The 144,179-nt window shown below is 45.6% G+C and overlaps 1 protein-coding gene, 1 long non-coding RNA gene and 1 other non-coding gene across 3 annotated transcripts; 2 read left to right on the top strand and 1 right to left on the bottom strand.

The window, feature by feature from the left end:
* The first annotated feature begins 27,978 nt into the window (after window positions 1–27,978).
* On the top strand, window positions 27,979–28,085 carry LOC123798484 (U6 spliceosomal RNA). The gene has a single exon (XR_006781316.2). It is a non-coding gene; the product is annotated as a U6 spliceosomal RNA (small nuclear RNA).
* A 30,736-nt stretch (window positions 28,086–58,821) lies between these two features.
* On the bottom strand, window positions 58,822–72,601 carry LOC123798386 (uncharacterized). Its single transcript, XR_006781275.2, has 3 exons — window positions 71,807–72,601; window positions 60,373–60,511; window positions 58,822–59,293 (listed from the first exon to the last, which is right to left on the bottom strand). It is a non-coding gene; the product is annotated as an uncharacterized LOC123798386 (long non-coding RNA).
* Window positions 72,602–74,320: 1,719 nt separating this feature from the next.
* On the top strand, window positions 74,321–121,325 carry N4BP1 (NEDD4 binding protein 1). The gene is made up of 7 exons (XM_045806733.2): window positions 74,321–74,740; window positions 100,027–101,717; window positions 108,818–108,948; window positions 110,488–110,584; window positions 113,032–113,139; window positions 114,889–114,996; window positions 116,649–121,325. Exons 1-7 carry the CDS (start codon window positions 74,543–74,545, stop codon window positions 117,004–117,006), a joined length of 2,691 nt encoding a protein of 896 aa, XP_045662689.1. The 5' UTR covers window positions 74,321–74,542; the 3' UTR covers window positions 117,007–121,325.
* The last annotated feature ends 22,854 nt before the right edge of the window (window positions 121,326–144,179 follow it).

Genomic DNA, 144,179 nt, shown 5'->3' with positions numbered 1-144,179 from the left:
CTTTGGGAGGATTTTGAACAAGTGGCCACATCCCTGGAACAGCAATGCACCATCTTCTCAGCCAGACTTTGTCTAGCGGCAGCCATCCATGTTAAGGACCTGAACTGGACCTCAGGGTGTCCAAGAGAGGGTGGGTTCGTAGATGCTTTATCCAGAGACATCCTCACTTCCCTTGTCTTTCCTGGCCTCTAGCTACTTTTATTGTAACTGCCAGAGTATGGGAAGTTTTATAAAAATCCCTGCAGCATAATACAGGAGCAGTGGTGTTTGAGGGCTGGCTGAAAGGGCTTTGGAGGCTTACAAAAGGATCCGGTTTCCCAGAAGCTTATGTCTGTATGGCTCTGCTTCAAAGGCCACTAAATTCCCACCAGAATTAAGAAGAAAAATTCCTCAAAATCCTTTTCACTCAGGGTGTGTAAGGCAAGGATTAGATCCATCGTGCACAACCTATCTCACTACCTGTGACTCTCTTTGTGGGGCTTGAGCTGGCTCAAGAATGTTCTGCCTGCCTGCAGAGGGGCAGACTCCGTGGGCTGAAAACCTGCAATCGGCAGCATCAAAAGCTCAAAGCTTCCGACCTCCAAATGACCGGAATCACCCTTCAGAAACAGACCAACTTGCCAAAAATAAGGTAGTCAAAAGCTAACTTGCAAAATAACCGAGTTTCCAAAAGTCTAATAAACAGTAAAAACTCACCAAATTAGGATTCTTTTCTCTAGGTGCCCCTGCCTCTCACCCTGCCCTGGCCCTTGGAATATTGACCTCAAAAATTGTTTGCAATCAACCAATTGGACATTCAGTGAACTGGTTAGTCTGTGAATTAATTTGTTACTGATTTTCACAAATTGACCGATAACAGCCCCTCACCCAGATGCATACAAGGGCTTCGGATCAGCTCCTCCCTCCCCCAGTCAGCCTTTGAGAGCACCTGTCAGAGAAGTTTCCCCCACCTTAATGACCTCAATTGTTCCGGCCAGAAGGCCTTTGCATCTGAATATGGGAGAATTGTCACCTTCCCCCACAGAGATGCACCATCCCTCCGCAGTGTGGGAAGGAGGCCTCCTTGTTGAAAACTTGCCCACTCTTTCTTTACTTACATTTGGGCACTTCCTCTGACCTCGCTGGAAAGTCATTATGAAACAGCGAGCTCTTGGCGGGTGCGTACGTTACAAGTGACACGCTTTAAAAACACCTCGTGTAAATCAGATACTGCCATAAAATGGAAATTGCAGCCACAAATTGCATACTTATTACAACAGTGTCTGATAGATGAGGTGACGTTGACAGTCTATAACAGGTAGCCTGAGAAGTAGAAAGTTACATGTGGAGCATAAAAGATAATTATTTTTCAATCCACAATAATACAATCTCTCTTATTTTTGACATCACAGAATCCGGCATCAAAGCTGGAAAGAGACTTAAGGCTGTTATCCAAGCCCTTTGTTTTACAGATAAGAAGGCTGAGGCTGGCGAGAGCATACATCTGCCCAAGGTTACTTGGAGAGAGCCTGGCAGAGCGGCTGCCTTGACCCCAGGCAAGGAGGTCCCGTGGCTCTGTCCACTTTCTTTCCCGAGTTTATGAAGATAGGAAGTCTACTGGAGTCTACTCCACAGCAGAGTGAAGGGAGCACCCTGGAGGAGACAAGGCAGGAGACACATGGCCCCTGCCATCAAAACATTCACAGTTGGGCACCACGGAAAGACCAAGCTTAAGCCTTGCCTCTGTGACCTTGGACAAGTCCTTCAGTCTCACGGAGTTTCAGTTTCTTAGCCCAAAAGATGAAGCTGACTTCCCGTACCTACCTCACAAGGTGTCATGAAGAATTAAATGAGACGTTCGAGGTAAGATAAACAAATGAGGCATTCGAACTATCAAGAGCCAAATTCATGTCATCTTGTACCAGTCTCTACAAAAGGGCCCTCATTGCCAAAAGTGAAAGCCATCACAGTTTTAGGGTGAAACTGATAGAGCTGTTGTACTCAGTGTCTGTAACCTCCAGCCATTGCCCCCAGATATGTCTCCCCAGAACCTGTACAGATATGCCCCTCCCAGACACCCATAATGGCACGATCATGCTGCCCCCCAAATTAGAGTTACTTCCAATTTCAAAAGTCTTCTGATTCCAGAAATGAAAATTCTAACGGAAATCAGTGGTCCATGCACACACTTCTGAAACTCTGCCACCACTAATCCCATCTCCCAGAATATAAACTGCCCAAGGGCTGGGATGTTTTGGTCCTTCATTCCACAGACATTTATGGGGTGCCTACTTTACGCCAGACTCTGAACTAAGCACTGCCAATGCTGTAATGCACAAGCAACAAAGCAAACTCCTGCTTTAATGGATTGAGACATGCAATTAGGAAGGAGAAAAGTAGAAAAAGAGCTCTTTAAGTAGAAGAAAAAACCAAGGTAATGTCAGAGTGACAGATACAAGGAAGGAAACACAAATGGCTGATATATTGACTGGGAATATGTCACACAATCAGGACGGCATTCAGCCAGTGTGCACAGATGTGGCCGTCCCAGTTGTGCATGGCTAGTGTCTGTTTGGATTGACCAGTGATTGCGTCATCCTGATGTTAGAAATGTTGAATGCTGTGGTCCATATATACAATGGAATATTACTCGGCTATCAGAAAGAACGAGTTCTCAACATTTGCTGCAACATGGACGGCACTGGAGGAGATAATGCTAAATGAAATAAGTCAAGCAGAGAAAGACAACTATCATATGATTTCTCTCATCTATGGAACATAAGAACTAGGAAGATCGGTAGGGGAAGAAAGGGATAAAGAAAGGGGGGGTAATCAGAAGGGGGAATGAAGCATGAGAGACTATGGACTCTGAGAAACAAACTGAGGGCTTCAGAGGGGAGGGGGGTGGGGGAATGGGATAGGCCGGTGATGGGTAGTAAGGAGGGCACGTATTGCATGGTGCACTGGGTGTTATACGCAACTAATGAATCATCGAACTTTGCATCAGAAACCAGGGATGTACAGTATGGTGACTAACATAATATAATAAAAAAAAATTTTTTAAAAAAAGAACTGTTGAATGCCACCACGGGTGTGGGCTGCTTCTTTAGCTTGTCGAGGAGGGCATCTTCAAGGGCGCCATATTCAGCAAGATCTGAATCATGAGAAGTTGGCCATGAGTAGATCTGACAGAGGAGTGTTCCAGAAGACAGCATGTACAAAAGACCTGGGGCAGGAAGAGGAGCTGGGAGTAAGAGAGAACCAGAAATAAGGCTGCCAGGGTGACTGACGTACAGTAATCGCCAGGTCGGCAAGGTGGGCAGGAGCCATGAACCAGATTTGGGGGTTACTCTAAGTGTGGTGAAGAGGAAGAGTTTCAAGCTCGGAGTGATAGAATTCGGATTTTCAATTGCAAAAGAGCACCCTGGTTGCTTCTGTGGAGAGGTAAATGTGTGTCCTCAGTGCCTAGAATTGTGCCTACTAGGGAGCAGGGGTTGAATAAGCTACTACTAAATCAAAGAATGAACATGCCTGTACCTTCTCAGGTGCTAAATGAGGCCATTCCTGGTCTGAGCTTAGCATTTTTTAAGTCCTCTCTCTATGGCCACTACCGAGCAAAGGTGAAATGTTCTCATGCATTTTAGCTGCCGATGGTGCTTGAACTGTTCCCATGAGCTCCAGCTTCGATGGTGGTCCCTGAGGCAGGCTCCGGACTTCACAGAGTGGGGAGCCCTGGGAAACATCTTGGGCAGCTTCCAGGCAGAAATGGACATCTTATACCTTTCTCACTCACAAGCCTTAGCACATAGAAGTCCGTGCTGAGGAGCTCCTATTTTTCGGTAGGTCTCTCCACTATAATGGGAAAATTAGACTGTCATTCAGGAAAAGTCCTATTTGGGATTGCCGTTAGCACCTCTGATTTTGCAATCTGGGGTTTGTATGTGATTTTCTCACTTTGCTTGTCAATGAAAGGAAGGAAGAAGCTTGAGAAATAATTTTGTTTATTTATTCAACAAATATTTACTGTACACCTAGTATTTGCAGATATAGGTGCTGGGAGTACAGAACTCATGAAATTTGAAAAACAATCACCACCTTTGTGAGGAGAAACAGACAATACACAAAACAAAACAAATCATTATGTATATAATTTTATAAGTGTAATACTTCATATATATATATATATAGTACTTGATAGTGGTCTGCGAAACAAGGGATGTAAAGCAGGAAACAAGAGAGGGGGAGTCCAGGGGATGCATTTTTAAATAAGGTCCTCAGGGAAGGTCACTTGAAGGAGATGAGGGATTAGTCCTAATGAAGTCTGCAGGGAGAGTGCTGCAGAAAAATGGTCCAGAGGAATAGGGCGTAGGGTATTTAAGGAGCCACAAGGACACCAGTATGGCTGGAATAGAGTAGAAAAGGGGACGAGAGTGTGAAAGAAAGGCAAAGAGGTGACGCTGGAGCAGATACTGTTGGGCTCTGTGGGTCTGGTTAAGACGGGCTCTTACACAGAATGAAATGGGAAACAACAGAGGCTTTTGAACAGACAAATATTCACAGGATCACTTTGGTTGATGTTTGGGGAACAGACTGAAAGAAAGCCAGGACAAGAGCTAAAAGAGTCCTTCCTCCGTCTGCTGGAAGAACTTCCTGAAGGTCCCTCTCTTATTCTCTGGTGTCATTAGGAGTAGATGTTAAGGGTAACTGCTGCAGCGTCTTCATACCCACCTGAATACGAAGCTACTCCATGGAGGAGACAGAACCAAGGGAACTGCAGGAAAATGCAGACAGAATTCTAGAATTTGGTCAACTGTGAAGCCCACCTTGCACCTGAACTTCCAGTTTTATTAGTCAATAAACATCATGATTGTTCTAAACCAAAAAGAATTGGGTTTTCTGTTTCTTGCACCCAAAATCTTTTTGATTCATCATCCAACCTCACTATCCATCAATCACTATTTGCTCCCAACATTCATGCTGTGTCTTCCCAGACAATCTCTACTTAGTTGTGTTTAAGGTCTCAATTCAGGAAATGTTGTCACTTTTTTCCTCTGTGAGATGTCCTTCCATGGAATCCTCCAACACTGGAGTCCATGGACTGTCAGATTCATCATCTGTTCCTCATCATTTGTGTACTACTTCACTCAACATTTATTGAGTCCTGAACTGATCCTTGCTCTGTCCTATATAAGCAAAACCAACCCCAGCTCTTAAGGAGTCAAGAGTGTGTGCAAGAAAGAGAGATCTGCTGGTTACCCGACATTGTATTAAGTGTTAAAAATGGTTTTCTTTAGTGTAGCCCATGCATTAGCAAATACTTTACCCTCTCTGGGCCTCATAATAAGGTTCCATAAATAACCCTTTCCAACTTTGGAAGTTTATGGATCTATGATTGATGGTAACTTTCCGTTGGGGTTGATCTCTAGAGTTAGATTTCTGTAATAGACAATGAACCAGAGACCACAAAGACCTCTCACATTTTTTCAAAACCAGAGTAAAAACCACAGTGACATGGCTCATGACTAAGTAAGATTTGGCAGTACCATGAGCCAAGTCACATTCTTCTAAATATATACAGTAAAAGCTTTTTATAATGTAGTTATCTCATAACAAAGGTATCAGTCATTTCCCCGATATCAACCACCAATTTCCAATTTCTCCCTTCTTAAGTTCTTGCTTTGAGTGATATAGCACCATGGTTAAGTCAATTATCTTGGATCCAATCTGCTTAGTGTCCTCATTCCTTTTACTCCTACATATCGATCAATCAATCCATCTGAATCCCTCTTCCTTAAAATTCTTCTCTGATACGAGTGAGATTACATTTGGGTGATTCTCCCACATGTCTGGAAGCTAGTATTTCTAAGTCACCTTGACTGATGCCTCTTTATCCATCACCAATTATCTGAAAATGTCCCCAGGTCCTGTCCTTGCCTCTTCTCCCTCCAAATTTCTTCTTCTTTCTAAATTTCTAAATTTCATGAGCATCTTCCATCTTATGACTAAAGTGCCAGACCTGTGTTTTTTTTGCTTTTTTTTGTTTTTTCTTAAAGATTTTATTTATTTATTCAACAGAGACAGCCAGCAAGAGAGGGAACACAAGCAGGGGGAGTGGGAGAGGAAGAAGCAGGCTCATAGCGGAAGAGCATGACGTGGGGCTCGATCCCATAATGCCGGGATCCCGCCCTGAGCTGAAGGCAGACGCTTAACCGCTGTGCCACCCAGGCGCCCCCAGACCTGTGTTTTTTATGTGTACCCCTTCCATCTGTGCACCAACCCAAGTTTCACACATCTCCTCCCCCTCCCTCTTCTTCACTCTATCAGTTAGGATTCATCCAGCAAAACAGAAACCATTCTAGGTGTTTCAAACAGAGAGAATTTAATAAGAGCAACTGGTTACTCAGGTGATGGAAAAGCCAAGAAGTCAAAACATGGGACACTAAGACAACCCAGAGATTAAACAGAGCAGGAACATGCTACCAACCCTAGGGTTAGAGGAACAGTAGGAGGAGGTGGTATCACCAAGATCCTAGAAGTTGGAACTTTCCAGAAGGCCCTACAGTCATGGCAGGAGCTGTCTGTCGAAGCGAAGTACATGAAAAGAGAGGCTGTCTGACTTCAGTTGGAATCAGGGATGAGATGTAGACTACCAGACATGCTGCCAGAAACAGAGAAAGAAGAAGAAAAACCCTCTTCCCATTCTCCAATCTTCCATCAATAGCTCTGTGAACTAGAGGTCAAACGAGCTTGGGAATTGTAGCTCCCTGTGACAGACAGCTTAACAGAACAGGCTAATAGTATACCCACACACCAAGCTTCACTTCTTAATGTCAACATTCAGTCAGGTGGCTTCATTCCTTTTCACTAGGACCCTCAGTGTTATATGCAACCTCTTCTACATACTTCTTGCCTTCATTGCAAAATGTATCCAAGGCCTGTTAATTCTGCTCGGAAATAAATTCCTGTTGATTCTTCCTTCACCAGTTCTGCAGCCAATCACAGTAATCAAGGGATTTAGTGCTTCTCATTGGTAGAGCTTCTGTCACATGCCCATCCCTGGAATCAAAGGTAGAGTTATCCCAACCAAATCTCATGGACAAAAAATGAGTAAAGGATTGTTACCCAAAGTAAAACCAGGGTCTGTTATGAAAAGTAGAAAGAATGAATGTTGGAGGTGGAGACAAACATAGGGGTCTGCTACACACTCCTTTCATTATGTGTCTCCTATAAAACAAACCAAAGAATCTCTATTTCTTAGTCTGTTTCAAGACCACATTGCAGTGAAAAAAGCAGAAAGGACCTAAATGTCTATCAATGGAGAAATGGTTGAAATGAAATATAGTGATTTGGAATGTTCTCAAGCTTTACTATTTAATGCAAGGAGTAAAGAACATACCACCATTTTTTGGAAGAAAAAGGGAGGGTGAGAGCATGCTTCTTGCAACTTGTGTTGTATTTAATATCTCTGGAAGAATACACAAGAGCCAGATAATTAGGAGAGAGCAGAGGAACTGGTAGATCAAAATTGGAAAAAAAAAAAAAAAAACCTGACTTATCTCTATATCCCCCTTTTTTGTACCATTTGAACTTTGCTCCATGTTACTTTTCCAAATAAATTAATTAATTTAACAAAAAACATTAAATAAAACTTTTCTAAATAACACATAGATCAAAGAAGAAATCGCATGAGAAATTTCAAAATATTTTGAACTAACTGAAAATGAAAATACAACTTACCAAAACTTGTAAGATGCAGAAAAGGCAGTACTTAGAGGAAAATTGATAGCATTGAATGCATACATTAGAAAAGAAGAAAGATCTAAAATCAATAATCTAGGCTTCCACATTGGAACATTAGGGGGAAAAGAGTGAATTAAATCCAAAGTAAGCAGAAGAAAATAAAAAATAAAAATTAGAGCAGAAATCAATGAAATTACAATGTTTATAGCAGCAATGTTCACAATAGCCAAAATATGGAAAGAGCCCAGAGTCCATCAGCAGATGAATGGATAAAGAAGATATGGTATATATACACAATGGAATATTACTCAGCCATGAAAAAGTATGAAATCTTGCCATTTACAATGACCTGGATGGAACTAGAGAGTATTATGCCAGCAAAATATGTCAGTCAGTGAAAGACAAATACCATATGATGGAATTTAAGAAACAAAACAGGTGAGCATAGGGGAAGGGAAGGAAAAATAAAACAACATAAAAACAGAGAGGGAGACAAACCATAAGAGACCCTTAACTATAGGAAACAAACTGAGGGTTGCTGGAGGAGAGATGAGGACAGGGTAATTGGGTCATGGGATTAAGGAGAGCACTTGAAGTAATGAGCACTGGATGTTATATGCAACTGATGAACCACTAATTCTACCTCTGAAACTAATAATACAGTATATGTTAATTAAATTGAATTTAAATTTTTTAAAAAGAATGCATTAGTTGAAAGATGCTCTAAAAAAAGAAATCAATGAAATTAAAAACAGGAAATCAATAGAGAAAATCAACAAAACTAAAAGCTGTTTCTTTGAAGAAATCAATAAAATCAATAAGCCTCTAACCAGACTGACTAATTTAAAAGAAAGAAAGGATGCAACTTACTAATATCAGAAATGAATGAGGGAACTATCACCACAGATCCCATGCACATTAAAGGGTAACAAAATAGTACTACTTATAACCCTATGTCCACGAATTTGATAGCCTAGATGAAATGGGCCAATTCCTTGAAAGACACAATGTGCTAAAACTCATGCATGAAGAAATAAATTACCTGAATATGCCTATATCTATTAAAGAAACTGAATTCATAGTTAATAACTTTTAGGGGTGCCTCAGTGGCTCAGTCAGTTGAGCGTCTGATCAGCTCAGGTCATGATCTCAGTGTTGTGAGATCAAGCTCCACATTGGGTTCTGTGCTCAGTGGGGAGTCTGTTTGTCTCACTCTCCCTCTGCCCCTGCCCCTGCTCATGCTCTCTCTCTCTCTCTAAAATAAATACATATTTTTTAAAAAAGTAATAACCTTTAATTAATTAATAAACAGGAAGCACAGACCCAGATGGGTTCACTGGTTAATTTTACCAAACATTTAGGAAGAAATTATACCAACTCTTTACATATCTTCCAGAAACCAGAAGCAGAGGGAATACTCTCTAACTCATCTTGCAAGGCTAGCATTATCTTAATTCCAAAACCAGATGACATAAGAAAAGAAAACCACAGATCAATATCTCCCATGAACACAGATGCAAAAATCCTCAATGAAATGTTAGCAAATCAAATCCAACAATATATAAAAATAAGTATACACCACAATCAAGTGGGCTTTATTTCAGATATGCAAGAGTGGTTCAACATCAGAAAATCAATTAATGTAATCTATTACACCAAAAGATTAAAAAAGAAAAATCCCATGATTGTATCAATAGATATAGAAAATCATCTGACAAAATTCAATACCTATTTATGGTAAAAACTCTCATAAAATTAGGAATAAAGAGGAAATTCTTCAACTTGATAAGGAATATTTACAAAAAAGCTACAGCTAACATCACATTTAATGGTGAGAACTTGGGAGTGCTGCCTGGCTCAGTCAGCAAAGCATGCAACTCTTGATCTTAGTGTCATGAGTTCAAGCCTCGCATTGAGTGTAGAGCTTACTTTTTTAAAAATAATGAGAAATTTGAAGCTTCGTCACTATTATAAGGAGTGAGGCAAAGATATCCCCCTCTCATAACTGCTTTTCAACATTGTACTAGAATTCTTAGCTAATGCAATAAGACAAGAAAAGGAAATAGAAGGTATACAGAATGGGAAGGAAGAACTATAACTTTCTTTGTTCACAGATGACACAATCATCAACGCAGAAAATCCAAAAGAACTCACAAAAAAAAAAAAAAAACTCCTGGAACTAATAAGTAATTATAACAAGGTTGCAGGAAACAAAATTAACATACAAAAGTCAATCATCTTCCTATCTATCAATGATACACAAGTGGACTTTGAAATAAAAAACAAATTGCAATTTACATTAGCACCCCCCAAAATAAAATACTTAGGTATAAATCTAACAACATATGCACACATCTATATGAGGAAAACTACAAAACTCATAAATAAAATCAAGGAAGAATTAAATAAATGGAGAAATATTCCATGTTCATAAAGAAACTCAATACTGTCAAGATGTCAGTTCTTCCTACATTTATCTACGTATTTAATGCAATCCCAATCAAAGCTCCAGCAGCCTATTTTGTGTATATTGACAAACTGATTCTAAAGTTTATATGTAAAAGGAACTCAGTATTGAAGGAAAAAACATAGTCAAATGACTGACACTATCTGATTTCATGACTTAGTATAAAGCTACAGTAATCAGGGACGCCTGGGTGGCTCAGATGGTTAAGCGTCTGCCTTCAGCTCAGGTCATGATCCCAGGGTCCTGGGATCGAGCCCTCCATCAGGCTCCCTGATCGGCAGGGAGCCTGCTTCTCCCTCTCCCTCTGCTGTTCCCCCTGCTTGTGTGTGCGCACACTCTCTCTCTCTCTCTCTCTCTCTCTGTCAAATAAATAAATAAATAATCTTAAAAAAAAAGATACAGTAATCAAGGCACTGAAGTATTGGTAAAAGAATAGACAAGTCAATGGAACAGAATTGATATCCCAGAAATAGACCCACCTAAATATAGTCAATTGGTCTTTGACAAAGGAGCAAAGGCAATACAATGGAGTAAAGGTAGTCTTTCCAACAAATGGTGTTGGACATGCACATACATAAAAATTAATTCAGACACAGACCTTACACCAGTCAAAAAAAAAAAAAAACCTCAAAATTGATCACAGACCTAAATATATGGAATCAAACCAAAACTCCTAAAAGATGACATAAGAGAAAACCTAAATGATCTTGAGTATGGCAATTACATTGTAGATACAAAACCAAAGGCAAGATCCATGAAAGAAACAATTGAAAAGCCAAATTTCATTAAAATTAAAAACTTCTTCTCTGTGAAAGACAAGTCAGGGAAATGAAAGACAAGGTATAGTCTAGGAGAAAATATTTGCAAAGACACATCTGAAAAAGTACCGTTACCCACAATATATAAAGGACTCTTAAAACCCAATAATAAGAAAATTAACAACCCAATTTAAAAAAAATGAGCCAAAGATCTTAGCGGACATCTTACCATGGAAGATATACAGATAGAAATTAAGCATATCAAGAGATGTTCAACATCACATGTCATTACGGAATTGAAAATTTCAAAAACAATGAGGTACTGCTGCACACCTGTTAGAATGACCAAAATCCAAAACACTGACAACACCAGATGGATGTAGAGCAATGGGAACTCTCATTTATTGCTTGTGGGAATTCAAGATGGTACATCTACTTTGGAAGACACTTTGACAGTTTTCTACAAAACTAAATATACTCCTACCATAAGACCCCCCAGTCATGCTCCTTGGCATCTACCCAAATGAACTGAAAATCCGTGTCCACACAAAATTTGCACATGGAAGTTTCTAGCAGCTTTATTTATAATTGCCAAAACTTGGAAGCAACCAAGATGTCCTTCAGTGGGCAAATGGTTAGGTAAGCAATGGTACATCCAGACAATGGAATATTATTCAGTGCTAAAAAAGAAATGAGCTGGTAAGCCACGAAAAGACACAGAGGAAACTTCAATGAAGTTTAAGTGAAAGAAGTGAAGTAAAGCCAGTCTAAAAGGCTACGTGCTGTATGATTCCAACTACATGATGTCCTGGAAAGGGCAAAACTATGGAAAATGTTTGCCAAAGGTTAGGAAGGGAGGAAGAAATGCATAGGCAGAGCACAAAAGTTTTCTAGGGCAGGGAAACTATTCTGTATAATACCATAATGGCGGATACACGGCATTATACTTCTCTCCAGTCCATAGAATATACAACACCAAGAGTGAACCCTCATACAAACTGTGGGCTCTGGGTGATAATGATGTGTCAGTTCTAACAAAGCACCACTCTGGCACAGGGTGCAACACAAGTGTAGGGACATGAGGTATATGGAAACTCTTAGTACTTAGCACTCAATTTTGCTGTGAACTTGAATGCTCTAAAAAATAAAATTTATTAATTTTTAAAAACCTAATAGGGACACAAAGAGAACACTTTTGGTAACACTAGGAGTCCTGAATGCTACTCTTTACTGTGATTCCCACCCACCCAGCCCCTTGTGCAGAGGCCCAGGTCCAAAGGGGTCAGTCTGCTTTGGCCCAGGATGCAATGACTGTAGAGCTGTTTCCTCATGTAGAATCAGGCCCTTGTTCTGATTTCCCACTCTGTAGCACACTTTCAGACTATTTCGCTTGTATCTAAGTCCATAAAACACGAGCATTAAGATAATGGGGCTATGTTAGTAAAATATAACAGATCCTTAAAAATGAGGTAGTCTCTCAGAAATGGTCTTAATAGCACGATTTTTTAAATTAAAGTTAACTTCAGTGCTCCAAAGCATCAAAGTTTATTTGGACTTTACAGCAACTGACTTGCCATCTTCTCTTGCATAGAACAAAAGGCCCAATAAAAGACCCTCATGTTATTTCAGTCACCATCATCATTGTCATTGTCATCAGCATCATCGTTATTCCTAACATCCTGGAGCGCTTATTATGTGCCAGGTGCAGTGTCAAGCACTTTGCATGTATTATTTCATTTAATTCTCCCCAAAGCTCTATGATCCAGCAGCTACTATTTAAAGTAACTTGCCTAAAGTTACACCCCTTGTGGGAAAGTAGATGAAGCCAGAATCAGAACCCAGTCAACCTACCTCCAAAACCAATATTCTTAACCATGGAATGCTGCAGCCTTTAAATAAGTAAAGGATAGTTTATGGTTTATGAGACCAGGACAGACTGAGAGCTGCAATGTCTGCCTTCCCAGGGCCTGGGGAAGGTCCTGCTGACAGCTCACCTGGGCTCCTTCAGTACGAGCACCCCTTTACATTTCCACAAAAGTCCTCAAATATTTGGGAACACATAGGTTGAATCACTGCACATGACCTCGAGCTCACTGATGCCTGTTGGAGGTGAGACCCGTGTGTGTCAGCTCAACAGAGAGAAGATGGAAGACTCATCTGTTTATTTTGATAAATGTAAATGAATTCTATTCCTTGTCAAAATGTTATCAAGACCCCAATGAAATGAGCTCCGCTTTTTTTTTTTCCTTTTCAGGGTGAAGGGAGTGAAGGGGGAGTGAAATGAATGCTCAAGACAGATGGCTTTGATTTGAAACGAAAACAAACAACTTTAGAAAAAAAAAAGGCTTTCATTATTTTGGAGACCTTGGCATTCTTGCAGATACATTCATGAATTAATCATTAAAATTCTGAAATGTGGAATAAATCATGTGGTTTTCAATGCCAGCCCACAATAAAGGGGGCCTCAAACAGTTATTAAGACACAGCACTCTAAGCTGCTATTGCCTAGAATGACTTTTCTCCAGGAATAAAGTGGATGAGGTGTGTGTGTGTGTGTGTGTGTGTGTGTGTGTGTGTGTGTGTGTGTGCAGGCATGCGTGCACACATGTGTCTAAGTCAGCCCCGAGGTCCCAGCCTGGAACTGTGTGCAAGCCAGCTCCAACCGTGTGTCACCATGTATTAGCACTATTTAATACCTGCTAATGGAATGGCTCTGTCTGCCGTCGACAGCAGGATCAAAAGAGGGCCATGCAGCTTTTAAATTATTAGCACTAATTAGGCAAATCAAAGAGGAGGAGGGCAATGAGACCAGAGAATGCATTAGAAGGAAAGCAAGGGGATCACTACCTACCTCGCACTGTCAAGATCCAGCTACCAAACAGCCAATTAGTGCCAAAGACCCTTCCGGAGCGATGAGAGAATGAACAGGCCTGCCCCTGTAGAAGCAGGATGGCTTCATTACAGTGACTCCCTAATTAAAATGTAAAGGTTGCTGATCACTGCATAATTAAATAAGGTGGCAGGCGGTGGGAACCAGCTATCCAGGAGTTTCTAGGCCTCGTGTTATTAAAGCCACCTCCATGGCCTTGCCTGTGGCCCTTCCACAAGGCAGGCCTGGAGCTGTCCAGAGTTCTGACAGACATTCTAACTTCTAAAGCCCGGAGAAGGCAAGAGTGCTTCAAGGGGGCTTTTGTCCTAACCACCCCGTTACCCCATCGACCAGTCCTGAGAATCACTGATTTTCTTCAGAACCCATTTTCAAACTAATTAGGAGAAAGAGGATGGGGAGGTGGAGAGTAGAAAAACCACCAAGCCTAATTAACTCCCAGCCACTGCAATCTAAAACTCTGAACAAGGTTGTCTCCTGTTGATGTAACCTTTATCCCTCTTCTCTTTCACATGCCAGGAGGAAATTCTGTGTCCTTAAGAGCTTGATTGGGAGCTAATCCCGGGTTTGACAGAGAACCAAAGGCTGCTGAGTACAGTACCATATCTATTCACAGTATGTGCCCATGTGACGGGGTGACAGGGTGATGGGCAAGATATACAGTCCTGGGCCAGGAGAGAAGTATCATTTAATACCAAGGTTGAGTGTGATGAGGTCCTGGAGAAGTCATGCCAGGAAAGCCTTATCTTCTCAGAACTTTTAATCCTGCCCCCTCAGGCTTTTTTATTTACTCTTTTCTTCTCTGTATCCTCTCCTATTCCCCTCCCCCTTTATTCTCCTTTCTTTGCTATTTTCTCTCTCATAGCTCTGTTCCCTCTTCTCTTTCTTCCTCCAGCTTTTTTCCTTCTCTGTCTTTATGGCCCCCTTCTTCCATGCCCTTTCTCCTGCAACGTATTACCACTCCAACCAGAACAAACACAAAGCTGTCATTTACTCACTCCTTGACTTTGATCCGTAGACTCCTTAACTTAGCTCATTTTTATTAGAATGGTCCAAATTAGCGTTGGCCCTGCCAGAAACCTTGAGCAAAGTCTGGAATGACGTTTGAGAGGAGATTTGGATCCTCAGGAGCCATGACAGAAAGTAGGGGCATGAGCTAGTGTAGGCCTGGCTACATGAATAAATAGATTCAATCATGTAATGATTCAGAGCAATAGAATTATAATTATACTAAAAAAAAAGAAAAAAAGAAGCACTATATTCTATTTCTGAGAAATAAAACATCACAGTCCATATAACAGCCCAAGGTAGATTCAGGTCAAGGATTGAGCTCTTCTCCTTAGTTATTCAAAGACACAGCTAAGAGTGGCCCTGACATTTTCAACAGTGGCTTCTAAGACATCCAAAAAAAGAAACAAGTGGAGACTGTGAGTGAGAGATTTGGGGCCAGACATGGAAATGGCACACACTGTTTCCACTTGTGCTCCATTGGCTGGAATTCAGTCATATGACCACGTGTAGCTATAAAGGATGCTGGAAATCCTTAAACCATGTGCCGCAAAGAAGAGAAAAGTGACTGATAGTGGACCATTTAGCAATCTCTGCTAAATGAGAGATGGGACAGGTGGTAAGGTTAGAGTCATAGGCAGAGAAGTAAAGACTGAACCCAGAGCCGTGTCCACACAACAGCAGACAAGACGTCTTGCCACAGAACTTGTCCTGAGAAAGAGGGACAGGGTTAAACAGCAGGGGGCCACTTCTGCCCAACCAAGATGCCCTTAGGGGCATAAGATTCAGTTTTAGAATCAGACAGACATGGAATTAAGTCCAGCTCCAACTCCTTCAAGGTATGTGACCTTGAACAAGATATTTCCATGAGCCTCAGTTTTATCACCTAAAAAAAATGAGAGAGAAATAACGCTTATTTTTAATGGTGTCCCTCAAGATTATACGACATAAAAAAATGCAAAATTCTTAGCAGGATCTCTGGCATGCAGTAAGTACTCAATTGATGGTAACATTGACACTCTTACCATGCTCACCATTGCTGCCATATTACTGTTCCTACAATTTCTTCTCTCTGTCATGGATGCTCCCTTCTCATGTCCCCACTTAATCCAAGTCCCATCTTCTCCATGAAGTCTTTCCCTTCTATGTAGTTTCCAATGACCTGCCTAAAACCCATGCCACTTTATTAAAGTTTATCAGTATGAATACAAGCTCAATGAGGTCCAGACCATTATCTATCTTGTTTATTTGCTGTATCCCAGATCCTAGTACAGTGTCTGGCATATGATAGATTCTTAACTATTATTATTATTAAATGAATATTCAATGAACATGAGACATACTCCTGTCAAAGAGCCTGATGCCTGCTCTTTATTGGCACAGAATCATATTGCTTTGAGGTTATTCTCTAATTTTCCGTGTCAGTTAGTCTTGTCTCCCTGATGAAATTGAATTCACGGTAGCCAGAGTGATCTTTTTAAAATGTAAATTGGATCCTTTCTTTCTTCTGCTTGACCCCCTCCAATGACTTCTCATCACCCTCAGAATAAAACCCAAACTCCTCACTGCAGCCTATAAGACCCTGCAAGACCTGGCCTTCTCATCCCTCCTCTCTGTTTATTTCACTTTCCTTGCCCATCACTACCCTTGAGCCCCACAGGCCTTTAATACACCAAGATTGTGCCTACCTCAGAAACAAACTGAGGACTTCAGAGGGGAGGGGGGTGGGGGAATGGGATAGACCGGTGATGGGTAGTAAGGAGGGCACGTATTGCATGGTGCACTGGGTGTTATACACAACTAATGAATCATCGAGCCTTACATCGGAAACCGGGGATGTACTGTATGGTGACTAACATAATATAATAAAAAATCATTAAAAAAAAAAAAAAAAAAGATTGTGCCTACCTCATAGACTTTATGCTAATCATCCCCTGTTCCTGAGATACTTGCCCCAAGTGTATTCTCACAGCTGGGTCCTTTCGTCATTCAGAACTCAGCTCCAACAATACCCTTTCAGAGAGGTCTTCCCTTGGCAACACTATATAAATTAATTCTCCTTCCACCAGTCATTCACTGTCTTGAGTTGGATTCTCCAGGAAAGACTTGTTTGCAGAAAGTTCACAGGACCAGCACTTTGGGGGGGAGGGGTACGGGAGAAGGAGGTGTGAAGAAAACAACAGTGAGCAGAGGGAAGGGTTAAGCTGACGTAGATTCACAACAAAAATCTGAATTGATCCCACTGGGAGCCCTGAGTGGAGGTGGCCTTTTAGAGCTGCCCTCCTCTGAGCCAAGGGGACTGGGCCTTGTGCCCCTGCACTGGCCAGTCTCTGGGTGCAGGCCGCTCATGGGAAGGGGAGATTGCCTTAGGAAAGGCAACCCTCTCACGGAGGGCAGCTTTCAGAGAGTGATTCAACTCAGAGCTGTCTGCCACCAACAGCCCCAGTAACAGGGAAAATGAGTGCCAGTATCCTAAAGGGGGATATTTTGCTGGGCCATCATGTCATGTGCTACACTCTGCCCTTGTGCTACTGAGATCTACTCTTTGCTCCATTCTGTGAATAACTCTTTGGAGATCCATGAGCTCTTTTGCGGGACAAACTTACAAGAAGAAAATTAGTGGAATAAATCTAGCCCCTTCATGATCTCCCTCTCCTCCTACCCATTCTGGATTCCCCATCCCTCAAAACAAGCGTGCTGGTTCATGGCTTACCTGGTGAGGGGCCTGAACTATGTCACCACGGCCTTCTTGGGCCATGGCTGCTGCATTTACCCATTTACTGACAAATTGGGCAAGAAAGGCCGCCATAGATCATCTGGGTAGCAAATACATTCTTCCCTGCTCCCATTGTGCAGTGGCAGCCTACTTCTTGATGATAAGGCAACTGCCAGGAGCCTGAAGTGACCAGGTGTTGCTGTAGCTTGAGGTATATGTGACTCTTGCTGTGACTCCTATTGGCAGAACCACCCCCCGCACCCTGCCCCGGAACCACGGAGCCCAGATGTGCCAGATGCTTATTCCTGAAAGGAATGATCTGGGTAGCATGCCACTCACCCCAGTCCACTCTCTGTGCTACAAAACCCTGCTTTAGTTTCCCACATGGCACACCTCTTACCTTCTGTGACTATCTCATCCGTATTTCCTGTGTTATCTGTCTCTCGTTTCAGAATATAAGGGCTTATTCCATTCCATATCCCAGGGCCTAATATAGTGCCTGTCTCAGAGGAGATGCTCACTCAATATTTGCTGAGTGAATGAATGGGTGAGAGACTGGACTGAACAACATAGTTGTAGAGTCCTCAAAGGCAGGTTCGGCTCCCTACTGTTCTCAGAGCACAGAGCTGTGACTCAGAGAATACTTGATTGACCTGCCTATCCCCTCTCACTTATGACTCTCCAAATGTGAGAGGCCACCCTAACACAATCGTGGGCTATTTTTAGTCAGTTTCTTCCTCTCTGGTCTATTATGGTAGTAAGAAGAGGCTGGCTACCTGGGGCTTGCAGGAGCTCTAAAGAAAACCAATCTTCCTCTCTCCAGAAAACCCTAGGAGGTGTCCTCTATACCAGGCTCCAGGGTAACAACCATCCAGTCTGTGCTAGCTGAGAGCTATGTGATTACATTTTTTAGTTTTCTGGCTGGAGGTACCCATGGAAGTGATTATTGAGGTATACACAGGAGCTGGAGTCTCTCCTCCCTCCCACAGACACACAAACACGAGTTTCTCCCTCTCCTTCTATGGTTCCATCTTCTCTCATTAGATGACATTCTGGGGCCTTAGAAGATTTCTCTGATGCAGACTCTAAGGGGCCTCTTTCAACTAATTAGATTGTGAGCTGGAAGGCTGACTGTGGACTGTGTTAATAATCTTCTATTCAGGGCTTAACATGCTCATCTAGTTTGACTGTTGGAGAGGAAATTCTTTTCTTCTTAGAGAGAGCAAGGAAGAGCACATAAGGAAACAGGTTTTCTCCTTGAGACTCTATAAGCACGAAGGACAGACGTAATGATGCTCTTCCCATGGAGGTTTTAGAGGGGTCTGCGTGTGGCTTGGAAAGATAACTCTAAATCACTGGTTGTAACCTTTCTCAGTTATGAGTCACTGTCATGATTCCCTTGAGAGGGAAGGAAGGAGGGAGGATCATTCTTTTTATAGGTGAGAAGTCTTGGAAAGACAAGCTAGCGCAATGGATCTGGAATCAAAGTGGCCACAGCCCTTACTAGCTGTGTGACCTGTCTTGCCAATATATGGAGCAGGGATTTGAACATCCTGGATTTGAATCCTAACTCTACTGCTTACAGTTCTGTGGCCTTGAATAAGTTCCCTCTTCTATAAATCTCAGTGCTCTCGTCTATAAAATGGGATGATAATAATACTGTCTGGGTGCGTTCAGAGTGTTCAGTTAGAAAATAAATGCGGGGGCGCCTGGGTGGCACAGCGGTTAAGCGCCTGCCTTCGGCTCAGGGCGTGATCCCGGCGTTCTGGGATCGAGCCCCACATCAGGCTCCTCCGCTATGAGCCTGCTTCTTCCTCTCCCACTCCCCCTGCTTATGTTCCCTCTCTCGCTGGCTGTCTCTATCTCTGTCAAATAAATAAACAAAATCTTTTAAAAAAAAAAGAAAAGAAAAGAAGTGCGAAGTGTTAAGCACAGAGCCAGGAATATAATAAATGCTCACAAATTGGCATTGTATTCCTAAACCGTAAAACAGGATATTAGTAGGATCTGCCTCCTGGGATGTGTTGTAAAGTTTCAATGAGATGATGTACATGGTGATTTGAACAGTACCTGGCATGGTATGTGTCTTAGTCACCTCAAGCCACCATAACAAAATATCATATGTTGGACAGAAATTTATTTCTCACAGTTCTGGAGGCTGGGAAGTCCAGAACAGGTTCCAGCAGGATTTAATTCCTAGTGAGATCTCTCTTTCTGGCTTGCAAATGACTGCCTTCTTGCTATATGCTTGCGTGGTGAAAAGAGAAAGATTGAGCTCTCTGATGTCTCTTCTTATAAGGACATTAACCTGTAAGGGTCAGAGACCCACGTTCATGACTTCAGTTAACCTTAATTACCTCCTAAAGACCCTTGTCCAGATACAGTCACAACAGGGGTTAGGGTTTCAACATATAAACACGGGGGGAAGGGGAGGACACAATTCAGTCCATAGCAGTATGTACTCAATAAACATTAGTTACTGTAAAAATAATTTGTATTATTATTGCCCAAGGAGTTGGCCTGGTGCTCAGATGAAACTGACATCTTTAAGTCTGTCATTTCAATAGTCTCTCCACAAAATTTTTTGAATGGCTAACTTCCAGCAAACACCCTTACTGTTCAGAACCATGCTTGTGCTCTTCAACTGAGTCTGACTCTATTGGACCTGTGTCCAAATCCCCTCAGATCCACAAGTCATTCTGACCCGAACCCCACTTTGGGTATTTTTCTGCCTCTGATGGCCCCCACCTGCACCTTCTCTCTGAAGACCTGTCCCTGGGCTACTGGAGATGTTTTGTCGGCTCAGGCAGACAGCTGTGAGTTTCTGGGAACTCAGTCCTCCTGTGGTCAAGACAACTTTGAGATATAACTTATATTCCAGGGCTCGCCTATGGCATCAGGCTGAAGCCACCCTCCATGAGACTTTGTCTAGAATTGTACTCTTGCTTGGCCACTTCTCCCTCCCAGACCTATCTCCCCGAACCCTTACCCGTTCTTGGGTGGCCTTCCTTGACAAACCCCTTGTACAGGGGTCTTCATCTCAGAGTCTGTCCTGGAAAACCCCACCAAAACATCAGCTCAACCCTCAGGCCCTCTGTGACACTGTCCCTGGCCCTCTAAGATAAAATATGATATAAAGAAAGGTCAAGTACCGGGGCGCCTGGGTGGCACAGCAGTTAAGCATCTGCCTTCGGCTCAGGGCGTGATCCCGGCATTATGGGGTCGAGCCCCACATCAGGCTCCTCCGCTATGAGCCTGCTTCTTCCTCTCCCACTCCCCCTGCTTGTGTTCCCTCTCTCACTGGCTGTCTCTATCTCTGTCGAATAAATAAATAAAATCTTTAAAAAAAAAAAAAAGAAAGGTCAAGTACCTTGTCCAACATCACACAGCTAGTGAGTAGCCCAGACACGTATTGACATTGTCTTCATGTACTCCTTGCCTACGTGTGAACTCCTTAGGGCAGAAGTTCCCTTTGGCATCCCAGCAGATTTCTTAGAAGGTAGTATCCATCAGAGGCTTGGGAAATACTGAATGAATGAATGAATGAATGAATGGCCTGAACAGCTGTTCAGAAGCTGCCTGGATCTTCCAGATAAGGCAGGTCAATTATTCACCTGCCCAAGTGTTGCATCTCACAAAATTCTCTGTTGGTCTCAAAGATGGCCATAACAGATGACATTCATCCTCACAGCAAAACCTTCAGAGGCTTTCAAATCAACTCAATCATAACCACTAGCTGCTATTCTCAGAGCTCCACATTACCAGTTCATCCACAAATCCATGCTCCAGGCTGACAGGCAGGAAGTAATCAACAGCAGCAATGATAATGATATCCACTGCTTATTGCTTGCTATGTACTAAACACAACTTACTACAGTCCCATGGAGTGTATTCTATCACTGTCCCCATTTAAAAAAGAGGAAACTGAGGACCAGAGAGCTTAGATTATCTTCCTGATGTCATACAGTGGGTAAGAAAAAGAGCTGGGACTTGGACCTAGTTTCATCTGGCTCCAAGACTCATTCTGTTAACCCAAAGTCTTTATTTTATTTTAACATTTTATTTATTTATTTATTTGACAGAAAGAGAGAAAGCACAAGTAGGGAGAGGGGCAAGGGAAGAGGGAGAAGCAGACTCCACTCTGAGCAGGGAAACTGACATGGGGCTCAATCCCACGATGCTGAGATCATGACCTGAGTGAGTCGAAGGCAGATGCCCAACCGACTGAGCCACCCAGGCACCCCAGCCCAAAGTCTTTAAATTGAGGCCACAGACCTAAAAGGCCACCAGCTGTGTTTTGTTTGACCTGGAAAGCAGTTTTCTTTAATTTTTGCCTAATTGGCAACATTTTAAAATGTCTACTTCACCAAAGAAGATCTGGATTTTTAGCTTCTCTTGAAAATAATCAGATCTGGTAACTGAGAACCCACTTTCCAGCATAGACACAGTTGATGGAGCTGAATAGAGGCTGTTCCCTATTAATGGGGCATTATTTATCAAAGGGAAACCCAGAAACAACGTAAACCATTCATAGTGGATTGGTTAAGTAAATTGTGTCATGCCACTCAGTAGGAATACCACGCAGCCTCTAAAAAGTGAAAAATGACTCATTTGCAATGTTAGTCTTTTACCATTATTTGAAAGATAATACTGAAAAAACATGCAAATGTCCATGCATAGTGACTGGTTAAATAAATTGTGGCATGTTTCTATTCAGCAATGGATTACCGTAGAGTGGCAAAAAAGAAATGAAAAACTTCTCTGTATACTCGATATAGAGAGTTCTCCCAGACACATTGTTCAGTTGAAAAAACCAAGTGAGGAACATTTATATTGTGCAACCTTTTGCAGAAAAACAAAAACATATAAGCCTATCTCCATATATAATCATAAAAGAAGACCCAAGAAATGAACCACAGTTATTGGTGAGAGGAGTAGTCAGATAGGGTACAGGAACGAAAGAAAGCTTTTCACTCTACACTTTTTTGTATTCTTTTTAACCACGTGAATGTATTCCTTGGTAAAAAAAAAAAAAAAAAATTAAATATTTAAAATTTCGAATCATGTTATAGAAATATATTTACAGAGGGAAATGCTTATGATACATTGTTAAAGGGAAAAGACAGTTTATGAAACAATTTTTGACCTTGAGCGAGTCACATTTCTGTGAACCTCCATTTTCTTCTCTTTTTTTTTTTTTAAAGATTTTATTTATTTATTCGACAGAGATAGAGTCAGCCAGCAAGAGAGGGAACACAAGCAGGGGGAGTGGGAGAGGAAGAAGCAGGCCCACAGCGGAGGAGCCTGATGTGGGGCTCGATCCCATAACGCCGGGATCCCGCCCTGAGCCGAAGGCAGACGCTTAACCGCTGTGCCACCCAGGCGCCCCTGAACCTCCATTTTCTTATCTATAAAATGACAAAAATGATTACCCGCCTCACAAGGTTGTAGTAAGGATAAGATGAGATCAGAGCAAGAAACACACAGGTTAATAAAATGCAGAGTTAGTAGTTAATAATTACAGCTACTAATGACCCCATAAAAACAAGAGTAGGCTTACACACTGCTAAACATGGTTATCTGTAGGTGGTGGGATGCAAGTGGTTTCATTTTCTTCTTTGTTCTTGTTGAGATTTTCCAATTTTTCAATGAAGAATATACTTTCCTTTGGAACCATCTCAAAAGAACAATGGAAATATTATTTATAAAGTGATAGAAACAATATTTAAAGTATCTTTCGAAGCCCTCCCCATCCCTGCCCCAAGTTTACCGGCAGGTGCCGAGAGGTCTGTGCAGGCAGGTCAACAGAGTATAGCTGGCACTCACCAGGGAAATGACTGAGCTGTGGGGTCACAGGCCATCAAAAGGATCAACTAGAAGTTTCATCTGGTGGGAACACCCACAGCTGAGGATGCAGAGCCCTCCAGGTGGGGATGCTGCACTGACTCACTGAGTCAGTCCTCAAGATAGACCTTCAGACCCCAGACCTACAAAAATCATAAGTGCAGACGCTTAGCCAAGACCTGAACGCTGACCAGGTGCTACTCTAAGGCTGTAGGTACATTAAGGCAGTTAATCTTCATGACAACCCTGAGATATTACCCCTTTTACAGATTAAGAAACTGAAGTACAGAGTAGGTAACTAACTTGCCCAAGACTGAACAGCAAGCAAGGAACAGAGCTGGGATTTGAACTCCATTAATGTAATTCTGGAGCACGAGTTCGTAATCTCTAGATCCTGCTTTGAACAAGGGTCATTGGTGGTCAGGCTTTATGATGAAAATGATTTTGTTTTTGGTAAGAATCAAACATCACTGAAAAGACAGATACATAGATGATAGATAGATAGATAGATAGATAGATAGATAGATAGATAGATAGATAGATAGACAGACATCAATCTGGTGAGCAAAGCAAGGTATAAATCCAGGTACCATAATTGTGGTTAAATCCAAGTGCCATAGAATGTATGGAAACTGGTTGCTTTGTGGGTGTCACCAACTGGGAATATGAAAGCAGTTTGAGGGGCGCCTGGGTGGCTCAGTCATTAAGCGTCTGCCTTCGGCTCAGGGCGTGATCCCAGGGTCCTGGGATCGAGCCCCACATCAGGCTTCCTGCTCCGCTGGGAGCCTGCTTCTTCCTCTCCCACTTCCCCTGCTTGTGTTCCCTCTCTCGCTGGCTGTCTCTCTGTCAAATGGATAAATAAAATCTTTTTTAAAAAAATGAAAGCAGTTTGAATTTCAGGACTGGAACCAGACATTGCCATCAAAGCCCCTCTCAAAATGCTGCGAATACTTATCCCATCCAGTGACCAGACGCTCATAGCACCTTGGGGCAGCCCATGCTAACTTTGGACATCTCCGACTGTGAAAACCTATTATCTTAGGGTCTCCCACGGAGACTGCTTTCTAAAGAAACCCTCATTTGGGGCACATAAGTCTTGGTCTGTTTGTTGAAACAAGGGTACTATCGGTTTGTGTTGATTCCAGATGTCCTGCCCAGCACAGGTCACAGTCTGAATAGAATATGGTCCCAGGTCTCTACTCTCTCCCACTGCAGATGGCCTTGAAGATGACGGTTTGGCAGCCCTGGCTAGTGCTCGGGGCTCTGTCCCAGGTCCCTTCGCTACCTCTCCTGTGTCTCCCATTTCACTTTGAGGGCATTCTCTCAGTGCGAGCTTGTCAGCAGCTGTTGCGGTCACTGGGCTGGTCTTACACTTCATTTTTTAGCCTGTTAAGTTTAATGCCCCCGTGCTTGGTGAAGTAGAGGGAACGGCTTCTCCTTGTGGCTGGAACGGTGGTTTTCATCTCGTCTCAGAGATGCTCCCCGGATCCATACATTTCATATTTATTTACTGCAGTGGATTCCTGCATCCGCTAGCATGGCTTAGTTAAACCAGGGGAACTATCAAAGCAGAGAAGCTCTTTCTAATCATTGACTTCCTGAGTAACTTTTGTGGCAAAATTTCCCCCAGGTCCCCCCATCTACCCTGGGAATCGAGTAATCAAGGTGTCATCTTTGACCCTCCTTTGCTCCCCACACCCTCACCATCGTCCACCAGCCAGTCCTATTGATTTATCCTCCAAAATGGATCTCAAGCTTATGCATGTGCCTCCATCTGTACCACCACCCCCTAGCTACCAGCAGCTCCTCCCTGGACTGCTGCAAACAGCATCCTAACTGGTCCCCTGCCTCTACTCCTGCTCCTACCCAATCCATTAAACAAATTGCAACCTGAGGAGTTTTTGAATTACAAACAGATCATGTAATATCTCTCCCCTGCTTAAGCTCTTCAGTAGCTCCCCACATGCTTAACGTCAAGTCCAAGTTTCTTACCACAGCCAACAAAGTCCTGCGTGATCTGCCCTGCACAGCTCTCTGACCTCCACGGCCATCATTTGCCCTTTGTGCGTTATGGTTCAGCCATGCTCTCTGTTACAGTTTTCCCAGAAGCATCCCTGGGACAAGAGTTTTGGTTCAAGTAGATAATTGGAGAGAAGATCCCAGGAAGGATGGTGAGGGGGAGGGAAAGTGGAAGGGCACATTAATGAGTGGATTACCTCTGTGAACAAACAGGGCTCAGCTCTGCTGGGGACCCTCTGTGTGGTTATGCCTCAAAGTCATCCCAGCGCAGAGGGGGGAAGGTGGAGCGTTTATCCACCAAGTCCCATCCCTCACTCTTGAGCATCATTCCAGGGACATAATTTCCCGGTGCTGCGTCAGGTGCCCATCCAGGGCTGAAGAATACTCTTAGACGAGAAGACACAGGACGCCATGGCTGCCTGGAGAGACGGAGGGGATCTGGTTGAAATACCACCATCCGGTACTTCAGGACTAGTCAGTGTGTGGTTCTCAAACCAGCTACCATCCACAAACTGTAACCAGTGTGTGATGAGATGAGATGCTTGGGCCAGAATGTCAATCAACTACATCATTAAAACACACTACTGGATTCTACCGACATTTTATTCATAGCGAGACTTTCTCAATGAACGAAGCAATGCATTACTGCGCACCCTGGTGTAAGCTCCTTACCACGTCTCTGCCACAGAGTCACAGCCGGGCACTTCAAGCAGCCCTGTATATTATCCATCGTGTGCTGCTAGAACACTCTGAGTGTCTCCCTACCCCATGATCTCTATCCTTGCCATTCCCACTGCCTGTTATTTTCCTCTGGGTCCTTCTCAGCCTTCATACGGTTTACATGGCCCCACGTCAGGAAGACTTCCCTGACTCCCCACGTAAAATATCCACCAACCTGTTATCCTTGGTCACAGCACCTTGTTTATCCTCTAATCACGGGTGCTAATCACAACCTACTTAATCTATTTGTTTATCGGTCAGAATGTTGTCCATCTCCTCCCTTGAATATATATGCAGTGGGGACAGGAAACTGGTCTGTCTCTTTTGCCATCATATCACCAGCACCAAGCACAGGGTCAATGCTCGATAAACACAGAATGGATGAATGAATGAATGAATGAATGAATGAATGAAGAATGCAGCCAAATCCATCCCAACTTTCTTATGGGATGTCCTCCTTCTGTCAGAAGGTGCTTATTAGTGTTGATGTCCCCTCCCTTGGTGTCAAGCAGGAACACAGTTCCCCCACGCTCCACATCGTGCTCCCACGCGAGACCCCAAATTGTAGCTCACTCATTGTGATATCCACATCCTGATAGCAGTGCTCCAGCATCTGACTTCCCAGGCCTAAGCATCTTCTCCATCCCTGACATGCAGGATACCAATGCCTTTGGAGCAATCTACCTGTGCGGTTAAAAGCACTGGCTTCAGAGGGGTGGGGGGTGGGGGAATGGGATAGGCTGGTGATGGGTAGTAAGGAGGGCACGTATTGCATGGTGCACTGGGTGTTATACGCAACTAATGAATCATCGAACTTCACATCGGAAACCAGGGATGTACTGTACGGTGACTAACATAATAAAAAATATTATTATAATAAAAAAGAAATTAATCCTGACCTAAAAAATAATGCATATCCTACAAATAAATAAAATAAATTGCGGATAACAGAAAAAGAAAAAAAAAAGAGCACTGGCTTAGCCATCAGACACGTATAGCTTCAAACCCCAGCCCTGCCCCTGACCAGCTGAGAACTTGGGTGGCTGAGTTCCTCCCTGTGAGCCTCAATTTTCTCTCCAGGGTTGTTGTAGGGATTAAAGTAGATCCCTGGTATACAGCACGGTTTTTCAACCTGGACACTACTGACATTTTGAGCTGGGTAATCGTCAGGGGTAGGACTGGGGGTGCTGTCCTGTATTCCGTAGGTGTTTAGCAGCCTCCCTGGTCCCTGCCCACCAGATGCCAGCAGCAACCCTCCCAACATCATGTGACAACCAAAAAACATCGCCAGACATTGTCAAATGTCCCCTGGGAGGAAGGGGGACACAAAATCCCTGTTGGTTGATAGCCACTGGTATGGAGTCTTTAATACAGTGCCTGGCAAGTTTATTGCACCATATACCTCAGTTTTCTTACCTGTAAAATGGGCGTAAGAATGGTGCCTGATTCATAGATTGGTGTGAGGAGTAAATGAGATAACATAGAGGATGTAAATGGATAATATAATATGAAGGAATAAATAAGACAGTACAATGTGGAGGACTTAGTTAGAATACCTTTCACGTGCTAGAGCTTTTAAAACAAAAGGCTACCACGGGAGGTGATGCATGTGTTACCTAACGTGATTGTGGTGATCATGTCATAATGTATACATGTATTAAATTGCCACATTGTATTCCTTTTAAAAATCCCATTGTATAACCTAAAAATGTACAATTTTTATTTGTCCATCATACCTTAATAAACCTGGGGAAACAAGAAAGAAAACATGCTGTTTTCTGTTAAGAAAAATGAACAAATAAAACAAATAGCTATTTTTATCATTAAAGCTCAATGACTGGTGCTCGTTTCGGCAGCACATATACTAAAATTGGAACGATACAGAGAAGATTAGCATGGCCCCTGCGCAAGGATGACACGCAAACTCGCGAAGCGTTCCGTATTTTTGTAAACGCAAATAATGAATCATGGAACATTACATCGAAAACTAAGGATGTCACTGTGTCTTAAACAGAGTAGGTGGCCTGACATAGTTTATCTTTTGCCTGGAGCCCTAAGGCTGTGACTGAGAGCCCCAGATGCTGTATGGCCCTGTATCACAGAGCAACCCTCCACTATTCCTACTGTGATTTTTATTACGTTCTTACTGCTCCTTTCTCTGTCACTGTCCTCTTCCATCCACCTGCAGCAAGATTCTGCCTGGTCTTAATGAACCACCATGTTCAGTAAGCATACGTAACGGAGCAACAGCTTGACCGGAATTCTTGCTCACCTCTCTGGCTCTCCACATGTGCCCTAGATATGCTCCTCCATCCATGAACTCCAGGCTGTGGGTACTATAAGGACGCCCATTTTGGGGCGCCTGGGTGGCACAGCGGTTAAGCGTCTGCCTTCAGTTCAGGGCGTGATCCCGGCATTGTGGGATCGAGCCCTACATCGGGCTCCTCTGCTGTGAGCCTGCTTCTTCCTCTCCCACTCCCTGGTGTGTTCCCTCTCTAGCTGGCTGTCTCTATCTCTGTCGAATAAATAAATAAAAAAATCTTTAAAAAAAAAAAAGGACGCCCATTTTACAGATGAAGAATTGAGTCTCAGGTTAAGCAACTTGCCTAAAGTCACAGTAGTGGAGCCAGAACTCAAACCCAGACTGACCAGTTCCCAAGATCTAATTCTTGTCCACTCCCACTACTGGGAAGAGTGTAGCCCTAGCTGGAATGAACAGAGAGCTGCTTGGCTCTATCCAAATCTAGATGGTTATGAGTTTAAAATCAACTGTGTCCAGGAGGACACGTATTGCAATGAGCACTGGGTGTTATATGCAAATAACGAATCATGGAACACTACAGAAAAAACTAATGAAGTATTGTATGATTAATGTAACATAATTAAAAAATAAAATTAAAATTAAATTAAAAAATAAAAAATAAATAAAAACGATTGTGTCCGGATATTTCTTGACAGGTATTTCTTGAGCCCCCAGTGCTGTCAGAAATATGAGAAAGCACATCAAGTCCCTGAGAAGCTCACAGTCTCCCTGGGAACATGGGCAGGAATCAGCCAAGGGACATTACCAGTCGGCCCATAAGGAAGGTGCTGTAAGAGGTTAGAACGAACGGTTCAGTGGAACTGAGCCACCTCAACTCAAGGTTCTGCTTTCCCCCCACGGACCTGCATTCATCCCTGAATCAGAACACCCGAAAGAGGGATGGGAGGTACGAGTTCCCTGTGACTGAGGCTGTTCTAGCAGGGACAAGGGTCAGCGGCACCATGCTGTGCAGGGACAGGATATGTGGCTCCAAATATTCTTGCATCCACTCAATAAATGGTGATGGAACACTTACAGCATGACAGGCACAGTGCTCGGCACATGGAACAGAACAGGCAAGGCCTCAGGGAGCCTGAATCCTAGTGGCGGAGACAGTCAACAACTACATAAGCCAGAAAATTAGAGACAGTGAGAAGCAAATGGGAAAGGAGCTCCTTCAGATGTGGGGGGAAGAGGTCAGGGACAGGATTTCCAAAGAGGGGACATATGAATTAGGACAGAAAAGGATGAGGAGGACGTAAGAAGAGTGTCCACACACATGGAAGAGTATGTGAGAAGGCGCTGAGGTCCCCCAAGACCCAGATGGACGAAAGCTCTCTTCCAGCCGGCAGACTTTGCAGGTAGATCTCCCACGGGAAAGAAGCACTACAAAGGGGGCTTGACAGCGAGTGGACAGCTGTCTCCTCTATGGCTTTGGTGTTAAGAGCTGAGGAGGGAAGACGGAAGGAACAGAAGCTCCAGACAACCTGCTACAACTAATGAGCCTGAATGTTTGATAATACATACTGCTATAATAACTGATAATAAAAATGATAAAAATAAGGGGCGCCTGGGTAGCGCAGTCGTTAAGCGTCTGCCTTCGGCTCAGGGCGTGATCCCGGTGATCTGGGATCGAGCCCCGCATCAGGCTCCTCCGCTGGGAGCCTGCTTCTTCCTCTCCCACTCCCCCTGCTTGTGTTCCCTCTCTCGCTGGCTGTCTCTATCAAATAAATAAATAAACTCTTTAAAAAAAAAAAAGAATGATAAAAATAAGAAAGACACCAGGTAGTCAGGGGGCAATGCTGCTCCTGGCAAAAGTTATGTGGTCTTTTTCAGCTTCAAGAAAGGACAAGGGGAGAGCAGCGTTCCTCATTCTTTCTCCTTCCTGTGACATGCCTGAGAAGCCCAGGGACTGGTCTCACTGCCTACAGCCAGTCTGCCCCTCACCTGAGAGGGCACTCCTGCTGGTTCCAAGTCCCTACGGGGACCCCAGGCATCATGGTGTCCACAGGGCAGAACTAGGTCTTAACCATCCTTCTGTTCCCTGCGCCTCCCCTGGGGTCTGGTGCATAGCACATGCTCCATGAGTATCAGCTGGAAAGAGGAAGAGAGAGACGGAAGAATGGATGGATAGAGAAATAGGTCAATCATCCACCTTCAGTCAGGGCAAGCTGCTTATAGCTATTCAGTAAATAACGGATTGACATCAACAAGCAAATGGTAGACCTCAATAAAATCTTCATTGTTGCTGGTGGTAGCTGGGCTAGACTTTGAATAACAGTGTCTATAAAATACTGATCCAGGGTACCTCCGAACACCTCCTCTGACATTCAGATCAAACAAAAGGACGTTGTAGTACAGTGCGAAAAGCATAAGGACCACAGTCGGGGCCCAGGTTCTGCCACTACCAAGTTTGCGATCCTGTGCACATTTTCATAAGCTTCTGTTTTCTTCTATGGAAAGTGGGGAGCTCGCCTCAAAGAGATATGGTAGAAATAAAAGGCTATTTTTGAAAACACTTTTGAGTTTTTATTTATTTTGTTTTTTTCAAATCAATATGCATGTATTGAGTACCTACTGTATATCCATCACTAAGAGAGTGCTGAGGAGAAAAAAGACAGTGCCTATGTTGGGGATTTCACAATCTAGCAATTAGAGTAGACCCTGGAAGGGGGATGTGTTGGCTAACTGTGTGAGTCAGTGTGGCTGGGCCATGGTGCTCAGCTATTTGGTCAAATTCTATTCTGGATGTTTGTGTGAGTATTTTTTTTTTTTTTTGGATGAGATTAACATTTAAATCAGTGGATCTGAGTAAAGCAGATTGCCTTCTATAATTGGGCAGGCCTCATCCAATCAGCTGAAGGCCTGAATAGAATAAAGACTGACCTCCCTTGAGCAAAAGAGGATTCTGCCAGATTTGGGGGCACATGGCTAACTCAGTCAGTAGAGCATGCAAATTTGGATCTCAGGGTTGTGAATTCAAGCCCCACATTGGGCATGAAGCGTACTTAAAACAAAACAAAACAAAAAACAAGAATTCTGCCAGCCGAAAACCTTCAGACTCAAACCACAACTTTTCCCTAAGTCTCTAGCCCATCAGCCTACCCCATCAGATTTTGGCCTTGACAAGCCTGCACAGCCGTGGGAACCAAGTCCTTAAAATAAATACATGTCTATTTCTCGGGAGAACCCTGCTTAATGCAGGGAACAAGAGCACAATAGTGATCTGGATACTCTAAGAATGATTTTTGTGAACTCAGAGACACAACACTAGACCCAACAGTGATTGCTCCACCTGGAGGGGTATGAAGAAAGACTTTGGATATTGAAGTGAGGCCCTGGAGGCTAAGTTTCTGTTAAGAGACAAGAAGAGACCTCCCAAGCATCACTCGATGGGATTCTGCTCACACCCTCATTACTTAGTGGGTGTGTGGATTCTTATCTGATCCTCTCTCAAATCTTCTCTTTCCAAGGCCTTTTGAGCCTATTGTCTAGTTTGAGCACCCAGCTGTGTGACCTGATCAAATCCCCTAACTTCTCTGAGCCTCAGTTTACTCCTTGCTAAAAGCCTATTTCATGGGGTCCAGGAAGGCACCCTGTACATTTGAGGACCTTATATTTTTCTGTTGTTATTAAAGTATTAGGTAGATACATCCCTGAAGGAACATCAGTGACCTTCCCCAGATTTCTACCCAAGGAAGCAATGGGAGATGGGCTGACATTTTAGCATGAACTATTTAAGTTAGCTGTAAGGGAAGAGAAATATTTAACTCTATATCTTGGAGTTCCATTAAAAATAGAGAGGCTCTTGTGGCATCAGTGTGCAGGGGGCAAGAGGATAGAAGAGATGGCATCTTGCATCCCTCCAAGGGCATAGTTAGATACAAAACCTAGATGTCTGTACCTAAAATTGGCATCAAAAGGAGGACAGCTAGACTGGCCGTTCTCTGACATGGGGAAAGCACTGACCATGGGAGGATGTGAGTCCTCTGACCCACTCCCCCGGCTGAGCAGAAAAGCAGGAGTTAACGGACTAACATCGGCCTGGCCAAAGACAGGATCATCCTGGGACACCAGAGAGGACCCTGCAGAAAGCCCCCACATCAGTCATTAAATCTACGGAACCTGCCCACAGATTTTTTAGAATCAGGGTGGTCCAATCAAGGGCACTAACTGTGGACCCTACCAGGAGCCTGATGCAGGCTGGTCCTGCAGGGGATACACTTCCTTATCTGGGGCTCTTCACTTCCTTAGACCCTGTTGGACTGAGGTTCTTTTTCAATAGCCAGTTTTATTGTGCAGAGATGAGGGGAGAATGCCCCATGGATAGAAGAAACCAAATCCCTACAGAATTCAATTGGCTGCTGCATCCATGTAGAAGATGAAAAATACACCAGCACATATTGTCTGCCTCTTACGAGGAGCAAAATACTAACTAGACGACCCAGGGATGTTCTTTAAGTCTCAGGCCAAATTAAAGTCCAGACGCACATTAGGGAATTGAAAAGTTCATACGTCCCGAGCCTCAAGCTGGAAAACAAGGAAGAAAAAAAAAAAAGGAGGGGGGATGGAAAGGCAAGACATTCATGCAAGTATTCAGAGCTCAAAGTGATACTGTGTAACAACTAATGAATCATCGAGCCTTACATCGGAAACCGGGGATGTACTGTATGGTGACTAACATAATATAATAAAAAATCATTTAAAAAAAATAAATAAATAAATAAAATTTAAAAAAAAAAAAAAGTGATACTGTGTAAGACCAGAGGCTTTTGAGCCCCTGAGACCTGGGTTCGAATTTTTATTCTACCCCCTTATTAGTTTTGCCCCCTTGCTTTCCCTGTTTATCCTCTCTGCCTGTCTTTGTCTATCAAACCTGGGGATCCCTACTCCATGTCTCTGGATCAAATCTAATGATACCTACTTTCTCCTCTTCAATACTGTGACCATTAGAGAGTAGAGGACGTCAGTAGCTACAGTTGTACCTGACACATAGGGGCTGTCCTTTGTGTGTGTGTGTGTGTGTGTGTGTGTGTGTGTGTGTGTTTCTTTTGTTTTAATGAATCAATAGCAGCGTCCAATCCCCCAGGGCTCCTTCCCCCTGCACCCGCAGTGGTAGTCAGCAGGATCCTGGGGCTGAGACTGCACATAGGGGCTTTCCATAAACACTCCCCGTGACTGTTACTTCACCAGAAACGGTTCTTCGTGTGTGCATGCAAACACACCGGATAATCGCTTCGCAATCCAGACATACAGCGATGAGATCATAAGCAAAAGAATAAGAACACAGCATGCACTCCGTAGAGCCTCTAATTCTGTGCTACCGTTGGTTTAGAATTCAACGTTTTCATCTTTATTTTATGCCCAATGCAGAAATGCCTCAAGTTTATTTACCCACCAGACACTAATGTGCATTCTAAGGGAAATTACCCTCACCAGGATCCGACCGTGGTTGTAAAACGTGAAATAACAAATCACTTAGTGAAAAAAAAATTTTTTTTGTTGTTTTATAACTGGAAGTTTGTACCTCTTTAAATAAAGATGAGAAGGCTAGTGGAGTTCATAAAATAAGTCAGTCAGATGTGTACTTTGCTCTCCTCAACCCATCCCTGCAACCAAAGGTCCGCCTGTCTCCATTTATCTTTAACTCAGCCGAGGCTCCCAGCTCTTGGAAAGGAGACCACAAATGATCAATTACTTCTTCGTGCGCAAAGTCAAAGGTTAAACGTACTATTGCTCACCGCAGGCTGACCCTAACCTCAGAATTAATGCCATAAACAAAAAAGGAAAAATAGAGTTAGGGCTGTGAAGGTACCAGCTTTAGTCTCCAAAGAATTACAAAAGGGAAACGATGACCCCTACTGGTAGGAACTGGAACAGCCAGCCTGCCCGGGGCGCTCCGAGAGCTGAGGGCACTGGAGTTCCCACAGGGGCAAGCTGTCCTACTGAGAGGACAGTGAGCAGGCGGATCCCTGTGAGAAGCAAAGGATCGGATTTTCTCATGCAGGGTTAGAGCTGCATTTGTATTTGCAAAACAGAAAGACTGAATGAAAGGCCCCGAGTGTGAAGCCCCAGGACAGGCTCCTTAGGGAAACAGACGGGCGTCTGCACCTGCAACTCTGGTCTGCCAAGGCTGATGGGTGACGAGTAGTGCTGACACTCCCCATCCCCTTCCCTTACTGGTTGGCCACTCCTGATCTCAAGAGCATGGCTCACTTTCCAGCTTAGAAGACTGAGGTCCCATTTGCAGATCCATTAAAAGGAGTTTCTTCATGGGCAACTGAGAGGGACACATCATCTTACGGAAGGGCAAATCCATGTTCCCATGAGCCAGTGTCTGGCCAACTGTGGAAGGGCCATCTGGAGCTCACAGAGTGGACAGAGCTGACAGTAATCATCACCAGGGCCCCTCAAAGAAACCATCTGTGGTAGCCCATAGTGCTGTTTGCCCAATACTTGTGCTCTCCACTGTCTAGCCACACAGTGGGATTACGATTTCTGCCCCCTTGTGGTTGGATAGGACCATGTGAATAGTTCCGGGCAATACTTTTTGAGCAGAAGTCACAGATGTGAGACCTTTCAGGGTTTTGTTTTCTACAATAAACAGGGTGCCCCCAGCTCTAACAGGCTATCCATACGGTGTGTATATAGATGGAGTGTGTGTGTGTGTGTGTGTGTGTGTGTGTGTGTTAACATACACCATACAGAAAAATAAAACTTGAGATTTAGGGGGTGTTCATTATGCAGCATAACATAGCTCAGCGTGACGGACTTAGCATCCAAGCTCACAGGGAGGAGAACTTTCCACTCAGGAGAATGCTGAAATCCAAAGAGGATTTGTGAGGTACGTCAGGTAATTCAAGTCTTAGCTGCTTCTTGAATCGAGAACTGTAGTCAGACTGTTGCTGATACTGGTCACATCCTTGCCTTTGTCACGTGATGGCGCATGTAGAAAATGTTAATATGTGTATGGCACCCCAGGGGTAAACTGAAGAGAAACTGGGGATATCCACATAGGATTCGACAAAAATGTCATTTTATGTTCCTCACATCGTGTAATGATAAAATGCCAAATAAAATGCAATGTTTTAGAGAACATATTAATTATTGAATTTGACAAACCCTCCCTTTAAGATCGTTGTAATGTTTTCATTGCAAAACCTGGACTAAGTGTGGAAAATATAACTTTTTTGCATTACATTTTACGCTTGAAATGGTCACACACAATTCCTGATAAAGACTTGCTGATGACAATCTCTTCAAATTCTTGATAGTCACCATCAGTGAGAAAACTTGCACGCACGGGTAGTGAGGAAATTTTAATCTTTACAATTCTAAAATTGTTGAAATTATACTTTAAAAAATCTAATGACTCTTTTGAATGTTGAAATTTCTTGAAATAATGTAAATTTTTTAAATTCAAGTCAACTTTTTCGTATCAAGTATTTGAAAAGCAATGAAACTCTTGTGTTTCTGCAAAACACAAAAGACCTACGAATTGTTGGAGCGATCACCCTGTGGCTAGCTTGAACACCACTGAGAGAGTCATCAGCCACAAATGAACAGAAATATCATGATAGGTTGTACATGTGACCTGTTGATATCAGGGTTTCCTCCCGGAGCTGTGCTCTCATAGCAGCTCCTTCAGAAACTCCTCATTGCCACCCTATTCTTCTTTCCTGCCCAGATGACAAGGCCCTACATTCCCCCACCCTACCCTTGCCTTCAGCGTCTAGTCTTCTCCATGCCCCACCCACACTAGCCAACTTTGACCTGCTCTACCTCCCTAAGCTCTCTCCTGCCCCAGGACCTTCACACCAGCTCTTTGTTACCTCTGCCCACTACATTCTCACCCAGCTAACTTCCATACATGTGTGCACCCCTCAAAATGCCTTCTCTGACCCCCTAATCAAAATATAGTCTTCTCGTACTTATTGTTTTGCATTTGTTTCCTCGTTTGTAAAAAATGGAAATAAAAATAAGCTGGTTTTACAGGAAGACTACAGCTACCAATGCTGTATGGTGTTAAGAGAGTGGATCCTAAGACTTCTCAACACAGGGAAATGTTTTCCCTTTTCTTTTCTTTTTCTTTTCTTTTGATTATATCTGAGAGGACGGATGTTAGCTGAACCCTTTGTGGTCATTATTTCACAACACATGAAAACCAAACCATCACGCTGCATGCCTCAGACTTACACATTAACGAATGTCAATTACTTCTCAATAAAACTGGAAAAAATAGTGTAAGTAGTTATCTAAAAATAGGCTTGTTTTATTTTGTTTCGTTTTAAGATTTTATTTATTTATTTGACAGAGATAGAGACAGCCAACGAGAGAGGGAACACAAGCAGGGGGAGTGGGAGAGGAAGAAGCAGGCTCATAGCAGAGGAGCCTGATGTGGGGCTCGATCCCAGAACGCCAGGATCACGCCCTGAGCCGAAGGCAGATGCTTAACAACTACGCCACCCAGGACCCCCAAAAATAGGCTTGTTTTAAGGAGTAAATGAGATATAACACATGTAAGCACGTGCCTGGCTTATAAGAAGTGCTCCATAAATCATCATTGTACCTCTGTAGCCCGTTTTGCCATTATAAATAGGTATCTATGGAGGTATATGTGTTTCCCACTAGATTGTAAACTCCATAAGGCCAGGCAGCCTGTCTTTTTTTGTCTACTGCTATATACCCAAGACCTGGCACAGTCCCTTTATCAGTATATGTTTGTTGAATGAATAAATGAATTCATCTGATGAGAACGCACTTGGTCGTGGAAGTTCTACACAGTAGAGAATCGCCATGAAGCTCTATTGGACGGTGAATCTGAAAAAGCTTCAAATGCGCATGTAAACATACACGTGGCCTACTTCCTCTTGCTACCGACCCACCTCCCTAGTCCCACTCTGCCATTCTGCCTTCCCTTATTTACCTTTATCCCTTTCTGTTCCTGAATCTGTCTCTCTGGCATTCTTTTTCTCTACGCTGTGTACTTTCACATACGGGATCTGGTACATAGTAAGCCCTCAATAAATCTGTATCAAATAAATGCTAGGAGGGTTGGATGAGTGGATGGACCAATGGACCCATGGGTGGATCATACAATTAAGTGAATGAGAGGATGGATGCAGTACTCCCTCCCTCTTGGCATGGAGGAAATTTCTTCTTGTGATTTCAAAGACCAACCCCCCCCCCCCCCACTGCCCAAATCTCCACCCTGATGCTCCATTCCTTAATCCGGTGGAAACAGAAGTGGACACTCTCCTAGTAGTTAATTTACAACCTAAACATGAATCTGGTCTGATGGGCCTGTGACACTCGAGGCTCCATCTGGGCAGACTCTCCATTACTCCTAATGGCTAGCCTTGAAATGGAATTACTTCATTCTTCAGAGTAGAGTCGGGCAGTTTTTCCCTCTCTGAACAGCGAGCACATACTGCAAAGACATTCTGCTTCTATAAATATGCTTTTCTAAATGTTAAAGGGTTAGAGCAATTTTCCAAGGTCTCTGCCTCGAAGGAGCCCTCAGATGATATTTAATTGAAGTACTTTTGCTTTCAGAAGTGAGGAAACTAAAATGTAAGAAGTGGAAATGCTTCTTGGTTTTATGTCAAAATATAGGCTTCTAGATAAAATAATGGAAAGAGAATTTTCTGTTATTAAACTCAGGAAAATGAACATAAACAGTCAACCAAGGAGAGCAAAGTATAGGGTTTTTGTAGGGCAGTCGGAGGAAAAACAATCTCCTTTTAAACTGTAGTTTCGAACCCTTAACAAATGTTGGAGGCACATTCACTGATACAATCACTAGAAACTTCTTTCCCTCCTTTGGCATTCAGAATTGAACATTAAATATAAGCATGTCTGTTGCAAGTTTAAATATTAACTTCTTTCATAATATCCATATGGTGTTTCCAGAGCAAATTCCTTTGAACAAAGGAAACTGAATTTTGTAAGGGTCTAAGAAAGGTCACCTAAGTGAAGGAAACTCTCTGGAAATGGGCAAATGATCAATTTGTCATGTTGTATTTGTGAAAACATTTGAATGACAATGGGCATATTTTCCACCCAAGTCACATCAAGGAGCCAGCAATTAAATCCTTGCTCTTGTTCAATGTATTCAAAATGTTCGTGTAATTCCGAAGTTGATGTGATGTTCTCCGAAGACAAAGAGAACGGGCCGGGGAGAGGGGGCTGCTGGGCCAGCATTCCCAGAATGCTGAAAAGAGAAGGTGAAAATGAACTGGTCTTCATTACCGCACAAAACTGCAGCGCACCGCAGAACCCTGGTGGGCACCACGCCCTGAAACCACGATGTGAATGGCGCCCCCTAGCGTTCTTCCGGGAACAACCTGAGTATCTGTACTTGGCACAGTCCCTAGTTGCCTATTGTCTTTTGTTTGGCTACCTCATGTGGAAATATACCTCCAATTTGGGGGGAACCCAAACTACAGGAAGGCAGGACCCCACTTCCCATTATGGTCACCAAAGGAAATACATATTTCCCCTTCCCCACAGTTTGGATGTGGACAAGTCTCAAAGTCAGCCAACCAGTGCTCTTGCCCAGAACTCTACATCTAAAACGGGGACATGACAATGCAGGCTAAGTGGAGATCATCAGAGAGAGCATTAATGGAGTTGAGGGTCCAGCAGCGGTGAGAGGGGACAGGGCTGCCACTGACCACTGCTCTAGGGTGCCTAGGTAAGGACTGTGGAGGGCTGAGTCCAGTCCATTCTGCTGGCCAAGCTGATCCTCCCAGTATGTGCTGGCAAAGCAGGACCCTTCCTCTAATCCACACAAATGAATAGTGGTGGTCCTGAACGGGGATTCAGGGAGGGGCACCAGCAGTCTATTCCAGGGTCTAAGGCTGGCTATGTCCTCAGCTACCCAGCCTTCCTTGGTCCCTGTTCCTCAGCCTTCCTGTCAATCCTATGGGCTCCCCTCTATCCTCTTCAAGTGTCACTCTTGCTTAAGTGTGCAGGAGTCCGGTTCTGTTGTTTACACACCTGTTGTCTGTCCAGCAGAGCCCTGACCACACGCCCCTTTTTGCCAGTTTATCCTACCTTGCTTTGTCATGTAAGGGCCACTGGCAAAGGCCAAACTTAATAGGGTATGTGGAATTAGAAAGGAAAAAAATGTGTTGGAAGAGACCATTATTCCACTGCCCAGGTAATAGGAATCCGTGTCCACCCAGAGAATTTTTTAAACAGACAGGTATGCTAGCATCCATCCCAAGCCCTTCATTTGGCCAAGATGAAACCCAGAGGAGGCAGGTGAGTGGCTGAAGGTCACCTAGCTAGCTAAGAGCAGTTTCTATAAGCCTCTCTATCTCAGCTGCTTAACTGAATTATTTATGTGGGCACCATGATGTGGCCGGAGTTAAACAAAGAAGGGCATCAATTCTGCCCACCAAGCAGTGTCTAAGCGCTCCTGAGACGCTTTGCTAGAATCCATTTTGCCTTCAAACTTTAATCCTCGCCGAGAAGCAGAACTCTGATTTATGAAATCTTAAGAACAATGTTGCGAGGTGTTCTGAACATTAAAAAATTAAGATTTACAGTGTAGAGATGCCTCCCCTTGTGCTTCCTAGAATAAAACAATGAGGACCCCGAAGGTAGAATGGGAGGTGCCTGGGAGAAGCAATGAACTGCCCTCGGGACAGTTCCCTGTGAGCCCTTTTCTTCTCGGATAGAACAGAGTCTTTGTCCTGCAAATGCAACAAAAGGTGTGGGAGAGGAGCAGTCACGGCAAACACAGGGGCTGATCCAAGTAATATTTTGTTTCAGTGACTCGCTTATCTTAATCTTAGTTCACAGGATAGAGAACATCGAGGAACGAATAAAAAGATATCTTCCATTTTCTCCATTACTGAGTGTCCCTTTCAGTGAGAAAATACAAAAATTCGTTGGGAAACTTTACAACTGTTTATCTCACACAGCACTCTAAGACACAAGGGGTAAGAACGTTAGGCCTAATTTAGACGTTTGGAAACAGAGGCCTGGAAAGAAGGCCACAGAAGTCACGGTCCCTCTCCCAGAGCAGACCACGGCAACCCTAGAATTCAGAGGTCAGTGACCTTTTTCTGTAAAAAGCCAAGTGGCAAATATTTTAGGCTACGCGGGCCATACAGTCACGACTATTCAGCTCTTCCAATGTGGTGAAAACGGCCACAAATGTCACCACACGGGAGTGGATGTGTTCCAATAAAACTTTATTTAAAAAACAGTGGGTCAGATTTGCCCCGTGGGCCATAATTTGCAGACCACTGCTGCCGTCGATCAGAGCGCGTCCTCCCACCCCCACACACTCCATATCATCACAGTCTCTTTAAACTCAGCCTTGAACACCTTTCAAACAGTAGCATCACCTCTCAGATGCAGGGGTGGTAATTACTGCAGTAAGAGGCAATGTCTCCAGTTTTTCATAAACAATAACAGGCAGAAAGCCATGTTTACAAAAGGGTAAACCTTTTCAACACATTCACGTTGCCGAGACAATCCTTAGTTACCAAGAGGACAAAGGCCTCTCTTGCTCCCCTGGTGGCCCCCCCCCATATTACTTGTATAGCATTGCAATTCAATCCACAGAATTAGTATGCAACATCTCATCTCCCCTTGCAAGCATTTTTGCCTGAAAAACCAGGCGGCAGCCTCGGAGTGACAGCACGAGAATAACTTGTCATCCTGGTAATGGTCTAACTGCATATAAGTGTCTGTCATAATGAAAATTGGTGTCTTCCATTTCAATTTATTTTGTCAACAATCCAAATGGAGCCCGAATATATCTTCCAACACCAGTGCACGCAGACCAAATAGGGAAGAGAACTTTAAAATGAACCTCATCATCATACGACTAAATATTTACATTAAAAAAGATTCTCTCTTCTGGAAGACATCCCAGATCTACTCTTCTCCCCTGGCAGTACACCTGCAGCTTTTTGTAACTAATTAAGGAACTCCAGAAAACACATTCGAAAGGGCCTCGGCAAACAGATGCACACTCCATTAATTAAACAAGCCAGAGCAATCACCCAGGCCGTAATTGGAAAATGTGCTTCTTTCCTCCATTTTAAGGCAATCATAGTTATTTGCAAATGTTGTTTGATAGTTTCTCAAAAGAGAAAGTCGGCTAGCAGCAGGTTCTGGCTTCCTCTAGCAGGGAGGGGTAGGGGGCAGATGTTTGGGAAAGGCTGGAGGTACGAGGCAGTCACCCAGGTTCACTAATTAGCTCTTCTGCCCCTCCTCTCCCTCCAGAAGACTGTGCTAATGAGAAAAGAAAGTTCAAGTGCTAAAAAAAGAAAGGAAGTCTGTTCATGCTACTCAAAAGCACAAAAGTGTTCCCCTGAAGTACACTCTTCAGAGCTCTAATCGGGGTGCACAGGGGTCGGAGTGTTTGCAGAGGTAACCACAAACGAGTGCCCCGGCCCTGAGCTGAGCTCACACTGTCTGCAGGGCCAGGGCTGGGAGCAGCAGGAAGATGGAGACAGCCATTGGAGGAAGGAGGATGGAGACAAAATAGCATGAAAATCGCATGCAGTCTCTTGTCTTTGGGTTCCAGGACATGTTTTAGGGGAGCCCTCGTCTTAAGTAAAATTCCCTTAGTTGAGGGGTTATCCCAAGACATCTGCATCCCAATCAGGCCTTACAGATGCCATAATCTCCAGGAGACAGTATTCAGGTTATTAAGCTATTGTTCTCAGCAACACACCCACTTCTATACTCTTCTCTTTGGTGTGGGGCTAAGGGTCTCCAACCTCACCTCTCCCTTGCCAGCTGGCTTCCTGTTTGGTGCTGATGAGAGACAGAGAGAGATTGAAAAGCTGAAGGAGGGAGAAAAGACTTACTCTTTCTTGTTTAGCTGTTTCCTGTTGACATCACCCCAGCCATGGCCCTTCACCCCAAGAGCAACAGTTGGTCCCATTTTCCTGCTTCTTCTATCAGTCCCAGAAATAACCTCATTGCGTCCTACCTACCCACCCAGATATACCAGGAGACAGAACATCCTTCTCAGAGGTCTAAGTCCCAGTCCCAGAGGGCCCCTTCTCCAAGAATCTAGGTTTCAACACCCGCATCACCTTAACTTTGTTTCTCAAGCCCTAAGAGTAATCTATACTTTCTGCAATTACTATCTTTTGATACCTCAATGTTCCCTTTTTGCTTTTTAAGTCCATTTAAAGAGAGAACTTAATGTAGAGAAAATTAGTGAGCCTTTTTCCCCCCGACTTGACTCTGACTGACTCAATATTTGATACGAGGACTGATCCTAGGCAATTTATCCTCCACACTGGGATCCTGGGATTGGTTTGGTCATGTGCTTGGACTTGAATGCTGTGCTGAGGTCCCATTGAGAAATAGGATGCTAGTAATAGTAACATATAGTGGGCAGTGACATCACGATGAATCAAATTATCACCTGTAATTGATTGTGATGGGTGCCTACTGAAGCAAATGCCTTGGGGACTAAGTGGCTGCTACAACTGACTCTTAGAGAAATGACAGTCACTTCAAAGACCATACTGTGGGACGGTTGCTTCTAACTGCACTGAAGAGATTAAGAAAGAAAATGAGAAACTAAGGATTTTAAATGCTGAGCTTAAGTCATGGTCGGAGAACCAGAGAGCTTTGATGGCAACCCTAAAAGAAATTATTTCTTGCACATGCAGGTCCCACCTCAACAACAACAAAAAAAACCCAAAACTCAGTTATGTGAGTTGCAGAATTACGGCTTAGGTTTAATTCTCGGTTTCACCAAGTCTCATGTAAAAGTTAAGGCACTGATTGGGAGGGAGTGGGGCCCTGGGCTTAAAATAGGGATATCTGGGTGGGTCTAGATGAAGCAGAAGTTGTAAGCCTAAGGTATTTCTGAGGCTCTTTTTCACAGAAAGGAGCAGCACCTCCTCCTGCATCTAGAAGACTAATCTTCCCCTACCTGAAGACCTTGCAATAAGTTCACCTGCTGTCTTGCGAGGGTATGCCTATCTTCCTCAAGACTCACTCAGAATTAGTTAACTATTCTAGCACAACAAATTCCTATGAAACGTACTGGCCTAAACCATAATAAACTTTTATCACATCTCACAGTATCTGTGAGTCAGAAATTCAGGAGCAGCTTAACTGAGCAACTCTCCTTAAGATGTTGTGGTCAAGGGGCGCCTGGGTAGCGCAGTCGTTAAAGCGTCTGCCTTCGGCTCAGGGCATGATCCCGGCGTACCGGGATCGAGTCCCACATCGGGCTCCTCTGCTATGAGCCTGCTTCTTCCTCTCCCACTCCCCCTGCTGTGTTCCCTCTCTCGCTGGCTGTCTCTCTGTCACATAAATAAATAAAATCTTTAAAAAAAAAAAAAAAAAAGATGTTGTGGTCAAGATGTCAACGAAGTATAAATCAACCGAAGGCTTGACTGTGGACTGGTGGATTGCTTCTAAAAAGGTGCACCCTCATGGCTGGAAAATTACTGTGAGCTGTTACAGCAGATGAAGAAATCAGTTCCTCCTCATATGGACCTCTCCACAAGGCTGCTTGAGTGTCCTCACAACATGGTGGCTGGCTTTTCCAAGTGTGAGTGATCCAACACAGAGTACAATGAAGCCACAGCACCATCCCCTAGCTGTGCACAGGTGATTGGACCATGGGTGGACACTGACCCATGAGGTATCCTGGAAGGAAAAGCTCTGCTAAAAAAAAAAAAAAAAGAAAAAGAAAAGAAAAGAGAGAGAGAGAGAGAGAAAATAAAGACAAGGTAGCCTGTCAGATTCTATCCCTCAAGAATTTGATCTGGAATCTTTGGTGGCCAAAACGTAAGTTCTAAGGGTGCACACAGAGGGGTACCCCGAAGCAGCAGGAGCTATAAATGATCTGAAGTTATCAGAAGCAAGCGCCATCAGTAGAGGAAAGACATGGGGGTGGGGAGTGGAATAGAGAGAGGAAGGATGTCAGTAATCGCAGGAATGGGAAAGGCAAATATGAGAAGATGGTACATTACCTTAAGATGTTATATCTGCAAATTCCAACATAAGGGCCTAAATAACCCTTCAGTAAAAAGGACTTGAGCCCTTCTAGTCCCTGAACTATGCCTCACTCTGACTGTCTGATAGCTCCTGGGACAAGTCTGAGTCTCATCTCCCTCTTTGCCATATGCATCCTCTTAGAAGAACCTCACAGCTACAGTAACCTTTACAGGCTCTGTTCCTTAGCACTAACGCAGTCAAATGAGTTAGGGGTTATAACTCACATTATTTGCAAGTAACTCTAAGGTGCAAATAATGTAACTCTGAGTTTACACCGATCTCTCACAGCCCTCTGGCACCAAGTCCCACAGCAGCCCAGAGAGAGAGGAGTAGGAGAGATTGAAGAAACTGGCCAAGTTCACCCAGCTAGCAGTGGCCTCTTTTGCCTCAGGGATTGAGAAGACCACATGGTCCAAGTGATGCAGCTACAAGATGGGGATGACTGGTTCCCTTAGCGTCTGTGTGCGGCAGAGCCCTTTGCAAGCCCACATTGCCCACTTAAAACAAACAACAAACAAACAACAGAAACACCTTTGTTTTGTTGAGCCAGCAAGATTTCAGGATTGTTTGTTAACGTAGCATGACTTAGACCATCCTGACTCTGTGTTTCAAATATGAACTGCAAAATGGATTAGTTCCAAAGACATGCTGCATGTTGAGTATCAGTAAAGTCTCCTGAGAATCTAGCTATTTGGTCTCTGTTTTAATCTCTAAGATTATTCCATGATCCTAGGGGTCATAGCTCCTATATAGACAGGTCCTGATGATCAAAATACAGCAGCCTTGATGCAAAAAAAGTAATTAAATATGTAACTCTATAAGTTACCAAGACAGAAAAGCAACATCCTGAAAATTGTATTTTCAGAAGACCCTTCTTATTCTGATATGAAGTATATTGGAGGAGATAGGGACTAGAAAGGTGGAGAACAAATCAGAGGCTAGAAAAGATAAAGGTGGAGAAAAGGAGAGGCCATAAAATGATGCTACAGGCATATTGAGAATCATGGCAGATGGTGGGAGGAGGCCCTGGAGACTCTGGAGATCCATGAGAACCTTGACCTTATATTTACCCATATTCCTAGAGTCCCCAAATCATTTCGCTTCTCTGTATTTGTCCTTTCCTTGCCATCCCCACAACCCTAACTAAGCCTAGTCGTTTTAAGCAAAGCACCATCTTCCCTAGCTGATAAAAGACTTGCAACTCATCTTAGCTGTTACTGTAACATAGTCTTTGATCAAATCTCTTCCTGTTTATTGGAAATTCAGAGAGCATCCAACTCTGTTTAGGCAGATTCTACTAACTGATGTGAACAATAGGAGCAAAGGAAAGCTTTCTTCTGAAGACAAAATTTCCAACACAGGAAAACGTCCATCCATTTCCCCTAACTACCTCTCCATGCACCTCGATGGAAATAATGTATTGATTATGCATCATAGGTCCTGTTGACGTCAACAAAGAGAAATATTTTTTGGATCAAGCCATATGTTAGCACGGTAGACCAAAAATGTGGAAGAGATGACTGCCTGATGACTTTGTAGAGTCTGGATGTTTACCTCCAGATTTAGTTTACACAAGAAAGAAGTTTCTATATGTTCAAAGTATTCTCATTTTGGGTTTTCAGTTGTATGTGGTTAAATCTAATTCTCTCGTGGGACTTCCTACTTCCTCCTCTCTTTCCTGGGGAAGGAAGTAAAATATACGCACTGACCTTTCAGATCACACAGCTAATAGGCAGCAAAAAAGCTCCAAACCAGATGTCTCTGACTTTGAAACTTGAGGTCTTTCCACAGTGCCACAGAGCTGCTCTGAGTAGCATTATGACAAGCATTAGCATGGCACACCTGATAGGAATGTCGGCACAAAGTACCAAAAGTAGGGAAATCTGGTATTACTGAGTAGCTTTCCTAAAGCTACATTTTATTACAAAAACAGAGAAAACTCTCTTAATCCAATTTTTTGTTCAGATGTAAGTAAGGATCTCAACTCAACCTAGATTGTCAAAGAGGAAATTAATTGGTTCAAAGAACTGGGAGGTGTGGGGATTCGCTAGCTTCATGTACATATGGATCCAGAGATCTAACAATGTTTCATTTCTTCTCAATCTCTCTCTCTCTCTCTCTCTCTCCTCCAAATAAATATGTATATTTGCCCTTCTTCACTCAGTATGTTGACTTCACAGTCTCTCCTATAGCAGTAAATCTTTTTCCATGAGGCAGAGGAAAATGGAATTTGACAGTCCCAAATTCACATTCTCCCAGCCTTACACACTCAGCCAGAAAAGCATCTCTTTGTCACAGTGTCCATATATCAGCCCCAGAGATGACTAAGATTGACACTGTCTACCCCTGGAACAATCACTATGGCTATGAAACAAGGTACCAAGATTGGTTAGCTAGAGTGAAGTGTGTAAAGTTGGGGCAGGGGATGGAGATTGACATTTCCTTTAGAATAAAATGGGGGAAGGATGGTTCCCAAAGGAAAGGACAGAAGAGTAGGAAAAACAACGTATGTTACTCCAAAAGTCACTAAATATTTTTTCGCGAGGGAGTAACAAGATGAAACATAACGAAACAAGGAAGAAACAAGATAAAAATAAACATAGAACATTGCGGGGATGGGTTGGTGGGAAAAGAAGGCAACTTTTAGAATAAAGAAGGGAGTGGTGAAGGGCTTAACCTGAGGGATAGTGGTATACAACAAAAGAAAGGAAGGGTCAAAAGTACCAGCCTCTTTTCTACTTCAGCCATGAGAGAATAACAGTGTCTAGACTTACCATTCCACCATAAACTGGAAAAGTGTACAGAATATATTTTCAAATATTGTATATCAGAAAACAAAAGATTGTGATTCCTGACAGAATGGAAATAAGCAAAGTGAATTTCATGATTACCCCCAGCTTTTTGCCCGGAGTCAATTGTTGGATTGTGGTACATGGAAGGGGAACATGAATAGATCACAGTAGGTATTGCTGAATTGAGAAGATAGAGATCAGAGTTTGGGGGAACTGAGACAGCAAAAATTTGTGAGGCAGAATACCAAAAAGGAGGAAGCAATTATAAAATGAGCTCCAAATATCTGCACAGGGATTCCCTTGAGTCTTTGGCTAGATACCAAGCTGTATATGGTGAAAGTCTGTAAAGCTAGACAAAGCTGGGGGAGAAAATAATTACTAAAAGGCTGTAAACTCAATAATTCCCGGAGTTCACCCTGGACCTATAATCATTCAAGTTCCCACCAGTGAGAATAGAGTCCTCACCGAATTCACAGGGTCTTTAGAAGAAGACTAAAAGGATGGGGTCTTAGTAGTGGCTCTAAACTAATCCTAGAGGAAAGACTACTTTAGAGCCACTCTTAAAAAGTTTAAAAACAAGCCTCAGAAGAATCAAGCTGACTTGCAAGTAATTTAACTGCCTTCCAGAACAAAATCCAATACACTTTAAAAGATAACAGCAAAATACACAATGATGTAAAATTTACAGTGTCCAACATTTAATAAAAAATTAGTAGACATATGTAGATGCATGAAAATCTGATCCATAACAGGAAGAAAAATCAGTCAATAGAAACAGTTCTAGCAGTTTCTGGTTCAAGATAGTAATATAGGAGGATCCTGAACTCACCTCTTAACCGTGGACACACTGAATCTACAGCTATATATGGAACAATTTTTTCTGAATAAAACCCAAAACTAGCTGAGCAACTCCTACGCACTGGGCAAATGAAGGGGAAAAAAAACAACAACACTGAATTGGGTAGGAGAGGCTGAGACACAATTTTGCCATAAGCGCCCCCCACCCCAATGTGGTGACCCACTAGCAGGAGGGAATTCACAAACCTGACCTTCTCCTTGATAAGTGAAGGGTCGAACGCTACATCTGATATATCAACTTCTAAAACCAGCACCTGAGAGACTCAAAACATCTAGCTTTGAAAGCCAATGGGGCTTTTGTCCAAGAGACTAACAAGGCTACGGAGGCCTGAAAAACAGTTCTTTTTTTTTTTTTTTTTAACAGACACTTTTCTAATGAAGACATACAAATGGCTAACAGACACATGAAAAAATGTTCAAAATCATTAGCCATCAGGGAAATTCAAATCAAAACCACACTAAGATACCACCTTAAGCCAGTTAGAATGGCAAAAATTGACAAGGCAAGAAACAACAATTGCTGGAGAGGATGTGGAGAAAGGGGATCCCTCCTACATTGTTGGTGGGAATGCAAGTTGGTACAGCCACTCTGGAAAAGTGTGGAGGTCCCTTAAAAAGTTAAAAATTGAGCTACCCTATGATCCAGCCATTGCACTACTGGGTGTTTACCCCAAAGATACAGACGTAGTGAAGAGAAGGGCCATATGCACCCTAATGTTCATAGCAGCATTGTCCACAATAGCCAAATCGTGGAAGGAGCCGAGATGCCCTTCAACAGATGACTGGATTAAGAAGTTGTGGTCCATATATACAATGGAATATTACTCAGCCATCAAAAAGAACGATTTCTCAACATTTGCTGCAACATGGACAGGACTGGAGGAGATAATGCTAAGCTAAATAAGTCAAGCAGAGAGACAATTATCATATGGTTTCAGTCATTTATGGAACATAAGAAGTAGGAAGATTGGTAGGAGAAGAAAGGGAAGAAGAAAGGGGGGGTAATCAGAAGGGGGAATGAACCATGAGAGACTATGGACTCTGGGAAACAGAGGGCTTCAGAGGAGAGTGGGGTGGGGGAATGGGATAGGCTGGTGATGGGTATTAAGGAGGGCACGTATTGCATGGTGCACTGGGTGTTATACGCAACTAATGAATCAGGGAACCTTACATCAAAAACTAGGGATGTACTGTATGGTGACTAACATAATATAATAAAAAAAAAACTATTAAAAAATATTTTATTTTTAAGTAATCTCTACCCCCAACATGGAGCTTGAACTCACAACCCTGAGATCAAGAGTCACATGCTCTACGCACTGAATCAGCCAGACACCCCTGAGAAACAGTTCTTAGGGGGCTCACATGCATGCAGACTCATTCATCCCAGGTCCCAGCACACAGACATCTGACTAAAAAGTGCCCAGACTTTCTATGAAGGAGACTTATTTCCTTACCTAAAAGCATCAGCCTGAGAGGTAGGTATCCAATTTAACACACATGTAGAGGTGCACTGAAGAACTCTCATAGATGGGGGCTGGCAGGTGCCATCTTTGTGCTCTCCCTCTGCCTCACTCCAGCTCACTGGTATATTCAGAAAGAGCTTGTATACTTCTCTGGCACCCTAATTTTTGTGGCTGCTACCTAAAGGACAATTCTAGACTGCCTAGCTATGGTAGCCAATAGGGTTTATGCTTCTGGAGCCCACAGAACTATAAAAGAGAGTTCTTAAACAACTACCATTCCCAGGACACAGCAGAAAGGCAAGAAACTGAGGAGCCAGTGTCAGCCTGACTAGATTTTAGTTCTTTTTATCTCTACAGTAAGGGATTCTCTAGTGTCTTTTATGCTTTTTTTCAAGCCCAGCTAGTATCTTTATAATCACTGTTTTAAATTCTAGTTCAGACATTTTACTTATGTCCATATTGATTAAATACTTGGCTGTTCCTCCCGTTCTTTCTTTTGGGGTGAATTTCTCTATCTTGTCATTTGGTCCAGAATAGAAAAGAAGAAAGAAAAAAAATAACAATAACAACAACAAAACAAAAAAGCTCTAGATCCTGGGTGTGTTTTGGTCTGCTTGTTAAAAGAAACTAGATCCCAAAATAAGAAAGAAAGAAAAAAAAATATATATATATATATAATACAATGAAAGGAAACAAAATATAAAAAACATATAAAGTATATTAAAAATTAAAATTTAAAGAGAATTTAAAAATAATTGAAAAATTAAGAAAATAATCAAAATAATAATAATAAAAGATTAAAGAATAAAAATATAAAGAATGCTCTATACTGTTTTTCCCAAGAGCTAAATAAGTTAAGCAGAGAAAGACAATCATCATATGGTTTCACTCATTTGTGGAACATAAGGAATAGCAGGGAGATCGGCAGGAGAAGGGAGGGAAAAATGAAAGGGGGGTTAAACAGAGCAGGAAATGAACCACGAGAGACTATGGACTCTGGGAAACAAACTGCGGGTTTTAGAGGGGAGGGGGTGGGGGGATGGGCTAGCCCAGTGATGGGTATTAAGGAGGGCACATATTGCAATGAGCACTAGGTGTTATACGCAAACAATCATGAAACACTACATCAAAAACTAATGATGTACTGTATGGTGACTAACATATCATCATAACAGAAACAAATTAAATAAATAAATAAATAAAGTGAGAAGGGGATCAATTGATAATAAAGAATAGAGACTACAAAAAAAAAAAAAATAAAGACTGCTCTATACTGTTTTTCCCAAGAGCTGAAACTTTGCAGCACTGTGTGATCAGTAGACTTGGTGTGTGAGAGGTGTTCGTGCTGGTCTTCTGTGCTGGTCTTACCAGCCTGTTGTGCTGATTCTCACTCAGGTGGACTTGCCCTGGTGTAAATGCGCCTTCAGTGCCCAGGGAGGCAGGGCGTGGTGTAAGTGGCTCCTGACTCCACTAGGTGGTGCTGTTTTGCTCCCTGAAGCACTGATGGGCAGGGATGAATACGGCCAGCCGTGCCCATCGCCCCCCCACCCCAGCCCTGGAGCTGAGAGCTCACACCCCCCACTTTTTAGTGAGTGCTCACAGAAAATCAGCCAACCACTCTTATCTCCCTGATTTCCATCAGAACCCTGCCTGTGTCTGAGTGTTTTTATCTCGGGCACACAACCGATTTTCAAAACTCCAAATTTAGGGACTCCCATGGTGGGACCTGGACTGTTCCTCCCAGAGAAGATCCTGCCGCCCTTCTACCTTTTGCTGGACCTGTACCAGGAAAGCTACTGCAGGACTGTTCAGTTGTTTGCAGTTTATGGCAACAAAGAGCAGAAACCTGGCCCCTAGACTCGCTGTTCTCGCCGGCTTCCCCATTCTTATGCGTGGGAACTCTGAGGCACTCAGGCACCACCCAATCTTCTTCGACCCCAGGAATCACCAGACCACACTGTCACACCTGGGATTCCGCCCTGCTTCACCACCTGAGCACCTTTTTTAAGCCAGGCACGTCCCCCACTGTAGCAGACTTCTAAAAGTTCTGATTTTGCACTCTGCTGCTTTTAATATTTTGCAGGAGCCTCCTTAAGCCTCCCCTCTGCATCTTCAACTATATCACACCGAATTCAAGGCTCCGCATCTCCGACCTTCCAGACAGTGGCTTCTTTTCTACTTGAAGACTTGTAGCTTTTGTTTTCTCAGACTCTGATTGATTTCTTGGGTGTTCAGAAGGATTCGACACCTATCTAGTTGTATGCAAGGGACGAGACAAACTTAGGGTCTCCCTACTCCCCCACCATCTTAACTCCTTCCAAAAATATATTTTTTTAAGCCTACATGGAACGTTCACCGAAATAGACCATATTCAGGGCCATAAAACACACCTTAACAAATTTAAAATAATACAAATCATACAATGTCTGCTTTCAGACCACATGAAACTAAACTAGAAATCTATAAAAGAAAGATAACTGGAGGGGCGCCTGGGTGGCACAGCGGTTAAGCGTCTGCCTTCTGCTCAGGGCGTGATCCCAGCGTTATGGGATCGAGCCCCACATCAGGCTCCTCCACTATGAGCCTGCTTCTTCCTCTCCCACTCCCCCTGCTTGTGTTCCCTCTCTCGCTGGCTGTCTCTATCTCTGTCAAATAAATAAATAAAATCTTTAAAAAAAAAAGATAACTAGAAAATCCCAAAATACATGGAAATTAAACAAAACACTTGTAAAATAACACATGGCTACAGAAGAAACTTAGAGCAATTTTAAGGTAATTTGAATTAAATGAAAATGAAAACATACCTATCTACATTTGTGGAATGAAGTAAAAGCAGTGGTTAGAGAAAAATTTGTAGCAATGAACGTATGTATTAGAAAAGAAGAAAGATCTAAAATCAATAATCTAAGTTTCTGCCTTTGGAATCTAGAAAAAGAGCAAACTATATTCAAAGTAAGCATAAGAAAAGAAGTAATAAGAGCCCAAAGCAATCTATAGATTCAACGCAATCCTTATCAAAATTCCAATGGCATTTTTCACAAGATAGAAAAAACAATTCTAAAATTTTTACAAAATCACAAAAGACCCTGAATAGCTAAAGCAATCTTGAGAAAGAACAAAGCTGGAGGCATCACACTTCCTGATTTCAAACTATATTACAATGCTATTCTAGTCAAAATAGTATGGTAATGGCATAAAAGCAGACACGTAGACCAATTGAACAGAATGAGGAGTCCAGAAATAAGGCCATGCATATATGGTCATAATCTTTGACAAGGGTGCAAGGGAAGGACAGTCTCTTCAATAAATTGTTCTGAGAAAACTGCATATCCACGTGCAGAAGACTGAAATTGGCCCTTTATATTACACCATACACAGGTTAACTCAAAATGAATTAAAGATTTAAAAGTAAGACCCGAAACAATAAATCTCCTAGGGGAAAAAATGAGAGAAAAGCTCCTTGATGTTGGTCTTGGCAATGATTTCTTAGATATGGCACCAAAAATACAGCCAACACAAGCAAAATCAAACAAGAACTACATCGAACTAAAAACCCATCATAAACAAAGGAAACAATAAAATGAAAAGGCAACCTCATGGCAGTCACAAAAATTAACCTGAAATGGATTGTAGATCGAAATGTAAAAGTTAGCTCTAAAAGAAAACAAGATTTTGGAGTGGGCCAAAAATGTTTTTGATAGGGGCGCCTGGGTGGCACAGCGGTTAAGCGTCTGCCTTCGGCTCAGGGCGTGATCCCGGCGATCTGGGATCGAGCCCCACATCAGGCTCCTCCGCTGTGAGCCTGCTTCTTCCTCTCCCACTCCCCCTGCTTGTGTTCCCTCTCTCACTGGCTGTCTCTATCTCGGTCGAATAAATAAATAAAATCTTTTAAAAAAAATGTTTTGATAGGACACAAAAAGCAAAAATCATAAAAGAAAAAATGTGATAAATTGGACCTCATCAAAGTTAAAAACTCCTCACTATTATGTAAAAACTAGATGTGTCTTCATATCCCACACCTTCGGCTGTGTTGGGTTACTTGAGGTTAACCTACCCAGAAAGCCTCAGCCTCAGCCCCGGTCATTTAAGGTGAAACTTGAGGCTGACACATGGACTGCAACACGTGGAAAGACATTCTAAGCAAGTCTATAACGCACTACAAGAACGGTTATTTAATGGGACTGTTTTGAAAAGAATGAAGAATATTTTGGAATCCATGGAGTTCTCCAGGCTTATTATTTATTGCCCTCACAGGTGAACTTGTCTCCTGGAGAGACTTTGAGGTCTTGCCCCACATCTTACAGCTGCAAACAGGGAAGGGGGAAGGAGGCAAGGGGCGGGAAACAAGGACAAGAGGACAGGAGAGAAGGGCAAATGGGTACCATGCAGCCCTTCTTGGCATCACCTGACAGACCAGAAGGGGATCCAAAGAGGGAAGAGGGTAAAGATAAAAAACTAGTGTTTCTAAGACTGGGACCCCAGGCACATGGCTGAGAGGTGGGGCTCTCCCTGCCCCATGCCAGAATAGAATAACTAGGCTCACCCTGGTCCAGGGAGTAAACACCATGAGGGACTCTTCTCTGCCAAGAGTCAGGGCTCCTTGTGGACCGTGGCAGTGGGAACTGTCTGCCTTCTTCCCACAGTGCTGGGCAAGTGAGGCTCTGAAAGTCAAATTCAGCAAATACTCAGGCATTAAAAGGGACACAGTCCCTGCCCTCAAAGACAGTCGAGTGGAAACACGTATATAAACCCACCAAGATAAAATTACAAAGCAGCATAAGTGCTACAGAGAAAAAGAAGATAATGTTTCTAAGTTAGATTCATGGTATCAGATGTTGCCAATGCAGGGCTCCAGGAGGGACACAAGCCTACCCCATTCACCTACCCGTGATTCAGCTCTGCGTTCTCTCTCTGGCAGCCCCCTCAGCTGAGATTCGGGGCCAAGGCATGTCCTAGCTTCTATCACTAACTGGGAACCGGTGGGGGAGACAAATGGATCCCTCCCACACAGCGTGGCAAAATACTACAGCAAAAGGGGCTTGGCCAGAGGAAGACAGGGGTCCAGGGCATGTTATATAAATAAGTAGATAGCCTTCCCACTTCTCATCACCAAAAGAACATGTGAAAATAAAATCTTAAAAATTCACTTAGCAAAAAAAAAAAAAATAATAATTAAACTCCTATTCCTCTAAAAATATTATTAAGAAAATGAACGGGCAAGCCACAGAGTGGGAGAAAATATTTACAATATTTATATTTGAAAAAGGACTTGTGTCTGGATAGATTTTTTTAAAGGGAAAAAAAATTCTTACAATTCCAAATAAGACAATACCCAATTTAAAAAATGGGCCAAAAAAAAAAATGTGAACAGACACTTCGCGGAAGATTTATATAAATAACCAAAAGGTACATGGAAAGATACCCAATATCACTGGTCATTAGAAAAGTGCAAATCGAAATCAAAATGAGGAGGTGCCAGGACATACCCAAGAGAAGAGCTGATATTAAGAAGACTGACAATATCAAGCATGGGTATAGATACAGAGCAACTGGAACTCTCAAAAATTGCCAGTGGGAATATAAAATGCCAAAACCACTTTGAAAAATTATTTGGCCTTTTCTTTAAAGGTTACTTACAGCAAGATGACTCAGAAGTCACACCCCTAGGTAAGAGAAATGAAAGTATAGGTCCACACAAAATCTTACACAAGGAATGTTCATGACAGCTTTATTCATCTTAGCCAAAAACTGGAAACAACCCAAATGTCCACCAACCGATATAGGAATGAACAAATCGGGGTATATACATACATATAAATGGAAACCAGTCAGAAAAAATAAATTCACACACATGACCTGGATGAATCTTGAAAACACAATGCTATGAGAGAAAAGCCAGACCTAAAAGAGGACTTACTTCATGACTCGACCTGCAGGAAGCTCTGGAAATGGCAAATCTAGTCTGTAGCGGCGGGAAGATCAGCGGGCCCAAGGGAACATCTGGAGTCATGAACCGGTCCGTATTTGAACACGGTAGCAGTGAACACCTGGGCGTCAACGTTGGTCAACGCTCACGGAACCGCACACAAAAAACAGGTACGTTTCACTGTATGCACTTTATACTGAAAGAAGTTGTTAAAAAAACAAATCCCAGGTCTGGTGACTTCAAGCATGACATTGCTAAAACAGGCAAGTCAGGAGAATTTTCTCAGTGAGATAACAGAGCTGAAAATTGCCTCCTGCCCCCTACTAGCTCTATCCTCTCTGGGCGCCTTGTCCCAGGGAGGCCCACGATTATGTTCTGGGGCTGCCTACACAGAAAATGGCACTTCTGAACAACAGTCCTTAAAATATATAAAGAAAGGGAAATAGTCTGTTCTAACAAGCCCTAGACTGAGGAACCAAAAGCCCCTCCTTGCGGTCCCTGACCAGCCGGGCAGCCTTAGTCAAGGAAGTTGCTTCCTACCGGTGACCCTTGGACCCCTTATCTGCAAAATCTGAGTAACCATCAAGAGCCCTGGTGGCTTTGGAGAGGGCAGCACGCTGGGAGGATGAGGGCCATGCCAAAGGGGATTTTGAAGGGAGTTTCTGAAGAATACAATGCTTTGTGTTTCCGATGTTTCATCCAGCTTGACTGGTGTCCTTAACGACAGGATGTGGTTTGACTTAATCAAGCCAACAGGCATGTGAGCCCATTGACAATTGTTGAGGGCTGAGCAGTTGTAAAAGATGGGCACTCCGTCCCCCTCCCGTATCTTCTCCCTTCTCCCATTTCCTCACCTTGATCTTGACAGATAGCTCTCTCCCCACTAGTCAGTGCTGACTCAGAACAGGCAGGCCCCAAGGGCTGCTTCCTAAGTTGTCATTCCCCTTCTTAGAGTCCATTCCTTTCCTCCAGTCCTGTTCCCCCTTTCCAGGCTAATGTCAAGAGCTGTGTGATGTAATCCATGGTGGAGTTAGCAGTTTGCGGCAGCTACCATCACATTGTATCAAATTATTTTAAAATTCAATGTCATTCCCGTAAGCACACTGGCGAGGATACTTGCCAGGGACCCACCCCAAGGCACCCTCATTTCACAGTCCCCAGCCCACCACTGCCCCATATTCCTTCGTTATTGTGCCAGAATATTTTTTTAAAGATTTTATTTATTATTTGAGAGGGCAAGAGCACCAAAAGGGAGGACAAGCACTAGTGGGGGGGCAGAGGGAGAGGGAGAAGCAGGCTCCCCTCTAAGTAGAGAGCCCAACTTGGGGCTCCACCCCAGGACCCTGGGAGCATGACCTGGGCCGAAGGCAGATGCTTAACTGACTGAACCACCCAGGCGCCCTTGGCAGAATATTTTGCTGTATTTACTTATCACCCAACTAATTTTCTTTAAATCGACTTTGAATCAGTTTATTATTCTTTACTTAGCCCGTCCTAAATAATGATCACTGTGGAATCATGGGCATGATACGTTAAGAATACATTTTTCTAATTTTATAAAATTACAAATTTATAATTCATATATGCATTTATATATATTTCTATAATTACATATATATAGTCCAACCTACCGGGGTTCCACACATCTCACTTTGGGTAACACCTCCTAAAAGCACCACCATGATCAGGCCTACACCCCAACATTGCAATAACACTCATCAATCTAGACCCCATTTTTTGGTTTGGGTTTTTGTTCGTTCGTTTGTTTGTTTGTTTTTAGGGAGAGAGAGTGAGAGCAAGGGAGGGGAGGGGGAGAGGGAGAGGGAGAGAGAGAACCTTAAGCAGACTCACACCCAGCGCAGAGCCTGACCTGGGTCTCGATCTCACAACCCTGAGATCATGACTTGAGCCAAAATCAAGAGTCGTGCACTTAACCAACTGAGCCACCCAGGTGCCCCACAGACCCCATTCTCTAAAAAAAGCTACGGCTGTATGTGCTCAGTCTGGACTGAGGCTACTGCTTGTAGGGGACTGTATTAGTTTCCTAGGGCTTCCATAACCAAGTACCACAGGACTGGCTGGCTTAAACCATAGAAACTTATTTCTTCATAGTTCTGGAGGCTGGGAGTCCGAGATCAAAATTCTTAATTAGTTAAAATAAGAAAATTTTACATAAAAATCCACCTTCCAGATTTCTGGGTACTTAGAAGATACTAGAATATCTAGCCCCCTTGGTCCTGCATTCTCATGACTTGAAGCAAAATCAGAGCTGCCCCTTCAAAAGGGAAGCAAGAGCACCAGAATGTCACAGTCCTCAGCGTTCCCTACTGTCTTCTCCTCTGTTGGCTCTATTGACTTGTTACCTGCCTGAACCCTGGAAGCATTTGAGTTTGTGGTCTCACTGCGTACTGCCATCTCTTCTCCTTACACACACACACACACACACACACACATCCTTCCAATCACTCCATCTATCTTATATTTTCTTTCAGTCCTCTGTGTCTCTGCATCCTACTTCCTCTGTCTAGAATGCCTTCATCATCTCTACTGACCTCTGTGAAGGCCCAGCTCAAATACCACCGTCTAGGGCGGCAGAAGTCAACCTTGCCATCCATCATCCCCTCCTCCATCTCTCTGTCTTCCTTTGGGTCAGATATGATCATGTACCCAAGTCCCGGCAAATGAGATGAAAAGGGAAATGTGTTGTGGGCTTCCAGGAAGGCTGCTTAAAGGAAAATGTCTCTACCAGGAACCGGCGTTCCCTGCCGCTTTTGCTCTGCCCTCAGTCCAGCCTCTAGAACATGGAATGTGCCCTCTCTCACCTCCAAGTCCCTTCCTGAATGCCACCTCTAAGTGAGAATTCCTCTAACCATTCTATTTAAAATATCGATCCCTCTCCCTTCCGGCACTCCTGATTACCCTTTCCCTACCCTTTCCTCACAAGGCAGCACTATCTGGGGTATAAAATTACATTATTTATTGTCTGCTCTTCCGTTAGACTATAAGCCTCACAAGGGCAGGGAGTTGTCTGTGATTTCTTTTCCCCGCTGTGTATCCCAAGCTCCTAGAACATATCTCGAATGAATAAATAACCTTCATTCATTTCATGCCATTTGAAACTCAGGCGTCTTTAAAGGTTTGGCATTACCCCCACTTTCAGTTTAAACCAGGTCCTGTAGATTGCACCTGTGTATCACCTCTCAGATGTGCCCATCCGCCCCCTGCCCCCAAATACCACTTGCATGTGACTCTCCCTCACCTCCCTCTGCAGATTACAACAGCACCCTAACCATCTTCCTGCTCCCAGCCCTCCCCCTCCCGTTCTGCAGAGGACCTCCCACATCACTGCCTGCTTAAAATCTTTCTATGGCTCCATCGCTTCAAACTAAAAAGCAAACTCGACAACTGTCCACAGACCTACCCAATCTGGCCCCAACTCCTACCATGCCTCCTTATCCTCTCATCCACCTCCAACATACCCCGGATGGAGAAAACTCCTCACTGTTGTCCAAAGAGCTCTCCTCACGCCTTTCCATCATCTGCCCCTTCTGCCAAAGATGCTCTTCCCTGCCTCTTTCACCAGGCTTGCTCTGGCTTGTCCTTGGGAACGTGTGTACCACCTCCTCCAAGAAGCCTTCCCTAACTGCTCCTCAGGCTGAGCGAGCTACCCCTTCTTTGTGCTCACATATCACCCCATATTTATCCCCGTCAGCTTCCTGACTTCGCCATGAGATCACATGTGCCTCGGGATGGAATTTTGTCTTATCCTATAACCCCGGTGTAAGGAGAAGCACCATCACGTGGTAGGCAGACTGTAAATGAGAAGGGAAGGAAGGCAGGGAGAAAGGGAAGGAGGAAAGAAGGAAAGAAAGAAGGAAGGAAATCACTGGGTCACAAACGTGCAGCTGTCTTCTGAGCCCTTGAGTTCATGCCTGGCCAGGTAACCTGCTATGGCCCATGAAATGTGAATGTCACTCACGTGTCACTAGGGGGTAGAAGCTGGAGGGGCAGTCTGTGATCTCTGCTGTCTGCTGAGAGACAGCCTCTGTCAGCCCGGGCCCTGAGGGACTAAGGGGAGCCCTGGCTGACCTGAAGTGTGCTTATATCATTAATGAGAGCGACACTCTGTTCTTTTCAGTTGCTGAGATGTTAGAGTTTATTGCTAACCCAGCATAATCATGTCTGTTCTGACTAACACAGCTGGTTTGAAGTATTGGGAGGGGAAAATCACACATTTTTAACCTTTTATTTCCTGAGAATATCAGACACCGCCTTGCCTCTCCCACTGCCATGGAATTTTCAATCAGATTTTATGTTTCCCCACGGCTTCCTCGTATCATTGCAAAGACGCTATAAGATAAACTGCTCAGATAGTATTATCCCCTCTCCTACAAACTCAGAAAAATTACGCAGATGACTTGCCTGAGACGCCCTGGGTAGGAGAGAGGAGAGCTCATGCTACCACAAGCTCTCTCTCTGACACCTGACCAAGTGCTCACTGCCTGCTCCAGGAAATAAAATAGCACTGGTCCAAATATAGTCTAAAATGTGGGGTCTATGCCAGAAAGGGCTCATTCTCTTGCCACCGAGGAAGTATATCAAAACTAACATAGAATGGTGGGCCCCGGAACCAAGCTGCCCTGAGTTCCCTCCAGCACCAGCCTTCAGTACCCGGGGTCCCTGAGCAAGTAGCTACATTTCTCCCAACCTCTGCTCCCCCAACCCTGCCATATGGAGACAACAACCGTACGTACTTCATTCTCTCCTTGTGAGTTTTACGTAAATGAATCCATGAGGGGGCTTGGCACGGCGTCCAGCACATAACAAAGGCTCAGTACAACTTAGCTATGACTGTCCCTATTATCACACACGGAAGTCACTCTGTCCTTACCTTTACCAGCTGGGCTCTGCATGGTAATGCCAGGCTCTTGCCACAGGGTGGCACTCTTGTCTCCGGTCACTCTTCCTTCTTGCGTTCTCTAAAGCTCCTTTTCTCAAAATGCCAAGATGGGCAAAGATGGAAGGGGGACCTGGAAAAAGATGACAAAGTCTGGGCATGCCAACCAAAAAGATGTCTTCTCCGTCACATCAAAAGTGCAGATACTGCCTCAATCATTCATCTCTGCGGCCTCTTACAGCTGTGTCTCCCTGCCTGGCTGATCCCCAACCCCGAGAAGAGGCTAAAGGTGCTGGTAAAATTGTGTCATCCGGCCCCACCTCCACACGCCACCGTGGGGAGTCAGAAGTTGCACCTGGGAGTCTGATGGAAAAGGGTGTTTGGAAGCCACTGCTATAGAGCGGGGCTTTCTAGGACTTTACACGCTTGTAAAACACCTCGATAAAATAGAGATTGTGCATTTCTAACAAGCGTCCAGGTGGTGCCTGTCCTGCTGATCCAGGCACCGTGGTTTGAGCACCAAGAACCTGAAGGACCTGGCCCATTGCCTGGTGCATGGAAGCAGCGGACGCTTTCTGAGTGCCGACCGTGCATAAGCCCCTTCTGTATACTAATTCATTTCCCCCTCACAATAGCCCCATGCAATCAGTCCTATTGTCCCTGTTTTATGAATGAGACACAAAAACATTAAGTAACTATTCCAAAATCATAACAGCTCCTTGGTAGCAGAGCCCGGACTCACACTATACTTTTGCTAAATCGATGTCACTGTTTTAGGTTGAATTAAAAGTAAACACCATCCAGGACAAAGAGGAAAGATCACTGAAGCAGCACGGAGGAGCAGTGAAGACGGCAGGCTCTGGAGCCAAATGACCCAGGTTCACAACCTCAGCTCTGCCCCTTCGGAGCTGTGGACTTTGATGGGTGGTTTGACCTCTCCGGGCCTCATTTCCTTCAGCACAAAACTGGAATAACAATAGCACCTACTTCAGGGAGTTGTTCGGAGGATTAAGGGAGGTCATTGAACACTGTGCTCAGCAGGCACCTGGTAAGTACTCGGCATTGCCGGCGCCCAGGTCTTACTTCCAAGGCTGAGAACTGCAGGGACAAATGAGTCCCCACCTCGAGCTTTAAGGAACTCACAGTGTCAGGGGCGCCTGCGTGGCTCATTCGGTTAAGCCTCTACCTTCGGCTCAGGTCATGATCCCAGGGTCCTGGGATCGAGCCCCACACCTGATTCTCTGCTCAGCGGGGAAACTGCTTCACCCTCCCCTCTGCCTGCCGCTCCCCCTGCTTGTGCGCTCATGTTCTCCCTCGTCCTCTCTCTCTCTCTCAAACAAATAAGTAAAATCTTAAAAAAAAAAAAAAAAGCGGAAATCACAGTTTAATGAGGGCGAGGGAGAAGAAGTGCTAATGAGAGGGCCATCAGAGCACCCATGGGGGGCAACCATCACCCTGCAGTGCAGCCAGAGGCCGCCCTCCAGCACCCCCCACACACATGACGTACATTTATTCACCTGTACGCATCTTTCCCCTACAAAAAAAGCTTAATATCTTGACTGATGCCACCCACCACCCAACCCAATGAGCCCAGAGAGGGCACGAGATGGGGGCTGTGGACCTGCTGGCCCTCTGTTCCAAAAGCCTCTCGTAGTGTGAGCTGACCACGCCGTGGGTGACGGCAGTGTGTGGACACTTGATTTGTACAACGAGGCCCAGAAATGCACACGTGCTCCTTCAGACGGCACTGTGACCCATTCCAGTGCTAGAGGAAAAACAGCATGGGATTTACTGAGAGAAGGTGGCCAGTCTTGAACGCGGGCCTATTTTAAAGGGTGAGTCTAAATAACACATTTTACTTTGCAGTCACAGTTTAAACTCTGGGTCAGCTGAGCTGGCTACTTTGGGGGGTAGTTAACAATGTGTCTTCGAGAGTCTGGAAACAATCTCGACACCCATCAGCCAGGGAGTGGTGAAAGAAATTACAGTCCCGGTACAATAGTTGTTATAGCAGCTAAAAAAGGGATGAGGTCTGGCATTATTTACAATAACCAAGACGTGGAAGCAACCGAAGTGTCCGTCAACAGATGAATGGATAAGGAAGATATGTATATATATAATATATATACACACAATGGAGTACTATTCCATTGTACCATACCATTCCACCTACACACAAAAAATCTTGCTACTTGCAACATGGTTGCACTATGAGGGCATTATGATAAGTGAAAGAAGTCTGACAGAAAGAGACAAATACTATGTGATCTCACTTATATGTGGAACCAAAAAACCAGAACAAACAAACAGCAGCAACAACCAAGCTTATAGGTACAGAGAACAGATTGGTGGTTGGGGAGTCGGGGGCAAAATGAGTGAAGGAAGGCAAAAGGTATAAACTTCCAGCAATGAAATAAGTAAGTCCTGGAAATGTGACGTACAGTGTAAGGACTATACTTAATCATACTGTATTGCATATTTGCAAGTTGCTAAGAGAGGAGATCTTAAAAGTTCCCATCACAAGAAAAAAATTTCTATAACTCTGTATGGTGATAGATGTTAACTAGACTTATCACGGTGACCATTTCACAATATATACAAACATCACATCGTTATGTTGGACACCTGAAACTAATATAATGTAATATGTCAATTACACCTCAATTAAAAATAAATAAGCATAAATAAATTTTTAAAGGAATGAGGGGTTCTGGATGTTCTGATGTAGAATGATTTCCAAGATATCAGTGTCCCCAGACAATAAGATGATGATTGGTATAGAAAGTTTGCTACTCTTTGGGGGCGCCTGGGTGGCACAGCGGTTGGGCGTCTGCCTTCGGCTCAGGGCGTGATCCCGGCGTTATGGGATCAAGCCCCACGTCAGGCTCCTCCGCTATGAGCCTGCTTCTTCCTCTCCCACTCCCCCTGCTTGTGTTCCCTCTCTCGCTGGCTGTCTCTCTCTCTGTCGAATAAATAAATAAAATCTAAAAAAAAAAAAAAAAAAGAAAGAAAGTTTGCTACTCTTTGTGCAAAAAGAGCAGGGGTTGGGGGGAGGATTACCTGTATCGTGTGTATTTTTAAAAAGTGAAAGATCCATATAAAACCAATAGTGATGGTTTCCAATGGTGAGGAGTCACCAGGCAGACAAGGGACAAAGGCAAGAGAGAACTCCTCCACTGAATGCCTTTTTTTTTTTAATTGTGGTAAAAAAACATCGAACATAAAATTCACCATCTTTACCATTTCTAAGTGTACAGTAGTGTTAAGTGTATTCACATTATTGCACGATGGTACTGAATATACTTTAATATTTTTTTGAATTTTGGAACCCCATAATTGTATTGCTTGCTTTTATTTTAAAAATTAACTTTAAAATCATCATGCCCAGATAATAGGAATAAAGAGAATCATTGTACTGGAAAAAGAAAAAAGAACACATGCTTTGAAATCAAAATGAACTGAATTCAAATTCTTGTCCCTGCCATTGCTGGTCGCGGGCAAGTCAAGTAAATTCTTTAAGCCTTAGTCTCTCCCTCCTTTAAAATGCACCCCCCCCCAAAAAAAGTGAGCATCCCCCTGCGGCGATGTGAGGAGCATTAAGTGAGAATTCTCTGAAAGCACCAAGTGCAGTACATAGCCCAAAGCAAGCTTTCAGTTCACAGTGACTTTTTTCATGCAATCCAGAAGAAACTGGACAAAGGCATGCCTATTAAACCTGCACAAGTGCTTTGTTACCTTGGAAGGACCAGAATCACCCAGGGCGCCTGTTAGAAATATGCTTGTCCAGGGCCCCACCCCAAACCCCCCACCACCACCCACCAGATACTCCTCTTTCAACAGGACCATCCCTTTAATTCAGATAGATCAAAGCTAGAGAACAACTAAGGTGAAAAGCTTCTGTGCACCTAGACCACACTCCTGGCTTCCAACTGAAAACTGGAAGTGGACTTTGAGAATCTTTGCTCGTAGTGGCACTAGGTGGAGGAGCCGGGTGCTGGGGAAGTGGCACGCAGATGTCGCATTCTGAACACAGAGGAGTTCCAGCCCCATCACTGAGACTGCTAAGAGAGATAGCTTTGGGGAGCAATTTCCCCACATGTGGGAGTGGAGGATGTCCTCTGTGCACTGACACCTTGCATCACCTTCCTCTCCACTTAAGTGAAAACAGAAGGAAAAGTCCCAAATAAATTAATTCATCATCCTTTTATTGAGCCTCTGATGCAGTTCCCTAGCTGCTCTCTCCACACCCAGGACTGCGGTGGGGAGCAGACCTAGTCCCTTTTGGTTGCCTGGAGGTGCTTGTTGGAAGCCCTTATTTATGTGGGGGAAAAGCATGGCTAAATAGGGCTGTTGCTGCTTGCCCATTTCTTTTGGTTCCCTCTGAGGCCCTTCCATCCACGGGAGGCTTTTCTGCCAATCACACAGATCCATTTACCTTGCATCCCCATTCGGCCTTGCCACCTGTCCCCAAAAGAGATGCCTCCCCAGTTTCCCCAGCGGAGTCTCCCACGCGCTCCCTGCGAAGGAAGGCTTGAAATCAAGCCTGCTCCATCGGAAGCTGCACTGGCGCCGCTGGGACAGCAGGTGGCGCCCCGGACGGATTTCGTTGGCCGAGACCCGGAGCCGGTGAGAAACAAAGTTTTCTTGGTGTCGGGGCGCGGAGGGGCGCAGTAAATCTTTGTTAAGAGAGCGAGTGAGCGCGTGAAACGTGAAATCGTTTCCTGTGACACTCTGTCCCCTGGTCTAAGCTCCAACGCTAGCAGGAGGGGGAAGGAATGACACTGTGTCAGCGGGAAGAGCCGCAACCTCATCATTGCAGAAATGAGGAACTCAGCCCACAGCAGGGGAGGCTCGCCCAGCCATCCACGGAAAAAGGGCAGAGCCAAGACTCCTGCCCTGCCGGTCCTTTGGCCCGCCTAGAGCCAGACCTTAGACCCTCAGACGTAGGTCTTCCAAAAGATTTGCCACCATGAGCACATGTCCTTGCATAAGGGACAGGGGACAGGGTCCTGAAGCACCAACTACCATGAGTATTTCCCACACTTGAGTCCTTTACATCCCCTTGCGTGATTCTGGCCATTTCCACACACCACCCGAGTTATTATTCGGTTAATAGATTTTCTTTAATCAACTCACGTTTTTAAGTTAAATATAATTCTAAGGGAAATGCTTCATTGCTACAACTGGAAGTTCAGTATTTCTTGCCAAAAACAGGACTGTAAAAAATAAATATATAACAATTACAATTTCTTCGAAGTCTGGCTGTTTACCAAGGAAATTCATCTGCCTTGCACCAGTGGTGTTTTCCACTTTAGGAAAAGCTGGGCTTCTAGGACTACCTCTCACGGGAATTCTGAATGAGATGAAGCAAGAAGTGGTGATGGGGAGCCAGAGAGAGAGGCAGCCACACCGTTGACCCCATTGTGAACAAAGGGACCCTGACATATTCCACGTCCTCCCTGCAGTAAACACACACTTCCGAAAACTCCGAAGTTCTTTTTCAGTCTGGCAAGCTGGAGGGGAAGGGTGGAGACCCCGCTTCCCGTGAGCCGGCCCCACCCTGGAGCTCTTAGGGAATGCATAAAATAGCATCTCAGGAAGAGGAGGTCCTTAGAGGTCAGCCAGCCAGCCCCCTGTAGCTGGACTGATCTCCTCTCCCTCCCCTTGGGGGGCAGGGGTCCCCTGGCCTCTACACCAGCACAGCGCCTGCTGCCGGGATATCAGGGAAAATGCATGTGACCTGGGGATAGGGACGGAGAAAGACGAAGCCCTCCTCTAGACAGGGTGAGTCTAGCTGTTAAAGAGGTCTGTCCACTCTGGATTGGGTTGTAGGGAAAGACAGTCATAGGTGTGGATAATTCACTTCCCCTCTCTGAATTTTGGTTTTCTCATCTATACAATAAAGAGGGTGGACTGGACAGGGGTCTTAAGTTAGGGCCAGCCCCAAGCACCCCTCCAGCCTGCAACTCGGGGCTATTAGGAGGAGGAGATGCCCCCTGGCCAACTCTGTCTTCCAGAGCATTCAGGAGTTTTATAACAGGACGTCCAGACCTGTCTTCCATATCTCCAGAGCACAAACGAGAGACTGGTCAAGTAGGAAAAAGCCCTTCCTGCTGTCTGTGTCCTGCAGTCCTGGAATGTGGAAAAGTCACCTGTGCCCTCTTGTCCTAGAGATCTTTAGGTCAGCAAGACCCAATTATTGGTCCTGGGCAGTCGCTGAACTAGCCTGGTACATGTCTGGGTGCAGGAGAGTTCAAGGAGAACCTAGGCGTGCCTGCCCCCTTCTGGTTCTGTGGAGAAGTCGTCAATACTGCAGACCTGTTGCGCCAGTTCCGGCTCTAACCCTTCCTCCCCTTCCTAGTGGTAGGGACTTCACACAAGCTACTTGACCTTCCCAAGTTTCAGCTGCCTCATCTTTAAAATGGGCATAACACCTACTTCAGAGAATTGTTTGTGGGGGGTGGACAAATGAGATCATTCGTGTAGAGTCAGCCAATCAATAATTTGTGGAACATGTACTGTTCTAAGTGCTGGGTGCATACATAGCCCAGTTCCTTGTATTGGGTCAAGCATGCAAGGGGCATTTGGAAAAGCAATGTATATACAGACATAAAAACATATGTTTAGATAGCCTGTTTTCAGTGCCATAGCAATTCCATCCAATCCCTTCCTCAGTTGTGGTCTCTGCATCTTCTGCCTGCCCCTCACCACTTGATTTCTGTCCCTCGAGGTGGTGACAGCATTCATTCTTTCATTATGAAGACATTACTTTCCTTCTCTTGCTCTTCCAGGAAGATAAGCAAAGACCACCTTAGTCACCGTCACCCCTACCTCCCACCCCCACCGGGGACTTTAGAACATCCTGTACATTATGGGCACTCATGTGAACCTTGTCTGAAATTCCAGGGCCCAGGTAGCTCGGAACAAAGGTCTCACAAAGTGGACGCCTTTGTTTGGCCACGTTGTCCTAGAAGCGTCTGTATCCAATACATGCAGCTAAGCACCTAGAGTCTCCCGCCCAGAGTGGTGGCCTCCCCCACGTATAGGAACCCTACAGCCCCTCCACTCTGACTCCAACACAGTTCCACAAACAGGAAACCTGACGACAAGACTGCTGAAGCCCTCGAAGCTCTGCGAATTGCAGAATCTCTCCATCAAAGAGCATCGATCACCTTCTAATGCCTTCCCATCACATGTAAAATAAAGTCCAACACTTTCCCAGGCTCCCAAAGCTCCACGCTCTGGCCGCTGCCTCTTCTCCCTCCTCTCCGTGCTCACCCAGCTCCAGGCTCATAGGCCTCCTTGCTGCTCTGCAAACACACTAACCACTCTCTGCCTAGAAGCTTTTCTCCAGACATCCCCAGGGCTCCCCGACTCCGCTCAGATGCCCGCTCAAATGTCAGCTCCTCAGAGAGGCATTCCTTATCCAGCCCATCTAAAGGATTACACATGCATCTTCTCCATTTCAGAATCCTCATCACTGCTGGGGCACCCTTTTTCTCTATTCCTCATGTTTCCTGCAAAGGAGACCAGCCAGACCATTGCTCTTGGCCTATCTCCCTGTCACTCCCTCCTCTCTATGGGAAGATTGAGTTGTCTGATTCATGAGTTTGACACTAAGCATGTGCAGCTCAGCCCTCTTCTCTTGGGGAGCCAGCCTGACTACAGAGAGCACACTCCTGTCTGCTCTTGGACTCACAGAAAGGGGACTCCCCCCGTGCCCAGAAGGTAAGGAAAGAAGAGAAGCTCAGAGGGTGACCAGCTGTGCCTGTCACTGGACTCTGTCTAGTTCATGAGTACGGCAATAACTAGCCACAACCTCCATTCAACATCATCAGTGGTAAGTTTAAATATCTGTCTGGCTTCTATGTGTCGTCAGTTGGTTATGAATTTAAATGTTTCTTTTATCTAGTGCTGCGTAACAAATCACCCCAAACTCAGTAGCTGAATAATTTACTATTTCAGGTATGTCTGTGGGTTGACCAGATGGTTCTTTTGTTTCACAGGTTGTCTGTCAGCTGGAATGTTGAACCAGCTACAAGTCCAAAATGGCCTCATTCACGTGACTGGTACTTGGTTATTGGCCGCTAGCCGAGAGCTCATCTGTGGGCTGTCAGCTGGGAAAATGAGGACCTTGGCCCTCCTCCACATGGTTGTTTGGGCTTCCTCTTGGCATGGTAACTAGGTTCCAATCAGGACTATTCCACAAGCAAGTATTCCAAAAGGAAGGAAGTAGAACCTAACAGTCTTCTTAAGAATTGGTCTTGGATATCCTGGAATATGATTTCTACAGATACTATTGGTCAATGCAGTCACAGAGCGGCCCAGATTCCTGATATAAAGAGCAGTATGCCCACATGGGGAGGAAAAGCATTGTTGAGGGCCATCTCTGGAGACTAGCTACCACAGATGGGGGGCAGAACACTGAGCCCTCTAAATTCCCACAGCCACTTCCCAGCACTACACCATTCATTCAATTCTTCCCTTCCAGTGAGTTCATGAAAGCAGATACTTTGCTTTGTTCATTGCTATGTTTTCAGGACAGTGCCTGGCACATAGTAGGTATTCTGTAACTGTTTGTTGAATGAATAAATGAATTAAACAACCAGCCATTCAAATGCCCTAGTCAGCCACAGGAAGCTGAACAGGCCAGCACGTTTTCTCAGAAGTGAGACTTCAGCTGGGCTTTAAAGACAGGCGGGCCTGGCAGGAACGTGCTCTGTAGGTAAGCCAATGAGAAACAGTGATGGGTAACAGGCAGCCAGTTGCTGGGTCACTTGCTTGGTGGCCACACACCTGACCAGGACCCTCTTAACCCATGCTGTTCCATACTCAGTCTACACAGGACAGCGTATCAGAGGGAACTCAGAGAGCTTTCATTAGATCTGATGTGTGTGTGTGTGTGTGTGTGTGTGTGTCCCATAGAGAGAATGCAGAAGAGAGGAGGAGACAGAATTCTGACTGGCTCAGTCCCAGGGACAGGGCTTTCTCTGAACTGCTGTGTAGATTGGCGGTTCTTAATAGGGACAGGGACATTACACACCATCTGGAGACATTTTTCGTGTTGTCACAACTGGGCTGGGAGGATGTTCCTGGCATCCACTGAGGGAGGCCAGGATTGCCGCCCAGCATCCTATAATTCACAGGACAGGCTGCCACAACCAAGAGGTATCTGGCCCAAAACGTCAATTGTGCCCTTGTTGAGAAACCCTGCTGTAAAGGGTGACAGGAAAATACTGCGGATTCAGGGCATCTCAGAGCTGGTCGGTTGCTGGCAGTCATGGAGTAATCCTTGGCCCAGAAACCATGTTCCCACCTGAGACGACGGAGATTTATAAACAACTCTCCATGCTGTAGCAGGTGAGCAGCTTGAATTAATGTCAGAGGAGTTCCAACAATGTGGGTAACAACAACACGGAGAATTATAAGGGAAAGAAACGTAAGACCGAAGCAGCAGAAGCAGCGGGGCTTTCCTGCAGCTAAGGAGAAACAAGCCCCCTGTACTTTACCATTGAGGTTTCACCACCAAAATACCTCTCAGATTCCTCCTCTCAGTCTCCACTCCAACTTCCCCGATCCAAACCACCACCATCCCTCTCCTGGACCAATACCCCTAAGTGCTATTCCCAGGCCCACTCTGGCCCTCCACACTTCCTCTCCCAGCGAAGGGAGGGGGATCTCAGAGCACACACTGAATGGTGCACTTGCTGCTTAAAACCCAGGAAGGCTTCCCAGTGTACTGAGAACACAAAATCTCTAACTGGCCCGCCGCGTTGGTTCTGGAGGATCCAGCCTCAAACTACCTGTGGGTGTCCCCCTGCCTCAGCACACTCTAGCCATAAAGGGCTACATGCTGCCCTGCTCTCCATTCCTGAAATACTTCAAGCTCATTCCAGCCTCAGGTGACAGCCCCCATGGAGCTCATTGGCCTGATGACATCTGGAGATGTGCGTGAATCAGTCCTAACACACAAGCATATGAAAGACGGATCCCAGTGATATGAGCAAGAGGGTCACAGTGCCCCCAGGAGCCTGTGACAAGGCAATCTGGTTCAGTGAATGAATTCCTTTAAGATTTTATTTATTTATTTGACACAAGCAAGGGGAGCAATGGAGGGAGAGAGAGAAGCAGGCTCTCCGCTGAGCAGGGAGCCTGATGCAGGGCTCGATCCCAGGACCCTGCGTTCTTGACCTGAGCTGAAGACAGACATTTAACCGACTGAGCCACCCAGGGGCCCCTAGTGATTGGATTCTTAAACAAGTGGCTCCTGAGCTGAAATCTGATGGAGGAGCAGGAATCAACTAAATGAAAAGAAAACAGGAGGAAAAAACCAGCCTGTGCAAATGCCCTGCGGCAGTGTAAGTTAGGCTAGGTGGAGAGAGGAGTAGAGGAGGAAAGTAGGAGACAGGTCTTGCAAAAGCTGAAACCTACAGTAAGGAGTTTGGATTTTATTCTCAGCATAAGGGAAAGCTCTAGAAGGGCCTTAAGAGATTGACTGAAAAAATTTGCAAGCTGAGAACATACTCTGCCTGCAGCATCAATATTTGTAAATAATTTCTCCCAACTGGATGGCAGTCGTAGCTCTTGAAATTTGGAGAGAGGACAGGAAGAATGTGGGGGTGGACCCCACAGTTGTCAAAGAGAGAAATGATAGTGGCTTGGACGAGTGACTAGGGAGATGAAAAAAACTGAACAGTTTGTAAATATATTTGTAATATATACAAATATACAAATAAATTTGTAAATATATTTGTAAATATATTAGAACATGTGTGGCTAAAACACAATTGTATTCCCATTCCTTACTCTAAAGCCATGGATGTCATTATACAAAAAGAAAAAAAAGAACAGAACCCAGGAGGACTCACCACTCCAGAGACCACTGGCTAGAGAGCATGTTGAGTCCATTTATCATATTGGTTGGCTCTGCCAAGCAATGTTACTTGTGCAAATCTGTCTGTTTTTGACAGCATTAAAAACCTTAAAAGGCAAGTAGGGCCCAAGGGTTAGGAGGTCTGTCATGAGAACATAGTATCTCCCCTTGTTTACTTTTGCATAAGGGCAGAAAAGGGGGTTGGGTGCAGATGAAGGCTTGTCGTCATTAAGGCATAGCGCCCCAGCACGGAGGGCCTGGATTCAAATTCCGATTCCTATCACCTAATTTCCCAGCTCTGTGAGACGTTTCCAAACCTCTCTATGCCTCTCTTTCCTCACCTTTAAAATAGGAATGATAATAATAGCAACCACAGTGGGCATTTTAGAAGATCAGTAAACACTTTCTGCCCCTCCTGCCTTCAGAACTGAGAAAGAAAAGCAGGTGTCAGCCAGGTGGAGGTCAAAAGGTCATCTTTATTACTGACAAAGCAGGACCGGAGGATGTGGCGAAGGTGACCCAGTGAACAACTGCAGACAGCACACAATAACATACCTTCTCTGGGGGCAGGATGGTCCAACGTAGTCTTCTCAGAAAGCCACTGGTCTGTTGGATCAGGTAAGTCCTCCTCCTGCCCTGGGGAAGAGTGAGGGACAGGTAGATGGAAGGGGGAATGGGTTCCTCCATACTTGGCCCTGCTAGGGAATAAAGTAGGAAGCCATCCCCCACCTCCATGAAAATATGAGAAGGGAAAATAACTGATTCCCTCAATACTGTTTCACAGGGTTCTTATGGATATTAGAGGAAAAAAAAATAGGTAAAGGGTTTGGAACGTAGACTCCATAAAGGTCTCATCCTTGGCATCAACTGTCCTAGGCTGGGGAGACTAGCCAAGATAGGCAAGGCTGGTCAACTGAGGAAAGTTGTGGTTCAGAAATTGCAGGAATCAAGGGAGTTTCTTAAAAAGGGGATTTCTCTTTCTCCCTCTTTCCTAGTTCCCTACACTCAGGAAACCTTGAGAGTTCCCTAAAGGGAAATGCTGACAAGATATGAACTGAAAAGTCTTTTAAATAGGGGAAAAACCCCAACAGCTGTATGGCCAGTGATATACCAATCCAGTGACTTACGAATACAGTATAATGGCCCAGCTTTCTTTTATGGGTGTGTGTGTATGCATTACTTTTGTTGGTATAGGGAGGGTTTTGTTGGGGGACGGGAAGGAGCTGTTGTGTGTTTTTCAAGGCAGCCTCTCCTCTCCCTTTACAATTAAGCAATTAAGAATCACTGGCCAGGAAGTCACTGGGAGCAAACAGGAAAGCCCTGGGGAAAGCCTTGTCCAATCACTGAACAATAGCAATTCCTATTAAGGTGAGGGCAGCAAGAAGACAGGAAATAACATGTGTTGACTCTAGCTCTGAGTGCAATCTATCAGCAAGGCTGTGCTCACCACCTGCCTTGTCTCGGCCAATCTCAGGTCACCTACCTGATGGAGGAAGACTGCTAGTTGTGTAGACACCAAGGGAAAAGCCCAGGGGAACAGGAAGTTGTTGGTCTATGAGCCTAATGGTTCTCTTCCCTATGTTGAGTCATCTCTCATTGGGGCACCAGGGAACCACACCTGCCTTAATTTCTGAGGCAAATGGAAAACCCCAGCAGCCAGGATCCCTGAGAGGTTTTACCTTGGGTAATCCCTCTTACCAAAACCATCCTCCTTTGGCATTTCCAACTGTAACATCTTTAGATCCCCTTCTTTCTCCTTAAGGGGAAACCTACACAGAAGGAGGGGGCTCCCAGGCCCACAAGTTCAACATGGTTGTACAATCCATACAAAGCTTTTCCATGAAAACAGAACCTTAAATGCATTGCTAATTTAGCAACAGTAATAGCTAATACTTCGTGATCACTTACTGTGTCCAGGGTACTGCTGTAATTTTCCCAACAGTAGGTACTACTGTTGCCCATGTTTCACAGATGAGGAATTAAGACACAGAGAAGTTAAGATACCCATGATCCTTATCTATCTATCTACTATATCCAGGACATTTAGCCCAGAGAAAGGAAACCAACATTTTCTCTTCCACAATCACTTGTTATGGACTCAGAGAATCTAAGATCTGGAAAAGCCTTTAAGGATTGAATAAACCCATGATTCTATAGATGAGAAAACACAGTTGGAGAGGATTGGGGCGTATTTATTCAAGCCCCACAGTAAAACAGATGCACCCTTAATCCCCCACTTTTTGTACCTCTATTATAACATATGCCCCTTCTTCCCTCCCAGAAGAAATCACTCTCCTGAATTTCTTAATCATTTCTTCGCTCTTCAATTCTCCATACTTATTATTCCCCTTTTCATCTCCTCTTGTTACCATTTATACCGAAAGAGCAACAGGAAAGAAAAGAAGGACGGGAATGGAAAGAAAGAAGATGGGGGGGGGGGTGGAAAGAAAGAAGATGGGGGGGATGGAAAGAAAGAAGATGGGGCGGGGGGGGAGTGGAAGGGAGGAGGGAGGGAAAGGAAGGAAGGAAGGGAGGAAAGAAAGAAAGAAAGAAGGAAAGAAAGAAAGAAAGAAAGATCTGCCTAGCAATTACTGAGAAGCTGGAAGGGATGGAGAGGGGGTGGAAGGGAGGGAGGGAGGAAGGTAGAAGGAAAGGAGGGAAGGAGGAAGGGAGGTAGGAAGGTGAGAAGGGAGGAAGGGAGGGAGGGAGACCATCTACCTATCAATTACTGAGAAGCTAGAAAACTTCAATTGCTAGAGCCCTAGTTTGGGCTTCAAGATGTCTGAAGACAAGCCAAATCCCTTGTGACACTGGGTCAATTTCCCTATCTGTAAAACCAGAGATTCACCATCAATCAGGTCACCCAAAAGCGTTCTGCCCTCACCAAAGAAGGCCGTCCGGGCCCCTCTCCGCAGCCGTCGCCTTGCCCTCAACAAACATGGCCACGGCGCGTGACGTCGAGTCCTGTCGCCTCCGCCCTCCCTCCTTCCCTGGGGGGCGGCGAGCATCAATGACGGCGGCAGGCCGGGCGCATGCGCGGCGGCGGGGCCCGGCCCGCGGCGGCGGCGGCGGCGGCGAAGGGGCGGAGGGGTTCGCTGCCCGCAGTTGCCAAGCTGCGGCGGCCGTGCCGGGATGGTGTAGCTGGGCCCGCGGGCAGGCGGCGGGGCGCGGGCGGGGGCGAGGCGGCCGCGAGGGCCGACGCCGCCTGACGGGCTCCGGTGTAGCGGCAGCACGCTGAGGGGGCGTCGCCGCCGCCGGCCCCCGGCGCCGCCGCGGGAGGCCGCGCCCGCCATGGCGGCCCGGGCGGTGCTGGACGAGTTCACGGCGCCCGCGGAGAAGGCGGCGCTGCTGGAGCGGAGTCGGGGCCGCATCGAAGGCCTGTTCGGCGTGAGCCTGGCGGTGCTTGGCGCGCTCGGGGCCGAGGAACCGCTGCCCGCGCGCATCTGGTTGCAGCTCCGCGGGGCGCAGGAGGCGGTGCACAGCGCCAAGGTGAGTCCCGCCGCCGCCCCCGCGCGCCCGCCTTCCGCGGCCCCGGCTCAGCCGGGCTCCCTGGGCGCCCCCACCCCCTTCCACTCGGCCCTTCGTACGGGAACGCAGTGAAGCGCCGTGGTTAAGAGCGCAGTCTCCAGAGCCCGCGGACCTGCGTTCTCAGCTTTCGAGCCATGTGACCTTGGGCTAGCGGTTCAGTCCTGGGGCGCCTCAGTTTCCCCATTTGTAAAGTGGCGCTGACGAAAGCACCTCCCTCGGAAGGCTGTCGCGAGGATTGGAGTAGGTCCTGTTGTAAAGCGCAGAGCTCAGTGGCTGGCCTGGAGTGAGCGCGCTGCGAATGCTGCCTGTTGTTATCTTTTCCCTCCCGGCCCTCGGGATGGTGCGCAGGGCCTGGTGTCAGGGCCCACAGCCTCCTGTCCACCACATCAGCCACCTTTTTTTTTCCGCCAACCCCTCCAGTAGGGGTTCAGACCCTTTTCGGGATTTCAGCCCCTTTTGAGAATCTGATAAAACCACTCTAGTAGTAAAATACACAGAATATTAGGACGGGATAGGGATGTTTAATAATAGTGTTAAAAAGCATTATTCCTTGTATTGATGTTATGTTCAACTAACATTTATTTAATGGTTATAGCACGTCAGATGTTAATGCTAACCACTTCATAAGGATTATCTAGTGCAGCTCTTAAAAAATCCAGTGAGGTGGATTTTATTATCTTCCTCTCTCTAAATTACCAGCTGGGGAAACTGAAACTCTGCAAGTGGTGACTCACCTTCTCTCAGAATCAGCATTTCAGGCTTATACCTACGCAACACCTTCAGCTATTCCCCTTTCTCCCCAAGCTAAGAAACAGTAACAAACACATCCCCCCCCTTTCCCAGGCATCCAAGGTTTCCCGTCCAGTACGTGGGGGAGCCAGAATTCAGACTTAGGGCCCTTGTTCTTGATACCTGTCTCCCAAATGATGAGCCCTCTGGCTGGGAAGAAAATGATCCTTTTTTGGCATCCTGCTTCAGAAATTTCACGGTGTCCTTGGAGAATTGGATATGCTGTAATTCCTGACTCTCTTAGATAAAAAAAAGCCTGGGTGCTTTTTGTTTTAATATCTTTAGAAGAGATAGGACACTTAACTGTGTGATTCTTCTCCACAGCATAACTTAAAACATTGTAGATGTTGAATCAGGTTTGCTTTCCTGTGCTTTAATTTTTTCCCTAACTTTTAATTTTTTAAGTGTTTTTTTATTTGAATTTTTTAAGGTAGGCTCCATCCCCAAAATGGGGCTTTACTCAAGACCCTGAAATCAAGAGCCACACATTCTATGGACTAAGCCAGCCAGGCACCCCCTAATTTTTAATCTTTAACTTCTTAGGCCTCTCATTCTTTTCTCCCCAGCAGCCCAATTTCTTCCCACTCCCCAGAGCTAAAAGGTTTGACATAACTAAGTCCTGTTAATGCTTCTGAGAATCTCTTAGACAGACTCATGCCTCTCCTTTCCATTGCCTCTGCTGCAGTTAAGACCTTTTTTCTTGGTATGTGCCCTCACTCCATTCCTCCCTCTTCCTTCCCCCCCTAGTACAACTTGCATTTAACTGATCCTCCTACAGAAAATCATTTTCCAGCTCTGGGACCTACTAGGACTTCCTATCTCATTCACTCTAAACTCCTCCTCTGGAGATTTACAAAACATTTACTAATCCAGTCCCACCTTATTTTCCCAATTCTGTGTCATAGCAACTCTCAAGCTTAAACCTCTACTGTCGTCTAACTAGTCCCACAGCTTTTACTTGTGCTTCACCTGCTCCCAGTTCAGCTTTACTCAAGACTCATCCCAAGTGTGTAAAGTGCTTCTTTTGCTCTACAGAAGAACTTGGCGTGTTCTGCCAGACCCTCCCAGCTCCTGTTCTCTTACCTGTCCTGCCATGCAGTTTAGCATAAGCTATTTGGAAAAGGTGTGTCTTACAGTATCGTGGTAGTAGGTGTCACTTGCCCATGTATCTTTGTGATGTGTGTTACTCATAATCCAATCCTCCCACTTGTAAAAAATCCTTTTTCTTTCTTTTCCTTTGAGACTCATGGGTAAGCATTGAATGCCATAGTTGTTAATTGGTTTTGGAGTTTGTTTCACATTCTTTTGAGGAAGAGAAAACCATTAACTTAAAAATTAAGAACAGGAAAGCAAACTTTAACATCTACAATATTTTAAGTTGTGCAGGAGGAGAAGGTTTGGGGGAAGGAATATTTAGAGTAAATAAGAATTGTTTAAACTAGCTTGTAGGTAGAGTCCGATTAAGATAAGATGCAGGCAACTTTTTTGGGTCCCTTTGGGTGGTTTACTTTGTTTTCATGCTTTTAAAATGTTAAATCACTACATTTAGCTAATGCTCCATTGGCTAGGGAGAATGGGGCCTACAGGTAGAAAGTGATAATGTCCTAGGAGGTTAAAAAAAAAAGGCACACGCTCTAGAAGAGTGGCCCTTTTTGTCAACGGGGAAATGTGTTGGGGGAAACAGCACCTGAGCCGGACTTTGAGGAGCCAGTAAGATTCCCAGGTGGAGGTAGTGGTGAACAAAGGCTCGAAGTCCAGAAACACACGGAATGGGAATGTCGTGGTAGGAAGTGTTGGAGCCTCGAGGGACCCAAATGCCAGGTTAAGCCATTGGGCCTTATTCAGTAAGGAGTCAGTGAGAATTTTTGGGAGAAGGACTTGCCTTCCTTTACTTGGAGGCAGGAAGACCCAACTGTGGAAGAGACATATTCCAAGCTGGACATTGGTGGGTGACAAAATTTTCACTGGGATTTGGCAACTGAGTAGATGTAGGAATTGGGGAGACATTTTAAACCTTGGTGCCAGGAAGGATGGTTTGTATGTTGTTTGACCTGTTGGTGGGGCCAGGTAGCCAACATTTAAAGAAAATTCGTGCCAGGAAGTTTACTAATGTTTGCCTCTGGACCTCGGGTAATCCACAGCCTAGTAGGGGAGACAAACTTGGAAACATATAGTATAGTATGATACATGTTAACAATTGAAATATGTGCAAGGTGTTTACAGTAATACAGGAGAGAAAGAGTTGTTCTGCCTGATTGGGTGTTAAAGGATGAACAAGAGTTTTCTAGAGGGAAGAGCATGTGTAAAATCACAGGAATATGAAATAGTGCCAGTTTATTACTGATTTCTCAAGTCTAGGAGTAGTTTGGTGGAAAGGGGCCAAGTCACAGGCACTTGGGGCCTGCAGAAGAACACAAATTTTACCAAGCAGGCAGGTAGTAGAGAGCCATGGAAGGGTTGTGAGAACAGAAGTGATGCCATCAGATTTACGTTTCTAAGAAATCTCTCCGTTGTCACTGTTTATACGTGTAGGCTTGTTTTTCTCAATGTGGTCCATTGCTGGTTTGTGTTGATACAATGGCAGAAATAAGTGTTCAGTGACTTTTATGGCAATGTGATATTACCACAAGGGCTGGGGAGGCGATGTCTCAAAGAGCAGAAAACCAGTAGAGAGCATTGTACATGGGGGGCCCAGCAGGAGGGGGTTGAAGTCAGGGGTGGCCAAAGTTGTGGAATCAAAGGAGGTTGAGGACTGAACTTCAGAGAGGAAGTATAGGTACCTACTTGATGCTGCCTCCTTCAGAGAGATCAAAGAATCAATGCCTGGGAGGGTTCCTTGGAGTCAGACAGTAGTGGGGAGGGGTGAGGCTGAAAAGATCTCAGCCCTGGAAGCGAGAAGTTAGAACTCTCCCTTTAGCTCCGGGAGCCACAAATTCCATGCTCCCTGGGTCCACGTAAGGAGACTGCATATAGAAGCAGCTGCTGGTAGGGAGGACCTGGAGAATAAGGTGCTCATGCTTTATGGGTGAAGATAACTGCCAGTGCTTAGTATTAGTCAGTTACATAGTAGGGGCCCAGTGATGTCTGATCTCATTATCTGAGAAAAGCCAAGGGTTTGGATTTCATAATGTGAAATCTGTTTTGTTTTTTAAGAGGCAGCTAATTTATGTTTTAAAAACCATGCATGCTGTGAATGATACCTCAATAAAATTTGCATTAATATATTCTTTTAAAAGTGTATATTCTAAAAACAAAAAGCAACCAAACATGTCAGAGGACCAGGTTCAGCTTTTTAGGACCTCTTCTTTAGATATAGGAGACAGGGTGAGTGAAGATATGCTCCCTCCTCTCCCATTTGGTGAAGAGGGCAGTTGAACACCTTAATGGCTTATAGTACTGTCTCAATAAAGTAGGATACTGGTTCCTGCCTAGAGAGGGAGGGTTGAGAGTTTGAAGACGGTAAAATATGTTAGGATGGATGCAGTGGAACTTTTGGAAGTGCTTTGGAGGAACAAAAAGGGATTGGAACTAAATAAGGACCAGGGAAAGTTAGATGGCCTAGATTTATAATTCTATCACTTGATTCAGAAATTCTCCAGTAGGTGATGATTTCCCCTACTCTGGGTATTGGTGAAGCCAACACACCAAGGACTAAAGGAATCTAAGGTATAATTGAACAAGGCAGAATGGGGCCCAGGAAATGCTTCTGAGTGGTCAGCATTATTTGAGTTAGAACAATCCAAAAATATATAAGACTTACCTTTTACTTTTAGTGAACTGAGAGGTTCAGACTGGAGAGGAGAAGGCAGAAAGGGGCATAATGAATTGTGAGAACAAGGGAAGAAATAAGGCCTCAGTGTTCTGGGTATGAGAGCATGATTCCTTTCAACTTAGAGAACTGAGAAGATGGAGGAGATGGAAGCATGAGGCATCTGGAGATCATACAGTGCTGAGGTCAACAAGGTCCATAGCAGTGATTTGGGTGCCGATGGTAGTTTAGTTGGTTGATCCTGGAGCCTGTCCTGGAGGTTAACAAACGAGGGAGTAAAGGGAAACAAACGGCATGGCTACTTGTACAGTTTTTCCGTGAACCTTTAGGGTGCTAAATTTGCTAACCACAATTGTCTAACAGTTGGTGTTTCAGGCATTACCTCATAACAGTGAGTAGCCACCATGAGCCATAGCCAGAACACCAGTCTGGACGATTTATAAGAATAATTTGGAGGACTGGGACACCTTGGTGGCTCAGTCGGTTAAGCGTCTGCCGTTGGCTTGGGTCATGATCCCGGGGTCCTGGGATGGAGTCCGGCATTGGGCTCCTTGCTCCGCGGGGAGTCGGCTTCTCCCTCTGCCTGCTGCTCCCCCTGCTTGTGCGCTCTCTCACTCTCTCTCTGACAAGTAAATAAATAAAATCTTTAAAAAAGATTTGGAGAACTGGTAAATCTTAAACATTGAAATTATAGTCACCCAAGAAACTAGTGCTAAGGTAGACTAAACATCTGATCCATTTAATTTGTGAGGAAGAGAAAAGGGTCATATGAGGAGTTAGCAGTTGTCCTTGGGGTTTTTACTTACATAGTTGTAGAGTAATAAAGGAGAAAGATAAGGATTAAAAAAAATGGAATTCAAGTAGAAGTGGCCCATTACTGCCTTGACTTCAGAGGGTTAAAATGGACACTTTTTCCTTTTCTGTTAGGAGAGCTTGGTACCTGGTTTCATGAATGAATTCTTGAACAGTAGATTTGTTCAGGGAGGAAATGATTTGTAGATGTAATACTGGGTAGCGACATGGAGTTTTTGTTTTGATTTTACCAGAAAGGAGGTTCGTGGCCTCTTTGCATTTCCTAGAATGATTTTTTTTTTAACTCACTATGGTTGTGAAAATCATCTTCTTAAGAAATGGTGGTTTGTTCAGTTTCTTTTTATGGTTAATATTTTGGGGTTATACCAGAATGTTGAAATAAGGGATACTCACACTGGTTATACTGGGGTCAAAGTGATTGCTCATGACCATAGTTTCCTCTTCCCTGTTTACCAGCTAGTATTGTAGGGTTTTAATTAGATTAAGGACAACATCTTGTTCTGTGTTGGCTTTTTACTAAATTAATGTAACTGTATTAAGTTAGAAGTCTTGCATTTCAAAACGAAAATTATGGGGGAGGGGAATACTTAGAGTAATTATTAAACAACTATTTTTTAAAAGAAAATAAGTTATGTCAAATGGAAACAACATAGGAAACTAATTTGTTGAAAGAAACTGAATTATTTGTTATTTTAAGAGGTTCCTTTCGAGTTGGAGACAGTTTTTTGTTCAGTCTTAGTGCTGAGAGAATTAATAATTTACATTAGTTGGTGAATAAAGAGCCACATAGTAAATACTTTAGACTTTGTGGACTATACAGGGTGTCTATCTCATACTTTTCTTTGTTTTTGTTTTTGCTTTTTTACACCCTTTTTGAGGTAAAAGCAGTTCTTACCCTGGGGACTGTACAAAAATAGTCCAGAGGCTGGATTTGCACTGTCCGGTCTGCAGCTACTACCACATGTGGCTATTTAAATTAGTCAGAGTTCAGTGAAATGAAATATTTACTTCCTCAGTTGTATTTCAGGTGCTCCATGGCCACATGTAACTAGTGTCTACCAGTGTGGGCAGTGCAGTTACAGAACATTCGTGCGATTGCGACCAGAAGTTCCTTCAGGCAGTGCAGCCCTAGATAGGAAATAATCCTTGATTGGGCCTCCTAGACAATTCTCTGGTATGACATTGAAAGGACATGCAGCTATTCTTCTACCTTATTTCCCGAGTTCCTGTAATTTTTGTTAATTGTGTCCCTTGTAGTCATAAATAACTTCCAAAGATGACTCTTCATCATACAGACACATGCATACAGCCTAGCTTCATTGTATTTGGACTATGGCAGGAGTTATTAGCAATTAGTAAACCTGCAGAATTATCCTCTTTGGAAATTTCATAAGGAATTTTCTGTTGCATTTTTAATAGCCAGGTGGTTTTTGTTCTTAATTGCCTTTTATGGCTCTTTTATTCTAAAGTCACTCCAAAAAAGTCAAGAAAGGCATCTCCCCATATTTCACCTCTAGTATCTATACATTTGCATGAATTCTTCTCTTCTCAAGGTTCCCAAAATATGCTAAAATTTCTGGCCTGTCAGGAAGTGACTTTCTTTATACTATATGTGAGACTGGGACCCTGCATGCCACAGAACAGGTTACCAGAGCAGTTTCCTGAGCATTGGTTCCATACATGAACCACAGTCCTTGTTTTGTAATAGTGACGTTGCCACATCTGATTCAGTGGGATTCGTAAATACGACATTTGAGTTGTGGCCTGGGTTGCACATTGAGTTTGTCTAATTTTATCCTAGTAAAAGTGAGGAGATTGCCACTGATCCCTATGCAAATAACTATATTGCCCTGAAAAAGTAAAAGAAGCCAGACTCCTTTTGACCTGACACAACTTAATGGTGTTACACTCCTTAAGAAATACAGAATACCTGCAAAGAAGTGAACTAGTTTTAACATCCTTCTTGTTAGAAGGTAAAAGACAAATCTTTGTGACTGATTGCTGGGGACCTTTGGGAAACCCCAAAGATAGTTTAGGGGCTAATGCTTTCAGAGTGGTATACTACACAGCACTAGTGTGGATGAATCTCAAAGATACGCCGAGTGAAAGAAGACTTACATATGTATATACTGTATGATTCTATATATGTGAAATACTAGATAGGGCATACTATATATGTGTAATTTGGTGAAAAAAATCAGAATAATTAGAACAGAACAACTGGAAAAGGACATTAAACATAGGCTGAGTATTAGCAATACTAGGGAATCACTGTTCATTTTGTTGGGTACTGTAATGACATTGTGGTTACATTAGAAAGCCTGTATGTGTATGTGTTTAAACTGCACTTGGTGTCTAACTCATTTGGGATTTAATTATATATCTAAAGAGGACCTTAGTTAACCATTTGCTATTAGTCCAATCAAGGTTTTAAAGTTAACTAAGGATATTGGAAATTATGCTTATGCTGACAGCTGAACAGCATATAACTTCTGATAAGACAAAAGTTGTCAGTGTTATAGTTCAATTTAGTTGAATATATAAGCTTGTATTTTTAATAATTATAAACGTGAGTAATCATGAGTAATATTAGCTTATCTGAACAACAAGCCAACAAAGTTTAGAAAGTTCAGATGTGTGTCTTCATAGAAAAAAAAAATCTTATTTTTAAAAAAATATATGTGTGCATTGTATTCTACGCTGATGAAATCAGGAAAAGGACATCTGTTTTTAAAATTAGCATTAAAATTATCAAATCAGACTGACCTACGGATTATTTTCATTAGATGAATTAGGATTCTTAAATAAAAATTCTTTTGAAGTATCGGTGTCTATGAGTTTGTGAGATTTTTTTTCTTTTGGTCTTTAAAAGGCTAACATAAGTATTAGATGTTTAGTTTCTTTATTTTCTAGGAATTCTAGGTATACAGATTTATGTAAAAGCTTGTTATTCTCTATAAACCAATTAGAACAGTGGGTCTTTAAGAAGCTTTTTAATCTAATTTATTAATACCCTGGAGGTAGGAATATATTTCATACTCACACCATGAGAAATAAAGGCTTTCCTCATTTTATAGGTACAAGCATGCAGAGAGCTTTCAGTTCTGGTTCCACAGTCTTAGCCATATGTCAAAAGTAATCCAGCAACACAGAACTGGTCCAGATTTCAAAAATGCTGTTCTTTCAGTGGTGCTGGGACATGTTCTTACACAAACAGAAAAGACGGAAACCAGATTTTCTTGTAGTCTCTCATCTAACAAAAAATAGATCCATTATCCACTGACAGATCCCTTGGTCAGACTGTAAAATCAGATTCCTGTGGTCTAGGTTTGTGTATACCAGGGGTGTAGTTGAGGCTGACCTGGTAGTATGTAACCAATGGTGCAGGTGTAGAAAGAGACATGTGGCCAAGAACTATAAAGCAAAAACAAAATCAGAAGAATAAAAAACAAGGAACTAGCACTAGTAAAATTCTCTTCCTGCTCTGGATTCATGCTGGGACCCAAAATGAGACATGGTTGGGCTTACACAACCCGTGCAGTCCTCTTTGTGGGCCACTCAGTTTAATAGCTCCGAGCAGGTGAGTCCACTTGGACATCTCCAGGAGTCCTATAAACTGCCAAAGTGTAAAAGTAAAAAAAAAGCCGTAAACGTGACTTTCAGACATATAACTCATGACTGAGGGAACCAGCAGGAATGTAAAACTGGTTCAGAGAGCATTTGAGGATCTGAGTATTTATCTACGCTGAAAGGTTGGTAGAGTAAAATTGTCTGATCAGATATAGATTGGTTTATATCTTTCAGAGCATTGTAATATTTTTTCTATCAAATGGAGATACTGGCATCTCTGCTGGACAAAGAAAATCTGCAGTTTACTATGCAGCATCCTGGTTTAGGCCCAAAGAGTAATGAATGGTGTGTCGGACAAAGGTAGATTCCCCAGAGAATTAAACACTCTGGTGGGTGGGCCAAAGAGAGTGCTCCATTATGATTGAAAGGTCATCCTTTTGCCTTATTTAGGAGTATTTAAAACTTATCTTAACATTATACAAACTATCAAAATGGGACTCCCCCCACCTCCTTTTGGTCATCTTGGCCACTTTCTCTTTTACAGTGTTAACCCACATCGTTGATACTAGGCTGCACGTCAGCGTGTGTTCTCAGACTTTCTAATTTCTGTTTGAATGCACATTTGTTCAGCATTTATTGATTAGTTAAGGGTTTCTCGGCAGTGGCACTATTGACATTTTGGTCAGAGAATATTTTGTCGTGGGGGTTGTATTGTATTTTGTAGGATGTTTAGCAGCATCCCTGACCTTTACCCCCGAGATGCCAGGAGCACCCCAACAGTGTGACATCTCCTGACATTGCCAGTGCCCCCAAGGAAGAGCAGAATCACCCCTGGTTGAGAACCACTGTGTTGAGTAACAAAGGCCAGGCCCCACACTGTCTAGTCTGTAGTGTGTAAATGCTGTAGTTCAAATTATGAGATAACTGTTGTGTGTAGAAAATATTAACATCACCCTGTTCTTAGAAGGTGTTTTTGGGTGAATATAAGGAAGGAAAGGTTAAATTCGGCTGCAGAAATAAAGTGGACTAAAATCCAAACCACAGAGGACTTTGAATATGGTTCTGAGGATCTTGAACATTAGTGCTATGTAGTGAGGACCTTTAGAGAGTTTTTGAGTAAGGAAGTGAAACAGGTGTGCTTTCACATGTCACCGATACTGTTACTAGGGCGTCGAGTGTGACAAGACTCGCAAGAGAAAGAAGGGTTTAGAGTTGATTGCAGTAATACTCACGTGAGACAAGATTTATGAAAAATTGCTTGTGTTGAGAAGGAAAGAAAGCATTGAATCCAGGCAACTGTGTTTCATATTCAAGGGAACTTGGACCAAAGACAACCCGTGCAGTCCTCTTTTGGGCCACTCAGTTTAATAGCCCCGAGCAGGTGAGTCCACTTGGACATCTCCATGAGTCCTATAAACTGCCAAAGTGTAAAAAACCTGTGTGGGTTTCCCTGACGAGTGGAGAGCTGTGAGCCCTGATGCAGATCATTAGATTTGAGGCGCTTGTGGGACAGTCCAGTAGAAGTGCCCAGGGAATGGATAGTTGGCAGCCTAGCAGTACTAAGGGCTAGAGATAGAGATTTGGAGTTGGCATCATAGGAGTAAAGGTTATGGTTGGAACCTGAAGAGTCTGTGAGCGTATAATTGAGGGAGAAGATCAGGAAGGAACCTTGGGGAAGGCATACATTTAAGGTGCAGTAGGAAGTGGCAGCAGAGGATTTTGGGAAGTCATCAGAAAGATAGGAAGTAGACAGCAGTATTTCTGAAGTATGGAGAGGAAATAACTTGTCAAGGAGAAGTTGGGCAACCGTATCATGCTACTGAGAGCCTGAGTAGGAAAGTACAGAGAAAGGGCCTTTGCATTTGACAATAGCTGGCATTCAGGAAAGTGGTTTCAGTTTGAATGGGGGCAGAAGCCAGATTTCAAGGGTTTGGCAGTGAAATGGAGCTTAGGCTACTTTTTCAGAAAGTATGGAAATGAAGACAGGTGGAACAGTCCCATGCGTAGGCAGTAAGGCTGAAGGAAGTGTTCTGTAGGATCAGGGAAACCCACACAGGTTTATAGGTGGGCAGGGGTGAGGAAAAAGAGAGTGATGAGTCAAGACCTGGGAAAGCGGCACGGCTTTGAAACAGAAGGGAGGAGAGAACAAATTCATGAAAGGCAGAATTTTTTAGATGAAAAAGAAGAGGCAGTTGAACAGGTTCACAAATGTTGGCCTTTGGGCTTTGATAAAATAATTTATTTTACTAAGAGTGAGAATAGTAACATGAAGTTTGGGACCTGAAGACATTATTTGGGTAAGAGTGAAGAATAAATTTGATCAGGAGAGCTGAAAGTTTTGGAAGCTGTAGAATTTCAGAGATTTACAGGAATAGGGATGAAGTCCAGGGTAAATACTGAGTGTGGCCCCTGGTCCTGTTTCAAGAAGTACACTCAGAGTGAGCACAAAGGAAGTGCTTCCCTGTGGAGCTCTTAGGGCACCCCTCCTGGGAAAGAACATGGTAGACATTTTAGAAATGAGATCGAGGAGAAAGATGGAACAGGAAGCAAATGTTGGAAGTGCATTGGAAAAATAGCTAATATGGTTATTCATTTTATAGCAATATTATTAACATAGATAGCCAGATAGAGACGTAAAGTGGGCCTGTTACAGATTTGTAGGTTAATGATGTTAAAAAGCTTTTTTTTCTTCTAAGGCTTATGTGGTGCTTCGAACTTACACATATTTTGTAGGACTCGTGTCAATTTCTAAAAATCCTATTACTCCTCCTACTTCCTTTCCTCTTAGAGATAATATACAACACCATTTATGCAGAGTCTCCTAAGTATAAGAAATCTTTAGAATTCGAAGTGTGCAGCCAGACATGAGAACCGCTGTTCTGAAACATTTTAGGAATCTCTCTCTAATGTATTAAGAGCTTCCTTGTCTTGCGTAGTTTCTTTTTCCTCGATGATTTGTGGTCCACTTGAGCGTCTTCTGTTTTGTCGTGCTAGGGCACCATTATGCTCCTGGCAGCCGCCAAAATGTGTTAGATCTGCTCTCCTGCTAGTTGATCTTGAGTTGCTCTGGCTTTTAACCATTATGTCTTCCTTAAATTTGTTTCTGCACCTGTGCTGTCAGTTGTCATTTGCTGTTACGTGCTCTGCAGGTAGTGCCCTATATTGTTCCTTCTATACTTGGAACCAGCTGCTTCAAACCATGTGTGACCTGGGAGACAAGCTGACAAAGCCCCTCATGTGTGCGCCCATATTAAGAGATGGTAGATGGTGAACAGTGGTGTGTCCCCAGGTCAAACCTGTACACTCTTGAGTAGCCACTTTGATCTTTTCTGGTTTTAGATATGTTCCAAATGGCACAGGTTGCCAGGAACTTCTGTCTGGATTTGTGAAATGTTACAATAGAGTTGAGAAGAACTGAGTTTGTAGGAGGCAGAATAATAGAAAGTCGCTTTGCTATATGAAAGGGAAGTTACTATAAATATCAGATGCCCCCTCCCTTCCTTTTCTTCCTTAAAAGCTTGAGTAGAGTAAGCAGAATATGAATATTGCAGGATGGGGGAGACAGTTTTTGACTAACATTCAAATGCTCAGATAACCAAATACAGCCAAATGCAAATGTTGGATATTTGGGTCCACAGATGCTTATCAGTGCAGCTGATAGCCACACATCTAGAATGTAGTAATACTGTAGACTTGTATACTGTATTGTTCACTTCTGAATTTGAATATAAAAATCAATTGTTGCTACTTGGTAATTCACAAGAGTAAATTATTAATAAAAAAGTGGAAGTCTGAATCTCAAGGGGTTATTACTCCTTTTGGGAGTATACACACAGAGTTTTGTGCATGTGAGGCTGTAACAAGTTCTTAGCACAACTCGCCCTCAAAACTGTGCATTTAATCTTGCAGTAATAGTTTTAGATTCTTGAGAAATAGTGTCAGATGACTCTGCTTACATTGGGCATTTCTCTGCCAGTCCTCCTGGTGCTTACATACCGAGAGCCACCGGAGCTCTCCTGAGGTCCTCTGTGATCTTTTCAGAGGAGCTAACTTTTATTTAATTTCTTTTTCTCTGAAAGATAGTACTCTGAATACTATCTGGATACATCCCAAGAATATCCCTTGCTGTGGAATGATTGCATAAGCAGTGAAAAGTAAATTGGTTTGTTTGTAAATAACATTATCAGATTTACAATTTTAGAGTATGCATTTTCTGTAGGTTCAAATGTATAAAACTGATTAAGTTGATAAAAACATACAGACTTTTAGGATTATCATTAAACAAATTATGTATGGGAAATCTCTGTACCTTCTCAATTTTGCTATGAACCTGTAACTGCTTGAAAAAATAGTCTATTTAAAAAAGATCAAAATCAGGATTATCACTAATCTTTGCAGTTACTTGTCTTGTCTCAGCATCCAGTTTAATTTTACCTTTTTTTTGGTTGCATAGGATTGAGAACATCCTAAATCAATCAATACAATTACAGTTAATTAGTTATAGATCTTCTTGAAGATTGTACCACTCCAGAAAAGTAACGGAAATAATGGAAAATGTTTGTTTCAGAGATGAATCACTCACAGTATAAAACTTTTTTATTAAAATTAAGGAATAAAGAGTATAACCAAAATAATATATGCACATGGTTAAAACAAAAAAAGAAACAATAACAGTCGCTTCTACTTCCTAGAAGCAACTACTTTTTACTGTTTTTAGGTGTTTGTTTTGATGGTTACCTAAAGAATTATAAATAATATACTGCTATTTCTTATAAATTTTAGGCATTATCCACTTTCTTTAAGATAGATAAGGTAGGGCACCTGGGTGGCTCATCGGTTAAGCGTCCAACTCTTGGTTTCGGCTCAGGTCATGATCTTGTGGTCCTGGATTGAGCCCCTCATCAGGCTCTGCCCTCAGTGTGGAGTCTGCTTCAGATTCTCTCTCCCTCACCCTCCCGTTCACTCTCTCACTGTCTCTATTTCAAATGAATAAATAAAATCTTCAAAAAAAGAAAGATCAATGAAAAACTACCCCTCGTTTTCCCATTTGCTGTGGTCTGAATATTTGTGTTTTGTCACAATTCATATGGTGAAATCCCAGTGCCTGATATGATGATATTAGGAGGTGGGGGCCTTTGGGGGGTGATTAGGTCAGGAGGGGCTTGAATGAAGTTAATACCCTTTTAAGAGACCCGGGAGAACTCCTTTGCTTCTTCCACCACGTGGAAATACAAGAGGTCTGTACCCTGAAAGAGAGCCCTCACGTGAGCACCCTGGCACTCTGATCTTAGGCTTCCAGCCACCAGAACTGTGAGAAATAAATTTCTGTTGTTTCTAAGCCACCCAGTCTGGTATTTTGTTATAGCGGCCCGAATGGACGAAGACACCAATATAGTTATTTTGTTTTTAGCTAAAGCAAGAAGCAAGGTTTATAAAGTAATAAGACTTATGTAAATATTACTGCAAAGCCCAGTTCTGTATTACATTATGTTTTCCTGCTGATACAGTTTTTAATTTTTACTGTAATTTATCTGCCCCGTTTTCATCTACTTGTGAAATATGATTTAAACACATCCTTAATATTGTACAAATACTCCTTTATATCAGCTGTTCACTGAGCTTCCTTTTCTGGGAGACACCCTTGAGCCTCCTTCCCTCCTCCACTTAGCTAGTTGCTGAGCTTGTTTGCGGCACAGTTACAGTCTTTGTACTTGTATTTGCCTGTCTTCGATTGAATTTACTAATTATTTCATCTCCCTTATTTTTGGTGGCCTTCATCTTCAAGTAGTTTCTCAAGGAAACAGTCCATGGGAGTAATTTTGTTGGCTTTTAACATGTCTAGAAATGTCTTTAATGTGGATGATATAGAATTATAGATTCAAAATCACTTTCCCTTAGAATTTTGAATGCATTGCTATCCTTTTTTCCCCAGTTTTCCAGATCTGCTGTTGAGAATTTCTGATATTCTTTTATATGTGCCCTGTTCCCATCCTGCCCCCAGGATTTTTTTCTTGTGGGCCTTTAAAAAGTAATCATGTTTGGATATTCTATGGACCCTTTCAGGATAGAATTTGTGTGCTTTAGTTCCCAAACGGGATTTGATGTAATTTTTTCACTAATCATACATGGGGTCTTGTGTATTTTAGTTCCAGGAACTTATTTGTGTTACTTCTTTATTAATCGCCATTCTGTCTTTGTTTTTGTTTTGGTGCGTCAGTTATTTGGATTTTGCATATCCTGGATGGACCCTCAAAGTTTCTTTTCCCTCCTGTTTTTCACTTTGCTTTTGTGGTACTTTTGGAGAGATTTCTTCCACTGTGTCTTTGAAATTCTTCTCTTGACTTTTATTTTGGCCATCATCTAGTACTCTTACTTTGATTATTTGTCTTTCTTTAGTATCTTGAATTCATTATCTGTTATATGAATTCATTATCATCTTATATCTTTTCGAAAGTACTAATTAAACTTTTGTTGAAGTTTTCTTTCCTACCCTGCATTCATTACCTACTTTCCCTCTATTTTGTGTTCTACTCTGTTGGTTTCTGTCTTTCATATTTGAGATCTTATTCTGACATGGTCCTTTTTTGTGTTTCACATGGAATCTGAAAAACTAGTTGGAAGCCTTGTGTATGGGCAGGATCTGTTGATAGGTGCGTTTTACAACTTGGATCAATTTGAGAGTTAGGTCTTGTTTGAGAGGATACTTGTTTTAGAAGCCTTTTATCCAGAGAAGAAACCTCTTCTCTCCAGACTGGGTAATAATTGCTGGTATTCCACTGAGTGGTGTGATCAACTTCTTCTCATCCAGTGGCTGCACAGTAGTCTCAACAGTGTTTGACTCACGTGAATTCAGCCATGCACTTACTTATGCTAAACAGGCAGCATTACTTAAATATTAACTGGTAGCAAGGAGATTCCAGTTCTGAGTAAGATGGAGCAAGCATACTCTACCCTGTCACTCCTATGGAATATAGTTAGAAAACCTGGATAGAATGCATGGAGCAGCTAATATGAGGGCTCTGAAAAGTAAATAGTAGGCAGACTGGGTTAGAAAACCAGAATTCAGAGCACCACCAAACCGTGGTGAGTTTGCCATTTTTTCCCCTCTTTTGTCCCCCAGCCTGAATGCAGCGCAGCTCAACGCGGAAGTGGAAATGAGCACCAGGGCATAAACAGAGCAGTAGAAGAAGCCCTCTAGTTTGGGCTCCAGGGGTGGAAAAGGGAGCGTCTAATGGAGGGCAAAGGCCGTTTTCTTAATTCCAATGCATACCAGCGTCCAGAGGATCCTGTGACGGTGGCAGGGGGAGGTTGCAGGAACCAAAGTTCTGAGGAAGGAGAACCTTCCTCTCCAGTTGGTGGAGTTGTGGTCACAAGAGGATCGGGCCAGCCTCATTACTTTCTCTGTATCCTCTGGAATGACCCAGGCACAGCTGCAGAAGTGCAAGGCAAAGCAGGGTAACCAAAGCCCCAGCTTTGTAACTGGAGGACTGAAAAAAAGAGCCCCAGGGAACTAGAAAGCACTAAAAATATGGCAGAGAGGGTGGGGCTCAGAAAAGTGACTCCATAAAGTTTGTTCATGATCCCCTGAGTTTATCCCTAAACTACACATGTGTGGATCTACTTTTCATCAGCACAGCAAAGACTTTTGAAAACTGAACTAACAGAACTACCATCTAGGTCCCATACTGGCCTGTGGTAACACACATGTGGAACAGATACAGATAACATTGCAGAGACTTTAAAAACTGAATTGACACTAGAATCACAGCTTACTGAAGACAGGTTGCAGCTTGCACCCTGAATCTAACTAGGTCAATTACCTGCTCAAACAGAAGTATCAACATTCATCCTAGGATTTAAATAAGACTCAGAGTCTTATAATATTCGGAATGAATACAATACAAAATTACTTGGCATGTGAAGAACAAGGAAAATATTAACTCTCGTGAGAAAAGACAGCAGACACCAATGCCAAGATGACGCAGATGTTAGAATCATCTAACAAAGACTTTTATTTTATTTTTTAAACATTTATTTATTTGAGAGCATGCCCATGCGCCAGGGGCAGGAGGCATGAGAGAATCTCAAGCAGACTCCCTGCAAAGCGCAGAGCCCAGCTCGGGGCTGGATCTCACCACCCTGAGATCGTGACCTGAGCCAAAATCAGCAGTCGGACAGTCAAGTGACTGAGACACCCAGGCGTCCCTTATTTATCTGTCTGTCTATCTCCACACCCATTGTGGAGTCCGATGTGGGGCTTGAACTTACGACCCTGAGATCAAGAGACCTGAGCTGAGATTAGGACTCCGACACTTAACTGATTGAGCCATCCAGGTGCCTCATCTAACAAAGACTTCAAAAACATCTATTATAAAAATGCTCCAACAATCACAAATACTCTTAAAAGTAATAAAAAAAATAGAAAGTTTCAGCGGAGAAATAGAAGATACAAAGAATCAAATGGAAAGATTAGCAGTGAAAAATACAGTAACCTAAATTAAAAACTCACTGGATAGACTTGATTTTAAAATGGAGATGGATAGAAGATAGAAAGTAGACGTTATCTAATCTGAACGAGAGGAGATGAGTGTGGCACCAAAAAAAAAATTTGGAGAAACAATGGCTCGGGCGCCTGGGCGGCTCAGTCGTTAAGCGTCTGCCTTCGGCTCAGGGCGTGATCCCGGCATTCTGGGATCGAGACCCACATCAGGCTCCTCCACTGGGAGCCTGCTTCTTCCTCTCCCACTCCCCCTGCCTGTGTTCCCTCTCTCGCTGGCTGTCTCTCTGTGTCAAATAAGTAAAATCTTCAAAAAAAAAGAGAAACAATGGCTGAAGACTTCCAAAACCTGGCCGAAGATGTAAACATATAATTTAAGAAGCTCAATGAACACAAACAGAATAAGCTCCAAGACTTCCACACCCAGATGTCATAACCACAGTGCTGAAAACTGAAGACAAATGAAAAATTATGAAAGCATCTAGAGAAAAACACATGTAGAATAACAGCAATTAGAATGAGTACAGGTTTCTCATCAGAAACCACAGAGGCCAGAGAAGTAGCGCAATATTTTTGAAGTGGTAAAAAGCAAAACAAGCAAACGAACGAAAAACAAGTTAACCAAAAAATTCCCTATCCAGTGAAGTTATCCTTCAAGAATGAAAGTGAAATAAAGTATGATAAAAAAATTCTCATTTGAAGAAAAACTGAAATGAAATCATTGCCAGTAGCCTGCTCCAAAAGAATTGGTAAAGGAAGTTCTTCAGAGAGAGATGATAAATATCTAGATAAACGTAATGGGCTACTTTCTCTTTTTGAGTTCTTTAAAATGAGGTAATGGTTGAAAACAAAATTTATAACATAGTCTGATGGGATTTCAGATGTATAATTTATGTGATAGCTGTAACATACAAGGGAGGGCAGAGAGAAGAGAGACCAAGGTTAAGGATGACAGTGGTGTTCTAAAATTTATACCCGGGGGATTATAAATTAGGGAAGTGATTGAATGATGGCCCAGAGAAGTCAATGCCACTGAAGGAAGATTTTGATTATTTATTTCTCCCAGGAGAAGGGTGCATACTTCACTGTGCTGGGCTACAGGTGAAGCATCAGGTTGGTCAGGAGACAGAGGCAGGAGCAAGGGGGAAGGCAAGGCAGGATAGGATAAACCGTTTAAAATTGGCTAGTTGGGGGCTGCCTGTGTGGCACAGCGGTTAAGCGTCTGCCTTCGGCTCAGGGCGTGATCCCGCCGTTATGGGATCGAGCCCCATATCACGCTGCTCCGCTATGAGCCTGCTTCTTCCTCTCCCACTCCCCCTGCTTGTGTTCCCTCTCTCGCTGGCTGTCTCTATCTCTGTCAAATAAATAAATAAAATCTTTAAAAAAAAATAAAATAAAATTGGCTAGTTGGGGTAATTCTAGTGGGCTTTGGGGCATAGAGACTGCTCTTAGTTGTGTGATTCCTGGCCCAGGCTTGATACAGAGTAAGGGAAATACTGGCTTAGTGTGTGAGTTAGATAAGGAGGTGGGTGTGGGGCATAGCACTAGATCAGTCAATCTGCACACATGTCCACCCCTTCTAGAAATTAGCGGTAAGTCTCTCCTCAGTTCTGAAAGACCCCCTACAATGTCAGAACATCATAAGATACAGAAAATAAAAGCATGACTAGTGTAGATGATACGGTTTATACATTCTTCTTAAAACGATAAAACATTGACTTTGAAGTGGATCAGTTATGTTGTAATTGGACCATGACCACTTTAAAAACTCTACAAAGAGATATAGTAAAAAATGCAATAAACAAATTATAATACTAAAAAATGTTTGTATAATGCAAAAAAAAGCCAGATAGGAAAAAAAGAATTAAAAGTAGGGAACAAGCAGAAAATAAATAAATGGTGGACTTAAATCCAAACAATAATTTCATAAACATAAATAGTATAAACACACCAACTACAAGAAATTGTCAGAGTGTATTTAAAAAACATATCCAAGCTATATGGCATCTTCATGAAAGTTATTTCAAGTATAATGATACAGGTAAGTTAAAATGAGGGTGAAACATACTGTACAGCCATTAATCAGAACAGAGCTGGAATGGCAATATTACCGTCAGACAAAGCCTTCAGAGCAAAGAGGAATATTTCTTTAATGATAAGAGGGTCCATTCACCAAGAAGACAAAACAGTGCTTAAATGTGTATATTCCTAACAGTACAGCTGCAAAATTTATGAAGCAAGACCCGGGAGAACTGACAGGGGAAATGGATACAATTATAGTTGGAAACTTCAGCATCCTCTCAACAAATGACAGAACCATCAGAAGATCAGCAAGAATACAGAAGAACTCAACATCATTAGCCAGCCAGGTCCAAATGTTTTTTGAACATTGCCCAACAGCAGCAGAGAACGCATGTTCTTTCCAAGTACCCATAGAACATCCGTCAAGATAGACCATATCCCAGGCTATAAAACAAATCTCAACAAATTTAAAAGAAGTCATTTAGAGTGTGTTCTCTGATTACCAAGGAATCAAACTAAAAATCAATAGCAAAGATAACCAGAAAGTCTCCAAATATTTGGAAACTAAACAATGCTTTTCTGAATATTGAATAATTTCTAGAGAAATTTTAAAAATACATTGAATTAAATAAAAATGAGAATACAGTAAATCAAAATGTGTGGGATATAGCTTAAAGTAGTGGTGAAAGAGAAATTTATAACATAACTACTTTAGAAAAGAAGAAAGTCTCAAATCCATAATCGAAGCTCCCACTTCTAGGAACTAGAAAAAGAAGAGATTGCAAAGCAAGCAACAGGAAGAAAGTAGTAAAAGTCAATGGATTTGAAAACAAACAATAAAGAAAAATCAATGAAATAACAAACTTTTTCTTTGGAAAAAAATCAGTAAAATTAACCTCTTAGCAACCTTTAAGAAAGCAGACAAAAATTACTAGCATCAGGAATGAAGCAGGGTATCTATCACCATTAGAGTAGACCCTGCAGGCATCAAGCGGCATGAAGTCGACCGCTTAGTGAAATCAGCCAGTTCCTCAAGTACAGACTACTGTAACTTACCCAACATAATAGATGATTTGAATAGACTTACAGCTATTAAGGAAATTGAATTAATAATTTGAAAATTCTTATAACTCATACCTCTCTAGGCCCAGATTGTTTCACTGGAGAAGTCTGCAAAATGTTTTGGAAAGAATTAACATCAGTTCTACGCAATCTTTTCTAGAAAATACAAGAGGAGAGAATACTTCCTTCTTTACTCATTCATTATTATCCTGATGCTAAAACCAGACAAAGATGGTACAAAAGTGGAAAACTACAGACTAAAGTTCCTTATGAATATAGTTGCAAAAGATGCCGAAATTCTTAACAAAATATTAGCAAGTAGAATTGATCAATATATTTACATATCAGGACCAAGTGGCAGTTATTCCAGGGATACAAGGCTGGTTCAGTATTCAGAAAATCAGTCAGTGCAACCTACCATATTAACAGGCTGAAGAAGTAAAGTCGGATGATACCAGTTGATACAGTAAATAAAGCATTTAACAAGTTTCAATACCTATTCACATTCCTGTTCCTAGATAAGTAGGAATACAGGATGACTTCCTCAACATGGTTTTTTATAAGTATATAAAAATCTAACATCATAGGGGCACCTGGGTGGCTCAGTCAGCTGAGTGTCTGCCTTCAGCTTGGGTTGTGATCTCAGGGTCCTCCCCCGACTTGTGCATGTGGTCTCTCTCAAATAAGTAAAATCTTGAAAGGAGGAAAGGAAAGAAGGAGAGGGAGGGAGGAAGGAAGGTCAGTCTGTAAGAAAAAAATCTTAGAACTAGAAATAGGTTTAGCAGGATCACAGGATACATGATCAAAATCTGTTTATTTCTACCTATTTATTAGCAGTGAATACATAGAAATCAAAATTAAAATAGAGTGCCATGTTCAGTCACTCCAAAAAATGAAATATTTGTGTGTACAGGGTTTGTATGCTCAAAACTATAAAACACTGATGGAAGAAAGCAAAGATCTAGAGAAATAGACTTTGTTCTTACAGCAGGAGACTCAGCAAATATGTTATCCTCAAGTCAGTTTAACACAACTGCTAGATTTAACACAACAACTAGATTATTGGGGCCCCTGGGTGGCTCAGTCGTTAAGCGTCTGCCTTCGGCTCAGGGCATGATCCTGGGGTCCTGGGATCGAGCTCCACATCAGGCTCCTCCGCTGGGAGCTTGCTTCTTCCTCTCACACTCCCCCTGCTTGTGTTCCCTCTCTCGCTGGCTCTCTCTCTCTCTGTCAAATAAATAAAATCTTTAAAAAAATAAAAAATAAACTAGATTATTCTAAAATTTATATGGAAAGGCAAAGGAACTAGAATTGCTAAGAACAATTTAAACGAATAAAATAGCAATTACTATTACTATCCAATTTCAAGACATTATATACTTACAGTAATCAAGATTGTGTGGCATTGGTGAAGGAATAGATAGCTAAGTCAGTGGAACAGAATAGAGAACCCAGAAATAGCCCCACACAAGTGTGACCAACTGATTTTTGACATCTGTAAAAGTAATTAAATAGAGAAAAGATAGTCTTTTCAAAAAACAGTGCTAGAACAATTAGATATCCATAAGCAAAAACATGAACCTCGGCCTAATCTCACATCTTATACAAAAACCAACTCAAAATGGGTTGTAGATTTAAATGTAAAACTTTTGGAAGATTAACGTTAAGGAGAAATCTCTGGGACCTGGGACTCGGTGAAGAAAAAAGCCAATAAACTAGACTTCCTTAAAATTAAAAGCTCCTGTCACCAGAGACCCTGTTAAGAGGATAAAAAAACAAACTATAGAATCAAATATTTGTAAGTCGCAGATCTGAGAAAGGACTCCTATCTAGAACGTATCAAGAAATCCCAAAACCCAGCAGTAAAACCCGAATAATCCGGTTAGAAAACGGACCAAAAAATTGACCAGAGAGTTCACCGAAGAGGGACTATAGCTGGCAAATAACACACGCAAAGATGTTCAACATCACTTGCCATTAGGGAAATACAAACTGAGACCACGATGGGATACACGACACTCTTAATAGAACAGCTGAAATACAAAATAGTAGTGATATCAAGTGCTGGTGGGGATGAGGAGAACTGGATCTCTCCATCTCCTACATTGCTGGTGGGATTATAAAATGGTACAGCTATTCGGGAGCACAGTTTGGCAGTTCCTTGAAATCGAAACATGCACTTACCATGTGACCCAGCAGTTGCACTGCTGGGCATTTATCCCAGAGAAACGAAAAGTTAAGTCCACATGAAAACGTGTACATAATCATTCGTGGTAGCTTCATTTGTGGTAGCTCCAAACAGGAACAACCGAAATGTCACTCAGTAGAGAGTGGTTAAAAACCTGCAGTTCGTCTGTGTCATGGAATAGTACTCAGCGATGAAAAGGAATGGGCTTGATACATGCAACAGCTCAGGTAGGTTTCAAGAGCATCATGTTGAGTGAAAAAGGCCAATCTTGGGACACCTGGGTGTCTTAGTCCTTTAAAGTGTCTGCCTTCGGCTCAGGTCATGATCCCAGGGTCCTGGGATCCAGGCCCACATCGGGCTCCCTGCTCAGTGGGGAGCCTACTTCTCTTTCTCCCTCTGCTGCTCCCCTTGCTTGTGCCTTCTCTCGCGTTCTTTCCCACTCCCTGTCAAATAAAGAAATAAATCCTCTTAAAAAAAAAAAAAAAGGAAAAGGTCAATCTCAAAAGGCAGAAACTGTATAATTCTATTTATATAACATTTTTGAAGTCACAATATGATTTCAGGGGTTAGGGATGGTGTGGGTGTAAGTAGGGGTAAAGGGGACTGAAAAGGGGTGTCATGAGGGTAATCTTTGTGGTGATGGAATAATTCTGTATCTTGATTGCAGTGGTATTTGCTTGAATGTGATAAAATGGCACAGAACTATGTACACACTGTATTAGTGTGAGTGCCCTGGTTTTGATACTGTGCTGTAATGAGGTAAGATAAAAGAAGTGATTGGAGAGGACTGGGTGAAGGGTACGCAGAACCTTTATGTCCTGTCTTTGCAGCTTCCTGGAAACCTATGATTATTTCAAAATAAAACTGTTTTTCAAGAGAAAACTTCAAAACACATCCTAAATGCAGCATCAGTTCAAACAAGGGGTAGCAGAATGTCCATTTGGAGGTGTTCGGGGAGGCTGACATCAGTATTTAGCACTCTGCTTGCACATCCAGGAAAAAAGGATGTTTGGTTACTGTACTTCGTGTTTAACGCAATTAGCGTGTCACAAAAATAGCAGACTGCTCTAATAAGCAACCAGCGCCCCTCTGTCCCACACCAGTCATCTCTGGTCTTCACCACCAAACCCACCAACATTTCAGGTTTATCCAGAGGACGTAAATAAGGAAGCAAAGATCTTGTGACTGAACATTATATAGCTTAGATCAGACATTTTCCTCCTGTTTCTGGAGTTTCATTTACTCACAGGGATGTTCTACATCTGTGAACAAGGGATACGTACCCATGGGTGTATGAATTCTCCCCGAACCCCTGTGACCACTGTGACAGCAAGCAGGCAGCGGGAGCAGGGCGGCAGAGCCTCGCTGGCCCTGCGCCGCCCGCGCTGAGCTCTTCAGTAGCGCCATCTGGGGGAGCACCATTCTGATTTTCGTGTCAAGTGTGGGTCATGTGTTGCCAGGCTCAAGTCTTATAAATGTCCTTCCAGAAAATTTCCACTAATAATTTAGGAGTGTTATTATTTAGAAAGCACTTACTAGATGCAGCAATGTCATCAGAACTTTATTATCTCGTCGAATTTCCTCAAAACGCCTCGGATTGCACCATCTTCCTCTCGTTCTTACAGTTGAGGACATGGGGTTAGAGGGGCTGCGGAAGTGCAGCGCAAGGCCCCCAGACCCCCACGGCTGGGGTTTGAGCCCAGGAACGGACTCCAGCGCCCACGTTACTGAGTGTATCCCACCATCCCTGTGTGTGTGTGCGAGCGTGTTCAGTGTTCACGTCTTTCACACTTAGGCCTCTGGGAGCAACCCAATTGCTGGAGAACCCAGTCCCTTTCCTTACATCGCTGAGGCCTCCCTTGTTTAATACCAAATTTACTAGAAACTCTAGTTTTCTTTCTGAGAGGGGCAGTACTGTCCAGCCCTCTCTGGTTCTTTATATTAGGTCTACATTTAAACAGTCTGGCCTTTCTATTAAAAAAAAAGAGACAGAAATGACATAGAGTATGCGTTGTTCCAGCCAGCTGGGGAAAAAATTGTTATTTTTCTTTTAAGGCCTTCAGAATCTCCGTTTGTTTTATCTGGAAACTAAGGGCAATAGTGGCAAAGCAAAAGTCAAGGTTCGTTCTGGGGTACATTGTTTGACTTGATTATCTTATCTCTTAATTATGTCGTTGTATCAATAAATGCCTGGTAGCAAGCAAAAATGTTTGTTCTTTATAGATGTAAATAAGACCAGTCTTGTCCTTATCCACTGTGCAGTTGGGCAGACCCCAAAGATCACATTGCAGGATATATTATTGAAAATGTTACAAACACCTGCTTGTTAGACTTAAAGTTTTCAAGTCCAACGAAAACGATTAAGCAGCTTATATCTGTTATCTTGAATCTTTTGTTTAGAACATGGCATTTTTTCCCAGGTTATTAGCGTGCTTTTGATTTTTGTACGGCTTGACATTTGTAATTACATGTGTGACATAATAGGTGCTATAAAGAGCTTTTGTAAATTGACCTAATTTCTTATCTCCTCTTTACAGGAATATATTAAAGGAATCTGTGAGCCTGAACTAGAAGAAAGAGAATGTTACCCCAAGGCCATGCACTGCATTTTTGTAGGGGCGCAGAGCCTGTTTCTGAAGAGCTTGATTCAAGACACCTGTGCCGATCTCTGCATTCTGGACATCGGTCTTCTTGGCATCAGAGGAAGTGCCGAAGCTGTGGTCATGGCTAGGAGTCACATTCAGCAGTTTGTAAAGCTCTTTGAGAACAATGAGAACCTACCCAACAGTCAGAAAGAATCTGAGGTGAAAAGGGAATTTAAACAATTTGTTGAAGCTCGTGCAGACAACTATACAATGGACTTGTTGATTTTGCCCACTTCCTTGAAAAAAGAGCTTTTGACACTCACACAAGGTGAGGAGAATTTATTTGAAACGGGAGATGATGATGTTATTGAAATTAGAGATTCTAAACAAGCAGAGTTTCCACAGAGTGCTGCCACAGGGCTGAATATTTCCAGAGATGAAATTGTTTTGCAGGAAGATGCAAGAAATAAAGCCGGCACTCCTGTTTCTGAGCTTACAAAACAAATGGACACAATCTTTTCTAGTTCACAAGATGTACTTTTTGTTCCAATAAATGGTCTAACCCCAGATGAAGAGGCACTTTCCAAAGACAGAGTTTGTCACAAAAGGAGATTTTCTGATTCCGAAGAAAGGCATACCAAGAAACAGTTTTCTTTGGAAAATGTTCAAGAGGGGGAGCTTTTACATGACAGTAAGACGTTAGCTGGAAGTGTAATCATTGACTTATCTGATGCTTCCGCTGATCCTGAAAATTTAAGTCCAGATGTAAAGGACACTACTGAGGAAATGGAATACAACATCCTCGTAAACTTTTTTAAGACCATGGGCTATTCCCAAGAAATTGTTGAAAAGGTCATTAGGGAGTATGGGCCATCTACTGAACCATTATTGCTCTTAGAAGAAATTGAAAAAGAAAATAAAAGATTCCAAGAAGACAGAGAATTTTTACCTGGTACTATGTATCCAGAGACCAACAGAACCAAAAACAAAGGTGTTTGTAGCAGCATAAATGAGCTTACAACAGATTCCACTCCAAAGAAAACACAAACTCACTCACAGCAAAATATGGTAGAAAAATTTTCTCAGTTACCATTCAAAGAATCAAAACCATGTACCTCAAATTGCAAAATTAATAGTTTCAGAACAGTGCCAATAGAACAGAAACAAGAAATCTGGAGTTCAAACCAGAATTACGTTTGTAACATGGACCTTGAAACTGATGGCCTTTCGCCCTCTGTTGTCCCTTCAAGTCCCAAAGACGTTGTCAGTTTTGTTTCAAGAGGAGCTTCAAGTCACCAGCCCAGAATTCCAGTTTTTCCTGAAAATGGTTTGCAACAGCAAGCAGAGCCCTTACTTCCAAGTAACATGAAGTCTGCCTGTGAAAACCGTTCAGGGTGTTGTAGCTCTCCCCAGTCTAAGCCAAATTGTCCCCCCCTTTCTCCGCCGATGCCACTGCCCCAGCTGTTACCTTCGGTTACTGATGCAAGGTTGGCCGGACCCTCTGATCATATTGATTCCTCAGTCACGGGCGTTCAAAGGTTCCGAGATACTCTGAAAGTACCCTACAAGCTGGAATTAAAAAATGAGCCAGGGAGAACGGATTTGAAGCACATCGTTATAGATGGGAGCAATGTCGCGATTACGTAAGTACACTCTTTGCAAGTTATATTATAGTTGTGAACAGGGCCCTACGCGGCATCTCAGAATTCCGTGCAGTTGTAGGAGCTTAGCACAGTGCGTCTGTCTAGTTGGTCTGTTTTCTCACCTGGAAAAAAAAAAAGCCATGAAACAGCTATTTGGAAAGTTGTGTTACTCCATCTTTTGGAGTTGTAAACTTTGCTTTTCACCCTGCTGAACCTGTATTTCTGAGGGCGAAAGATGATAGAAAATTTGTCTTCACTTTGCATTGCCTAGGCAGCGTTAAACAGTATAGAGATTTTTATAAATCATTAGCTGCTGCTTTTTTTTTTTTAATCAGGTTCTTAATACCATGAATACCATTAAGTTCTGAATACAAGGATGGAACTTAAAGCCGAAAAGATTTTTCTGTCTCTTTATGCTGCAGTATGTTAGGGCTCGAGGCAAGAGTGCAGTGATAATGGATGTGCTGTACTTGTGTTGTACTTTGTAGATAGAGTGATACCAGTTTCCTAAGGGATTTCATCACTTTGAGCTGCTTTATGGTCCTCTGCTGCTACTAAAAGCTTGTATATTTGCTTTGAGTGAAAAGAGTTAAATGATTGTTTCTATTTAACCTGTGTTAGAACCCTCTGGAAAGTCTGATTTTATACATCTGGTAGGGGATTGAGTTTCTTCTCTAAGGGGTGGTTAAATACAGTGACTAAGAAGAGGAGAGGGGGTCAAGTTAGAGTCTGCGCCACTGTGGACCAGCTGTTTGACCTTGTGTAGGCTTCTGCCTGCTGAGTTTCACTTGCTGTTATCTGTTGCCTTTTGCCCTGTCCTAACGGGCATCTTTGTCATGCCGTTTCTACAACTGGTAGGTAAAGTCTCTCTCCAGTGTTCAAAATCAGTCACTCCATTGATTTTGAAGAAGTCTGCAAGGTCTGGCATTTTAAGTGGCTGTCATTTAAGAAAAGGGGCACCTGGACATGGGATGAGGACAGTGAAACACTCTTGAATTTTAGCGAATGTGTGTGTGGCCTCTCTCCTAAGAATTCTCTAAGTGTTATATATTTATTTTTTGTTTTGTTAATTTTTTACTAGCATTTTCAAACAAATACCTAAAAAGGTAATAGAATTAATCCCTTTTTGAATTTGGGATTTCCACGTGCCCATCCCCCTCCTTAAGTAGTTCTCAGCTCATGGCCAGTCTTACTGAGCCTATACCCCCACCTACTTCTGCCTTTCACCCGAGTGATTTTGAAGGAAAGCTCAGATATGTCATTTTATCCATAAATACTTGAATGTCTGTTTTTTAAAATAGGATTCTTTTTTATTTTTTGACTGAATTGCTGATGTTGTGTTTTGCTGTTAAAGAAAAGAAAAGAAAGAAAAATCCCAGCAGTCCCCATGGTAAAGTTTGAAGATAGGCTAGAAAAATATGTAATATACTTGTCTTCGTTTCTAAATAATACTGTTTGTTGTCATTTCACTCTGCTTTTTTGGCAGTTCTTTTCGGGGAAACCCAGCAAATGGCCACAGCTGCATAGCATTATCTAAGTAAAAATGTAAAGTGCAGTTTCAGTCACCCACAGTCCAAGCCCAGCACCAGTTCCTCATTGTTACGATTTCTTGAGCCAAGTGGTGATATAAAATTTAGGTCATGATTGTGAGTAATAGTAATCCTTTTTCAATTTTTACAAGTGGAAAGATTTCCCAAATTGGTGTTCAAGTACTAAGAAATGCAAATTAACGTAGGATGAACAGTGATGATGACACTATTTAAAAACCTTTTGGGAGTAGTAACTAATGTGTTTCTCAGAGGGGTCACTAATGGACTTTAGAGTGGTAATGCCTGTGCATGACGGGCTGTTTTGCGTATCTAGTCCCTCCTACTTTGCGCATAGTACTCCCCTCCCCCCCGTCATTTCGACACCCCAAAACACTCCCACATATTTCCTAACACCCTTGGGTGCAGTGCCATCTCTTCTGAAAACCACTGAATTAGTGCACTAAGGGAAACCACGAGCAGACTTTCATTACTTTTTCTTTTAAAAGCTGATTATTTGGGGAGGATTCCAATTTTCTTTGAATTCACAGATGTCTCAGTTTAAAAGCAACATTTATTTATAAGGATGTATTATCCAAAAAAGACAGACTTATACTTAATTTGATAAAGATTGATCTGAAAATATCAGTAACTAAAATGAACTCTTATTGTGGGGGGAAACTGCTTAATAGGTATACAGGGTTTTATTTTGGAGTGATGGAAATGTTTTGGAACAAGATCTAAGTGGTGATTGTACAATACTGTGAATGTCCTAAATGCCACTGAATTGTTCACTTTAAAATGATTATGTTATGTTATGTGAATTTCAACTCACGTTTTTTTAAGCTTGGGAAAAAATTAACCCTTATTTGAAATTGCTTTGATAGTAAATGTGAATTATAGGTTGTACATTCCATGAAGGAAGTGATTTGTGTGTGTCCTGTTCACTGTAATACGCCCAGGGCCATGGTGCTGGCACATGGTGGGTACTCAGTAACATTTTGTTGAGTGAATGAATGAATGAATGAATGAACTAAAGACTTAAGAAATATTAGGATTTTTAAAATGACTTTTCATCACGTTTTTATAACTTCCTATTCCAGTGATCAGTTTATTTATTTATTTTTTTAAAGATTTTATTTATTTATTTATTCGACAGAGAGAGACAGCCAGCGAGAGAGGGAGCACAAGCAGGGGGAGTGGGAGAGGAAGAAGCAGGCTCATAGCGGAAGAGCCCGATGTGGGACTCGATCCCGGAACGCCGGGATCACGCCCTGAGCCGAAGGCAGACGCTTAACCGCTTTGCCACCCAGGCGCCCCTCCAGTGATCAGTTTAGATTAAATTTTAACGGACACATTTTCAACAAATATTTGGAATCTTAAAGCTGAAAAACCTATTATGTGTCAGGTACTTTTCTCTTTTAAAATGTAATCTTCACACCAATTTTGTGAGGTAATAATGGTCTATACTTTCGTATAACATGAAATGGCTTAAAGATCTTGTCCAGGATTACACAGACAGGAGATGCGGGCCCACAGGCTTCCAGAGCCACCTACATCCTGTCTCCTCCCAGAGAAGGTGAGGGTGGGGTTTTCAGGCCGTGGCGGTGTAGAGCACTTAAGTCTTGAGTTGCTTAAGCATTGCTGAGGAGACCTCACTTATTTGACCCACCTAGTTGGGGAAGTAGTTAGAAAGGAAATCTGATCCCTTAACAATAGGATTTGTTGGTTTGATCCTACTCTGGTGCTAGTAGCTCAGACCTACCCATCCCTGGGTCTCTGCCAGTCTGTTATTATATTAGACTGTGCAGCGTGCTGTCTGCAATTCACATACACTGTGAGAAATTCCAGAATACCCACTTCACTCCTGCTAATTATGCGTATCTCTACTTGGTTTTTCCCCTTGTCACCATGAATGAGTCAAATGATGAGTAAATGGAAATTGTTTGCGGTGCACAGCTAGACATGGCGGTGGTGGCTAGATGACACTCAGACTCGGTCAGTGTGAAACTTCAGCGTTAGGACACCTGACTTATCTGGGTAGGTAATTTTCCGTGTAGATGAGGTTTGCCTCTTCACTTGTCAGCGCTATGTATTTTAACCATTTTTTTCACGCTAGTCTTCTATATCAGGGTCCCATGGCTATTTTTATTAAGTGGAAACTGTAGAAGGAAATGACTCTTCCCCGGGGTAACTCCGAAAGAGTTTTTTCACCATTTCCCCCACACTGCCGGGCTGGTTCTATCACTGCCGTGAGTTTTTATCAAGTATCTGTTGCCCATCTCCTCTCTGCTTGGGACATTCTTCCTTCCATTTTACTGCCTGCTATAATATGGAACACAACCGAATGATGTAACTTGTTTCCACCTACACGAAACAGGAGTTTAAGTCTCCCTTGAGAGCCCACATACCTGGCCTCTTGGGCCTAGTATCTGTTCATTCTGCATTTGGAGCTGGAAGCCCCAGAGCTTTGGCCTTCTCAGAAGTAGAGGAGGAGTTACGGTATGTAAACCCTTTGTTTCTGAGTCTAACCAGACAGTTGGTCCTGGTCTACCTGTCAGCAAGCTCCTCTGGCTTGCCTTGCAGGGAGGTGATCAGGCATATTTCTGCCTGGCCAGGTGTGGGGGAGTTGAAGTGGGAAGCAGCGGGAACCCTCCGTATTACTTGGAGGACGCTAATTTGGCTCCACTTGCTTTTCTTGTGTAGTTCTATTTTCTGGCTAAATCTGCGTGTATTCCACCAGAATTTTGAGCTGCTGTTTTTATTCCTAAAACAGCTCTCAAGATTTTTCAGGGTATCCGAAGTGATTTGATCTTATCACTGAGGATAACAGTGGAAATTAGAATAGAGCTAATGTTTCTAGAAATGCCATTTCTTCCCCTCTAAGTTTGAGCGTGGTACAGGGCAGTGGGATTTCATCTATTTGCATTTCCCTTGTTTCCCTCCGTGACCCAGTGGGATGGAGCTGGGTTCCACCCGCTTTCTACTGTTGCAGTCAAAAGAAGCTTTACAGGAGAGAAAAAGTTAGTACACATTTGTAGCTGATGAATAAGCCAGACTTTACAAGCTTTTCTAGTGCATTTCTCTCGAGGATTGTTCTTTTCGGGACTTAACTAACACACGTATCCCTTGGTTTTTCTAAGAACCAGTAGGCTGTTGTATTTTGGATTTTGTTCAGGCTGTGGTTGACATTAACTCTGGGTGTGTTTTTGCTGTTAAGCAGTTAGAATGATTTTTAAAGACTTTTTAAAAAGATGACGCCTACAAAAACTACCTCCCGCCTTTCTCCAGTAACAGATGTCCTGTTGCTACATTCTTGCCATATTTTGAATGCTTTCAGATAAACAGACCACTGCGGAGTTACTTCATCGAGAATGGGTTTACTTGCAAATGTTTTCTGGGGCAAAGCTGATGTCCATGCCATCTCTTATTTGAATATGACTCACTGAGAAGAGTAGGCTTGAGCCTCCTAAGGGAGCAGTTTCTGAGCTGCTCTCCTGGGTGATGGAAGTTTATTGAATGTCCAGCCCATTCCTGCTCTGTGAGAATATAGTGGGGACAGTCCCACTGTGGGGTGGTAGCTAGGACACTGGCCCAGAGTAAGGAGTAAGGAAGCCTGAGTAATCCCAGTGCCACCACTCTGTGGCAGTGCAGCCTGGGAAAGTTGCTCAGCCTTTCAGGGCTTTTGTTCTTTTTATCTAACAGGAGTCTAACTCTGTTCCATCTTCTAAATTCTGTCATTCTGGTGGACAGTACAGGATAACAAGACAGGAAAGAGGAGAGATATTGGAGGGCCTCTTTCTAGAAATGGCTTCATAGAAGAGGGTCTGGAATTGAGTTCCATGGGCACTGGAGCAGGTATAAGAGAAGGTCTACAAAGATAGCGAAAAGAAAACTCACTGCCCAGGAAGAGGGACATGGTAAGCCCACCCGGCCAGAAACGAGTGTGGTGACGCATGGTGGGGGCTAGATCCCTCCTGACTAGTCAGGTATAGAGGGGGCCTTGAAGCCAAGCCCTGAGTTTGTCGAGAGGAACACTGAGTAGGATCAAAGGCCTAATGGCTGCGTTTCAGGGTCTAACTGGAGTTTGAGGACTGATGGGAATGGGAGAGCCTGGGGTTGACTTGGGACGCATTGTGCCTGAGGTGGCAGGACTTTTAAGTGAAGGAATGCTCCACCAAGTGGTTTTGACATGGAGACACGAGACATGAAGAGAAGACAGGACTGAAGTGCTGGATTTCCTGTCACTGGAATCTCAGTGACTGTTGAAATAGTGAAGATCGATTATGCTCATTTCATAAACTGTAACTTCATAATTTGGGGGTTTGATTTTTTTTTCTTTCTAATAATCATGGCTAGACAAATGGATTACCACCTACAAAATTTCAAACTTTGAAAACCCCTTTTTAAAAATCTCCACTTTTATTTAACTATGTACAATTAAAATTTTTTTTCTCGTTTCTTTTGAAATTTGTTACCACATTTTTGGGTGGGGTCAGTTTTTAATCTGTACCAGGGGTTGCGAACTGTGGGCCAAATCTGGCCACCACCTGTTTTCGCAAATAAGGAACACAGCCACCCTCCTTCATTTCCAGTTGGCAGACTTGAGTGCTGCAGCAGAGACCGTATGGCCTGCAAGGCCTGTCTGGCCCTTTACAGAAAATCGTATCCTGGCTTACTTTCTATACTGTTCCTTGTTTATTTGCATCTGCTCCCCGCACTGTCTGCTTCCTTCAGTAAAATCATCTGCCATGGCCCCCAGTTAGTTCCATTGGAGTCATGTCCTCAGCTTATCTCCGGGAAGCTGTAAACGGAGTAGGTTTCACAGTTCCCTAGAAAGGGTATGGAGCCCTGGAGCTGGAGGCATCTGCAGCCTTTGGAAGGTGTGCGAACCATGTTATGGAAGAGTCATGCCTCTACTGTTTCAGCAACAAGTTTGTTTCTTTCTTTCTTTTTAAGATTTTATTTATTTGGAGAGAGACAGCACAAGCAGGGGGAGCAGCAGAGGGAGAGGGAGAAGCAGACTCCCCCTCTGAGCAGGGAGCCCGACACAGGGCTTGATCCCAGGATCTTGGGATCATGACCTCAGCTGACGGCAGATGCCTATAACCGACTGAGCCACCCAAGTGCCCTCAGCAACAAGTTTCTTAATAAAATATGTAAAATATTCTTAAGAGTCCGGTGACCAGGCAGGACTCTATGGAATGGGCTTTCTAAAAAAAAAAAAAAGCAAAAACAAAACAAAAAAAACACCAAAAACAGAGATAGAAAGTGCAATAAACAAATATTACCACGAAGCTCAAACTGCCTTCTATCCCAGTAGCTCATTCAGTTAAATTAACTGAACAAAATATAAGAAAAATCCTAAAGCTGTTAAGAATCACATCTCATGCAGAGGCTTCGGTCTTGGTTTTGCAAAGTCATAAGCTATGCAACTTGATGCTGAAGAATGTAAAAAAGTATTAAAAGGAATTTTGTTGCAATTGTTTTTGTTGTATATGGAGTTTACCTTTTCACTTTTTCATGGTGAAACTTAACATACTTTAAGCTGAAATAAATTTTGTTTTCTTATAGCCACGGTCTGAAAAAGTTCTTTTCTTGTCGTGGGATTGCAATTGCAGTTGAATATTTTTGGAAGCTTGGCAACAGAAACATCACTGTATTTGTCCCACAGTGGAGAACAAGGCGTGATCCTAATGTCACAGGTGAGGCAAACTGATCCTTCCAGAGTTCTCCTTTTCTAGATGTTTAGTGAGTTGGCTTATAATTGAAACCTATACTACTTAGAGCAGAGCCTTGAGCCTTGGGCAGCAGCTTTAAAAGCAAAATGGTAAATCTGTTGTACCCAGGAGAACATCAGTTGGAGTGTGTTACAGCGTAAGAAGTACTTGGGGGAAGGATGGAAAGTTAACATAGTTGTTTATATGGAAAGTTATGTTAGAGTTCATTATACATCACGAAAATTTTCCTGACTTTCCAAAAAGTAGGTGAAATCCATCTTTCCATTAGTCTGGGCTTCTGCCTCATTAAATAGACTTTTCTAAAACGGTCACTTGATAAATTTGGGAACCCGCATATAGAGTGTTTTTTGAGCAGTCTGTTTAATAGCTTAATATAAATTTTGTCTGTTAATGGTCCGGTCCTGCATGCTTGACTGCAGGCCACACACGAGAGCTTTGAACTTAGTGAATCGTGCAGTAGTCCAGAGAAACCTAAGGTGGTTTCTTAGGTCACGGTAGGAGGGGTGGTGAGTCTGTGCAGGCAGCTTAACACAGCAGCGGGCCTAGGCACAGAAGGTAGATTGGGAGGCGGAAGGGTGAGTACAGAGCTCACCCAGCATTTAAACAGGAAGTGAAACTTAGTCACTGTTGAGGTGGAAATGGTAAGACCATACATTTCTTAAGTATCCCAACTTCCCTCGTTTTGGATAGCTTATTTGTCTTAACGGAGGGTGCTTGAGGCCTGAGGCAGAGCCACTGATTTTTGCAGTAGGATCTGTGAGAGGGTCTTGCGAGCCCTCCGTGCTATTCACCTCTAGGACAGTAAAACACTGGGTGGGTGTTTCAGTCTAAGCCAGTGGTGAGTACCGTTGCAGGGGCTACTCTCTCACCCTGAACTTTTAGCTGCTTTTTGCCTGTTGACCCGTTCTCTGCAGTTTGGCTCTGACCCTCTTTTCTTCTCTGTCATGACTCACTCCCATGAAAATCAGTAAAGGTTCGTGCAGATAACTGAGAGAGGTTGGGTACAGTGCCAGCTAGAGGGATATTTTGACAGACTCTTGGAATGGGAACCACACAGGCCTTCCTTGGGATGGGGCAGAGCCGCATGTCCCTGCCACTCCTTCTGCTTCCAACCCTATTTCCTGTCCCGCCCCCACCCTCTCTCTGGGACTTGTGTCATCACTGTCTCTGTCCTACTGCTTGTGATGTGGGTGTGAAAAAGTTCTGGATGATAGGGTTCATTAAATACAGGTTTATGGTTTACTCTTAATTTCAGGAGCAGACGAGTTGAACCTTTTTATATTTAGAAAATAGCCACGGTCACTTTTTATGTTAAAAAGTATGTATGTTGCTTAGTATAATTTTTTTTTTTTCCTTCCCAGTGAGTTAGTAAATTGAGTCTTCCTGAGTCAGTAAAGGTTTTCCTAACTCTCCAAGTGAAACATTTGGGGGTACTTTCATTTATTTAAACATCTGGGAAGATACCCTTTTTCTGAATGTGTATTCAACTTATTCCATGAACAGAACAGCACTTCTTAACCCAGCTCCAGGAGCTTGGAATACTGTCTTTAACTCCTGCCCGGATGGTCTTTGGAGAGAGAATTGCATCTCATGATGACAGGTATGAAAGGCTGTTTTCCTTCCTGGGGTGGAGGCGGGGTGCTGAGGAGCCGCCACCTGCCCCACTGGACAGTTTGTGGCGCTCCTGGACCCCCATGCATGAAGGGCTTAATAGATCAAGGGGGTTGAGAATTTCAATATTTATGCTCATTAAGGTTATATACTCAGTGTAAAGGTTATTTTTTGCTGTATGGATTTAGGAACATTACCTAAAATCTGTTCAGTTAGAATGTTTGTTTGTTTGTTTCTTAATAAAACATGACTGAGAATCCATAAGTAAAAGCAGACATTGAGTTCTCTTTTTTGTTGCACACTAAAAGTAATGTTCGAGTAAAGTTTGTCTGGTCTTAGTGTGGCAGCCTCAAGAATGCTTTTCAGACATTATCTATCTCCTCCTGATTGATTTTGGCCAGTGACTTAGTTTGTCATTGTCATACCTGAGCCCTCAGTATTTTTCTTCCATGTAATAAAAGATGGTCTCAGCTGACCCAAAGTGTGATAGGAGTAAGCTGCATTTCTTAGGTTGGTGTGTCACTCAGAAAGCAGGTGTGAGTGCATTGGCGACAATAGCCTTTAATCTGCATCTTTCACATTTTTTTTCTAAAAGCTTTACTGAGCATCAGCCAAGTACAATGAACAGAGCTAGGCTCTGGGAACACATGTGATTCAGACACATTTCCTGCTGTAAGGAGTTTGTGATCTAAAGAAGAAGGCACACAAATAATAGGGGGGAGTTTTGTTGTGGTTGAATAGTTTGAGAAGGTCCCAAAGATGACCAGTGGCATGACAACCAGTTTTTCAAACCCCCCCTTTGGAGTGAAGTCAGTAGTAGCAATATCCTTCCACTGTCTGGGAACCTAAGTAATGGCCTCTTGTTCTTTCCACTGCCGCATTCATCCCCTTTACGGTATTCTGGCTTGAAGCCTGTGGAATGTGCTGGTGGTTTTGCCCCAGTGTTCCACCAAAATGGTCCCCCCACGTTGAAGACAGTGTTTGGCTTGTAACCCACACTAGTGAGTGAGAGTCAGATGGGTGAGAGATGAAAAGAGGGGCTTGGCGGTGGGGGTAGGGAGGCTTGGGATGACAGCAGACATTGCTTCAGCAAAAGGTTCAGAGGGCCTTCTCATTGACAGCCCCTTGCCCTTCTCCAGGCTGGAATGAGAGACCAGATCAGATGGGGAGAATCAGAGGTGACATGAGAGAAAATCGTGAGAGGAAGTGGCAGGAGAACAGCACGTCAGGGTGGGGCAGGAGTGAGGAAGTACTAGGAGACCACGTCCCACTCCAGCTCCATGATACTAGCCTCAGACCCCACAGTGCTCGGGTGGAGGGACAGGTGGGCAGCTGGGCTCGTGAAGAACCTTCGGATCTCTAACACCGTAGCTGCACACCTGCAGAATTGGAAAGCCTGTGCAAGTATGCAGACTAACTAAGCTTGTGCTTAATTTATATGACTCGGGGCTTTTAGCAGACATGGATCTCTGTCTTGATTCATGGTACGTGCACTCAGAAGCCTTACTGGTTTTGTTAATAACCTTCTGAGCAAACATCACCACTTACAATTCATGCCAGCTAGGAATCGTTTATAAAATATTCACTAATAAATCAAAGGCGTCCTAAGACCTCTGAAACTAATGAGGCTTGTTTTTTAATTCCTTTGAAGTATTCACTGTCACTAGTAAAAGCAGTTGTTCGCACCTTCGTTGCTAGTGATTCTCTTAATGTATTGTTTTGTCGTCTTTGTCTGCATTGCCTTAGACGAATGCGGTCACCCTAAGAGATAAAACTCAACATTATTATCCTCACAAATCTCTCAGTAAGAGGGTCTGAGCATGAATAATCTCCAGCAATGAAATAGAATTCTCAATATTGAATTCTTACTCTTATCACCAGTGCAGTTTCTCATAAATGGCATTTGAGTCAGTCTGTAACTGGGCTAAACAGAATGATAGTTCCAGACATCTCAACGTCCGAGCAGACGATGTGAACCTATGGGTTTTTGTTTTTTTTAATGCAAGGCTGACTTGTCAAGCAGCTCGTCTTAGAACCAGAGTACTGTAGCTTAGCAACCAAAACTTGAATAGTGATTTCACAGGCTTGTCAGCTCAAAGTTATTCTTGACTTTAGTCCTCATGCATCATCTGATGACCACTATCTATTGATAATACAGCTTTTCTAGAAAAATGTGTAAATCCTGGTTGAGACCATTTTTTAAAAGAGAATAATATTGTATGAAAACCAAACCTTCATTTATAATCACACTAATAATTTCAGAGGTATTCAGTATTCAGATTGATCTTCAGCTGACAAGGGCTTAACTTTTCTACCTCCTAGCCATAGTTAAATTCTTCGGTGATTTTTCTGTGAAGAGGACATCCTTCTGTTTTCTTATAGCTTCTGTAAGCCAGAATGCCTGCTTGCCCATTTTAACCTCTTATATTACTATAGGTTTCTACTACACTTAGCGGACAAAACTGGTGGCATAATTGTAACAAATGATAACTTCAGAGAATTTGTGACTGAGTCACTCTCTTGGAGAGAAATTATTACAAAAAGGTAATATTTTCTTCTTTGTCTTCGGTTAAGTGTTTTTTGTTGTTTATTGTTTGGTTTGGTTTTGTGTCCACCTTGGCCCCACAGAAAGCAGTTTAGGGAGCCAAAGTATCGTAACACTGTGCTCCCCGTTCCCATCCCTGTCCAAGACTATGGCTGGCCCCTCTGGGTAAGTGGGGGTCCCAGTACAAAGCCGCAAACCCAGCGGGTGATGTATGGGCATGCTGCGGTGGCTACAGGGTGTCTTCGAGAGATCGGTGTTCCCTCACAGGAGGCAGGAGGCACGTGTTTATGGCGTAGTTAACTCTTGTTAGCAGTGTAGTGGAGCAGAAATGGCTTCCTACCCGGGCCTTGCCCTGATGCCAGGGGAGACTGCGGCAACTCACTAGGCATCCGTGCCTGAAGCAGCCAGGAAATACGAAGGTTGGGTGTAATGACAGCTGTGACTCCAGTAAGAGGATGGGACCAACCAAAATCAACCTGCTGATTGAGTTTTCACTTCTCGGGAGTGGGAAGAGTATTTGTGCTTTTTAATCTGTGATGCTTTTCCGGGCCATTTACCATCACAGTTTAATCGTATATATTGAAAACGTGTTTGAATATCATCCAGAATAAAGTCAAGAGTTGAGCATTCACAGATGTGTTTGGTCTGTGATGATACTCTGAATGTGTCCACCTGCCTGAAGATCAGTGAACGCTGGCTTCCAGGACTTCCTGTTAAGCATCATCTGATCAAGTTACCCCACAGCGCCAGGCTGTGATGGCTCCAGGGAGGGGTGCCGTACGCCACAGATCTAAAAACAGGACTCAGCATACCTCAAGCTGTGCATAAGTAGTATGTAACAGGTGTAACTGGGTATTTACCTCTGTTGGGGTTCCACAGTTGCGCCTTGTCTGATATTCGTATTTTGCTCAATCATTAGAGGATTTTAGAGAAAAATTCTTTGCTATAAGGCCCGGGTGTGAGTTAATTACTCTATGCATTTTGACTCACATGCTGTTAATAAGCTATTGGTGACCGTGGAGCTGAGAATCAGTCTCTGACCTTCTGGGCACAGTTAACAAGCCATTACTCTCCTAGGACATGTTTCTGTTGGATCTTTGCCCTGGACTCACTGTCAGTATTTATTGGACACTCCTCTGTGTATGAAAGGTCTAAATGCAGTCAGGACTCACGTTTGTACACCAGCCCATTGCTTTCAGAACTCAAAAAACAAAGCAGAAACTGAGGTCTGAACAACAAACACAAGCTGGTGGCCTTTTTTTCTTTTTTACATCTAGCCCAAACTTACTAAATCATGCTGATCTCAGATTTTCTTTCCTCATAGATCATATTGTTTTGTTGTTTTAAGAGGTTCTCTTCAGTGGGTTTGCCTGTACACACAACTATTCAAAAGTAAAACCTTTTGAGCACCTGTTGTGTCCTAAGCTGACAGTCTTTTAAATCTTGTTTTCAGAGTTTATTAGGAGAAGCAGCTGCTTCCTAAGCCCAGATAAAAAATCTGCAAGTCTCCATAAGAAATGTGAGGGCCAACCGATAAAAGTCTCTTACTTCACCGAATTTGTAAGAGAGAAATTCAGATGGTTTCAGTTGGATGTCAGTTTTTTTCCGTTCGGCAGTGAAGCAGCCCTCTAATTTTATAGGTGACTGTTGTCTTGGAATTAGGTGGCCACTGCTCCTTTCTTCTCAGTTCCTGCGGCAGTAACAGCTTCACGTTTTCTCCAGCATTATAATCACACTCTGTGTTGTAGATTGCTTCAGTATACCTTCGTTGGGGACATATTTATGGTTCCTGATGACCCTCTGGGAAGAAGCGGACCTCGCTTAGAAGACTTTCTTCGGAAGGAGGTCTTCCTTAGGTATTTGCTTTTTCACGTTGTTCTGTATTTACAAACTTGGTTCAGTTCTTCGTGCTTTAGGGTTAGTGAGGTCTCTGAAGAACTGAAGAGGGCACTTTGAATTTCCTTAGCCTTAGACTGAGTGGTGGTGTAATAAATATGAAAGTGAATCAAGCACACACCTTAAAGACCAGATCTTCATTTGTGGTCCTTCTGGTTTTAATCCTAGGAGAGGATGGGAGCCAGACTCTCTGTAGGTCTAAAAAGACGAAGCAGATTTTGGGGGCGGTCACTTACTAGCAAATGCCACTTAGGTTCGTTGTGTGTGAATGTCCTTTTATATTCATTTTCCAAAATCATTTGCTTTTTTAATTTGTTATGCTCCAGTTATTTACTTACTCAGGAATCACTGCCTGGGGAACTGACTCCCTCTCCACTGAATGGAGAAGCCAGTATTTCATATTCATCTGAAACTGATTTGATAGTTTAGGTTTTCTTTGTTGTAGTTTGGGTTTTTATTTTGTTGTTTTGAAGATCTGTTGCTGGTGGTTGTTTCTATTTTCAGAATTCTCAGGTATTGGACATTGTTCACTAAAGTGTTCTGTGTGTGCCCAGCTGGCCCTTAATTTGACCCAGTGATGGACAGCTGGTCTTTTTTACTTATAACCGGGTCCCGTCAGCTTTCTAGGTTTGGATTTGGGGGTAGTTCACACAGAGGTATTTGTACAGAGGAGACCAGCGGGATTTCAGCTCCTGGGTCTTACGAATCATTTCTCTTTTGAGCCTTTGGGTTTTATTACGTAGAGGAGGGCTTACTTCCCAAGGTTCTGCCTCTCTACCTACACGAGGGAATGGCAGCCACTTTAACAGCTGCCTAGTGTCGTTGCATCTCCACTGGGCTTTTAAGACCTGGTGCCTGTGTGCAAGGATCAAGGCCCATGGGTCAGACTTAATGGAAAGAGAGTTCTCTGGCTCCTTCCACACCTCAGCAGCATGGCAGCAGGGTCCGTCCTGCCTGCACACCTAACCGCTCTTACAATGTGTTAACTCATTGAGTAAGAAGTTAATAATAACCCCTCACAAAGGGTCTAACTTTTGAAGTTAGTTGAGCTTTTGAAGTTGGGAAAAGTGTTCATCCAGCCCCATTTCTCAGCTGCAAGTCCGAGTCACCTGGGAAGCTTCTTAACAAGACAAATGCCCTTTCCACACACATACACACACACACCCACGAACATATAGGTTGTGGGTGCCAACACCTCGCCCAGACGGGGAGGGGAGAAGGGGGAGGGAGTAGAGGCATCAGAAGTGGCTGCCTCCCCAAAGGAGTTCTTTTTTCTAAGCCCTTTCAACCAGGGCCCCACACAGAATTGGAGTCCAGAAGAGTAAGACCCTGTTGTCTGCATCCCTTGAAAGCTCTCAGGTGATTCTGGCAAACCCAGGCTTAGCGCCAACAGTTGGCTGGGGTCCATTCTCGTAGCTGCAGACCTAGGAGGGTGGGGTAGCTCGTGGGGGGCTCTCCGTCCCCATCGTGACCAGGCCACGGGGACCGCTCTCTGGGCCTCTTGCTTTCAGAAGCCGAGCAGCAGCACAGCCTCGAGGTCAGCAGCAGACCACTTTTGACAGGTTTCTCATTTCTCTTCTAACCCAACTCACCAGACTCACTCTGTTCACAGAGATATGCAGCCCCTCCTCAACGCTTTGCCAAACGTGGGCATGTTTGACCCCAGCTTCAGAGTCCCTGGCACCCAGGCAGCCAGCACCAGTCACCAGCCTCCCTCCCGGATTCAGGGCGCCCCACCCAGCCACTGGCTTCCTCAGCAGCCCCGCTTTCCAGTCCTGCCGAACCTTCCCAGCATGCAGCAGAGCGTGCCCATGCCGGCACAGAGGTCTCCTGCGGAAACCAGCGAGCTGAGGGAAGCCCTTCTGAAGATCTTCCCGGACTCCGAGCAGAGACTGAAAATCGACCAGATACTGGCGGCCCATCCGTACATGAAAGACCTGAACGCGCTGTCTGCCATGGTGTTGGACTGAAGCCGCTCCAGCTGGTGTCCCCGCGGCAGCAGGAAGCCACGTAATGTGAAGAGACCGATTTCCCAGTGGAAATGCTGTTGTAGTGTATAGAAAAGAAAACAGATGTTTTGTGTATAAAAAAATCTGGGTTTTCAAAACCAGCTTTTTCTATATATAAATTATGCTGCTATTACAGATTTAACATTTTCTGTAAAAGGAAAGTACATTTTCTGCCTGTTCAGAACTGTTTAATAGCAGTTACTCTTGAGTGTATTTACATTTTTATGTTTTTTAAACTATTTTCCTTAAAGCTGAAAATATTGACAAATGGATATGATTAGCCTTTCTAAATAAAAAAAGAGTTGCTTTCTTAGGGAAAGCAAGACCTCTTAAAGTATATTTTCTTGAGATGATTATGTAACATCCACTAACATGAAGTGTGCTCACCACCCCCCAGCCTCCTCTGCCCTCACCCCTGCAATTAGAGTCCTAGGAGTTTCGCTCCCATGGGTCTCTTGTTGGAGCCATTTGTGAGAGGGGGCAGGTGGTGCCACTAGATGGCACCTGTGCCTAGCCGTTGTTCATGACCAGGGCACAGTTAGACTCCCAGAACGTCAGGGCGAGAAGAAACTCTAGAACTCATGTAGTCCCACCCTCCTTCCCCTCCCACCCTGCAGAAGAGGGAACTGAGGCTCAGCGTGCTCACGTCCACACACACCCAGGTCCACAGCTGCGGAGCAGTTGGGCAGGGACCAGACTCCTCATCCAGTGCTCTGACACACTTACCAGGCTGAGGCCTCGCTATACCTGGCCTGACTCTAGAAGTCATGCCTCAGCCTCTGAAGATTACAGTGGGATGTGAGGAAGTTTCACGAAGAGCCCCGTTCTTACATAATTTTGTGTCCACAGCCTCCATGCGAAGTTTGTGCAGCTTTGCCAAAAAGTGGTTTTCTATTCTCAAGAATGACCCAAGCCAATAAATAGCATTAGTAGCTGCCGTGGGGGCTCGGCCCTTATTTATTTTCCTTGTGTTTGTCATTTTAGTGTCCTCCTCAGCCGTGCTTCCACTGAGTCCATCCGCATTGGTATCTCAGTGTTGTGTTTTCAGTGTTGCTCAAATCCTGTGTCCGTGAAGTTCTTTTTCTGGGTAATTAACATCTTTACCGTTCTCTGGACTTTAAAGGGCTTTGTATTTTCTACCTGTTCTCTTCCCAGGCTGCTCACGGTCAGTTTCGTGTCTGTCCTGTGGGTCATGCCCCTCCTAGCCCCCAGAAACAGCTACCGAGGACTTGGGGCCGGTCTGTTCTTCGACTTTGTTTGGCCACGAGCAGAGCTGATGGCTCCCTGGGAGGCGCTCTCCAGGTGTATACAACCCCTGCTTCCCTCAGGGGACGAATCCAGAGTCCTCCAGGTGGCTGGACTTGTATTTCAATCATGTTTTCTCTCCCGATGCCTTTAAGATGCCTCCTGACGAGGAACTGGTCGTCGGCCACCACTTCGTAGCAGGTGGCCAGTGTCACCCGCCCAGCTGTGGATGTGGAGGAGGTAGGAGACTTGAGGTGGGCAGGAAGTGACTCAGTCACAGCCCCTGTGCCTCAGCTTCAGAACTGGTGGTTTGTGAAAGCGTGGCAGACGTGTGAGGGCTAGGGCTGTCTCGCAGTGACTCTGATCTTCCGGGCTGAGGTTTGGTCTGACAGCCTTGCCAATCCAGCGTTTCTCCTATTTGCAGAGAAGGACCCAGCGGTAAACCTTGCTGGCCCAGGCTTAGCCACACAGGTCTTCCTGGAAGAGGACGGCGCCTCCAGTGACGCCATGTGGGGCTGGCTAGACCGGGGATTCCAGAGTGTCCTAGACCCTAGAAGTGACTTGACCCTAGACCTTTGGGTTATCTAAGCCTCCGTATTCTTAGTATTGTTTCTGAGGGCTCTACCTGCCCCTTTCCTCTTTCTAGGGTACGGGAAGGAAGGATGCAGGCAACTAAGTGGGTTAATTCCCTTGATAAATTATAACACAGCAGTCACAGTTCTTTGTGAAACTTGAAAATTTAAAAACTCCATTTTCAAACCATTTAAAAAAAGAGTCCTTCCTTGTTCTCCACCTTCTCTTAATACCAGGCTCCGTGTGGACGCCGCTCCAGTGTTTCTTCCGTGGTCTGCCCCCAGCGGGGGGTCTCCGAGCCACCTTGGAGGCCTCGGCAGCAATGCTTCCTCATTCTGCCACTCCTCGGGCGATCGTGTCCCGGCTCTGCCTCCTGTCCTTGCTGGCCTTCCTCGAAGGAGGGGGCAGGGCAGGGGATGCCCCCTCCGGCAGCAGACGGGTGTCTGCTGCTCAGAGAGAGGTGGTCCGGGGTTAGAGAATTAAGTAGGTGGGGAGACAGGATGAGTCCCGGGCCTGCCTTCTTCCCCAGGCCCCGGCTGCCTTCGCTGGGAGAAAAAAGCCTTGTTTGAGCTTTCCGTCCGGTAGCCTGTGTTTGAGACCCTGTAGGCTGCGGGCTAGAGGACGGCAGGCGGGCATCTCAGCCGTCATCTCCTGGATGATGGGTCAGCTGTGTCTGGCGGGCTCCGCTGTGGCTTGGAAGTCTCGCCAGGGACTCAGGCCTACTGCAGCTTTTGGTCCCTGAGAGGAGGGCTGGGGTCTTGCTTCCTTAGGTTCGTGGTGGCACTTGTGGAATATGATTCACGGAGAAAGCCGTGCTCCCAAGCACCCTCCTCCATCACAGGAGATGCCCCAGGCACTGGGCCCCCTAAGTTTGGGCCTGGGCACCGTTCTCCCTCAGCTCCCAGCCTGCCCCGTCCAGGCACCTCCGAGATGTGGCCTTCCTACTTGCAGCTCTCTACCAGCACTGCCGTGTCCCTCTCCTGTCCCAACCGTGCTCTCTTCCGGCAGCCACTCTGCCTCATGCCATTTGTTTCTTCATGACCTACCTCCCCATTATCCCCGTTGTTACACTGCAGATCCTTCACGAACATCCCCTGGTTTCTCCTAAGAACCCTCTCCATGCATTGCCGCTCTCCCTCACCTTCTCGCTCTTTACTTCTGTTTTGCAAACTTGGCCCTCATCCCACCGCGTGGAAGTAGTCTAGGAGAAGTCACCAGGGACCACATAGTTACTGAATTCAGAGGCCTTTTCTCAATCTTCCATCTTCGTGTCCACACTCAGTGACCAGAGTATTTGATATGGTTGTCCTTATTTTCCCCATTTTCTGAGATTTCCCTCCCAAATGTTCTTCATTCCTTTCTCTTCTTTTACTGGAAGGCCAGTCCTTGAGACCCTTTTCTTTCTTGACAGGTGGTTCTCAAACTTTGGACCAGCCATGGAACTCAGTGGTGGGGAGGGCAGCTCTTACTAAAAATTGCGATTACAGGGCACAGCCCCCAGAGCTGTTTATTCGGTGGCCCTGGAGTAAAGCGTGGAAATCGGAACATTCGGCCAACTCCCTGGGTGTTTCCCACGCAGGCTATCGGGGGACCACATGGTGAGATAGTGTACTCTCCCTTAGGGCTCTCTAACCCCGGCTTTCCTCCCCCGTAACTTCCCTAGCTCCCCGTGTCCCCACTGGGCAGTGCAGGAGTGTGTTTCTAGCTCAGCTGGAAGCCCTGTGACGTCCTCAGACTTCCCCCCAGGCCCACCCCCTGCATCTGTCCCTCGCTTTCCATCCCCACCCTGCCACAAAGTCCCCCCCTTGTCCTTGTCCTGCCAGCACCCACCAGTCATGCTGTCAGGGCCTCCCGGGGGCAGTGGCCCGTGACCAGTCAGCCCACCTCTCCCTCCCAGACTCCACAGTGCTCCCAGATTTATCTTCCAGAACCACATTGCTGGTCACACCCGTATCTCTGTTCAGTGATCTTCAGTGCCTCGCGACCAGAGCAGCAAGCCCAGCCCTCCCGAGTGTCGTATCTGTGCCGTCCACCCCGTGGCCACTCGTGACTTCCCACTTTGAGTAGCCCTTCCGCGGTCGCGCACTGCAGCCCACACATTCCCGCAGTTACGCGTGGGCTCCTGCCTCCGTGCACGTCTTTCCTCTGCTAGAGATGCCCTTTCTCCCAAGTGGCTTCCCCCTCGAAGGCCCCGCCTGCGTCCCCTTTGTACCCTTGCCCATGCTTCTGACCAGAAGCAACCCCATGGCGCTCTGTGACCCACAGCACTTGTGTCTGGCTTTCGGCACTCGCTGCGCCGGCTGGTGTCACCGCCGCTGATTGTGTACCGTGTCTCACCTCCCTTTCTAGACTGTGAGCTCCTCGCGGGCAGGGACCGTCTGTGTTCACTCTTTGTATTTCCCCTGGCACCTAGCACAGTGCCTTGCACTTAGTAGGTGCTCAATAAACGTCTGCTCAATGGACCTGGACGACAGTGCCTTCTTGACCGCGGTATCTGGCAGCCGATAACGCGGGAAATCACGCCGTCGGCATTTGCACCAGGGAATCCCTCCGCTGCGGCGGACTGCAGGTGGGGTGTCTGCCCGGCTCTCCCTTCTCCCCAAAGCTCCCAACACACTGTGCGGTCCAGGGGTGGGCACCGGACAGGCTAAGCTAAGCCCCGTGTGCCCCCCGCAAGATTTCTGGGCAGGAGTGCCAGGCTGCTGTTGGGGGAGTCGATGGCCCCCTTCTGCCGATGTGGAGAAACGCACTTCCCTTTTGCTTAAGCCAGTTCAAGTTGGGCTTACGACCCTGGAAATCAAGAGTCTTGAGTAAAATGGGTATCACAGCCCCTAGATTCAGCAGACAAAATGGGAGAGGCTCATCATATCTTTAGAAAGATCCCAAAGACTGGTACAAACGGAACTTAGAGGAGTGTTCGCCCCCGTCAGACAATGGTGGTCAGAGGTCAAGTTTCTGATTTATTGGAAACTTACCCTTCCACGTCAAAGAGAGCTCCACCCCCCACCTGCAAGCAGGCTGTTTCCTGCTGCTGCTTTTCCTTCTCAACATCCCCACTTCCTCTCGAGGCTGTCTGAAAAATTCCCTGATGTGAATTTCTCTGTTCAGTTCCCCAGCTGGGCAGACACCAGGCCTGTCTGTCCGGAGTGAGACCTTCCCCTGTCCTTCCATGTGCTCATCTGTAAACCAGGCGTAAGGGAATCACACATCCTACTCCAGGGGCATCGTACAGAAAAGGTGTGTCATACCCACGGAGCATCCACGATGGTGTCGGACACTGGGCCCCACTCAGTGACATTCAGAGCCATCGCTGGGGCTCTGATCAGCAGCAACCCCTCTAGGACACCCACGCTGTTTACACTCTCACGGTTCACCCCACATCTCCTAACCAAAGGTCCAAGAGCTTGTGTCCAAAAGCTCGGAGAGCTCATCTTCGGATTCCGGATGCTCTTCTGTCCCCGCCGACTCACCGGGAGTGCAGACCAGACCTCCCTTAGAGCCTCAACAGGGCCACGGAAGTCTGGCTGTGACCTAGAGAGGGCACCACTCCTAAAAGCTAGGCACCCAGGAGGGCCCCTCTAATACCACCAGGGAGGGGAGAGAGGGAAGCGGGCAGAGCCATTGCCTGGCTTCAGGACACGTGAGCAGGCAGACCCTGACAGCTGGCGCCGAGCACTCGCCATGCCTGATTCTGTCTTGTGACCCTCGCGACACTCCCCTGAGGTCTCTGGAAGGAGTTGGTGCGCACGGCCACCAAGAGATTTGCAGTTCTCCAAGCCAACGTGTCCAGGATTCATCACCTTCCCCAGAGGTGACGTGGCAGCCAGAGTGGTGCCTGAGATGGACCCCTGCCCCCACCCAGTGAATAGAATCGAGGGCCCGCGACCTGGGTCCAGGCTGTCAGGCTGCGGAGCAGAGAAGCTGTGGAAGGGAGCAGCCTTCCGCCTCCCACCTTGCTGCGCAGCGGGGCCCACGGCCAGCGCTGTTCCTGTGGGAGGGCAGACCGGCGTGGTCCAGAGCGAGCCCCTGTGTGCATCATACCCACCTTCCATTTCACCGAGGGCAATGTAGATCAGTAAAAAGAACTTTGATGGGTTTTGAAACCTGAAAGAAGCCTTTTTCACGGCTCAAGGTCCAGTCCTCTGCCGTCCGTGGTTCAGGGTGGGTCGCAGTCATTGGCAGTAGGAATCTGCCAGAAACGTGGCAGAAGTGCCCACAGCCAGTGCTGGAGCTGGAAGCCCAGGGGCTTAGGGACTTCTTGACTCAGCCCCTCCCACTGGACTCCAGCACCGACCTCGGCGTCCAGCTTGGGGGCTTTCCTTCCCACCCCCACCACGGCCTGAAACCCAGTCTGGGGTCAGCCTGGGCAGGCCCTGCCCTTCCCCGTCCTGTTCCCAGAGAGGAGGAGGCCGCCCTGAAGAGAATGCGCTCGTCTGCCCGCCTGTCTGGCTCCAGCTTCCGTCTAGAGTTTCATCCACCAAAACAGGCCGCAGGAAGGAGAGGGCCTCCCGCCGGCAGCAAGGCGCTGCCCCGGCGGCCGAGCTCCCATGCCCTCCCCAGACCGGTGTCCCCACGGCAACACGTCCCTCTGCCCTTGCCAGTCCGGCACATGCCACCGGTTCCCTCTGGGGTGGCCGAGGCGCCCTGCCGGCTTCTGCTTCCCACCCCCTTCGTGTTTCCTCCACCTCCCCTGTCTGCCAGGGTCCTCGAGCGGCTGCTGGGTGCAGGGCACAGGGCTGGGGGGACGGGGAACAGCCAGATGGTCCCTTTTCTAGTCCCGGCCTGGCCACGAGGGCTTGGGCCCTGCTCTGGCCCTCCTTGCCGCGTGACCTTGAGAAGGTCACCCAGCCTCGCGGTCTGTTTCCTCATCCGGATGGAAGCGATGCCCTTGGAGCTGGTGGTTTGCAGCCAGGGCTGCACGTTTGAATCACTCGGAGGGAGAGCTTCTAAAATGCTTGTGGCCAGGCCACACCCCAGACTCCCGAGATCTGAATTTCTGTGACTCCCCAGGTGACCCCAGGGTGCCCTCAGACTGCGAACCAATACCCTCCCAGAAAGTTGATGCAACCAGGATGAAATCCTAAGAAGCGGGCCTGGCCCCCTAGGCGAGCGCTCCTCTTTCCTGCCCCCCGCCGGTGGGAAGGCACCTGGAAGGCCCGTCAGTGCCCCTCACGGTGATGCCCGTGCCCCTGGAAAGGCTTCCTCCTCAACGGTTCATCTTACCTTCGGTGTTTTTCAAACGCAAGACGCTGCCAAGGCAGAACGGCCCGGGAGCGCCGAGCCAGGGGAGCTGGAGGAGCCCCCGCCAGCACCGTCCCATGTGCAGGACTGCCCTCGATTTCCCCCCAGCCTCAGCCCAGCTGGGCCTCCACTTCCCTGCGGAAGCCGACTCCAATCACACCCCAGGACAGTTCCTGAAGGAGAACGAAGGGAGGGCGCCTGGCCCCCACGAAGCCCGCAAGCGGCTCTCTACCAAAGCCGTGCCTTCCCGCGACCCATCACGCACAGCCCCAGACCCCAGTCACCGCCCGGCAGAGCGCAGCCCGGGCCTGGGAGTCCAGAGGGGGCAGCACACACCGTTGGGAAGGACAGGAGTCGCCCAGCCCAGGAGAACCCCTATTTCACTGTGTGTACACAGGCCGGTTGGCTTGGGTTCCCACGGCCGTCAGCCGTTAGGTGAGGCTGGACTCAGCTCTCGGTCTTAATCCAAGGCTGGGTCTCTCCTCTGCCCCTGGAGCAGGTGCACCCGCAGCCCAGGAGCGTGGGCGTGGAGGACCGGCCCGAGCACCGTGTGCACAGGGAGGTTCCCCCGAGGCCGGGATGTTGGACAGTGACTGTCCGAGTCCCCTGGTTCCTCGGTCCCAGGTCCCTGGCCTTGGGAGGCCCTCTTCCTCCACAGGGATGGCCTCGGCAGAGGCAGTGGGCTCCCTCCGACGTTCCAGCACCCAGGCCTGGGTCTGTCTGCTGCCCCGAGGCTTGTCTCAACCGTAACCTCCCCTTGGGGCTTTGCACCCCCATGTCACTGTTACCGTGACCACCAGGGGGTGGGGCCTGTGTCAGAACCAGCCCCAACAAGAAGGGACTATGACACGAGCCCTTTTCCAGACTGGAAACCAGGCCCTTAAGGTTTGGTCTCTTCAGGTGTCCCTCACAGGTACCCCTGGTCCCAGCCAGAGCTGCTCACCAGCCTCTTACCAGGATCGAGCTCCACGGCAGCCAGTGGGCAGTTATCCCACCTTGCACATGTGGAAACTGAGGCAGAGCCCTCCTGTGGCCTGCAGAGCCAAGGCTCGAAGCCAAGCCTCCACACGCGGTCCGTCTCTCGATGGCTCGGGAACCATGGCTGGTGTCCACCAGCTCATCCATCCACGTCAGTCTCTGGTCAGACCTGCCGGATCCTGGCTTTCTGGTGGAAGGAGGGCTGAGGGCTGGAGGGCCGGAGAGCCGAAGCAGGAGTGGGGGACAGGGGAGCTATGGATGGGAGGAGTGTCCCTGTCACAGGAAACAGCACATGGAAGGGGAGGCCAGGTGGAGGGCCTGGGGAGGAAGTCAGGGAAGAGGGTTTGGCTCTGCCTCCTTTTCTGGTGGTGGGGGCCCATGGGGCCAGCGGGGTAACTCTCTGCTCTTTGGAAAAGCCCTTCTGGAGCCTATGTCTGAGCCTTGCAGACAACTCTGGCTCCAGCCCTCATTGGCTCTTGGAACAGGAGGGCAGCCCAAGATTCCCGCAAACCCAGCTCCATTCCCGTGGAGCAGGATGGGAACTGGGGGCCTCCAGGGCCTGAGGGATCACCGCTGGGCTCCCAAGTGCCTGTCCTGGGAGGCCCGGCCTGTCAGTGGCACGTGGTGGCCTGTGACTAAATGGTCAAGACTAAATCCTCCCCCAGACCTCTGAGCTGGAATGTCTCTTTGCAGCAATGTCTCTGGCCCTCCATTTCTAGCTTCCTTGATGGGCCAGCACCATGGAGCCAGTCAGTCCTGTCACTTGGGACCAAAATTCCATGCCCTCCCCAGGGTATCAAGAAAATGCATTTGTTTTTCTTTGGGAAAAAGGCAGGTGAGGTTTGGGGGAGCAAAGATGTCTCCTTAATCATCAGGTATACCCTTCCACTCACGAGAGTTCCTCAACTCTTCTGAGCCTCGGTGTTTCGTATCGTAACTTGGTTTTATAAGATCATGCCTGTCATCAGCTTCTATCTGCTAAGCCCTGTGTTAATCAGTGTGGGCTCGTTGACATACAGAACAATCCACGTATCGTAAACAGGCAGCTCGCTGAACTGAGCGAACCACATCCCAGCACCCAGCCGAAGAAACATTTCGGCTCTCCAGAGCCCTCCCCACCCCCACCAAGGGAACCAGAGCCCTGCTGTCTAACAGGCTTCAGGAAGGCTCCACTCACCTTCCTCCTGTGCAGGGCGGACCAGAGCAGAGAGGCCAGGTGCCAGGACCCCTGTGGGGGACACCTGATGCAGGAGCCCGTGGCCACCTGCGTTTCCGGAATGTCCCCTAGGGCTTCACCAGCCGGCCCCTGCCAAGGGGACCCAGGAGACACCGCTGGAAGACAAATCCACAGAAAACCACTATGCATGGCTACCCGAGAAAAAAGATTTTCTTTTCTTTAGAAATTGTGTACAGTTTTCAGCATCACAGGCCCAGCTGGTGGACCAGAGAAAGGGAGCAAAAGGGAGGCTGTTTCGTATTTTTAAAGTTGGAACCTGTAAAGACGAGCCATCCAGCTGGCCTGTGCTCCAGGGTGGCTCTCAGCGTCCTGCCCCCCTCACCGCCTCTGTGGAGGGAGGGTGCCGCTGTCCTGTGCTCGCTCAGCTATTCCCTCCAGCTGTCTGAGCAGAAACTCCGGCTTCTCCTCCGTTCATGCAGCTGTTTACCGGAGGGCTGTCCCTGGGGACGAGGGCTGAAGTCTTCACCCCTGCCACCCCCAAGCTCATCTCATCTCAGGTCAAGGGCACCCCAATTCTGGTGCCCTCCTCTCTGGGGGTCGGGGCCCCAGTATGTGAAACTGAGGTCAGTGCCTGCCCTGCTGCTTGACTGGCCGTCCATGAGACCCGGGGACATGTAGGCACCAACACTCGGGAGAGGTGGTTGTCCAGGCATCGGCTCCGAGCCCCCTCCTCCAGGAAGCCTCCCGGGGAGCCCCCGCCCCCTTCTCAGCAGCTCCAAGCAGCTTGCTCTATGTATTCATCAGAAGGGGTTTCCCGGCAGCTTCCATGTGTGGGCACAGGCAGCGTGGTCTCCGTCCTTGGGGAGCTTGTGGCCCTGGTCACGTGGGCAGCCTGGGTCCCTTACCTGGCCCGCATGTCCCATCACTCCCTCTGCAGTGAGGGGGATGGGCAGGGAGCAGGCGCTGGATCTTGCCCTTCTCCAGTCTGCCTCTGTCCAGAAACTTGGTTGCAAGAAGAGACACCCCCTCAACCCAGCTGAAGCCAGAAGCAGATGCATGTGAAGCCCGGTCTGGAACCAGGACGTGGACTTCTGCCACTGCGGTCCAGACGCCCACCCCCTTCTCTGTCCCCCAGTGGGTTTGCCTCTCTGCAGCACACCCGGCAGCCAACCAGCCACAGCCCAGGTGTGGAGGGACAGGCCGCAAAATGACAGCAGTCACAGCTCGCATCTATCGATCTCCTAGTACGCACCCAGCGCTGGGGGAGACGCGGTACACACTAGGGGATTCTCGTTGAAGCAACGGAGCAACCCTCTGATGTCCCGTGGGTTACCCCTGCTCCGAGTCCAGAACCGCCAAGTCCCACGCCTGGGCAGGGCCGCCCAAGAGCGCGGCTGTTCCTGCTCTGAGTGAGACAGGTGCACCACAAGCTGTGATGAGGCCCCAGGGAGGTGAGACACGGAGATGGTGCGGGGTGACAGCTGGCGTGCTCCAGGCTGGTGGCCCAAGAGCCAGGTGAGGCCAAGAGAACCCGAGGAGGTGCCTAAGAGCTGAGCTTTGCAGGGGTATTTGGGGAAGTGATTTACCAACGGAGGCTCTCAGGAGGAGAAGGAGGGAAGCAGGAGGGGCCAGGGACAAAGCTAAGCAAGGACACAGAGTCAGCGGAGGTGGCCTTCCCTGACCCCGCAGGAAGCTGTGGGGCATGAGCTGCACTGGAGTTAGTCCCTCCTTGACACAGCTGTGCACTGTGATGGTCAGTCACCGAGTGTAGCCATCCACACGGGCAGCCCCGCTGCAGGCGTCAGCCAGCTTGCGGCCACAGGGGGACATGCCGGCCCAGTCACGGGGTGTGACACCACTGCATTCCCGTCAACGTAGCCCCAGCAGCTCACAGCACCCATGTGGCCCTGATGTCCGGGAGGGTGTTCCAAGGAAGGTCAGGGGAACTCCTGCAGCTGGTCCTTTCGCATGACCCATGCTGAATTCCCATCCCCCTGCTGGCTTAGGTGGCTTGTCTGCCGGGGGGCGGGGGGGGGGGCCAGACCCTCATCCCCACAGGACTCCTGCCCTCTGTTGGCCGTACTTGCACGCTCACAGTTTAAACTGGCCATGGCAGGTCAAAGGGGGGCTCTGGAGGATCTGGGCGCTAAGTGTGTGCCTCCCTCCCCCCGTGATGTGGCGGAAGTGCCCTCTGCTCTTGATGCTCAGTCTCCCTGCCACTGTGCAAACTCCTTTCGTGCCTGCAGACCTCTGGGCACACATGGCCCAACGTGACCAGATGGCAGCTACAGCTTGGAGTCAGTAGAGCTCTTACTGTGTCCCTGATGGAAGCGCCACCCCCCGTGGGAGCCAGGACCTCCAGATTCAAGAGCCGAAAGTTGCGAGGACAGGAAGCACTGAGTCCCCAAGTGGCTCACCGGAAGGGACGGGACCATAACGCTTCCATCCCTTGGCTCCCAGACCCGTCTCCTCCAGCTGGGGAGCAGCTGTTGCTTTAAGGAGTATACCCCATCCTACGGGACAGCCCCCTGGCCTGGCAGGGTGACTGTCGCCAAGCTGGCCCCTCACCTGTGCTGTTAAGAGACCATCCCACGGCACGGTCACGTGCCCACGGCTGCTCCTTCTTTGCTGCCATGAGTCCCTTGCCTGCAGGAGGTCTTTGCTGAAGGATCTCTGACTCTGGGACAGTGGTGCTGGCTGAAGCCTTGCGGGCAGGGAAGGCAGACCCTCACCTCCCCTAGCACAGTCTGCGTGGGAGCAGACACCGGAGACCATCTAACTCTCCCCAAGTCTCATCTGTCTTGCACCACCTAACGAGGGTCTCTGTGATGTCTTAAATGGGGAGGAATAAAACCAGGTTTACTCTCTGACAAGGCACTCTGCTACCCATGATATTTGGGAACACGGTTTAAACCAACCAGGCCAGGGCCAGGGTGAGTGATGGGAAGAGGCAGAGGGAGAGGGAGAGACTCTCAAGCAGACTCCCCGCTGAGCCTGGAGCCCAATGTGGGGCTCGATCTCACAACCCTGAGATCATGACCTGAGCTGAAATCAAGCGTCGAATGCTTCACTGACTGAGCCACCTAGGCACACACCACCCCCAAATCATCCTGCTTTTCCAGAAAACCTAGAAATCTGGAGTTTTTAAAATGTAAACTCAAATCAATTTTTGATTTGACTCCATTTTTTTAAATAATTTCTATAAATTCAAAGCAATACCAATCAGGGTGCCTGGGTGGCACAGCGGTTAAGCGTCTGCCTTCGGCTCAGGGCGTGATCCCGGCGTTCTGGGATCGAGCCCCACATCAGGCTCCTCCGCTATGAGCCTGCTTCTTCCTCTCCCACTCCCCCTGCTTGTGTTCCCTCTCCCGCTGGCTGTCTCTATCTCTGTCAAATAAATAAATAAAATCTTAAAAAAACCCCAAAAAACAAAAAACAAAAAACAAAGCAATACCAATCAAAATTCTGGCAGGATTTTTTTTGTAAATTTTGCAAGCGGGTTATAATATTTATACAGAAAAGCAAAGGACCTAGAATATCCAAAAACAATTTTGAAAAAAGAATAAAGAAAACTCACACTACCTGATATCCAGATTCATTAGAAAGATCAGAATTAGGACATTATATTATTGGCAAAAGGACAGATTCACAGATCAATGAAATGGAAGAAAATGTGCAGAAGTAGACTCACATATAATCCATTGCTTTTTTTTTTCTTTTTTGCAAAAGTGCAAAGACAATTCAATGAAGAAAGAATATTCTTTTCAGAAATTGTATGCACGTGTGACAGACCCCCATGACCCTGACTTCCTGGTCATGTAACTCTCTCTCCTTGTCTGTGGGTGGGACATATGACTTCTTCTAACCAACAGAATATGGCAAAGTGATGGGATGTTGCTCCCATGACATTACATTGTATAAGACTTTATCCTGCTAGCCACTTGCTCCACAGACTGTCCTTGCTGGCTTAATGGAATGAGCAGTTGTGTTTGGAAAGTCCATGTGACAAGGATCTTTGGGTGGCCTCTAGTTGCTGAAAGTGGCCAGCAAGAAGCCAGGGCACTCAGTGCCACACCTGCAAGGAATCGAATCCTGCCAACAACTTGAATGAACTTGGAAGCAGGTGCTTTCCCAGTCAAGCCTCCAGATGAGAATGCAGCCCAACCAACACCCAGATTGCAGCCCAGTAAAACCCTAAAAAGATAACCAGCTAAGCTGTGCCCAGACTCCTGACAGAAAATATGAGATAATAAAATGAGTGTTGCTTTAAGCCACTAAGTTTGTGGCAATTTATGATGCAACATAGAAAAGTAATAAAATCCATAAGCAAAAATGAGTCACCTCCTATATGTCACACCACACACAGATTTTAACTCAAAATAGATCATAGGTCTAATGTAAAACCATAAACCTAAGAGGGGGGTGGAAAAACCTGAACACAGGTAGATTTGGACTGGCAGTGGCTAAAATGGGAGCCATGGGGTGGGTGGGAGCAGTGATGGAGAGAGAGCATAGCTGTGGTCCACTAGGACCCGAGGTCAGAGCAGCCTAAAGTGGCATGGAGACAGCCACAGCCTTGGCTCCAGGATCTCTGGTGGTGTCTCTGTTCCCTCTGGTCTCTTACTCCCAACAGCCCCGTTGCTCTGTATTCTCTAGTCTGGTCCAGACCTGACTGGCTTAGCTAATGCCACCCCCGTGGGTCAGAGTCCTTTGCCCCCAGCCCTCTTGTAGGTGGATGAGCAGTGTATGGGTGCCCAGTCCTGGGTCAGTGCTCATCCCAGGTCTAATTCACTTCCACCCCTGTGCACAGTCAGCCATCGCCACCTCCTGGTGGGGCCACAGGAGGGACACTGACTATAGGTGCAGAGATGGAAAGTTGGTCTGCTCTCTCTTCCCCGACCTCCTCTGCTCCCCACAAGAGTCCAGTCCCTTCCATGCCCACATTTCACCATTCCCTGCGGCCCTCCATTGCCTCCTATGTCATCACTCCTTCCACCACCAGCTTCCGCCAGGCTGCTGGGACTGCAAGCCCAGTGTACCCACAGCTGCCCAGAAGCCCCAGCTGAGGAAGCTGGAAAGCAGCTCTGCAAGGACAGGAGTGGGGTGGGTGCAGAGGCCACCGGGGAAGTGCAGGGCCCATCCCTTTCTAAGAAGAGCCTCCAGGGAAACAGGCAGCACAGCCCTGAGTCACCACTGATGACCGGCGCCAAGGGGCCTCTGGGTGGCGTAAATTCACAGGCACCTATGTGTGACAGAGCTGTGCAGGGACCGTGCAGGGACGGGAATAGTTTCAAGTAAACGAACAGGATGGCTCATGATCCAAGCAAGTGTCAGCAGGGCCCCCCAGCCACATCTGTGCAGGGAGGTGCAAAGGGGTCCTTCGAAACCAGAGCTCAGGCGAGGGTACTGGGCACCCAGATTAAAAGAGGGCTGAGCTCTTTGCTGCCTTGGCTGACACCCAGATCTGTCCCTGGCTCAGCCCCCAGCAATGCCCTTCTGTGTTCTTTCATCTGTGGACAGAGCCACCAAGGACTGTGGGTGGGGACAGGGCGGGGTGGGGACCGTGACTCCTAGAATGTCCAAAGGACACCAAAGCTGTTTCAGGAATTGTGAAATGTAAATCTCAGTTCCTTTTTGACCTGCAGTGCCATAAACGTGCCAACGTCTTCAGCAGGCTAGAAAAGTAGAATAAAGAAAACTGGGACAGAGCAGGAGAAGGAGAGCTATACCAGGCAGCAGACCAGTTTAGGCCCAGAAGGGGAAGTGAAAACCTCTGAGGACAGATGGAGGGCCCATGACCCCCCACAGCACCTCTGGGGCTTGTCACCAGATGTAGGTTGCTACGGTGATGGGGAAAGAAGGTCCAATTGAGCAGACCAAGAAAATTCTCCAGGGGAAAAAGTTGGGGAGGGGCTATGTGCTTGTTCTGTTGTGCACCCAACAAGTTTTTGTCAACTTATATTCATTTGAAGTGGTACAGGAAACATAGACTCCAGCTCTTGGAAGGGAACACCAATGCTGTCTTGTAAGAGCATGGAGGAATGGCGTATCAATATCCGTGCAGCCATCTTTGGAAAATAGTGACCACCTCCCAGAAGCAAGCAAAAATTAGTTAAGCATTGAAGGATGAGCTGGAGTTAGCCAGGTTACAGGAAGGAGCATTCCAGGCGGAGAGAAGAGCATAGGGAACAACTCTGAGGTGTTCTGCACATCTGAACACCAAAGAGAATACCTGTGTTCTTTTTTTTTTTTTTAAGATTTTATTTATTTGACAGAGAGAGAGACAGCCAGCGAGAGAGGGAACACAAGCAGGGGGAGTGGGAGAGGAAGAAGCAGGCTCCCAGTGGAGGAGCCTGATGTGGGGCTCGATCCCAGAACGCCGGGATCATGCCCTGAGCCTAAGGCAGGCGCTTAACAACTGAGCCACCCAGGTGCCCTGAGAAGACTTGTGTTCTTAGAACAAGGGTGCAGGTACAGAAAGTGAGGCTGGAAAGGTAGGCAGGGCCAGAAGTTACAGGGCTCTGGAAGCCAGAGTGGGTTTAAGTTTTGTTTTTTGTTTTTTTTTTTTAAGATTTTATTTATTTATCTGACAGAGAGAGAGAACAGAAGCAGGGGGAGAAGCAGAAGGAGAGGAAGAAGCAGGCTCCCCACTGAGCAGGGAGCCTGATGCGGGGCTCTATCCCAGGGACCTGAGCTGAAGGCAGACACTTAACCGACTGAACCACCCAGGCACCCCCCAGTGGGTTTAAGTTTTGAGCCGAAGGGCGCTGTGAAGCCACCAAGTGACTTAATCGAGTGGATATTCTAAAACCCTTCATGCACTGCTGTCTGGAGAATGGGTTGGAAGGGGGAAGAGTGGATGAAAGAAGAGAGATGGGTCTGAGAACCCGAGTGCCTGGGAACAGAGGAGAGAGGATGATACCCTCTGGGGGTCTGAAGAAGACAAGGGGGGAGAAGGCGGGGTGGTCTGGCAGGTAGTGCCAGGCAGAGAGGGAGAGCTGTCTCCGAGGGGAACACGAGCCAATGTGAGCGAAGAGCTGGCCATGAGAAGCCCCTGGCGTGCTGATGGAAGCTTATAAATTACAAATCCTCCCGAGGCCCTCAAGGTAAATGCCATGTTTCTCAGCACTTCTAAATGATGTGTCTTGGTCCTTCTAAATCAAATGCAATCCGTTTGGAAACCCTGATTGCCAAGGTTGCAAAGATCCAAAACCAGCCGTGGTTTGGTGGCTTCTTCCGCTGCCTGGGGTCATCCGAGGACTCCAGGACTCAGCTACTCTGGATCTAGCAGGCACGGCCCCACGTCTCAGCTGGGGTGTCCCATGCTGGGAATCCAGGTTCGGAACAGAGAGACCCACCTGAAGACAGATGTCGCTAGGCCCAGATCTGATATCAGACTGTGGCTGGTGTGCCAAAGACACAACATCCCAACATCCCCACCACCCGGAGACCGGTCACTTCTTGGGGCTGAGTCTCTACCACGTGGAAAACTGCCATTCTCCCCGAAGTCCAGCTTCTCGGGTGGGGCCCCTCCCTCTTCCTCTTTCAAGTCCGAGCCTGAGCTCCAGTGCAGTCCTGCCAATGGGCCCCCACGTGCATAAGCAAAGCCTCTCTGAGATCTGCTGGAAACCAGCCAAGCTGCTCACTTCTTCCCCTCGGCTTCAGGGGAGTCACTGGCCTGGCCTCCGCATTCCGGGGGGCGCCCCGACATTCTGCAGGGTTGACAGCTGTGGCAAGCAGACCCCGGGGACATGTTCGAGTAAATCATTCTGCAGCGTTGCCCACAGGTCATCGTGCGGTGAGGCCCAGGTCCTTCCCCCCCCCCAGTGGAGGGAAGGCCTAACTTGCCTCTGAGGACCCCTCCAGGCCTGCTACCCTGAGATCCCAGGTGGAGAGAGCCAGGTTCAGCAGCAACCGCGTCAGCATGGAGGGAGCCCCCTTCCCCAGGCCTGCCTGGCAGGGCCTGACAGACAGTCCCGCCAGCTACTCCCTCAACGGCAGACAGACACCGCCCAGGGAGGCAACAAAGGCTGCCTTTTCTTGCCTCCCCACATGCTTCTAAAACAAAACCCGACATGCTCGTCACAGCCACCCTGTTGCCTCTACAAGTTGACTGATGGATCCCGGACCTGCAGGACCTGAATTTGGCCAGAAGCCAAGGGCTGATCTGAGTGTAGATGAAGGAGGTGGGTTTTAAGACCTTGGGTGCTCTAGGTCACCTGGCTCTGACCTGGTGGGAAAGCCAGGACAGCAAGTGGCTTCACCAAAGCTGGGTGACGTTGCCCAGTTAGAGCTCTGCTCTGGCCTTCCAGCCGAGCCTTACTGCTAGGACTGACTCATGGGGCCCTGCATGGGCTCTGAGGTTCCAGCGGCCTCCACATTACAGCCCAAGGTGTCTCTCTTCTCTTGACCTCCTGTCTGTCACTGTCACCCCCCTCTAGTGGACTGCTCTCAACTATATATACTCCCACTCCACCCTCAGCCAAAAGTCACTTTCTCCCCTTCGTGCAGCTGCCTGGGGCCGGGGTCTGGAGCGGGGGCCGGTGCCAAGGCAATGCCAGCAGGCTCAGACTCCATCTTGGGACCAAGTAACAACTCCTTGCTTACATGTGGCAGTCAATAAGAGGAGGGCCACATAGGTCTCATGGAATCCCCATTTCACCAAGGAGGACAGCCGGGCTCAGTGGGGGGCGTGTTTTACCCACGGACACACAGTCAGGACTCGACTCAGGCCTGTCTGAGCCCACAGACCACGCCCTCTGTCTACCACACACCCTTACCTCACTTCCATCCCCACCACTGAACTGGGAACCCCATTTGTCCCCTCTTCAGAAGGGATGGGATGGGAGGAAGGAGCTGGGGTTGGGGTGTCTCTTCCCCCAGGTTGGTTCGGTCCTGAGGAAATCCCGAATCTGCAAGCTCTGGTGAGGCCGTTTCTCCTGGCCTGTGGAGAACAGAGTGCTCTGGCGGGTTTCAGCATGGCTCCTTTCCCGTCCTCTGCCTGAAGCTCGAGGGGTTTTTTTCTCTGATAGTCCCTGTGAGAAGCTGGTAAAGTTTCTGAAGGTAAAATTCACAAAAGCCTCGGGAACCCCGTGAAGGCGTCCCCCTAGGGTTTTGAAATTTCAGGCTTGTCCTCAGTGGGCCTCCAGCCACAACTCTAGTCCAGTTCAGGGTTTCCTGCTCTGACCATGGTTCCTGCCCTGGGTTTCTGCTCTGCTGAGTGATTCCCTGTATCCAGCCTGCCTGTCTCCCCCATTTTGGGGACAGCAATGTACCTTGTGACCTTACTTCTCTGACAGATGTAAGAAGAGTTGTTGATTTTTAGTTTGTTCCATGGTTTGCTTATTGTTGATGGAGTGGTGACTGGTAAGCTCCTCGCGTGCTGGACCGGAGACAGGAAGCCCCTTCCCCTACTACCTTCCAGGGCTCACCTGCCAGCAGTTTCCTGCATTCGCAGACAGGCCCATGCAGGTGACTCTCTGGGGCCCCAAAGGCAGGAAGTGAAGCCCATACCCTGGGGAGAACACATTCGCCTGGAGAAGTGGACTAAGCGGGTAGTATAGGGAGCAAGACCCACCCCACTTCTCTCTACTCTGTCCTTTGGCCTCACGGCCTTCCTGTTGGAGGCAGCACTGAGTTCTAGGACATGCGCATGCGCGGTCTCACGCGCTCTCCCGACGCACCAGCTCACCCGGGCTCCCTCCTAACCGTCCTAGTTAACTCTGACCCATCCTCCAGAATAGCTCTGGCAACCTGGCCCCCAGTCTACTTTGGGGCTTTCCGAAACACTGTCAGGGAACAGAGCCTGGCACACAGAAGGTCTTCAATAAATGTTTGCTGCAGAAATGAGTTCATGGCCCCGTGTTCTCTTCCTTCAGTGTAACCAGGTGTGCACGGGGATGCTGTGTAGAGCGTCCATCTTACCACGCGCCCTCAGGGCCATGAGGATTTATTTTTTTCATACTGTATTCCCTACACTTAGCACAATGTGGCATGCAGTAGGTGCTCAATAAATGCTTGAATGGCCGAAAGGACAACAAGGGATGAGCGAGTCTGTTGTCAGCCAGCAGAGGATTTAGATGTGTGCGTGGGCGGGAGGCCACGTCGTGCACGCGGCAGCAAGGCTGAGAAAGCGGTGACCCAGGACGATGAACTCGCTGGGTTTCCGGGGAGACCGTCAGCAAGACAGTCCTGCACCTGGAGGCCAAATTCCTTGTGGATTATGCAAAGGCATGTTTTTAGTGGGTGCACTGGGGCGGCAGGGAAAGGAGGCATTTCGCTGCTGTCTGTAGCTCACGTCAAAGGTAGGCAGGAAGACAGCAGGCAGGCCCAGAGGGAGGACCAGACACCCAGCTTGTCCTGACCAGCTTCTTGGGACCAGACAGCCAGAAACGAGTCAGCATTCCCAGGAGCTCCTGACTCATACACAGCCTCTGGGTGGGGGGCAGAAACAGTCCCTCGGACCCAAGGTCTGGGGCTCCGTGCTGGTGGGGAAGGTTGGGATCCTGGACAGCAGGCAGCATCCTGGAAGCTAAGCAGGATGATGGAGGCTCACGGGGCCCTATGTGAGGTGAGGATGAGGACCCTGGCAGCAGAGGCTGCTGTCAGGAGCAGGGCCCCCCGGGGTGGTCAGAGCCCTCAGTGGAGGGGATGGAGGACAGGCCCTTACAGAGCTAGCCTTAGGCCTCCACCATCCCCTGGATGGAGCCCCATGCTGGGAACTGGAAGGTTCTGGCTCTTCCCAGTTGTGGGACCTCAGATTTGTCATGGGAACCCCAGAAGGTCAGAGCTGCAAGGACCCCTAGGTTTACTGTACAGATGGGAAGATAGGGCCAGAGTGGGTAAGACAATGTCCAGGGTGCCACAGGAGACTGGTAGGTATCTGAACCTGAGGCCGGGTGTCCCAGGCATCCAAGGTCACCTATCCACTATCTTTCAGAGGTGGCTTTAACCTCTCCGAGCCCCAGTGTACTCATCTATGAAATGGGGATAATAACACCAACCTCAGAAGGGTGTCATGAGGATTAGATAGAGATCATCCCTCCACTCAATAAATATTTACTGAGACCCACGGCAGACACTGCTGGTTATCCTCCCCCTCCTGGAAACAGAATCCCAACCTTTAGCTGAGAACACCTAGAACAGAGTGCATCCCTCCCATTTCCTTTGCATATACGGTAATGGGACTCGGGAATATAAGTGAAAGTGGTACATGCAACTCCTGGGAAGCATCCTCACAACGAGGAAGCAGGGTCAGCATCCCTCCCCTTGCTGGCTGGAACTTGGCAGGGACGGCTAGAACAGCCATCCTGCACCATGACATTGGAGCCGAGGGGAGACCATGCAGAGAGCAACAAAGTAAAAGACACCTGGGTTCCTGATCATCATGGGGCCCCCGTTCCAGAGTCACGGGGTGAGCAAGTGTTCTCCTTACCGCTGGGCCTTGTTGACATGAGGCAAAAATAAACGTGCACTTCCGTAAGTCATCGCTGCCGCACCAAATCCTAGTTGATACAAGAGCCATGCATGCGCTGGGCCCTGGCCTCCACCCTGGGGGTAAAACGGAGGGTCAAACCAGAGGCAGCCTCTGCCCTCCTGAAGCTTCTGGTCGGGTGGAGGCAAGAGACAATTAGAAAAGCAGGTGCAGAAGTGAAAAATTACAAATACGCCAGGAGGGTGGACAGTCCAGGGACTTGACCTCATCTGGGTGCGGAAGAATCCTGAGGAAGCCACGTGTGACCAGCGGTGTGACCGGTGAGAGGATTGTCTGGGAGGTGGAGAGGTGAGGCCTGTGGCAGAAGGGATGGCGGCAGAAAGGAACAGTAGAAGAGGGCCAGGAAGCGTGTGGCAGAGCCGGGACAGCATGGGGGAGGCGAGGCGGGGCCAGAGCAACGGGCCACGGCAAGTTCAGTCTTGCTCCTACTGTCCATCCAAGACAATATGCAGAGAAGGTGGCCAGCTCAGTGCCCGCTCATGACTGGTGCTTACTTTGTGGTTCTTGCCATTGTGTTGTTAACAAAAAATCGTGCCTGCTGTTTGAAACTACAGATATCAGCATGTTCATAACAGCAACAACATGGAAACTAGCGCCCGCTGATGGGTGAATGGGCAGAGAGAACGTGGTAGGTAGATAGATACAGCGGAATGTGACTCAGCCATGAGGAAGGAGGCAATCCTGCCATGGGCAACCACGCGGATGGATCTTGAGGACATTCCACTAAGGGAAAGACATCACGCAGAGAAGGACAAATACCGTAGGATCTCACTTATATGTGACATCTAAAAAAAAGAAAAGCCAAACTCACAGACATGGAGGACAGATTAGTGGTTGCCAAAGGCAGGAGGTGGGGGTAAGGGGTGACATGGGTGAAGGTCAAAAAGCATTAAAAAGAAAAAAAAAATGTTTTCAAACACCCCGTGGCTGTATCCAACAGAGGGGCTACGATGAAAAAGAGACAGTCGGTGTTGGGGAGGGTGTGGAGCAACTGGAACTCTCCACCACAGACTGATGGCAGGAGTGTAATTGTTGTAACACTAGGGAAGACTGGAAACAGGTCCCCTATCCCAGCCCCCTGGCCCAGCCATTCCGCTCCCAAGAGAAATCCATGCGTGTGGTCACCAAAAGACCAAAAGACACGTGCACGATATGTAAATAACGGCCCCAAACTGGAAACCACCCAAATGCCCATAGGAGTAAAATGGATAAAGCGGGATATCGTCACGTAATGAACTGGCACACGGCAAGGAGGGCAAAGCTATGCAGTGGCATGCAACGTGACGAACCTCGCGAGAAGCAGGGAGGTGACGAGGCCGGACACAGACGAGCACGGGGGTGTGACCCCGGATGGGAAGAACAGAGCCAGGCAAAGTCAATCCATGCCCTTCTCCTTGGGGAAGGAGGTCAGGGGCAGGGCTTCTGGGTACTGGCTGTGCTCTATTTCTTGGTCAATGTGCTAGTGACATAAATTCATCCTATTATACACTCATTATAAATTATAAATTCATCAAATGATGCGCCGGTGATATGTGCCTTGTTCACTCTGTATGTCGCATTTGATACAAATGGTTGAATAAAATGCAGCAGCCTCCAGCAGGGAGTGCTTCCCGTAGAACCAGCGGCTGGGCTGTCTGCTGTGCATTTCGAGAAGTTTGGATGGCGAGTGGGAGAACAGGACCTCGGGAGAGCGGCCTGGCCAACAGAGCAAGGGAGAAGACGGGGAGCTCGGAAACAGCAGGGTGCAGGGCAGGGAAAGGAGGGAAAGGAGGCAGTGCAGGGGAGGAGGAGGGAGACGCCCTGGGAAGGCCCTTGGTTATTTTATAGGGTTGGCAAAAAATTTGGTGTGCAGTCCACAGTGTGACCTTGCCTCCTGACGCAGCAGAGAAGCCCACCTCGTGAATGTGCGTGACAATGGCTTTTTTTAAGAAACGAGACGCTGACCAAGGTGCGGATCTTCTTCAGGGCTCCCCAAGGGGCAGAATAGGCAGCAGACGCAGAAGAAAGAGCCAAGGCCAAAACCAACCGTGAGAAAATGAGGCCTCTGGGAATCCACCCAAACCTTGGGAAGAACTTCGGACTCCTCAGAGCAGAGTGCGGTTCAAGCCGTGTCTGGACCTCAGAGACCAGACGCCCCCTCCCCGACAGTAAGTGACACAGCTTTGAGCTGCCTTTCTTGGGTGACAGGGGATGGAGGTGAGTCACTGGCTGGGAGAGGGCTTGGGGGAAACTTGAAAAGCCCCGGGCCAGGGCAACGGGATATTTTGGTCCTCTCAGTGCTTCTGAGTCATTCACCTGCCACTGGCCGGACCCCCGCCCTCGCCAGTAGGGGTGCAGCTTTCCCGGGTGAAGCAGAGGCCCAAGATGGCGCTGCGGTTGGGAGCTCAGGTCCTTCTTCAGGCCCTGGGGCAAACCTGCACTGGGGTTTGGGAAGAACCCAGGTCGCAGCAGGAGGCTGAGGCACCCTGTACTTCTGGGGACTCAGTAGCAAGAAGGGACCCATCCCAGCCCTAGACAACTGATGGCTGCCCTGGTTGGTGTTTGCTTGCCCGATGTACTTTGGACTTTTCTTTCTTTCTGTCTTTCCTTTCTTTCTTCTCTCCTTCTTTCTCTCCTTCTTCTCTCTCTGTCTCTCTCCCTGCTCTGCCTCCCTTGTTCCCTCCCACCCTTTCTTTCTTTTTCTTCACATTTGAAAATCGTATCAAGATAAGTACAAAAAATTACCCAAAAGAATAAGGAAGAAAATAAAGACATCTAAACTCCTACACTCCCTGAGATAATTACCATTTTAGGGACAACCTTTTTCTTTTGAAAACAGACATGTTTTAAAGTAAACTCTTTATTTTATATATTTATTTACTTACTTATTTATTTAATGTAGGCCCCACACCCAGCGTGGAGCCCAATTTGGGGCTTGAACTCACGACCCTGAGATCAAGACTTGAGCCGAGACCAAGAGTCGGACGCTTAACTGACTGACCCCCCCCAGGTGCCCCAAAACTTTTAATTTTGAATAGATTTGCATTTGCAGAAAATGTGCAGAGAGTACAGACAGCCCCGCATAAACTCCCCTGTCTTAGTTGGGTTGCTCTGAACGAAAATACCACAGACGGGGGGTGCTTAAACAACAAAACGTCACTTCTCATGGTGCTGGGGGCTGGGAAGCCCGGATCAAGGGCCAGCAGAGCCAATGACCCGTAACAAGCTGCTTCCTGGTCTGCAAATGGCCACCCTCTCTTTGTATCCTCACTCAGCAGAGAGAAGACAGCATGACGAAGCCGCGTCTCTTCTCATCAGGTCATTCATCCCATTTCTGAGGGCCCTCCCCTCCTGACTGACTCACCTCCCAAAGGCCCCACGTCCCAACACCATCACACTGGGGGTGAGTATATCAGCAAGTGAATTTGGGGGCTGGCAGGAACATTCAGTCCCTGACACCCCCACCAGCAATTTCTCCTACTATTATTAACATCTCAGGTATGCGTGACACATGTTACAATCAGTGTACCGATACTGATGCATTATTATTAACCGAAACCTATACTTCGCTCTGATTTCCTTAGTTTTACCTAATGTCCTGTTCCCGGTCCAGGAGCCCACCCAGGGTGTCACTTTACAGTTAGTCATTGCTTCTCAAGGCTCCCCAAGGCTCCTCTTGGTTGTGTCAGTTCCTCAGACTTCCCTTGTTTCTGACGACCTTGAAAGTGTTGAGAACTGGTCATATATTTTACACAATGTCCCTCAAATGGGATTTGCCCGATGATTTCCTCATGATCAGACGGAGGTTATGAGGCAGGGTTGGGTCCCTCTGGAAGGGGTGGCCTTTTGTGTATAGGGGAAAGGCGGAGGGGCTGGCCTGGCCCCTACAGGCCCTCCTGGCATGAGATTGACTTCCCAGGCCAGCAAAGATGAGGAAAGAGGATGCAGCCAGACTGGGGGGGAGGGTCCCTCAAGTTAACGTCCACCCCCAGGCTTCCTTCCTAAATGACTCCAGCTCATGGTCTGAAGTTGATTATCAAAAACTATGACTAGTGTGTCTGCAGCCCTTCAGAGTTTACAAAAGACTATTATTCATAACAAAATGAATCACAAGAAGAGCTGTTCCAGTGCCAAGCTGTTGTCGGGAGCCCTGGAGTGGACTGATACGATGCCCATTTCACAGATGCGGAACAGCTTCACCGAGGTTACGTGACCCGCCCGGTCACAAGGCTGAGAAGTGAGAAAACAGAGAGGTAAACCCAGACCTGTCCTGACGGCGTTCCAGGCTTCCCCTATTACCCTGCCACCCACCTGCCCTGAATTACAGCCCTGCTCTCGCCCACACAGGTGAAGAAACCGAGGCTCCCAGAGGAGAGGCAGCTCGGCGCTCGGAGGCCTAGCCTGTCGTCACCCAGCAGAACTTGGACCAAAGCCCGGGTGTCCTGATCTACCCAGGGCCAGCCTGGGGGCAGGGCTGGTATTGGGGCCCTGGGGTGCGGCCTGAGGGGCACTTCGCAAGCAGCCCAGCCAGGTGGCATTTCACAGGGAAGGTGAGTGTGGGCAGAGTCTTGCCCGGGCTCTGGGGCCCCATGGGGTTGGCGTCTGGTGCGGGGTTGCCCCCAGACCTCTGCAGGAGTAGAGGGGCCAGAAGGGACTTCCTGGATGGTCACTTGCTGGAAGCAAGGCAGCCCAGGGCGTCCAGTCCATGGAGGTTCCTCGGCACAGCCCCAAGCCTGGCCTAAGGCGGTGGCTCACGGGGCAGAGAAGGGAGGAACACGTCAGTCCAGAGCGAGCCCCATCCCCGGGGCTGAAACGCCATCTGTGCCAGCTCTGGGGTGCCACCAATCTCGCCTTTCTCCCGGAGCTGGGACACTCACTTCCCACTCCTGGAGTCCCTCTCTTCTGCTTTCAGACTCTCCTATCTCTTAACATACAAGTCTCCCTTCGACAGAACAAAAACCTCTCCCTTTGGCTGCAGTTCAACTTTCTGGGCCACACAGAACAGAAGGACTTTCTTCACTTCTCTTAATGTTCAACTGGGTGGCCCCACGACACCCCAACAGCCTCTGGCTCATGTCCAGCCCCACTTCCCCCAGGGCCCTGCCCTTCCCCCGCCCTCCCCCCCAACTGACCTCCCACCTCCCTCTTTCCCCTCCTGTTTCACCTGTGATGGGTTGAATTGTGTCCCCCCAAATCCGTATGTTGACGTCCCAACCCCCGGTACCTCAGAAGGTGACCTCGTTTGGAAACAGGGTCATCACAGGAGGGTGGCTCCTCATCCCGTATGGCTCGTGTCCTCATTAAAAGGGGAAATTTGGACACAGAAGTAGACATGCACAGAGGCAAGACGATGTGAAGACACAGGGAGAAGATGGCCATCGTGAACCAAGGAGAGAGGCCTCCCAGACTTCAGAAGGAACCAACCCTGCCGACAGATTGACCTTGGACTTCCAGTCTCCGGAACCGTGAGACAATACATTTCTGTCATGCAAGCCGCCCAGTCTCTGGGCCTTTGTTACCGCAGCCCTAGCAAATGAGTATGCCACCTGCCCCTTTTCATTCTTTCAACAATACTGAGCCCCTGACCTGTGCTAGGGATAAAGCAATGAAGATTAACAGAAGCTTCATGGGGCTTACACCCTGGTGGAGGGAAAAGACCAGCAGATACTGAATATCTGAAGACAGGAGAATTCTACACTGTGCTAAGAGCTCGGATGGAAACAGACATGGGCTCCTTTGACGCTTCAGCAATTCTCTGTCCCCATCAGCCTTTTCCCCTCTTCCTGGAGAACGACTCAGGCCTCTGTCCTAACAAGGTCTTTGCCCAACCTCGCTGTGCTCCCCCTGCCTGTCCACCTGTCCTCCATTCTGTGGTTGGAGAGAACTTAGGAAGGGTACCCTCCACCCCTGCACCCCTCAGCTCTCCTGCACCCCTGACCTCAGAGACCAGCAGCATCTTCCCCAGTGCCTCCGAAACTGCTCTTCGGCCCTACGTCCTTGCCAACCTCCACCTTCCCACAGTCTTTGCTGCCTTCCTGGACTCACATCCCCTCTCGACTGCCAGGACCCTGCCCTCTCCCCTCCTTTTCTCCTTTGCCACCCATCCCTCTGCTCCCACTTCTTTAACCTTTCGTTGGGAAGAATTTCAAGCCTACAGAATAATTTCAAGAACAGGACAATGAATACCCTTGTATCTTTCAACTAAATTCACCAATTGTTAACATTTTGCCACTTTGCTTTATCTCTATATGGAGACACTTAGTAGGATTAGCGGCTGAACCGTTGGACGGGACGTCGGTGCCATCATGACCCATCGTCCTGAAATATTCCAGCTGAATCTCCTAAGAGCAGAGCACTCTCTCACGTGGCTACAGTTTAAATATTAAGGAAATTTAACATCGATACACCGCCATTCCTATTACATAAAATACAGTCCATACTGGAATT

This window comes from Ursus americanus, chromosome 21, assembly GCF_024610735.1.
Source record: "Ursus americanus isolate L20-20 chromosome 21, mUrsAme1.1.p, whole genome shotgun sequence".
NCBI classification, from domain to species: Eukaryota; Metazoa; Chordata; class Mammalia; order Carnivora; family Ursidae; genus Ursus; species Ursus americanus.
This window is presented reverse-complemented; position numbering and strand designations above follow the sequence as displayed.

What these genes read in the sequence shown, in the direction of transcription:
- N4BP1 (XM_045806733.2), top strand. Translation starts at nt 74,543, where the DNA reads ATGGCGGCCCGGGCGGTGCTGGACGAGTTCACGGCGCCCGCGGAGAAG. An exon ending in AGGCGGTGCACAGCGCCAAG is followed by an intron (nt 74,741 to 100,026) that starts GTGAGTCCCGCC and finishes TCCTCTTTACAG; the next exon opens with GAATATATTAAAGGAATCTG. An exon ending in AGAGAAATTATTACAAAAAG is followed by an intron (nt 113,140 to 114,888) that starts GTAATATTTTCT and finishes TCTGTGTTGTAG; the next exon opens with ATTGCTTCAGTATACCTTCG.